Source organism: Ananas comosus, linkage group 9, assembly GCF_001540865.1.
Source record: "Ananas comosus cultivar F153 linkage group 9, ASM154086v1, whole genome shotgun sequence".
In the NCBI taxonomy this organism is placed as follows: Eukaryota; Viridiplantae; Streptophyta; class Magnoliopsida; order Poales; family Bromeliaceae; genus Ananas; species Ananas comosus.
Genome location: NC_033629.1, coordinates 11,056,968 through 11,199,025, shown reverse-complemented (window position 1 = coordinate 11,199,025; position 142,058 = coordinate 11,056,968). Strand labels below are relative to the sequence as shown.

Sequence of the window (142,058 nt, the reverse complement as noted above, 5' to 3'; positions counted from 1 at the left end):
AGAGGGCCCACATCATCATAACCGCACATTCCTTAATCCAAGGGCTAAAAACTTACAAGCACCAATGACTTGGTACTTTTAAAAGCATAGGAGCTCAATTCTATATATATATATATATATAAACCAAAACTCATTACAAAAGTTGTTTTTCTACTGCACCTCCTTGTCACTTGAAGTTACCAAAATATTATCCTTAATGATACAACAAATGACTTGTTAATTAAGTTTTGGTAAGTAGTAGTAGTTAGGAAAATGCAAAGCAATGAATGATTATATATATAAAATTCATAATTATTAGTGAGATTAATATATGTAATATGATATGTAAGAAGTTGTTAAACTATCAAAATATAATAAAGAAAAGCAATTGCAATGTGTTTGGTCAAATGTTTGGGTGCATTCCGACAAGTTTGAAGATTGTAACACTCTAATGAAACCAATAATGTTCTCCATTATTTTTTTTAAAAAAAAGTACCCATCAACCATTGATAACATTTAAATGATTATATTTGTGTGCTAATATAAGTAAATGGAATAAAATTAATTAAATAAACACTACTAGAAATAAGTTCTTTTTTAATAATAAATGTTGTTGCAATTGATAACTATGAGTTGCAATAATAATTAATTGTTTGCAACAAATAAAAATTATTGCAAATCATTGCTATAAATTTTGTAGCAGTAAATGGCTAAATAATATGATTTGTTTTATCACAACAGCACAAATTATTGCAATAAAATCTATTTTATAATCATTTAATGTTTCATATAATCAAATTAATTAATGTAATTAGAATAAAATTGTTGTAGCTAGTGAAAGTTCATTAAATGTAGGTCTTATATACGATAATGCTTTAGTACAATAGATTCATCTGAGCCCTAGATTTTTTTCATTGAGGGATCCTAAACATGCTACAATAATTCAAATTATTAAGAACAATTAATTGTAAGTGGTATACTAAATTAACATGGATGATGTATCATATATACATGTAATTAAACAATGAAATAATTTGAAATTAACCTTCTATTTAAGGTGAGCCATGATGAGATCAATTAGAGTCAAACTTTGACTAAGAGTTTATAGAATTTGTAAATAAAAAAAGGGCATATAACTCACAAAGTGCAAATAAGAGAAAAGAAAAATGCTTTTCTATTTTGGATATAATAACATGTAGAAGCCTTAATCCATAAGAATGTGAAGTAAAAGAGATTAAGTGATGTGTTTAATTTAATTGACTAGTTATGACATATCATAAGATATGATCTCATAATATTATTTTATCATTTGAAACGCTTGATTTAATTGACTATTAGTTAGGACATATCATAAGGTATGATCTTATAATATTCTTTATAATTTCGAGACCTTCGTGTGACGTCATGCGTGACGTTCGTTAATTGTGCTAAAGGATGTTATGTTTCTCTTAAAATGGAACCTAATGAGTTTAATTAATGTTTGCAAAACATATTAATATGCGAATCAAAAATATATCTAATGCCATTCATGTTGAGATGAACCAATAAAAATATTTTCTCATGCGCATTAATTTCTTGCTTCTTTCTTTATGTATGAATTTATGCATTTGCTTTGTTTGCTTAACTTTTTTTTTTTCTTTGAAAGAAAAACAACATGCTATTCACTTCATTCATTATTTTAAAATGCACTTGTTGAAAATGTGAAGCAACTAGGGCCTAATTTAGTAATGTGAAGCCACAATTGCTAATAGCACTATTTTTATATTATAGAAGGACTCAAAATTTTAAAAAGTGTTTTCAATTTTTTTTTATTTTATATTATAAAATAATATAAATGCTTCTCCGGCTACCATGTGGCTATATGCTTCTCCGGCAGCGATCATAATCGTAATTTTAAAACATTGGAGGACGAAAGATTACAAGCACGTACCTTTAAAATCTTTTTGTGAGATCTCTGGTGTTTGGCAGTTGAGGCTTGTCGACAACTCTGGAGAGTGTCGGGACAAGTCTGAGTCGCGTTGGCGTGAAATAGACGCAAAACGGACTCTGTGCGACGCGAGAGCAGCATTTAGCAAGAAAAATCTGCAAATAGCTATTTTTCTGCTTGCTGTACCGATACTGCAAGTATGGTGTACCGGTACACTGCACAGGTTACGCGCAAACTGCTCTCGGGTTGGCTTCTTGTACCGATACACTAGCCCGTGTACCGATACGCCAGGGTAGGTAGGAGGACTTTTTGGTCTTTTTTCACCTCGTTCGTATCACCCTTTCCCTCTCTCTATTTAGGCTTGTGTAGAGCTGAGAGAGAGAGAGTTTTCACTGTCCTTCTTCTCCTCTCTCTCTAGCTTGGACGGTAGGCGAGGGGGAGCTCGGGTGGAGTTCATTTGTCGCCGACGTCGCGCCGCGGTGCCATTTGAGTGTGTTTTCTGCGTCGTGGTGCTGCGAGGAGGCTGGGTGAGCGTGGTTTTCTGCCATCCTTGATGTTACGCCGATTTCTGAGAGGTTTTCGAGGTGAGTGATCCATCGAAATCACTTCAATTACTTCAAGCTCCATCAATTTCGAGCTAAGATGCTGTTTTGCAGAATTACCGCGTCGACCGTCGGCGTTTCGGCTCACACGCGACGTAGGAGAGTCGGATTTCGACGAAACTTGGTTCGTTGGATTTAGGACTTCGAGAGGAATCCACGAAACCTAAGATTACAGGATTTGGTGAAGGTTAGCTTTGTCGAATCTTTGTTTTACTCTGCTGTTGCTACACGTGGACAGAATTGATGGATTTTGATTGTAGAGCTTGGAGTTAGCTCGATTTCTGGATTTGGAGGACTTCGATCGATCCAGCAGGTTGTTCCGCAGCTGAGGGGGTTCTTTGCTGCCAGGGATTAGCTCTCGAGGTGGGTTACATCGGTTTATTCCTAAGCACAGTATTAGTCGACATGTATAATTTTCAATTTTTGTAAATCATGTTATAGCTTAATTTCGTTGATTGTATTATGGATGAAATCAGCATTGAGGACATGATTAGTAAACCATAAATATACATGTTGCACTTGGAATTTGACTTAGGAGAAAATCAGCAATTTAGACCTGTCACCTGTTTACACACCTGATTTAGCTCTAGGAGCCGTTGTATTTTGTATCGTCGAAGTATCGAGGCGGCGGATACTCCAAGTAGTTTAGTTTTCAGTTACACTCGTACTGGGATGCCGAACTTGGGTAATATTTAACTGTAGGTTCTACACTGTCTTTTCTGCTCGCTCCTTAAACTTTTGTGCTTCGTATCCCCACTGTTAGTGCGCAATTGATACTCAGATAGCTTCTGAAGCTGTTGTGCTTCGTATCTCCGCTGTTAGTGTGCATTTGATACTCAGATAACTTCGAGAGTTGTCGCAGATAGTATCCACACTGTTGTGTGCTTTTGATACGCTGAAAGCTTAGGAGCTGTAGTAGAACTGTATCACCGTAGTTTGTTGGTGGTGAATACCCGGAATAGTGTAGAATACAGTTACGCTCGGGCGGAGACGCAGAGCTTATTTTTTTTACAGCAGTGTCTAGGCTGTTTCAGACTGTCGGGTGCCGTCGGGGTTGACGGTGGACCAGATTGCGGGTTTTGCATCAGCTTGTGCCGAGAGCACGTGAGTCTTGATTGTTAGACCAGTTGGACCCTGTTTACTTGATTATAGCCTGTGAGAGCCTGATTGAGCTCAGTAGAGATACGCTTGCATACTCGGTTGGGTAGCGCCCACGAGTGCCACTCCGGAGTTGGGCTTTGTGCGTTTGCGTTGTATAGTATCCTGGTTGGACTTGCTCTCCACGGACTTGTTAGTGTGGAGGTAGCATTTAGGATTCGATAGGCGGGACGGGTGCGTTAACAGTCCCTGGGACGGGTGTTTTCACAGTCCCTACGGATTTAGGTCTGAGGCTGCATTACTCGACAGATAGTAGTATTGGATCATGTTAAAATAGTGGCATATAGCTGTAGATTTATTCCAGCTTCATTTTCTATCACTGAGCTTAAATCTGTAGACTTAGTGGGTGGACCGATGATGTTGAGGGCGGCACCCACTGAGGACTACTTGTTTTACAGTAGTTCTCACGCCCTGTTGTTATCCCGTTTTTGCAAAGCCTTCGTCTTCGGCTGCTGTTGTTGCTAATCTGGATCGAGGTAAGGGCGTCGCGAGTTAGAGCCCTACTCGACGAGCCGAGCTAGAGGTGCCCCTACAGCAGGTAGTTTTTTTTTTTTTTTTTTTTGTTGGAGTTCATGTACATACATATTTAACTCGCCAGTGTGAGTAGTTTTGTATCTTGAATTTTGGCGTATGTATATGGAAATCGGTTTGTTTTATTTCTGATTCTTCTAGCAGCTCTATACTACTGTTTGTAGTATTGTATGATTTACAGGTACAGCTATCGCTTCGTATACAGGAAAAATTTCTTTGTATACGGCGGATTTGTCGGCGTGCCTGGAGAACGTATAATCCGGGACGTGACACTTTTAGTCTTTTATAGTAAAAACGATATGTATTTTTATTCATCATATTTTAAAACTAAGTTTGAATTTCGAACTTGTGATCTCGGATACCAATCATCAAAAACTGCCATATTGTGCTTAGGACGGTCACTTTTAGTTAACTATTGCTATATATGTGGGCGATCGCTTGTTAAAGCGAATTCTAGATCATTTCGTACTAAATAGATCTTTTGGATAATATAATATTAAATATTACAAGTAGCCCTAAGCCTCTCTATTCTAAGAGATTCTACGATCAATATCTATATCGGCAACACAATTCATCTGGTATCCACTATGTGTGTCTGGTATCCACAATGTGTGTGAGCACAAATCAACTTCTAAGTTGTTTTCAACTAATTAAGGGTGTGTTTGTTTCAGCAAAAGTGGAGAGAGGTGAAGTGATTTTCGATCGTAACTACCCACGTCCATTGTTCGATTCACGGTAACATCACCTTCCGTCGAAATTCAAATCTCAAAATACCGTAATTGGCTACAGTTGACGGTTGGCAGAAGCCAATTATGAAAAAAAATAGTGAGGAAAAAATGATAAGATACTAACAATAGAAAATTTAAACTTTTACGTCATTCTCTTCCTTATTAAACAAACAGGAATAATTCCACAACTTTAGAAATAAAAATTTTCACTTTACCTTCTTATATTTAACGTAATTTTTATTTACCATTCTGTTATTTTTTTTTTAAAAAAAAAATTCACTTTACAATCCTATTTCACATAGTATTGTTTGGTAAAATACAAATAAAATCACATGGCAACAAAGTAAAACCTTTTATATCATAGGGGGTTAATTTTAAGTTTTTCCTACTAATTATTGTTTAGAGCATCTTGGTCACTAATATTTTCTTTACAAAATAATTACTAATTAAGTTTTTATCGATTTCGTACATGCATGTGGAAATGTTTATGTTTGTGGCGGTCTACGTCGTGGGGGTCTACATCTAGTCTAGAAGCATAATAATAATGTTAAAAGTGTGTAGTAGTATTTTTTTTTTAAAAAAAAAAAAACTCTTTCAAAAACAAATATAAAAAAATTAGCATAAAATCGCACTTCTTGGATCAAATGTTTGCGCTTTTAGAACCAAAAAATAATATTTTTTTAGTTAATTATCTTTATTTATCATACTACTATTTTTACACCGTACCTACCAACTGATCCAACGGTTAATCAAACCATGTTCTCGGTGTTTACACAAATTTAGTCATTGGTTTGTTTCGAAATACTTCAATATTCGTGCTAACTTAGCTATTAAGGTTATCATATTAAAATTACTGCAATAAATATGTATATGGACATGGCACATTGTTGCTGCGTGAAATGGACCCAATTTGTGTCCCTATCATGCTCTTTGGATAGGGGCAAAAGTGGAATCATACACATGTCACACTTTGATTAATAAATGGTGCCATATCATTCACCACTCATTATGGAATACTCACTTTGATGCCCTATCCACGTATTTAGTTTCCATTTCAATAATCACCTCCACACATTCTCTGTCTTGGAAAAAAAAATAAAAAAATAAAAAAATAATTGTCTATATACTCTTCGTACGTTTGAAAATATCCGATTTATCCCCTTTTTTTTCTTTCTTAAATATCCCTCATATGTTCCACCGTTATTGCAAAATACTCCCGCAGTTATCTCCTGTTAAGTTAACTTGGATTAAACGTGAGTTAAATATCTACCACAGTTAAAAAAAAATTAAAATATCAATTTTATCCTTAACTTAAGGGCAAATAAGAAATGTTGATGACGATAGAGAGGTATATTGGAAAAGATCAAAAGTCAAATTATTTTTTGTGCCCCTGACTTTGAGGGCAAATAAGAAAGTCAATGATGGTGGAAGGGTATATTTGAAAGGACAAAATAGTAATTTTACAGAAATAACAGAATTAATTAATAGATTTTAATTCGAGAGATATATTAGAAATAGGTTGGAACGTAGAAAGCGCATTTTCAATATTAGCCTTTTAAGAAGGGTAAATCGAAAAGTCGGAAACTTTTCAGGGGTATATAAACAATTGCGCCCCNACACAACTAGTTTCTAAGCTGGGATATATGAAAGGAACTAAATTGGGTTATGTATGTTGAGACTATTTTAAAACTTTTTTTAATTGTACCAATCTTTAAATAACATGTATGGTATCAGTAACAGGTACTATATATAGACGTTTTTAGACCTATTAAGGATTTACTATTATTCAGCATTAAATTTGATGTGAACATAAGGTATTAGTTTAGAAAACCACGATCCCGATTAGATCTTGATTGCGAAAAATCGAATTCAATTATTTGGATCACGATTTGAAATTAGTTTGTGCGTATTTGGATCGGATTTTGACGGGTTGATGATGAGTTAAGATCGCTAGAAACATCGTGTATATGTCGGAAAACTAAAAGACACAAGGAAACATGAGGATGATCAATTAGGTATCATGTTCATAGGAAAAGGTTTAAAGGATAAGGTTTAGGTAGTGAAATTAAATTGTTGAAAATATATTGTGGGCTAAAAAGGCAAAAATTATATAAACATGCTTTTCTAGAAAATGAAAGGAGTGGTGCTTTTTGTGATCACATATGTTGGAAATCTCTTTCATTGTGTGTCCTTTTTTGGAAAATTCATGAAGGTTCATGAAATCTTGATAATGCTTTTATATTGGGGGGAAGGAAAAAGAGAAAAAGAAGTTTTAAGTGCTTGAATTGATAAAATATAGGATTTGAGTATTCTTGATGTTTCCACAAGATCTTTAGAGATTAGATTTGTAATGTGATTTGGTCAACTTAATCGATATAAGAAATGATACGAATCTGAGTTACGAGCGTGCTTCCAATCCATACATTCATCCATCCAACGGATTTAAAACAAAAATAACGTCAAATTAGAAAAAAAAAAAAATGATACTCCCTAAACGACAGAAACTGAGTAAATTAATCGCACTTGATGGCGTACTAGGATATTACGAATGCCAAATGGACCATGACGGTCGTATGGGAGTTCGGGAGAAACTCAATCCGTTAAGGAATTTCTCGATCGGTCCAAAATGGTTAGCATGGATCAGTTCCGACTGAGAATCCTTATTTTTTTTTCTGAATTTTGTTTGCATTTAAAAACTTAAAAATTAAAACTACACTTTGAGAATTCGCATATAAAATTAAATATTTGATTTTTATATATATATATATTAAGAAAGAAAAAGAATATTGAAACCCTTGATATATATAATAACCCTATCCGTATGGTATCTATTTTCCACTCTTTACGGAACCAATGGAATGCATGCGACATTCATTTTTCCAGAGGAAACCGCGTCATCAAGTTGTAAACAACAAATACATAAGATATTGATTGATTGTTTGTAAATTGTCCCAACAACAGCATAAAATAAATAAATAAATAAATAATTACTGCTATATTTCTTAAAATGTTATTTATAAAGAAAACGAAACTTTTTATAAACTGTTTTGGAATAAAATTTTTACAAATTATTTTTTTAGTGCATCATTTACCTGAATCTAAAATTTAATGAACGGTGAGTAAAGACAGCATTCTATAATATGTAAAAAAAATATATCATTTTTTGAAAAAAAAAAAAATAGTGATCCAAAAAGTTAGAAAAACTAAACATGTTAAAAATAGAGTGGTTCTAGGATTAAAGATTCTCCTACAAAGGGATCGTCATAGTTGATATCGAAGCAAATCATCTTTCGAAAATGTGAGACGTGTCTCGACTGAAATAGGGTCATATGACGAGTAAGCGTGGCTCTCCGACTGACGATCATTGTAAGTGAAGCTAGCGCAGCTCCTGTTAAAATCAGCTAAGATTAGCAATATGACTCTCACGTCGACCGGTACTTGTAATTAGGCGTGCTTGAGTTTAACTAGAACATTAGGACTTAAAAAGAGAGAAAATGTGGCATTTTTAGAATTTGAAATATTTCTATATATAAGATAAAATAAGACTAGAACCTCTTAATCCAATTATAGCGTTTTCGGCGATAGTTAAACTCAAAAGATTAAAAGATTATACGATTTAGGACTAGAACAATTTGAAAGATGAATAACCTCCTGAAAAGCGGGACGTCATAAGCGGTGGACGCGGTTTTGCTTGGGCCTTTCCTTTTTAAGCAGGGAAGAGGAATAACAAAGACTTAAAAAAACATATCCAATATCTTTGGGGGGGCAAAAAAAGACTACTTGTGCTCTATTTTAATTTCTTTCTATGCTTCCCTTATTTTAGAGAGAGATAAGGGAGAGATAGAGGAAAAGAGAAATTAAGAAGAGTTTACATATACAATACAAACATATATAGCATGGAAACAGAAGAATATGCAGTGCAAGCTCAGAAGCAATCGCAATCGCCGCTGCCGTCGCGCTTCAAGCGTGTCTGCGTCTTCTGCGGCAGCAGCTCCGGCAAGAAGCCGAGCTACCAACTCGCCGCGATCCAACTCGGCCATGAATTGGTATACATATATATATTTATATTTATACACACAATTATACATCTACTATGTATATATATATATATATATATATATATATATATATATATATATATAACTTATTACTTTGTTGTTAATTTTCACTCTCTTTTTTTTGTTGTTGATTTATTGTAGGTGGAGAGGAACATAGATTTGGTGTATGGAGGGGGAAGTGTTGGACTCATGGGGCTTGTTTCTCAAGCTGTTTATAATGGTGGTCGCCATGTATTGGGGTGTGTACTCTCTCTCTCTCTCTCTTTCTCTCTCTCTCTCATTTAATCAACAAGATTGAAGCTATGTATTTTTGGTTTGTTGCAGGGTTATCCCCAAGATTCTAATGCCCAAAGAGGTAGGAGCACTCCATTCCATCTTATCTCCTCTTTTAAATATTCTGCTCTTGCGACACTGATATTGATAGAGCAGAACTTATCATTTAATTACAGTATTAAATGATTTAAACTTCACTTCTCAATGTATAATTAGAAAAGGAGACCATGTTTATCTAGTTATTCCTATAGATTGAGATTAAGTTTAATCAAAAAATTAAAATTTGTGAGCTTTTGAATGCGAGCAGATAACAGGAGTTACAGTCGGAGAGGTGAGAGCGGTCTCCGACATGCACCAAAGGAAGGCCGAGATGGCACGCCAGGCCGACGCCTTCATCGCCTTGCCTGGTATTTTTCGCATCTCGAACGAAGCTCAATCATCGCCTCGATCCCATTTCGCCTTTCTTTCGATAATATCTTAGAATTATTTTAGATTATATAATATGATATATATCAGAATCGGTCCTAAATCCTCAACTATTACAGTATCAGTTCATTGGTTCAATTAAACCCCACAAAACTACAGCTTCTGCTTTTTTTCAGTATCAGAATCTTATTTAATTTCAAGTTCAAAATATAAACTCTTTCTGCAACAGTAGCAGAAGCATCTGATTAGAATCTTTGCTTGTCATACTCAGAATCTGTTTCTACCAAATGCTTTAGTAAAGATTAATTGCTGCTGCTTAAAGCTCAAGCAAAAGTGACTATTTTAAAAAGTACTTAATTTAAATATAAATTAATTAAATTATTAGTTAATTAATCTATGTGGTATATGCTTCTTTTTTTTTGAGTGATTGATTAGGTGGGTATGGGACATTGGAAGAGCTCCTTGAAGTCATAACTTGGGCTCAGCTTGGGATTCACGAAAAACCTGTAAATTACACTCCATTTCTCTTCATATTCACCATACAATTAATTTTATTCATTAGCTTGAGGTTTAATTAAATATTTTGTGCATGCTTCATGTAATTCTTTTAAACTTGGGACAATTACTTATATACTCCTGAAAAGTTTTCGACTTTCTGATTTACCCCTCTTAGAAGGCTAATATTGAAAATACTCTTTTTTACGTTCCAATCTATTTCTAATATACCCCATAGTTAAAGTTTGTTAATGAACTCTATTATCTCTATAAAATTATTATTTTGCCTTTTCAAATATATCATTCTACCATCACTGATTTTTCTTATTTGCCCTTAAATTAGGGGTACAAAAAGTATTTTACTTTTTAGTCTTTTCAAATATACCCTTCTAGCATTACCAACATTTTTTATTTGCTCTTAAGTTAAGGGCAAAAGTGATATTTTAATTTTTTTAACTATGGTAAATATTTAACTCACGTTTAACCCAAGTTAACTTAACTGGTGGTAACTGTAGGGGTATTTTGGAATAACAAGGGTACATATGAGGGATATATTAGAAAGAATAAAAAAAAAGTAGGGATAAATGAGATATTTTCGAAGTTTTAAGGGGTACATAGGCAATTATCCCTTTAAACTAATAGATTTATCTTCTTCATTTTATGTGTGATAATATATAGTCATTTAATGAGAAACAAATTAATTAATCACATGATATTTACCTTAATTATTTATATAGCTATTTAATTATAGTACTAATAGTGCTTTTGATTATTAGTAATTATTTATGAATTAAGAGTGATATTGAGATATATCTAGAAATTAGGAGTTGTTAACTTGGCTTTTTCTTTGTTTTTTAAAATTGATTGTTATTTGTTTACCCTTTTAAACACCAATTTTATATTATTTGATGTTTTTATTAGGGAGAATTATCTATATGCCCCTCAAAACTTCTGAAATATTTTATTTATATCTTTTTTTTTCTCTCAAATATACTACTCGTATATTTTTTCGTTATTCAAGACTAATCCTACTGTCTATACCCGTTAAGTCATCTTGGATTAAATCCCGATAAAATTCTACCATAACCTGAAAAAATTAAAATACCTCTTTTGCCCCTAACTCAATGACAAATAGAAAAGATAGTTAGGATAGAAGAGTATATTTGAAAGGCACAAAATCAAAATGTTTGTTTTAATCTTACTTAAGAGTAACTAAGAAAAGTTGATAATAATAAAAATGTATATTTAAAAGAGTAAAATAATAATTTTACAGAAATAGTGTCCGTTCATAATAGTTCACTAACAAAGTTTAATTCTAAAAATACATTTCAAAAGGCTTAGAATGTTAAAAAGGTATATTAGCCTTCTGAACGGGATAAACAAAAAAAAGTCTAAAATTTTAAGAGTATATATAAGCAACGGCCACTTTTTATTATTATTACGATTGTTTAGCTCGTAATATATCAGACTAAGTGAAAAATTACAATTTTCTTGAAAAAAATTTTGGAAACGAAAAAAAAGTTATTTTCAGGTTTTTTATTTTTTATTACCAAATAAATATTTTGAATAAAAGAATTTTAAGTAATTCACGGTCCACTCCTGCACTTTTTTTTGTACAAATTTTACTTAGAGAAACCAAAAACTAACATGATACCAAACGAGGCCTAAAAATTTTATTTATTTATTTATTTTCGTTGCAGGTGGGTTTGCTGAACGTCGACGGCTACTACAACTCTCTCCTGTCGTTCATCGACAAGGCCGTCGACGAAGGGTTCGTCACACCGTCGGCGCGTCGCATCATCGTCTCCGCTCCGACCGCCCACGAGTTATTATCCAAGCTCGAGGTATCTCACATTACTGATTGCGCGACATATAATGTTTTATATTAAAATTTAAAAAAGTACTAAGTTTACGATTCAGAAAGTGGTTGTAGAGCTAGTAAATTTGATTTCTTATGAAACTTAATCGCTGATGATGGGCTTCTTAACAAAATATTAGATCAGTACTGTTTTTTTTATAAAAAAAAAAAAAAGAGTTGTTTGGGTGGTCTATATAGAAACATAAAATACAACAAAATAATTTCAATCCTCTATAATTTTGGATAATTTGAAACGTTTTTTTTCATCTGAAATAATATTATTTTAAGCAAATCTTATACTGTAGGAAAAATTTTAAAAAATTCAAATTAAGTACCAGAGTTTCAAACCGGAGCTTACACTTATTCCAAAGTCAATTGCTGCATTTGAATTAACAATCGATGAGCATGATCTACGGTATCTGAACTATTTTGAAAACAAATTTAACCAATCTAAAATTTTAATTTTGTTTGAAAACATTAAAGTGGATTTATATTTTTCTCTATGCAGGATTATGTTCCAATGCATAATGGTTTTGGGCTCAAGCTAAGTTGGGAGATGGAGCAAATTTGCCACTCACCCAAATCCGACATTTCCCGTTGACTTTGACCAAGAAAACACCCACCTATGTAAATGTAAAATGTATTTGTTGTAGAGTGCCTAATTAGTGCTTATGATTAAATTAACACCAAGGAAATTAAATTAAACAAGGTTAATTGCACTATTCATGCCCCAAAACTTTTTTTTTTTTACTTTATTCTCTACCTCTTTTCTCGCATGTGCGCCTGTCGTGTCAAACCCAATCTTACCAATCTCAATGTCATTTTCTGTATTTACAACCACCCCGATTCTCATACGCTACGCGTATTATTTTTTAAAAGCATTCGATATGCTTGGCGGAGATCCGAATGTATCAATAAACTCTTCTAAAATTTGAAAAAGTCGGCGCTGAGATTGACCACCAATTGTTGAATTATAATCGTGGTTTATATAAGTTTGCAGGAACTTATTGGAGCAAACGTGACCTATTCTGCCAATTAAAACGAATTTGAATGGTCCCAATTTAACTGCCATAGGAGAGAAATATTAGAAACCGAATAGTTAAAAAAAAAAAAAAGTTAGGGACTGAAAAAAAATTAGTGTAATGGTTAGGGACTAAAGGTGCAATTAACCATAAATGTAGCCCAAATTCTAAAGTCCACGTGTCAACTGTTCGTCCCATCACACTTTTATTTTACTATTATTAAAGTGATAAGAATAAAAATATTTGGCATATTCTCTGAACCCCATATAACTGTATGCTGAAAGATTCTGTAGAAATAAATGAATAAATTAAATTAAATAAAACAAAAAAAAAGGGTCAACTAATTATATAAAAAGAAATAATTGAAGAATAAGCAACTATTACTATAATAAAAATATAAAAATAATACCTCTACAAATTTAGGAATAAACCATAACAATATAATATTTTTAACTATTTATATTTTCAATTTTATTATCACAAATATGTTTCTCTAAAAGTTATAATAATATAATATAAGAGGGATAAAAATGTCAAAACATATCATAGAAAAATTTAGTGATAAATCCCAAACCTACTCAATTTTAAATTTTAAATATTTAATTTTAAATATTTTAGAAGCAGCAAGTTGCCCGTCGCTGGTTGAAATGATTCTATAATTTTTTTTAAAATCCAATCTTTCAAAATTTTATCTTGATTATCTAATTTTTCGATATATTAGATTTCAGTAAGAGATGGCACTTTGACTTTAAAAATCTGAATGCATCTCTTATCTCTACAGATTTATGTAGTATACTTTATGCGATTCTCACAACTAAATTTTATAAAATATAAAATTAACATAAATACAATCAATCTTTTGTTTTTATTTTTTAATGTACAATCTATATCTAAATGTTCACAAGTGTAAAATTAAAATTTATACTTAATACAAACAATCTAAACTATTTAAAAATTATTTATATATTTTAAATTTGTACAGTGAAAAATAAAAAATATTAGATTGGGCCAGTTCCTCCACGTGGGGTGGGGTGGGGTGGAGTGGGGCCCCACCCCATTTTTTTGGTTGGGCATTAGTTGGGCCCCAGCCCTTTTTTTTTAATTTATTTCTTTCTCTCTCTATTGATTGGAACATGAAGGATTAAATTTTTTTTAATTCAATTTAATTCTCTTCTCTCATATAATTTTTTACACATAACTTTTAAATAATTTAGTTATATGTATTACTTATAAATTTTTATAATATTGACCACTTAGTATTGATTGTACAATAAAAAATGAAAGTGAGATTGATGGATTAATTACTTATGTTAATAAATTTTTTTTGTAAAAATTGTATAACATATTGAAATATCGGATAGTAAAAATACAATTTTGAAAAATTAGATAGCTTATTCAAAATGGTTCATAATTTAGAAAAGTTTTATATATTTTTATTTTGATTTTACAATGCAATATTTATAATATCATGAGTGATTAATCTTACATGTAAAATCTTTTGAAATATCTAAAATATAATTGGTTGAGTTTTAATTTTAATAATTAGGGTTTCTAAAATTCATGTAATTTTCGTATATAAAATTACTAATTAAAAAAAAAAATGATCAACGCTCAACTCTGACTTTGTTTGAAATAAAAACAACACATAAAAAAGGAGTAAATTGTGCTTTTGGTCCTCAAACAATAAGATGCATGAAATTTGACTTAAACTTTTTTGTGTTATAATTTCTTACTCAAACTATAAAGTATATGATATTTTGTCATACAACTTTACTGTTACTGTAAATATAATTTATTATTCTTATGATTTTTCTTTTATTCTTTTTTATCTTTCTTATACTTTTATTCTTATATTTTTAACNCTCTCTTTTATTTTTTATTGTACAACTTATTTTTAAGTGATAAATATTATAAAATTAAAATTTATATTATATTATATGAGTTGAGCTAGAATACTATTGATAGCAAAATATCTTTTTTGCTATCAAGTTTTTAGCCATTGGATTAAATATTATAACCCAATAAGCACCACTCAACTCTAAGAGACTAATATCATACTAACCCTACAATTTCTTATCCAAAAGTTAAAAACTTGATAGTAAAAAGGAACTTTTGTTATCAATAGTATTACAGCCTAGCTCTATATGATATAATTTAAATTTTAGAAAAGAATGAGAGAAATGAGTTTGAAAAAAAAATAATAAGAGGAAAAAAAAATCCCACTCAAGCCACCCAACCCAAGCCCGCGCACAACCCGCGCCCCTCGTGGGCGCCCAACCGAAGGGTCGGGCTGTAAGTCTCGCAGAGGAGCAAGCTTGGCAAAATGCTTGGATTGGTATTCCGCTGTTAAGTCTGGGAGACTTGTCCGTGGAGAGGACTCGAGAAGGCCGGCTCGGGTGTGCAACACTTGAGCGCCGCGCGGGAATTTTTAAAGCGAAAAAACTAACCCCGTGACAAGTGGTATCAGAGCTATGTTGAGCTCTTTTGGAATGGAAGTTTGGCCAAAAGGTGCGACCTTGACGGCGACGTTGGAGTGAGCAGAGTCACTCTGACGAAGGTACTTGGAGCCGACTATGCATCAAGGCAATACTTCGCTTGTGAGAGATGCGGAGTTGAGTTATGATGGATATTGGTGCTACCCACTAATTCTTTGCGATGGGTGAAGTCGGGTGGTTCGGACTTACACTACGCATGGATGAGAGTTAGATAACAGCGAGGAGCTCGGGGGCCCAGACTATTGCGGGTCTTGTGAGGGAGGTGTCTGTTGGTGTGTACTCGTGGTGGGGCGAAAACCAAGTTCATGTCGGTATCCTGTAAGGATTTCCAAGTCATTCTCAGGATGGAGAAATGGTTAAGGCCTTAGTCATGTGACAGACGATGGGGCAATGATTATGAAGAATCAGTTTGCAGTCCGTGGTTGGAGTTGCCGCGGAATTGGGTATTGCAAATGCCCGAGGAACCTGAGTTGTGCAGAGGTGCTTACAGCTGAGGGTGGGGGAGTACATAAGGTGTTGATGTATTCCTGAATGTGAATCCTCGACGATGGTGCTTCTCGAAAGGATATGGATTGGGCGGTGAAACACTTGGCGAAAGAGTTTACTTCGGGTATGCTGAGTTTGAAGTCTGACGGGCAGTAGTCTTCGTTGGGAGCACCTTCGACCAAAGTTGCGGGAATACCAAAGGGCTACTCGATGGACCAGTACTTCTCTCTTAGTGAAGGAAGATCGATAGGGAGATGGATGACTCTTTGGAGTGTGCCCATGAAATGGAAAGAGAAGGCATCCTTGTGCGAGAGTATGGATTGAGGTTGGAACCTTAACTCGCGGAGTGAGGTGATAAGGCTAGCTTTGAGCAGAATGGTGACAGCGTTGGTGGCTCGAGATAGCATACATGTATCCATTGGATGGATGACATGGATTCCGCTTGTGGGATTAGTGAAGGTTGTGGTAGAGCCGAAACTAGCAGAGCGGAATGTGGGGCATTAAGAATGCTGATGGGGTCTGAGTGCGCTGGTGGTGGAGCAACTCAGAGTGGGGGAGCACGCTTGGTCATTAAGTGTTCCCATGTGCAATGACTCGGTGAAGGAGCTCGTCTATGACAGGAAGTGGGATACAACACATGTGGTAAAAGAGTTTGCTTCGTGGAGCTCAGTTGGAAGTCTAGGCAAACGAATCCATGGTAGTAACAGCTAGGCTTTGGACTAGATTGTGAAGGGGACCAAGGATTGCGAGAGAGCTTAGCACTTCTCTTGGTGCAAGAAGGCCGATGTGGAGATCGGTTGATCTTTACAATGTGCTCATGAGTTGGACAGATGAGGCATTCTTAGTCGGGTTGAGCAGTGTGTGGATTCACCCGGGATCATGGTGCTGGTTGGAGTATGGACAGTTCGCAACTGCGAGAAGGATCGAGATATCGAAGTTCTGTAAGTGCGGTGCGCGCAGGATAATGACATTACCGTGGTAACCAGACTTGCGGTTCAGACTAAGCAGAGAGTGAACTGAGTTCCATTCAGCGATTATCATGAGGGTGGTTTCCCTAGAGTTGGGATATGGCAAGTTACAAGCGAAAGAGACAAGGCATCCGGTAGGCTCGAACTTGGCCGAAGACTTTGATTGCGAATCGAAGTGGAATTCCGCAAGAGCCTAAGGAAGAGGGGCTTGAGCGACTTGTAGGACAAAGGCTAAAGGTGCCGTGCATCAACAAGTAGCCGAAATGCAAAGCAATCAAGAGGCATGACAAGCGTCCGTGGTAAAGTCAGCAAAGTGGAAGTAATCGAGGCAGAGTTGCTCCGATGAAAGACTTGAAGGCTTAGGGAGACCATGGGGAGAGCTCGACGTTGTGCGATTGTGGAGGCATTGGGGTGGCAAAAGTTGTTTGCGGAGAAGGCGCAAGAATGGCACTAGTACTTACAAGAGTTGTACCTAAAAGATTCAATAAGATAAAAATCTTTAATACAATGGAAGCGGGAGTTCAAGGGGAGGAACTCGCCGAACACTATAAAGCGGGAGTTTGAGTGGAGGGACTCGCCGTATAAGACTGGGAACGTCGGATCGAGGATCTGTCGTCAGTGCCTAGGGGAGGCATGAAGTCTGATGTTATCAAGGTATGTTAAGGGGCAAAGGGGAAGACGAGCAGCGGGCTGATTCGCGTGTAGGGCTCCAAGACGACGGGCGTTTGGAGTCTAACCCCTAAGTTCCAAGGAAGATGGACATATGACCTTGAATCCCAAAGGGGAAGTTTTAGTCTGAGGACTATTTCCATGAGATGGAGCTAAAAGGTTGGCTACTGGACTCGAGGAACTTTGGTTAAGTCAGGGCGAAGTGGGCGTTGAGGCCGAGTAGCTCCGATGGAGAGAACCAAGTATGGAGGAGTGTAAGTAGAACCTTGTAATCCGAGGGATTAGCAGTATTAAATTCTGGTTCCGTGAAGGTGTTAGTGTGGTGCGAGCGAGGCACCAAGGCTGGGGAGCTCTAACTCAAGGAATGACAGAATGTGTGCATGAAGCGTTTGGTCGAGGAGGACCAATGGGCTTTTCAGAAGCTTTGTTGAGCAGACGAACTCGATGGCAGGTCAGTGTGGCATGTGATGCCAAGGCCGTGGGTGGCTCTGTTCTGGAAGAGTAGTATTGCTAGCAACGGAGTTTGAAGAAGTGGTAGAGCATCGACGAGGACGTCGATGGTTCAAGTGGGGGAGCCTGTCACGGGTCGATCACTGGGACTCGACCGTGACACCTTTGGGGGCCATATTTGGTAGGCACTTGGGTTGACGAAGTTATAGAGTTGCGGAGTTGAGGCGTTCCGTCCGGATGGAGTCGCTGTCAAGTCAACGGAGGCAATTCCCTAGCAATGGCCCGTGCCATGACATGGAAATAGATGCCGCATGCGGGGGCTCAAAACGTACCCCTCGGTGAGCACCTTTGTACCCCCGGGGTGCCAAAGGGGTGGATGCCTCGTTGGATATATAGAGAAGGGGTGGACGCTTCGTAAGTGGCCCCGACTCCCCCGTCGGCCCATAGGACATGGGTCGTCCCTTGGCTAGCGGAGTGGCCAAGCCTAGCGTTCCGTGTGACCGGGTATTGGACGGTTGAAGGGACACGGGCCTAGGGTAATGTCGGAGATGCGAGAGGTCGACGACATTACGGAGTGGGGTATACCGGGAGGCTTGCTCCTAAGATCGCTTGCGCTACCTTATGCCGGCTTGGATCTCTGTAGTGGAGCGTACGAGCGGATGAGGGATAGTCTAGCGACGGATGGTCCTCTGTAAAGGACAAGGCTCGCGAAGGCAAGTGTGCTTAGTGGGGATTCGTGGGGTGCGACGCCCACGAAGGCCAAAGAGGCGGAACCCAATGAGGCAAGCGGTATCGGTATCCGTATAGTGAACCTTGATAAACTGGACCGATGGTGTGAATGGCCAGGCATGGCCAAGCCAAGGACGGGGCTAGTTGCTAGCGATGCGGAGTGAGGCCGATTCGTTTGTATGGGGCCTTACGAGGCAAACCTATGAGAACCAAGGGCACGGAGCGCCATGGCAAAGCAAGGGTCGAGGGGACGGTCGAGAAGCACGGTGTGGACTTATTGGCTACCTTGCCAGGAGCGTTGGGACACGAGAGCCGTACGGGTTGGATGCGAAGCACGGAAATACGAAGCAAGGACGTGCGAGGTGTCACGCTAAGTCGCTAGCATTGGGAGACAAGCGAGCTTGTGGCGCACACTTGGGTGGCTTTTTAGAGGTATGCCGTTGGACCGAGCGTGCAGGCCGCGTTTGCGGTATGGCCATGGACGTTGTCAAGCGCCTGAGGCACGATGGTGAGGAATATATGGTTATGAGTGCCCTTCGTGGCATGCGATGTTGCAAAGCCCAGACCTTGACGCTGGAGGCATGCGGATTAAGTCACGGGAGCGAAACGCGGGGGAGGCGAGACGCTTGGCTAGACTCATAATGGAACAAGTTGGGGAGAACTTGTAATGTCCTTGGGCTAGTGATGAAAGCAGCAAGGCATTCGGTTATAAAGCACTCCCGAGGAGAGATCGGTTGGCAAGACAGAATGCACCTAACTTGGTGGCCAACCTCGGTATTGGGGTTGCTCGTTGGGAACTCGAGGAGTCCGACGAGGGGTTCGATTACAGGCGAAGGGTCGGGCTGTAAGTCTCGCGGAGGAGCAAGCTTGGCAAAATGCTTGGATTTGTATTCCGCTGTTAAGTCTGGGAGACTTGTCCGTGGAGACGACTCGAGAAGGCTGGCTCGGGTGTGCGACACTTGAGCGTCGCGCGGGAATTTTCAAGACGAAAAAGCTAACCCCGTGACACCACGACGCCAGCGCCAGAGCCCGCCCACGAGTCAGCGCCCACGCCCGTGCCCGCGCCAGCGCCCACCCCGCGCCACGCCCGCTCCTGCTCGCGACTCGGCCCGCGCCAGCGCACGCGGCCTCCTCGCGACACGTGTGCAGTTATTGAGGAATAATATATAGTTATAGATAGTCATAGATTATTAAGGTAAATTAGATCTTTGGTCCTGAAACTATGAGATATGCGATATTTTAAATTCTTAAATTTTAATTTATTATAATATCTGACTCAAATTTTTTAAATTATTACAATTAAATCACACAGCCTAATTTAGTTAGATAAATAATGATAGATTGCTGATGTATAGTGGCATAAGATATTAATTATTATCACATCATCAATTATAATATTTTTATATATATTAATTATTTATCAATATTTAAGCGAATTAAATTGTGTTATTGAACCTGATTGTAACAATTCAAAAAATTTAAGCCCAAAATTATAATATATTAAAAGTTAAGAGCCAAAATATGATGCATCTTGAGGACCGAAGGTATAATTTACCCTTATATTCTTGTTAGGGTAAATTTCAAATACCGCCCATGTGGTTTTCCAGTTTTCTACTTTAGTACTATGTGCTTTAAAATGTATCAAGTTAGTATCCGATGGTTTTATTTTTATCTTTTCGTCAGCTTTTCCGTTATTATTTTGTTAAATTATATATAAAAAACTTCAAATAACTCACCTAGATTTATCGAATATTTATTTTAGTATCCTTTAATTTTAACTTTGTCACTGATAAATCAAAAAAAATTAGTGAAATCGTTAATAAAAAGATAAAATAAAACTATAGAATATAAATTGATATACTTTAAACTACAGAATACTAAAGTGAAAAAGTGTGAAACCACATCGATTGTATTTAAAAAAAAAATTTCTTATTATTATTATTTTTATTATTATTATTATTTTAGTGATAGTGACGTGGCATTAATCGGGTACCAATATGTTTGACTTTTTTGACCCTTCCACTAATAAACCCAGTGACACAGTGGGGGAGAGAAAAAGTGACACAAAATAAAAAAATCCAATAGTAGATGCTGACGTGTGAAACGATGTAAACACTCTTTTATTTATTTGATTAATTTAGTTGGGTGTGTCCTTTTTTTAAAAATTTTTTCTTTTCTTTTCTTTTTTTTTGGGTGGTGAAAATGAAGTGTGAGATGTTGACTATTGTGGTTTTGATTTTTTTTTTTTTTTTTGGTTGCGGATTAACACTCTCTCAGCTTTTAATTGTTTAACTAAGTTATTTTTTCCAACTAAATTACAAATGTATCAAATTTGTGAGTAATTGTACAAAATTTAGTAAGGAAAATTAGAATAATTAGTAAAAGGATTGCAAAAAAAAAAAAAAAAAAAGAAAGAGAAATTCAAAAATTCTAAATTAAAAAATAAATAAAATTGTAAAGAACTTATTTGAATTAGAAACTACTTTTAGTTGGTTACTTAACCTTTCAAAATTTCGATTTTACTGTCTAATCTTTCAATTTATTTAATTTGAGTCGGTCAATAAAATTTAACTTTAAAATTAAAATACTTACTTATTCTTTAAAAAAATTATAATTGTGAAAATTATTTATAATATACTAACTACATATGTAAAGATAAACGATACATCAAAATTTTAAAACCAAAGTGTCATTGACCGATTTAAATTAAACAAATTAAAAGGTTGGACAGTAAATCAAAATTTTTGAAAGGCTGGGTAGCCGACTCAAAATAATTTATAGTTTAGGTAAATTTTGAACATTAAAAAAAAGAAAAACTTCAAATGCCACCCTGTGGTTTCGCACTTTCTCACTAGTATCATGTGGTTTAAAGTGTATCAATTTAGTACTCCGTGGTTTCAATTTTTTTTTATTATTCCCTCCACTATTTTTTTTCATTAAATCAGTAACAAAGTTAAAACTAAAAATTACTAAAGTAAATATTCGATAAACCTAAGTGGAGTATCTGAAATTTTTTTGTATATAATTTAACGAAATATTATTAACGGAGGAGCCGATGAAAAGAGAAAATTGAAACCACGGGTACTAAATTGATACACTTTAAACCACATAGTACTAAAGTAAGAAAATGCGATACCACAGGGATGGTATTTGAAATTTACCCTTAAAAAAAAAAAAAAAGAAGCTAAGGGTCTGTTTTAAAACCAGCTATTGTTGAGGGGTCTCCATACATATTTTACCTATTCAACCATCGATTGGGTCATTTCCCTATCCATAAGGAACAGCCCAACGAATGAAACATCTCTATCAAGGGATGGTGGTCCCACAGCACGGACACGTGGAGTGATTGGGATGGGCAGTAGGTGGCAAAATTTTGATTGGTTGGGTGGCTGAACTGGTCTTGTTTTGGCACCATAACAATGGTGATAGGTGGTGTCATGTGGTGTCACGAGCGAGGCTTCGTTGAGGAGCTCCCCAATAAAATCCGCAGAGGATAAAATTCAAATCAATCATATTACGCTACATACGATAAGAAAAGTTTGTTGATTCAGCAGAAGCCGTTGGATGGTAGAGGGGCCCGCACAGCGAACTGTGTTGGACGATGCAGTGAAGAATCAAATGGCAACTAAAAGGAGGGACTACTAGTCGGCAAAAAGAATTCAAACAAATTAGTTTCAGATAGAGGTTGTATAACCAAATAAAAGAAAAGAAAAGAAGAGAAGCAAACTCAGATGACGCAGATATCTTCATTGACTACTACAATCCAATCTTTCTTTTTCTCGATATTATATACCAATATAACCACTATAACTTGGTCTTTTAAATAGGGCAAGATCAAAATCGCGTACAACCACACTTTACGAGGCTTCTATTACAATTTTTCAATAAATCTCACAATTCAGCATGACTCATACAATAATAGATAGTTTAATCGGGACAATATGATAAGTTTACATTAAATAATACTCCAAACAATATTTTGTTTGTACTTTTATATAATGTAGAGGTATTTAATTGGATGTTATTATCAGAACTGAGATAACTAGACTGATAGCAAAGTATCACTGTTTATAATGGAAAAGTTATTATACAACCATCGCGAGATCAAGCCACTAAAAAAACCAATCAGCAACATCAGATTGAGGTAAAAAAAACCAATCAGCAACATCAGATTGAGGTAAAACCTGACGGAATCCCGTTTTGACTTAATACCGATGCAAAAAATTTACAACAAGCAAAAGAGTGCAGCAGCGAGCTGCGTTTTTACTAAGATGAGTGCTCAATCTCGACTTCCTAGAGCGTAGCTTCTCTCGCTTCATAATTTCAAGTGTGCTTCTGTAGTAACTTCTCTTTGAGAGTCACGACTTCGAAGTGTTTCGGACGGCGGAATGATTCGGTATATTGCGTGAGCTCATGCTCGCAGTTTTCAGGAGCCTCCGGAATTCGTCCAGACTTATCTTTCCATCCTTGTCGATGTCGGCCTCCTCTAACAAAGGATCGATCGAGCCCTTTAATCCTGAGTGCTGCAGATAAATGAAAGAAAAGTAAACAGGGAATGAGAATTTCTCATGTTCCTTTACTGCATTACGGAATGGTACATTGTAATACAAAAGATATACATGCAATTGTAAACGAAAAATACCATGCGTAGTTCGTCAGGCGTGATATATCCGTCCCGGTCCACATCGAACTGGTCGAAAGCAGCCTGGGAGAGGGATTGCCACTTCTCAGAGTCGAGTTCCACCAATTGATGCACATGTAGAGTCGCAGCTACGAATTCGTCGAAATCTACCAGCCCATCCGTGTTGCTGTCAATCTGCTCAGCGAATGGAAATATCCAAATTTAGGTGTAACAAAAATAAATAATTGAATATGCAGTTCGTCAAATTGCTAATTGCTATCTATGGAAATTAGGATGGTCACAAAATAAAAATTTTATCAACGTAGCTTGGGGATTAAGTGGCTCAACCTCCCAGAATTCTTCACTGTCTAAACTGAAATGGAACAGCAAGGGATTACAAATATATACTTTCTACAATGTTTTTGTTATCTGTGATAGTTTTTGGAACTGATGGATGGCCAACTAACTGAGGTAGCGAGGATATCAAGCCTAATTTTACCTTGATAGCATAATTACTCCAAACTAGAAGTTCAAAGATGGCTTCATCGATTGTAGAAGAGCAATTATATTCCAACTACATAGTTTTGTTGCAGCGCTTATAACAAATCATCTAATGTGAGTGAATTTTTCCCAGGATTAGGTTAGCAAAGAGATAATATTTTACCGCTTCAAGAATCTCTAGAACCCGAGGCTCCCTCATTCTCCATGGAAGATCTTTGGCAAGAGCCTGCGAATTTCAGTGCAATGTAATGAGACTAAATGGAATCTGTAGGAAATTCACGAGACTGGCAAATGGTGAAAGATGAAACGTCTCTTAAGCTACTGCTGTTGAGATGTAAATAAGACTTACAATTTTGAAAAAAAAAAAAAAAAAAAAAAAAAAAAAAAAAAAAAAAAAAAACATAACTACTAAATGCAGCAGACTTAAAAATTTGGAGGAGAAAAAAATAAAAAGAGAGAACTACTAAATGCAACATTTAGGTGGTAATAAGAAGTCGTCGGTGAAGAGTATATGAAGATAAGAGAAATCATGGAAATATGATATGTGATTCAAAGGAGAAATTACTGAGCACAAGTCTGACTGTACATGATAAATATCTGACCGGTTTCTTTAAGTAGATAATTATTGCGCACGTTAAATCACTGGAGAAGTTATCAGTTAATAAGATGATTCATCAAGCTCAACAAAAATTTTTAGAAATTAAGGTGCAAGAAATTAGAATTTCCATGTAATAATGACTACCATGATGGAATAGCTCTAAATTTTAAACTCTCTCAGGGCAAATATGCCAAAGTCCGTGAGTATCTTTATGACAGAGTTAAAAATATCGACTTTTTAGAGTGAGGCAGCAAGCATACAAATATAATCCCAGGAATGGCAACAAACTTACATGTTTCATTTCTTCGAGACTTATCGTACCATTTTTATCAACATCAATCGCATTAAACTGGTCACGCAGATCAGCCAACTCCTCCTCGTTGAGTGTACTTGCTAATGCCTATGAAGAGCACACAAGATTGTCCTAATTGGATATGCTAAGATAAACTATAAATATAAAAGAAAATGTATCAAGTGTAGTAACTTACCCTTAATGCAAACTGCTTAAAACGGCTATACTTGACAAATTGTCGCATGTTGGATAACACTGATATATCTAACGGTATGTCTGATGCATTTCCCCCTTCTCTCACCCATGGATGTGCTGAAAAGCAAGCATTTCATAAGAGAGCGAGAAAAAAAATAATTGAGTTAAAAAACCAATAAATCCCAAGAAAAATTTTGGTTAAAAATACAAGAGATCACTTTAGATGGCTTCAAATAAATATATGCTTTCCAACTAATTCACCTAAATAAGCATTATTTGCCAATTATGAAAGTTCTCTTTGAACCAATTATTATGAAGCTTAAGTTTTATTTCCTTTTTTCTAATAAGTCAACAAATCAAGAAGATCATTGAAGATTGGTAGTTTATCTTAAGAGTTCACGAAAGACCAACATAAAACATACATAAAGCCTGAGCAGCGGTGAGTCTTGCGCGAGGGTCCTTCACTAGTAGTCTTTGTACAAAATCTTTGGCACTGTCACTTATGCTTGGCCATGGATTACGACGAAAGTCTGGCTTATTCTTTAACACCTGCAAACCAGTAGTACAGGAATATGATGTTTTTAGCACCTCAAGTTACATAAAATCGCTAAGGTTAGTTAGGAGGAGATTTGATGCCATGATTTCTTGCATAAATCAAGAGAAGTCTACATAACAACTAACAGAATCCTTGTGGTTTCTCACAAAGTATTCATGTCATTGGCAGAGTATAAATTTCAAATTGCTCCAAGAAAGATTAGGATGTAAAACAATTGTCCTGATGGATCTAAATTCGTGAACTTTATTATTGACAATTTGCGTACGCTACAGTTCTGACAGAAAAACCTTGCGATTAAGAGATTTAGAATTTCAGCTTTCAAGCATGTGAATGGCATCACTTCCAAATAAATTTAGCCTTGATTAACTCTCCTTTCAAACCATCATTTTTTAAATGCCCTTTAGAACATCATAGTCATCCAAACCAAAAAAGATGGTTAACACAGCATGATGTATAAAAGCTGAGAATTGGGTAATTTATAAAAAAACATTTAGATCAGCTATAACACAAGTCAGGATAAACTTACCTCCTTGAATATTCCATCTTCAGTTTTATCCCAAAATGGACGCCTCCCACAAAGCAAAATGTAGGTAATTACACCTATGCTCCAAACATCTGATTCAGGGCCAGATCTCCGCTTAAGTACTTCTGGTGCCACGTAATAGGCACTGCCAACAATGTCGTGGAATCTCTTACCTGTAAAATTTCATTGCACTTTTCACTTTTCATTTCCTGTTTACGGTAAGTTCCATAGATCGTAACTGAGGCTGATAATTTTTAGAAATATTTACATATACACCTAAAATCCGAAATTATAGATATGGAATTCAAAAACTTAATCACTTCAGATTATACGCTTGTACTAACAAAAGTGCGCATCAGAAAACCTTTTCTAATACAAAACCAACTTCCTCCCACGAATTACGTGGCTAAAAGCCCCCAACTAAATTCACATGTATGAAAAACAGGTACTAAATTCTAATCTGGCAAACAATGAAAACTATATGGGTATGTTTTTCTATACGAACCAGGCTTTATAAAATCAGAAAGGCCAAAATCTGTAGCCTTGAGAGGTGAGTCCTCCTTTGTCGATTTTAATAGGAAGTTCTGCAAAAGCCACAAAAATGTCGTTCATACGAATTGCTTTGTAATCAGAATTCAGCCACTCATAAAGAATCATGAACTTTACCTCAGGTTTCATGTCACGATGAACCAAACCATGCAAATGGCACTCAGCTGCAACTTTAAGCATCTGACGAACTACTACTGCAGCATCTTTCTCACTGTAGCGGCTGTTTTTTCTGTGAAAAAGAAAGTTTGCCTGAAGATTAGACCTGGTGAAGCTATGAAGCATAGAGCCATAGAGAGTGATAAGCAATGAGTAACTATCCAATGGTCCAAAGTACTAGAAACTGTATTCTCTTGAAACAGTTGTAATTCAATACATTTTTCTCGGTTGAGGTAGTAAACTAAGAATGGTCCTTTTTTCCTCCAATTCTTTCCATGATCCCTTATGCATTTATCGTTATACGAATATCACCCAAAAAAAAAAAAAAGCAAATCACATGCAGGATATTTGTAATAACAGAAAAGGAGGATTAATCTGGAGTCTTTTTTCTTTCATTTGTTTGAAAGCCGTGCAGTGGAAAGTTTTTAAGTCATGTGGCATCAGAAAATTCAGAAAGAGCATTCTTACTTGGCTAAAATACGATCAAGTAGTTCGCCACCCTCGCACAATCTGAAAACAAATATAAAATCATAAAAATCATAATTATTATGTTGCTATATAGTGAGAAGTGAGAGGAAAGTAATCCAGAAGCTATTTAACCAACTGTACCACACAAATTTACAACCACATAAGTATACTAATCAGAATGATAGCATACAAATAACATTGTTCAAGCAGATTAAATTAGACAAGATTTAAAAAGTAAAAACTATAATTAAAATTACATTCAAGAAACTCCACAGCATACCAATTAAATAGTATTTTCCAATAATCGCAGAACACAGAATGTATCTTCAGACTAGGTTCTTTTTAGCAAACTTTAATTCGATCTACCACACATTCTGCATTAACTAAATATACTGCATGCATTTACAAAATTGCTATGCATTCTTAATGAGTTCTTCAGATACCTGATGCATAAGCCACAACCTAAACTTCAGCACCAGCGTTTGTTAGTAAAATAATCTCACAACTAACACTTGGAGAAAGAACGGCAAAGCAATTTCAAAGTAGACTACCACAGAGGGAGAAGAAGAAAATTGGTTTCAATAGCCATTAAATTGAGTAAGACTGCACTTCTTGCAAGATACTGAAGACGAGTGTTCCATATTTTCAATTACTTCACGCGAATAGGAGCATAATCAAGATTAGCACTATATAATGGAATTGATAAACAGCATACTAAAGTGCCAAAACATTGAAAGCTTTGCAGGTGTAGGAAAACCTACTCCATAACTATATACACATAGGAATCGTCCTCAAATGCATTGAAAAAGTGGACGACGTTTTCATGCCCCTTTAGGGCTTTCAATATTTTCACTTCGCGCCTGACATCCTCGACAGCAACAGGAAGAACCATCTGAGAAAAAACATACGCCTTTCATCAGATCACCACCATGCATCATTATATAAGACAAGAGTAGAACATTTCCTAGAAATAGAGAAGATTGATCACCAATTCATTACCATACATAAGAAGAGTAGAACATTTCCTATAAATGCAACAATCAAATCACCAGCTTGATTCCATCTTAACTCTTCAATTACTATCTCCCTTTTTTCTTTTGACAATTTATCAATTACTCTCTTGGATCAGCAGATCCAAAGCCCCCAACTTTATCTATGATAAATTCCACCATTAATTTCAAAAATTAAGGTTGTGACAAGCAATTATATCGTTTGAATTCCAAATTTTAATCACATCACCAAATTAGCACACAAATTCACCAACCAAAATACTTTTTTTTTTTTCAAAACAGCGGATTAGATTAAACTCAATAACAACAAGAAGATCATGCCCAAATCACCTTATTCTTATCGATCCGTTTCACGGCGACCTTATCCCCATTGGCCTTATCCGTGGCGACGAAGGTGTACCCGAACTGTCCGTGCCCTAGAAGCTTCCCGATCGCGTACCTGCTCTCGAAGTCCTTGTCGTACCCGAAATCCGTCCTCTTCCCACACGGCACCACCCCCTTCCGCTCCTTCCCCTTCTCCTTCTCCCTCTCCCTCTCCTCCGGCGGCCGCCGCTCGTGGTTAGCTCCGCCGGCGTTGGCGGCGCCGCCGCCTCCGCCTCGTCCGCCGCGGCCGCTGCTGGAGCCGCGGACCTTGCTGGAGTTCGAGTAACAGTTGCCCATGGCGCCGGCGACGAGATCACCATCAATGCATCGCGAATCGCAGGGGGTTACACATCCAATCCTAGGGTTTTGACGAGGAGAGGACAAGCCCTAATCGATCCGAGAGAGAGGGGTAACAATGGATCAATTACAAGGGTTTGGGGGAGATGGAGACGGAGATGGAGATGGTCAATGCAGGCGACTTCGAAGGGAGCGATTGCGTAATTAAATATGCTAATCAACGATGGATTAATTACTTTAATGATTTGGGATTAATTTAATTAAGGAGATTAATTATGAATTATAATTATTAAATTTATAAATTAGAAAAAATAAAAATAAAAAACAAAGACGAGGAGAAAGGAGGAGGAAATGCAGCGCATCATGTCGGTGTTTTAAGCCCGCGTTATGTTTGCTTAATATTTTATTTTTATTTTTTTAATTTTTTAATTTTTTTTTTAGGATTGGTTGCTTGTTAAGTTAGTTGGATCTTTTTTGGCGCCACCACATTTTTATAGATTTTTGGAAAAACATCAAATACCACGACAGTTTCACACTTTTTCACTTTAGTACTCTTTAATTTAACGTGTATCAATTTAGTACTGTATGATTTAGCACTTTCTCACTTTACTACCATGTGGTTTAAAGTGTATCAATTTAGTACTCTGTGATTTTAATTTTCTCTTTTCGTCGGCTCTTCTGTTAATATTTTATTAAATTATATACAAAAAATTTTAGATATCCTACTTAGGTTTGTTAAATACTTACTTTAGTACCCTTTAGTTTTAACTTTGTTACTGATTTCTTTTTTCCTCCGTTAATATTTCGTTAAATTAGATACAAAAAAACTTCAGATACCCTTAAATTATACTTTGTTAAATATTCACTTTAGTATCCTTTAATTTTAACTTTGTCACTGATTTTATGAAGAAAATTAGTAAAATAGATAATAAAAAAAAAAAAATAAAACCACATGGTACTAACTTGATACACTTTAAATCACAAGATACTAAAGTGAGAAAGTGCGAAACTACAGGGGTTAATTTGATATATTTTAAACCACCGGATGCTAACGAGAGAAAACTGTGAAACCACGTGGGTAGTTTACCCTAGATTTATTTAGATTTTGGGCCCCACAAAAGTAGAGAAATTATTGGGTGCACCGGTTGTATGATTAGATCTTGTACACCGCCTAGGCAAAAAATATGTGTATCAACCTATCTAAACTTTGAACTATTTTGAATCAACTGTTCGACCTTTTAAAATTTTGATTTCACTGTCCAACTTTTTAATTTGTTTGATTTGAGTCAATCAATGGTATTTTAACTTCAAATTTTGAATGAGTCATTTGTTTTATTAGTTTAGTTAGTATGGTTCATGCAATTCTTACAACTATAAATTTATTAGTTTAAACAATTATTTTAAATTTTGAAATTAAAATGCTGTTGACTGACTTAAGTCAAACATATTAAAAGTTGATAGTAAAATCAACATTTCATAAGATTGGATAGTTTATTAAAAATGATTCTTAATTCAAATAAGCACGGTATATTTTTACCTATTTAAAATGTCTATATGTGAAAATATATATAAGTTTGGAATGCTAATTTTCTAAAGAATTAAAACCACTTATAATAGTTTTTTTAAAACAAAATCAAAATATCAAATTTGATCTTTCACTTTTGAAGTTTAGAAACATATTTTTATTTTTTTTTACAGTATTTTTTTTTTATTCAGCTAAAAAAAGTAAAACCAAATAGGCCTTGTAAATGTAGGTTGTTGTATTTTATTACAGGCTTTTAAAAATGGTCTCTTATGAAAGAAATTATTAAAAAAAAAAAAGCCCAGTATTAAATGCATCTGATATTTAATTCTGCTTATTATATGACATATAGGAATAAAAATCAACACGCAATTAGGTGTAGGATTCCATATCTTAGACTCCATTGAGATTAAAGAGAAATGTGTTACATATTTATCTATGATGAAAAATAATTATATAAAAATATTTTATTTATTTTCATATGTATAATCATATTTCGTGTATCCTAATAAGTCAATTTGAATATATTTTCTATCTTTTGCGTATCGGATTCGTATCGGATGTGGATATTTTTTGGACGCGCTTTCATTGCGTACATAGTGCATATAATTAAAAACATACATAACTTTTATTTTACTTTTTTTTACATATATAATATAAAATAATAAATAAATATTTTAGTTTTTTTATAAATGCATATAATTTTTTTGAAAATATAAATAAATTATGTATAATTAAAAAAAAAATGTACTAACTTTCATTCATATGAGAAATATAATGATATTTTATTAAAAACTCATCGTTCACCTAAACCAACATATGAAGTCACAGGTTTAAAAAATAAAAATTTATTGTAATTAATTACCTAATTCTATTTTTTATAGATTACTACTGGAACTAGTATGTAATCTTATTTTACCTAAGTCCTTCGATCATATACAAATAGGAGACGATGAGTTTTTAATAAAATATCATCGAAGTCACAGGTTTAAAAAATAAAAATTTATTGTAATTAATTACCTAATTCTATTTTTTATAGATTACTACTGGAACTAGTATGTAATCTTATTTTACCTAAGTCCTTCGATCATATACAAATAGGAGACGATTGATTGCGTAGCAGTTTCGCAAATATACAGTAGTTGTTATATTTAACAATTATTAACTGCATTTACAAAATATATTTAAGACTATTTAATCATTAAATATAAATAATATTAAAATATTATAAAATTTGGTAGCTGAACAATTTACGAGACGTAGATAATGTTTACAATGTCGATTATCGATTGTCGATACGAAGACGACATTGTCAATAAATAATGTAAAAAATACTCTATTGGATTTAAGCCTAGCGTGTATTTGATTCTACGTAAAATTGGAAAAAACCGAAAAAGGAAAAAAGAAAAAAAGCAGGTGAGCTCTCTCTCTCACGCGTTCCACGAGGTGAGGATGATCTCATAGACCGCGTGCTTAAAAAGCAGGTGAGCCACCATTTTGCACCCATGGGTTTTCGTTTTCCGCGGGCAACACACAGAAAACGAAAACTTGATTCTTTTTTTCAAAATCTGTAAAATAATTTTTTTTTAAAAAAAAATTACGGACAATCATGGAAAAAGAAGAAAATTTCCACGGAAAAATTTTTTTTGGAAGAAATTTTACAGAAATCCAAACACACCCTGAAAGTATTTTCACTTTCCGCCACCTTTCCCAAGCATAGGAGAAAAAAGGTTTCAAAGCATCTTCGGATTCTTTGAATTTCGTGAAATAATAAAGGGGAAAACTTCAAAAATCTCCATGTGGTTTCATATTTTTTCATTTTAGTACCTTATGGTTTAAAGTGTATCAAGTTAGTATCTTGTGGTTTTGCACTTTTTTACTTTAGTATCCTGTGGTTTAAAGTGTATCAAGTTAGTACTTTATGGTTTCGCATTTTCTCACTTTAGTACCCTGTGGTTTAAAAACCACAGGGTACTAACTGGATACAGAAATAAAAATAATATGCTACCTTTCTCTAAAAAAAATTTAAATATAAATATAAATTCAAATTTAAATTTAAAATAAAATTAAAATTAGGTATCATATTTTACTAAAACTTTTAATGATATTCATTGATATTTTAGCCGTATAAATAAAAATCACTAAAATGAGATAAATCTATCAAAATAATTTAAGAAAACCAATAAATAAAAAAAAATTGTAAAAAAATTATTTAATAAAATTAATTATATATATACACATATGCACTATATTTCTAAAATTTTAGTCTTGAAATTTAAATTCTATATTTTTTTATACAGCGATATTTTATGTAATTTAAATTGCATTTATTAGGTTAGATTTTATTACGCGATTTATTACGTGTATTATTAGAATTTAGAGATTTAAAATTTTAAATTTTGAAAAGTTTAAAATTTGAAAATAAATATTATAATTTAAAATATAAAATATTAAATTTAAAATTTAAAACTTTAAAATTTAAAAATATCAAAATTTTAAAATTTGTATTATATAGAGTGATGCTACTATGCTATCGGAAGCACGGAGCCTTCCGTGCTTCCAGCTCGTTTTCGATCTTGCGACTTTCGAATCGTCGATCGGCTCCGTTAAACTTGATCTAGAATATTTGAAGTACCTAGAAAATAAATTTTATGGTTTTACGATATCTTTTGCCTAGTGAACGAAGGGGTTCAAAATCAACGGCTGAAAATAAAAATCTTACAAAATATAATAATATGACATTAAAATTTTAAATCAAAGATATTGATCTTGTTTTATATAGTATAAAGAATTTTCTATCAAAATTTCACGTGATTTGAATATTTCTACACCATTAAACTTGCAAACGGCTCACTACAGCCATTAAAATTTGTTGATTTTGAGCCCATTCGATCACTAGGCAAATGATATCGAAAAATAATAAAATTTATTTTCTAGGTACTCCAAATACTCTAGATCAAGTTTAACGGAGCCGATCGACGATTCGAAAGTCACAAGATCGAAAACGAGCTGGAAGCACGGAAGGCTCCGTGCTTCCGATAGCATAGTAGTCTCACTCTATTATATATATATATATATATATGTGTGTGTGTGTGTGTGTGTGTGTGTGTGTGTGTGTGTGTGTGTGTGTGTGTGTATGTGTGTGTGTGTGTGTGTCTGTGTGTGTCTATGCGCATGTGTGGCTGTATGTGTTAGCTGTATGTACGTTTGTGTGTCTGAATACATCTGGTTATGGATATGTACAAGTTTTGCTCCTTTCTTTAAGCCTTTTACTTAATAACTACAGTGTATTTTAGTTCAGTGAAAGAGTATCTAATAAAATGACTTATGGTTAACTAAAAATTGTTGTGGTCTTATACGTAACAATTTTTTTATTTTAAATTCAATACATATGTTTCTATTTATTCCTTAATTATTTCAGAGAAATATATACTAGATTTTAAATACCTTCTTTCTCTATCTTACTGCTTATGTTTTGGCTTATATAATTATTTGGTGCCTTCATATCGTTGGTCAACTTTATAAATCTCAAACAATCTTTTTACCATAACATATTTACATTACCTAACAATTTTATCTGCTGACCTACATTTGTATATCTATGTATGTGCATAGGTATTTGTATATGTGTGTGTGTGCGTGCGTGTCAGTAGGTCTACTGTGTCTTTTGTGTTTATGTACTCTGTGGGCTCAAATGGTTTGTTGGGCAATTATGATGTGGAATTAAAAAAAGAGCATTGTTTGATAGCCTTATGGCAACAGTTGAACCATTTGATGCACAAAAGAAATATGTAATCTGTGGGCTCAAATGGTTTGTAGGGCAATTATGATGTGGAATTGAAAAAAGGTCAAGCTTGCACCAACTATTGACGTAAAAAAGTCCATTAGATATCTGACAAATTGGCTGCAAATATTCTTGCTATCTGAGCTCATTCAATTTTTTTGGAACTATTTGAATCCACTGATTATCTATTTCTTTTTTGTCAGTACTTTAATAATGCTTTTTCTTTATATTTTTTTTAGTGATATTTTTATTAATTTCATTATTTAATTCTTTGTCTTTATTGATTGCTTCTTATGCATTGNTGTGTGTGTGTGTACAGAAGGAGAGAGAAGAGGAGGGTTGGGGGGACACGTGTCACTCTAAGGTCCCCCCAAACCCTCCTTTAATGTAGTTAAATAAATAGAAGATTTGTTGATGGTGATATTTTTTTTGGCCTATTTGCTTAATTTAAAAAGGATCATTTGCCCACTTTAATATGGATTATTATTATTATTCAAGTGTTTCTTGTGAGCCTTTTCTAGTTTAACTGGTTGCAAAAAATATTATTTAAGTATATGTAGAAGTGTATAGAGACCCCACAACCTAGTGACATAAAAAAAAAAAAAAAATTACATTTTATTTTCGATTGTTGCGTGGATTACACGTTCGGATTAAAATAAAGAAGCATATTTCTGTATGTTTTCTCTCCAACTTTTTTTGATCTAGTGACATTAGGCAACCTTTGACCCTAAACAGGTCCTAAAAAAACTTAAACAGCCTGACATGCATATATCTATATTTAATTCAAAATTAGCATGATTTGGTATGCATGACATACATCTATATTTAACTCGAAATTAACACTATTTGGTACGATATGATACAACATGACGCGATATTATCGACACGTTAGCGATCTTCAAATTGACCCAACCAAAAATTTTATTACAGAAGAAACATTGAGTCCAAAATACAAGAAAGCTTTTAGATGAGGTTATATCTAGCTTCAAAATGCTGGTAGGCATTAGTTCGATTTCTTTAACATGGTATTAAAGTATGGTTCACATAAAAAAATATATATATAAAAAAAAAAAAAAATTCAAGTTTTTCCAATACAATTATACAAGCAAACTAGTGATGTATAAGCCCATTAAATTTTCTAATTTTCTTTCAATGCAGGAGAATTGAAGTTGTATCAAGCTCTACAATTCTTAAAAGATACCTACAAACAAATTATTAAAAAAAAAGGGAAATCACAAAATAGTTGGAAAACATTGTACCAAATTTGGCATATTTCATTGTTACAATGAATACCTCAACAAGAATTAACTACTGTTTACCCACTCCTATGCTTGAAATGATAAACAAATTGTAAAAAAAAAAAAAAAATTGATAAGATAAGTAGATTGATATAGACTATAATTAAGGAAATTATGAGTGTAAAGCTTATACTTTATTTAGTGGAAAAAAATAATAATAATATTGCACACTGAGATTTACCAAGTGGAAGGGGAAAAAGAAAAAGAAAAAAGAAAAATCTCCAGCACACTGATACATGTAAATAACCGCCACATGAAGCCACTTAAAAAAAAAAAAAAAAAAAAAAAAAAAAAAAAAAAAAAAGAAAAAAGAAAAAAGAAAAAAAAAATCTGTACAGAATATATTACAAAACTTTGCAGCATTCACGACTTTGAGATTATTATCTTAAAAATATTATAATTAATAAATAGTTTTTTAAATAATTTAGTTATACAATTAAAATTTTGTGCGGAAAATAATATACGGTTTTTTAAATCCCAAATTTTTAAAATTATTTTTAGTATTTAATGTTATATATTTTTTTGAAGTTTGAATATAGGAAATATATAAATCTAGTAAAAACGGTGAAAGATTTATTGTTTTTAAAAAGTGGTGTAAGATTTAGTCCAAAAACTCCGAATAATTCACCGCTTAAGTACGAGTGTCAACGAGCCGAAATTGAGCGAGTTGGGGCCGGCTCGTGTTCGCTTGTTTATTAAACGAGACAAANATAAAACGAGCCGATCTCGTGCTAGTTCATTAATGTATCGAGTCAAAAAATTCAGCTCGTGTTAACGAGCTGAACACGAGCTGGCTCACGAACAACAAATCAAAAAATTAGAAAGGATACATATAAAAAATAAATTTACGAGGTCTCACCCATTAGACTTTCATCTAATTGTTGAAACTTTACACATAAATGGACCTTTTTATAATGGTATAATTAACTTGGGCTTTATATTTAGGTTGGACTAAAAATCTAATAATAAAATTTAGTATTATATATATAAATATAAAATATATGTATTCGAACCGTGATCAAACCAAACTTGAGTGAGCTGAATCCAACTCAATTTCAGCTCATTTATTAAAAGAGCTGAAAAATTCAACTCATGTTTGGCTCGTTTACTAAATAAGTAATTCGAACTCGAGTTCATTTCGAGTCGAAAACAAGCTGACTCATGAACAGCGAGCTGGATTGCCACCCTTACGCTTAAGTCTAATTTTCTAAATAAAAATTAAAAATAACTATATTTATAATTAAAAATTTCTATAATGTTGGTGGCCCAAAAATTTCAAAAGGGCTAATTTCATACAGATCCCTACAAATATAGTGAATAACAAATATATCCTACAAAGTTCAACTTTCATATATATGTTGTTTCTGCAAAAGTTATAATTTTTTCAAATATATCCCAGCCTTAGGATCCGTTAGGAAAAATTAATTAACCATAGGTAAAATACTTAACCCTAGTTAGTTAACGAGGTGAATTAACTTTTGCTCCCCTCTTCAATTAAAGTTGAGATTTTTTTAGAGACATATTTGTGATGCTATAAAAGTCATATCACTTATAAAATAAGTAGTACTTTAAACGATGACAAACGAGAGGGACATATTCAAAAATATTAGAATTTTTATAAAAATAATATATAAAAGTTAAATTTTATAGAAATAAATTTGTAATTTATTATGTTTGCAGGGACCCGTATGGAATTAATCCATCCCAAAAATATACCTCGTTGTCTTTTTATCCTCTTCCTAATCTCTATCCTTGCGACCTTCAACTCCGTACTCAAATGGCGGCCTCTCTCCTCGCCTCATCTCTCTCCCTCTCCCGCTCTCCACCCTTTCCCCTTCTCCTCCTCCTCAAAAAACCCTACCTCTCTCTCTCACTCTTCCCAATCTCATCTCCCTCCTCCTCCTCAAACCCTTCTCTTCTTCGCCTCCACACGCACCGCCACTCTCTCCCTCTCGCTCTCCGTCCCCGCTTCAAACCCTACTCTTCTTTCACCTCCGCTCACGACTCGCCCGAGAGGGCCTCCCTGGGCGGAGAGGATGTGCTTGTTCTCGGCATTGAGACGAGCTGCGACGACACCGCCGCCGCCGTGGTATGCTCTTCTCCTCTCCTCCTCTTTTGGGTTCCCCCGAATCGAATTTAAAGTTCGTCTTGTTTTTTTCCCCCCGTTTTTAGGGTAAAAGTTACACGTTTGGTCCTCAAGCTGTAAAGCAACGTGACTCTTTAGCCCTCGAAATAGTTCCCTGCAATTTCTGGCTTGAACTATTGAGGTATGTAATATGTTAGTTCTCGAATTTAAATTAGTTGTAATTTCTGGCTCAAATTATGAGATACGTTATATTTTAGTTCTCGAACGTTTTGAATTGTAGCAATATTTTACTTAATGATGCAATAGTAATTAAATGCTACATTACTTTGATATTAGTAATTCGTTAATACTTGCTCAAAAAACAAATTTTAATTGTGGGACTCGATTGCAATAATTCAAAAAGTTTGAGGACTAAAGTGTAACACGCCTTATAGCAAGGATTAAGTGCCGTGGTGCGAGTTTGTGCCAAAAAATTTCCGCCACGATATGACACGGTATGTCGGGCCGTGTCGATGGGTGCTGATACAAAATGGCATGAAATATTTATTTTTTTAGCAACAAAATATTCTCTTTGCTTATTTGTATTTTTATCAAATTTCTTGAACTTTATTGGGAAAATTACTTACTAATTTAAAAGAGAACAGAGTTTTGAGTTATGTTATCGGCATAGGGGTTGTATCGTGCCGATATCTTATTAGCATGATATGGCACAATAGATGTGGTCTGTACCGATGGGCACTTAAATTTTTGCCTTAATAGTTTGAGCTAGAAACTGCAACTAATTAAAGTTCGAGGACTGAAATATTATGTGACTTATAGTTCGAGCTAGAAATTGCAACGAGTTAAAGTTCAAGAACTAAAGTATCACGCGCTTTATAGTTTGAGGATCAAAAGTGTAATTTACCCTTTTTTAAAGTTTAATCATTTTTAAAGTTTGGGTGGTCACATGCAATTGCCTTAATGTTCAAGGGAAAAGGTTTTTCTTTTTAATGGGCTTAGTTTTATTTTGTTTTAGGTGTATTCTTAGGGCTTATCTTCTTTGCAGGTTAGAGGCAATGGGGAGATTCTTAGCCAAGTTGTATCTTCCCAAGTAAGTGTGACATGCTGTTTTTGTTGTAATTCTTGACATACACTTATGTAACTGGTGCCAGCAGTTGGGAGTTTGTTGGTCTCTGTGTGTTGGGACTTAATTTATGATTTGTTGTCTATTTGTGGGTAGATATTTGAGATGACACAATCATGTAAAGCCATTATTTTCTTTTTGTGAATTTTTGTGGCATTATACAGGAAAGTTAGTCATCAATCTTCACGCTCTGATATGTGTCACCCTTTATCAACAATTGATAGCTTGTGCATGAATTTATTTGTTTGTGTTAAAAAAGATATGTTCTGTATATGATGTATTTCTAACCACTATAATTTGCTATCCATTCTTACCATGTATAGGAAATTTAGATGAGTGAGACAGCGAAAAGAGAATTTAAGGGAAAACAAACAATAATAGGACATTGAAAATAGAAAAGAAAAGTAGCCCTGTGCAATTCCAATATAATGTTTGATCGAAATTTTGGTTTGTTGAGTTTTCTTGGTCTTGGCAATTTATTGAGTTTGTTATGAATTAAAAATTTTATGACTCCAACAGTTGAGGAGAAGGGAAATTGAACTGATCCATCATAACGTGATCATTCGATTTTGAGCATCTAAGGATTTTACTTGTTTGCATTGATTAAAGTAAATCTGCTTTACTTGTTTGTGTAATAAAATATGTCACTTTTTAGTCAAATGGATTTATATTTGGCCTTTTATGTTCACCTTATCAAGGCAGATTTGCTTGCACGGTATGGGGGTGTTGCTCCAAAAATGGCTGAAGAAGCACATGCACTAGTTATTGATAAGGTGCCATTCTTTTCTCTTTTGGCTTAAATAGTTGATATCAACTTGTTAAGCATTTATTCCATTAATTACATTCAAGTTATTTACTGAATACTTCAGGTTTGCAGGTTGTTCAACAAGCACTTGATAACGCAAATCTGACAGAGAAGGAGCTTTCTGCTGTTGCTGTAACTATTGGACCAGGCTTAAGTCTCTGCCTCAGGGGTATGGCAACATGAGATCATATGTATTTGGACAAACAGTATTTTCAAAGCTATTTGATCATAGTCTTCATGGTGTTTCATCCTCAATTGTGAAATTAACATCGTCATCTTTTGTGCTAAATTGCAGTTGGTGTTAGCAAGGCCAGAAGAATAGCTGGAATGTTCAGGTTGCCTATAGTTGGTGTCCATCATATGGAAGCTCATGCATTGGTTGCTAGGTAACAAGCATGAAGGTGCTTTTTAGTGGCTATTCTTTGTTAGGGATGATGGATAATAATTCCATTACGCCTTATTCTCTATTGAGGGTTACATAAATAAACTGCTTTTGCTTTCACATCTTGGTAAACAGCAAAATAGACGAGTGAAACCAAATCACATGTTTTTCTTTTCTATAGAAGAATCTGTTTGTGATATCTACTGAGCTTTATGAAATTATGTTCAGGCTAGTCCAGAGAGACCTGCAGTTTCCTTTCTTGGGTCTTCTTATTTCAGGTAATGAATTTTGTTGGCTTTGTTCTATTGTCACCATTTCTCTAGTCTCTATATCTACTTTCGTTTTTCTTTTTTTCTTTTTTGTGTGTGTGTGTGTGTGTGTATTTAGCCTGAGTTGTTTTAACTCCTACTAGACTTGTATCATGCTTGTTGAATAATTTAATTTATCGACACTTACCATATTCTAACCATATTCTATTTACAGGAGGCTACAGCCTCAGTATGTCAATTAGTGCCTTTCATTATATTGACGTGGTTATGCTTTCGGGCATCAAACCACCCTAGATTAAATGTGTTGTTGTCATAGGAAGAGCAACATGGCCATCATCATGTATTACACATTTACACAGTCCCACATTTGTACTACTGTTGAGACGCAATGGTTGGGCATATAAGCTCTAGCATTCTACTGTTAGGAACTTGAGCTGAAGCATTTTCCTCAGCATGCTTAAATGCCTACTTTAGCGAGTTGCTAATGCTTGTGAGCTAGTTGGGTTATCATGGATTTAGATTGTCAGAACAATCTCTTGACAGAAGGGAAGGCTGCTCATAAGTTTAACCTGTCCTCAGGGATGGAAAACCGGTATTGAATTATGTTTTTCTGATGTTTACTTGCTGCTTGATGTCTTGGTCCTTTTGGAAGCTCAACATCACATAGATTCGTGCATGGGACAAACTACATTTAATCCATAATTGCACAGCTCATGAAATGACATTTTGTATATGGTTTCATATTTTCATTTAATTTCTAAAATTTCCTTCTTGTTGGTGCTGCATTTTCCTTGCATTATGTAGTGTTCTTTAACCATTTCTGCCATAATTAGGTGGACACAACCTTCTCATTCTCGCTCAAAGCCTTGGTAACTATGTTCAACTTGGGACAACAATAGATGATGCGATTGGTGAGGCATATGACAAAACTGCAAGATGGCTCGGCCTCGATATGAGAAAAGGTGGCGGCCCTGCTCTCGAAGAACTTGCTCGCGAAGGTGATGCAAACTCGATCAAGTTTTCAGTAAGTCTTGTGCTGATAACACACATTTCTAAAATTGTATTTATATCTAAATGTCAAGAATGCTATCATATGCTTTTTCTGAAGGATTTTCCTTCTTATTTTGTTTTCCTTTTCAGATTCCTATGAGGCAACATAAGGATTGCAATTTCTCATATGCGGGTCTAAAGACTCAAGTTAGAATGGCTATTGAATCAAGAAATTTGTAAGAAATTTGAAATTCAAATACTTTCATCTCATATAATTTTGTTAATTTAATCGAATGTGTTGTCCACATAGGCAATGTGTATTAACAAGAAAAACTGTTAATTATTTAGATATTCCCATTTTTCAGTTTTACTTTTGGATTTTCCACAAAAGAAATCAAAGTTAGAAACTGAAGCATTCAGATATTTTTTAGCAAAAAATTGGTGGATCTCCTTAGATATATCAGAGATTTTTTTTTTTTAATTTTGTTATAATTGTGCCCAGAAACTGCTTTTCTTACTCTTATTTGATCTGACTGAATTCCGTGTCCATGCATCCTTACATGAAATGTATAACAAAACTATAGTTCATTATGTCAGAAAGACGGCAACATGAATAGGGAAATTATTCAGCTCCTAACTTTTAAAGAGTAATTTAATGAGGTCTTTAGCTTTTCATCTATTCTTTTAAGGCCCCGAGTTTTTGACAAAATTACCTACTGAGCATCTTTTAGTAGACATTTAAGAATATTTATTTTACTGTAATCCCTTTAGCATAGATTTGCCTTTTGAATTTGATATGTATGTTAAATTTATTAGGGGAGAGTGCTAGGTGAGGAGGGGTAGTGTTGTAAGAAAGGGATCTGCATATGATGATTACGAGGGTAAATATGCGAAAAAGGGTGTAGACGGTAAAACTATGAATGTGATATTCATAGTTTCCTCTGGGATTTATGTGGAAAGACGAGAAGTTAGGTACTTTTTGAAATTTACTGAATGCTTAAGAATCTGTAGTAACCCTATGAACTAAGCATAAAGGAGTTAATACTAGCATGTTTTTCTCAGTAATATAATTTTTATACAAGTTTGCAATGATACTTGCAGATGCGTAGATGATGTACCTCTTTCTGCTGCAACTTTTGATGACAGAAAATTGAGGGCAGATATTGCTGCCTCTTTTCAGGTTGCACTAGCACCTTGGAAATACACATTTTCTTATTGAGCTTTGCATTTGGTTGTTTAATACCTAATGTTGATACATTTTGAATGTACGTAGCGAGTTGCTGTATTACATTTGGAGGAGAGATGTCAACGAGCAATTGAATGGGCATTGAAGATTGAACCTTCTATTAAATGTTTGGTAACGTAAATGTTTAATCTGGAAGTCTATGAATCGATGTTGTTTTTCATATGAGACATGACATCATAATTGATTTAACTTAATCACTGTTTTTAGGTAGTTTCAGGAGGTGTGGCATCTAATCAATATGTAAGATGTCGTCTGAATCATATTGTGGAAGAGAATGGCCTAAAACTTGTTTGCCCTCCACCAAGCCTTTGCACTGACAATGGTAACAGTTCTTGTAATTTCTCAAACTTTTCTTCATTTGGACTTAGTTATGCATAATAGTTCTGCATGGATTCATTAGGTTGGTAACAATACGGAAAGGTGACAAAGTTGGTTGGTCTTCTTGAAGTCGATAATTTTGATTTGTTTTCTTTCCCACTCAATAGTAGTCTATCTATCTTTCTTTCTTTTCTTTTTCTTTTTTCCCAATCTTATCTAATTACTTTTCTATTTGAGTATCGGGGCTTGAGATACCTGCCTAGTTAGCTTCTATCAGTGTTTGAACTTTCGTCTGTAAGGATGAAATAGGGAGGTCGTAAAGCTCCCAGCCTTTTTAACCTTAACCAGTGTTGAAAATTCAGGGATTTATTCTTGGATTTTGTTTGTGGAAAGGATGCAATTGTATGAAGACTTTAGAAGTAGCATTAAGATTACCATAGTAAAAGCCAAGTAAAAGGACTGAAGAGAATATAATAATGGAAAAAGTAGGAAGCAATACTTGTGGCCTTATTGTTAATTCCTACTGTAATAGGATCACTAAGTATGCGTGAATCATGGACTACTTAAGTATACTTTGCAGCGATGCCTTTTTTGATAAATAAATTTTACATTCCATGCTTTGTGTTACATTGCTGCCGTTTCCGCTAGTGGTTTATTTTTTTTTTAAAAAAAAGTGTAACCGCAGGAGTGATGATCGCTTGGACCGGAATCGAACACTTCCGTTTAGGAAGATATGACCCTCCACCTCCTCCCGATGAGGCTGAAGACGCCCAGGTTTGTTTTCTAATTTTGTGTACTTACGCTACAAGAGATTTTTGTTGTTTCTCGGTGCTTTTAAGTAAGGAATCTGCCTCCACAATCAGTATCACCAGGAAATATTTGAATGCATTCTCAAAGAAATACTGTAACATTTGTTATTCTCCTTTTTCTGACTTGAAATAGTTTCTGGATTCATTATGATAATTTTCTAAAGTTACAAGTGAAATTCTTTTGTATAACTCTTATCCAGTTACGCATTCCATGATCTTTGGGTCTTTAGAATTACATACAATTTGTAAATTAGCTTGAAATTATAAGGGATAATTGCTTTCACATCCTAATGAAAATTGCTTTTTTTTCTTTCTTTTTTTTTCTCAGCTTGACTTGCGCCCGAGGTGGCCTCTGGGCGAGGAATACTCCGAAGGTAGAAGCGTAGCTCGCTCTCTCAAAAAAGCGCGCATTCATCCGTCGCTCACGTCTATCATCCGAGGCTCTGCCATGCAGCAAAAGTAGTTCGACGACAGTGACAAAATTTGACTATACTGTAGGATAGCACTCGACACTAATCTTAAAGTATCATCAAGTTCTATCCAACGGTGGCGAGTGGAGCATCTCTGCATCACCATATAATTTTTGTAATCTGTTGCAGTAAACAGCAAGTTAAAAAGCATCCTTTTCCCCCTTTTTTGTCTGATAATTATATTCTCGTGTATAAACTTTGTAGATGCGTAGTTACATGCAGTTTCGCTCACCTTATTTCTATAAATTGTCATGTTTAAACACAGGTGATTGGATCATCGTGTTCTTTTTGTATTTTTTATTGTCTCTGAGTTAAAAAGAAAAACTAAAGTGTGAATATAAACAGCGTGATTCAATTACTGTGTTCAACTTAAAATTATTAATGTGGCAAAGAGAGAGTTATATATATACGAATATAACTTTGTAGGGCAGTTTATAAAAAAAAGGGATTATTGAGGGGGCTAAATGTGAAAAAAAAAAAGCTCACTTTTGATGGAACAAATGAATTTTTGATAGAATCAACATGTCTAATGTGTATTTTATGCTGTGCCCGAACCCTTATTAATAAAACAGTTCTTTTTTATTTGGGTGAATAGAGAAAAAGAAAAGAAAAAGATCTCATAGCTTCAATTTCAAGTCTTGCAATTTATCATAGTTTCAGAAAAGTCTGAAAATTTTAGATGATTGCGAAAAACAAAATTTTACTGAGATAAAATATATAGTAGTTGAAGGGTATCAATCCATTATATTAAAAAACAAGTCAAAAGTAGGGGATCTACATACAAAATTTTGCTGAGATAAAAAATATATAGTAGTGGAAGGGTCTCAATCCATTATATTAAAAAACAAAGTTAAAAGTAGGGGATCTACATACATAACATAGTAGCAAAAAATAAGTAATGCTATTGGTACATTTTTAAACGAGTTGCATATTCTATATTTTCATTTATTTACTGAGTTGGGTTTTTCATTAGTCATCTCAAAAAAAGGATTCCTATACACCCCATTCTTCAATAAATATTCACTTTTTATTTTTTTCTCTTCGATTTTAAAAAATTTATATTTTGTTTAAAAAAATTTAAAAAATATTTTCAGAATAGTACGGTGTTAAGAAAGAGAGGCAAAATCACCAAATTACTATAACTTCTTTTATTAAAAAATAATTTTTTAATATATTTTTATTATTTTAAATAGTATTTTTAGTATAAATTATAAGAAATAGACGAAATACTAATAAATACTGAATAGTAGGGACTAGGGAGGCTAAATATAATAATTTAAAATATTAAAAAAATAAAATATAAATTTTTAAAAAATAAAAAAATAAAAAATAAATATTTATAAGAGAAATTTGTATATTTTAATCTCTTTTACTTCTCATATGATATGAGTGTGATAGTATAGGAACAAAGGAAGCGCTCGAAAGTACAAACTCAAAAAAAGAAGAGAGAGAGAGAGAGAGGGAGAGGGAGAGGGAGAGGGAGAGAGAGAGAGAGAGAGAAAAGAAAAAGAAAAAAATGGAGATCGCGAATCTCCCCATCTCCGCGTCGCAGCGTTCGAAGCTCCTCTCGGCGGGATACGCCACCCTCTCCTCTCTCTCCTCCCTCTCCCCTTCTCACCTCGCCCGAGGTAGGGTTTCTCTCTCTCGCTTTCGCTTAGATTGGTTACGATTTTGTGATAATGGCTTTTACGAAGCCTTTTTAGGGTTAATTTTTGAGCTTTTAGTCGAGTTTCATATTGATGCTCGAATTTTTAAGATGGGAGGATTAGAATATGGTATGGGATCAAGAAGCGGAACACCTGGAAATTTAGAATGTAAAAAAAATGTCGAACTAAAAATTCCGAGTTTCAAACTGAAACTCGAGGGGCTAATGGTTCTGAACCTCTTTGAAAGGAAAATTAGCTCAAATGAGCATCAATTTGATTCCCTATAACAGCAGGATTTTGTGTTTATTATTATTGTTATTAGGCTAAAATATAGAAAATCTTCCTGTAAATATCTATTTTTTTTTACTTTCGCATCATAACTTTCAAAAATCTATATTTTACCTTCTTGAAATTTCAGAAATATTTTCCGAGAGCCACAGCATTAAAGGAGAGGGCGAAATGACCAATTACCATTACTTGTTCTTAAAAACATTAAAATTTTAATATATTTCTTTTTTTTAAGGAAATTTTTGGTATAAATTATAAGAAATTGACGAAATAGTGACAGAACCCTGACGGAGAGGGGCTACATGCATCAACTTGAAATTTTGAGGGGATAAAATGTAAGATTTTAAAAATCAAGGAAGAAAAGTGAAAAGAAGATATTTACATGAAGATTTTCTATATTTTAGCCTTATTATTATTATTGTTATATTGTTATTATTGCTGAAAATTATCACTTTAATGCATATTTCTTTTGTAGTTCATGTTGTTATCTCTCAAATTTTATTTTATTTTTTTAATTTTATTTTTTAAGCTACATTGGTAATTGCTTGAGGTTTTATTGAACAGATCTGAATATAGAGCTTCAGGAAGCACTGGAGATTCTGAAGGTTGTGTCAGACGCCGCCGACAGAAGTAAAAGCACAGATGGCCATCATCAAGCTCTTAAGGGTAATGGCTGTTCTTCAAATTCCGGTGTCTACATATGCTTAATTTAGATCGGAAATAAAATAGCAGAAATAATTATTCGTCGAATTACTATTCGTCTATTGTATTTTCACCAGATGTGTAGGCATGTTAGGAATTTGTATTCGAAAATGTATTTATTCCACAGAGGTCAGATCCTAATGCGTCGATGAGATTGTCGAGACAATTTCGTTTTGGAGCAATTTCAGATGAGGTTTATTTTAAGTACTCGGATATTTAAACAGTCCGCACGAGTAATTGTATGCCTACATATGCGCAAATATGCGCGCATGTTGTGTAAGGGCCGGTATAACAACATGGCCGCCGTGTTGAAATATTTGCAGCTTCTGTGAAGGGCGGCATTGCGTTTTGAATGAGTAAATACTGTATTATGTTGATTTCATCCTTTCTTCGGAGATATCTGACTAGAGCTATACTTCTGGTATAGGAGTTCAGACTGCTTGGGACATGCTATCAGAGGAGCAAATGCAGCAACACATCACTACTGGTTGTGAAGATCTTGACCACATACTCCGCGGAGGAATACATTGCGGAGAAGTTACTGAAGTTGGTAATTTTGCAATATATCTAACTTTGCATGTTTGGACACATATTCGGGAAAAAAAAGGCGATAATTGTAAAAATGGATTGGTTTACTCAGAAGTACCATCCTTCTTTGTATTCTGCGTTTAGTCCTTAGTTTTCTTTGTTAAGCTGATCCTTCCTAAAAGATGGCATTGACTTGTTGTGTTTCAGGTGGTGTTCCGGGAATTGGTAAAACACAATTAGGGTATGCGTAGCTCTTTGTTCGAGTTTGAAAATTGAATGGACTTTGGATAAGCAACTCAAGCTGGGATTAAATATTTGCAGGATCCAGCTTGCAGTCAATGTTCAGATTCCAGTTGAATATGGTGGTCATGGTGGGCAAGCAGTTTATATAGGTATTTGGCCAAACGATATTCTCAAGTGGTCTAGCTGCTTGTCTGGCCTGGCTTCTGCAGTAGCTTCTCCGCTCCAAAAAACTAGTAATCAGACATTTGGCCCCAAAAAAGAAAGAAATCCCAAGCTTTTCGTGTGGTAGGGAGCTATTGAGCTGAAATGAGTTTTTGGGCCCGAAAGCAAAAGTTCTATTTTAAAACTTTTGCTGCAACAGAGCTCTTGGGTAGCGAAAAACTGTTGCTGCTTTTTCACACAGCAGTACTCAAAAAGTATTTATGGAGAAACCTCAGCTAGGGCAAACGGGACCTATGGTTTATACGACTTATGTAATTTAGAAAAATAACTTTTGTTCATTCAAACAGATACCGAAGGCAGCTTTATGGTAGAACGTGCTCACCAAATCGCGGAAGGATGCATCAATGGGATACTAGATAATTTCACAGATCATGATAGAAAGATTTTGGCTTGCCAGGAATGGATGCAACCGAACAGTTTCCTATCTAACATCTTTTACTTCCGCATATGCAGTTACACTGAGCAAATTGCTGTGACAAACTACTTAGAGAAGTTTCTCAAAGAGCATAAAGATGTAAGTTATAGCTCTTTTGATCCCAAGAAGCCTTTGCATGAACTCTAGATTTTCTTACCTTAAGTTATCCTGATATGGATTTTGTCCCTTTTGTGGGGGATTTTGCCCCTGGTATGGAGCATATGATTAGCATATGATTTTGTTTCGTGAATTTAAGTTCTATTGTGGGCACCAATTCTAGTATAGTTAAAAAACAAATAAACTTTTCGTGATTGAGTCACGGCAATATACATCAATAAACATATTAGTCTGATCACAGATTCAAATATCCTAATCTTTTAACCAATTACCTAATAAGTGTATATTCTTATATTCCTTTTATTTTAGCATCCTCCTCTGAATTGAATGTATGTTATGAATGTTGTTACTACCTTTGATGTTGCTACTTTTACCAAGTATTTCCTGCAAAGGTTGTAACTTGCAAACTCTTTTCACTACTTTTTTTTTTTTTTTTGGCAGTGAGTTTAATATCGAGTCACTTATTCTATAAGCACTACTTTTTTGCAGGTAAAGATAGTTGTAATAGATAGTGTGACTTTTCACTTTCGCCAGGATTTTGATGATTTAGCCTGTAGGACGAGGATACTCAGTGGGATGTCTCTGAAATTGATGAAGCTTGCGAAAACAAATAACTTGGCGGTGAGTAGAAACAATTACAACTTCATTGCACATTTTCAGAATAGCAAAGCCATAACATTCCAGATTGTTTGTTCTAGAAAAAACCAGAATACATGCAATGATTAATTACTACTGCATCGAAATTTGCATTGGAGATATGCTACTAATTTATGCTGATTAGTCTGTCTGTCTCCTTTGCGCAGGTTGTTTTGTTGAACCAAGTAACAACAAAGTATACAGAAGGCTCATTCCACCTAACTCTTGCTCTTGGTAAGTCATTTTCTTTCTATCTGATTTTCAGTAACCACCATTCTAAGCATTTCATCGGTGCTCTAGATCTTCTATTTGTTTGCAATTTGGCGTCGCTTATATTTCTCGAAATCCTTCACTGCATGTCTTAAGATTGCACTTTTGCTGCAAATCAACACAGCGATTTAATTTTTTATGTTCACGAAATGCAGAAGTCGCTAAATAACTCGCGAATTTTACTTGCGTCAGGTGATAGTTGGTCGCACTCATGCACAAACCGCATCATTCTGTATTGGAACGCAAACGAGCGTTACGCATACATCGACAAGTCTCCGTCTCTCCCCTCGGCCTCGGCTCCTTACTCTGTGACGAGCAAAGGGATTCGGAACTCTACTTCGCATTGCAAGCGTGTTAGAATGATGTAAGTCCCCTTCCAAACATCAGAGAGTTTTGAGTGGGACATGGGAAGTAGAGAAATCACAAAAATCATTTGTGCTCTTATGTTGTTCCCTGGGTGTAGATATGACCATTTTGTAGTTTGCTAAATTGGTTGTCTATGTTACACATGCTTCTGATGCATGTTAAGGATGCATGTTCCAATTTTGTACCTTTTTGAGGATAGATTTAAATGTATGGATTCAGGATCTAAACTTGAAATGAATTGTGATTTTTGTCTTATAATTTTTTTCGCGACCTTACTAAATCAAGAACCAGTTTTTTCACTTGCTATAATGCTATTCGCCTTCCGGAGCTACAACTGTTTGGAAGCCCTAGTCTAAAGAACTCCTTAGTTAGGGTTAAATATACGACTGTACATACGTGGGAAAGATAATTATGAGAACTTTGGCTCAACCCTAGCAGCGGAAGTTCTCAGAAGTGACCTCTTTTTTACTAGTTTAGAACTCCACTTCAACATTTTCACTTACATTTCTCTCAAACCAAACAGATAAAGCTTCTCACATCAAATCGAATTGCAGAAGTAAAGATTATATCCAAATAGTTTGTTACTGATGAATGATGGTCCGTTGCATATAGCAACTGGTGAGTAACAAAAGTACGAGTACAGAAATCAACGGAGTACAAGGAAATGAAACACCTCAAAAATTAAGAGAAAACAAAAGGAGAAAAAGCAAAATTACAAAATGGAAGTGAATAACCCTTTCGGATACACTGTACAATACATTCCACATGGAGTAAGTAATAGAGAGATACCTCGACAATTCGACTTGTCATCAAGTGAGATTGCAGTGCTCATCCAGCTTCTCATCGTCAGCGAGTCAAAGTATACCAGAATCCTGCATACAAAGTGCTACAGAGTCATGTTATGAAATCAATAACAATTTCTAACTTGAGAACATATAGGCAGAGTTAAGAATACTAAACAAGTTGTTTCAACAAAATGAATATAATCTGTGAAAAAAAAAGAGATTGAAACACCAATGCATTCGAATAGTACATTTTAGTTGCTGCAAGTAGTTGCTAGTTTTGGCTTTAGTCCTCAAAATATTGTGTCAGCACATCCAGTGATACTTTTTGAGTTCCTTTTTTTCATTTTTCTTCCTTTCCCTCCTTTCCACTCCTAATTTTCTCATAATTCTCACAGTAAGGGTGCGTTTGGTTCGCGCTATCTTTTAAAGATTCCTAGTAATCCAATAGGAATAAAAAAAATATGCCGGTGTTTGGCTAAACGCACTAAGTAATCCAGTTGGTAATATTGGATTCACTTGGGAATAAGATTCACCCCAAAGTATTAATCTCATTCTCTCGAGGGAGGGTGGGTATCCTCATATTAATGGATTGGAGTAATCATAATATGTCTAATCTCTTTCTTTCTTCCTACCCGCCTGCTAATTGATATTATTTTTCTTTACACTCTAACCTTATATCTCTCTCTAAACTTATTTTTCTCTCTAAAATTCAATTTTTTTTTCTCTCTCTAAACTAAGCTTTCTCTCTCTCTCTTTCGAAAATTTCAACCCTCTCACTTCCTCTAATTTCGACTATATTCTTCTTTCTATTTTTTTAATTATGCTCTCTCTCTCTAACTTATACTTTCTCTTCCTTTTTTCTAAAAAGATGTTGAAACTTTTGGTAACATTATCTAAAATTAAATAAATAAATAAATAAATTAATTGTATATTTTTTGTAATATTAAATAACATGGCTAATTAATATTACCGTACGAACCAAACACAGGAATTCCACATTCTTAATAATAGGATGAATAGGAATAAAATTCTCGGATATCTTTTATTCTTAGTAATCTTTCATAATGCAAACCAAACGCACCCTAAGAAGAATCCTAGAAGGCTACAACAACAAAAGGAAGAGTTGTCTTCTCTTATTATTCCTTCCCGGGGTTTGACGCCCTCAACAGGAGGATCTAAGGATCTTGATAAGAGGTTCTCATCACTAATCCACTTTAACTACGAGAGATCTACTAAATCTAGGAGAGATTGACATCCTCCTCCATGGATTTCCATGAAGGATTAAAGCTCTTTTCCGTAAAAACTCACAAATGACAAGGAATCAAACCTCTCAAATAAGTCAATATGAATACAAAGAACTAGAATAAAGGCCAGTAGAGAGCCCTGAGAAGGGTGTAAAGAAACACTATGAATCGACTCAAGTTCCGTTTTTATTTCAACAAGTACAACGAGGACTACTTACCTCGGTATAAAAATAACAAAAGGGTTCACCTGAAAATAGCAATAGACTTGCAGCAGATACCAATAGCCCGAGTCCGCATGCGATAGAGTAGTTCTAATTTTACTTTTTTAGAATAGACACATAAGCTTCAAATACGTTAAACATGCGAATTAAGCGACGAAATTTAGCTACTAGTTGCATTTACAGAATCACAGAATGACAGGGTAAACAGAACTTCTTCACAATTCTTGCTATATGAAATGAACCAAAGTAGATGGGGTTACGATGTTTGTCGCAATTGCGTCACGACAAGTGCGGCGAGCTCTCGGTCAAATCAAATTCACATAAACTCTCATCATCTGTTATGCGCGGTGCAGTAAAACAACAAAATAGCAAAACTTATCTATATCTAAAGACATTAATTTGACAACAGCATATGAACAGAGTAAGGATTTGAAGGGCGCAGACCTCCGCTGCCGATCAGCTAGCTGCTGCTGCTGCTGCTGCTGCCGCTGCCGCTGCCGCCTTTATTGCCTCCCTTGTTACTCGGTGAGGCGTAGTAGTCGAGGTACCAGCGGACGAAGCGCTTGAGGCCCGCGTGGAGGTCGGTGGTGGGCCGATATCCGAGGTCCCTCTGCGCGAGGGTGATGTTGGCGTGCGTGAAGGGCACGTCGCCGTTGCGCGGCATCTTGACCACCTTCCGCAGGGCCTTGACCTTGAGCAGCTTCTCGAGCGCGGTGACGAGGTCGGCGACGGGGACGGGGCGGGTGTTGCCGAGATTGTAGACCCGGACGGGGGGGCCGGGGCCGCGCCTCTTCTTGGAGGAGGGGGCGGCGGTGTCGAGCGCGGCGAGGCAGCCGGCGACGACGTCGTCGACGTAGGTGAAGTCGCGGGCAACGGGGGCGTGGTTGGGGCCTTCGAAGAAGTTAATGGGGCGGCCACGGAGGATGTCGCGGGTGAAGGAGAAGTAGGCCATGTCGGGGCGGCCACAGGGGCCGTTGACGGTGAAGAAGCAGAGGGCGGTGACGGAGAGGCCGTAGATGTGGTTGTAGGCGTGGGCGATCTCCTCGCCGGCCTTCTTGGTGGCGGCGTAGAGGGAGGCGGGGCGATCGGTGCGATCGGATTCGGAGAAGGGGGTGCGGGAGTTGAGGCCGTAGACGGAGGAGGAGGAGGCCCAGACGAGGGCGGGGGGAGGGTCGGCGTCCTTTAGGGTTTCGAGGAGGGAGACGAGGCCGGCGACGTTGGAGGCGACGTAGGAGCCGGGGTCGGAGAGGGCGCGGCGGACCCCGGCCTGGGCGGCGAGGTGGAGGACGTGGGAGAAGGGGGCGACGTCGAGGAGCTTGCGGAGGAGCGGGCCGTCGTTGAGGTCGCCGTCGACGACGAACACGCCGGAGCGGGAGAGGAGCAGCGCCGCGCGCGCGCGCTTCAGCGACGGCTCGTAGTAGTCGTTGAACGAGTCCAGCCCCAGCACGCCGTCCCCGCGGCGCCGGAGCGCCGCCGCCGCGTGCGACCCCACGAACCCCGCCGCCCCCGTCACCAGCACCGCCATCCCCCCCGGCCTCCGCCGCCCCCGCGCCGACGCCCGCACCCTCTTCTCCCACGCCGCCCCTCCCCACGCCGCCGACGACACCGGAGCGGTACTAGGGTTAGGGTTAGGGTTAGGGTTAGGGTTAGGGGTGGGGGAGAGGAGGAAGAGGGCGAGGAAGAGGGCGAGGGCGAAGAAGCTCCAAAAGGCGAGCCTGGAGAGGAAGGGGGAATGGGAATGGTGGTAGCGGTGGTGGTGGTGGTGGTGGTAGTGGTGGTAATGGAGGGGCTTATCGGCCTTGTACTTCGCGCCGGCGCCGCCTCCGAGGAGAGGCGACGACGACGCCGCCGCCGCCTCCGCCGCAGCGCCGGCGGCACCGCCGGCGGCGTCGAGGTGCGACATTTTTCTTGATGTCGAGCGATCGGCAGACAGTCGGAATCGATTTTGCCCGCCCCCTTCCGCCGGCCGACAGCTCTCGCTTCACCTTCCTCCTCCTCCTCTCCGACTTCCTCAACTTCAGTTTTTCATCTTTCTTTTCTTTTACTAAATTACAAAAATTTTCTTATAAATATTCCCTTTTTTCTTTTAATTTTATTTTATTCCCTCAATGATTCCACCTTTATTATATTTAACTTTCCTCTAGAATTGCATCACTATTTCGTAAATATATAATTTATATTAAAAATATCTTTCAAAATTAATTTTTATAAAAGATGGAAGAGTAACTTAGTTATTTTATTTTTTTCATTAACAACGTAACCTCTTAAAATAATTTTTAAAATATAACTCCGGTTGGAGAAGTTAGTGGGTGGACCTTGTTCTCCATAAGATATTACTCAAAAACTGTAGAATTGATTTTTTTAAAAAAATATAAATATTTGGTGGGACAAACTTTTGGAATTGGTTGTAGTTTAGTTTGTTTTGAGAGAGAGAGAGAGAGAGAGAGAGAGAGAGAGGAGCTAACATAAAAAAACTTGAGCTTTGACCATCTTATTAAATATAGCTATAAATATAATATAATTAAAGATGCATATAACAGTTACAGATACTACAACAATAAATAAATAATTTATTTGATCATATGTATTTAAAAATATATAATATAACTATAAATATTATTGCTTCTAATTAAGTTTAATTAATTTGATGCAGTTCTAACCGTTACAATCAAGCCTTTTTATCTAGTTTCAATCATATTTAGTTTGTATCATTTAGATTCTGAAAAATAATTTTTGTTTTAAACGAAAACCAAGTGATAAGTGGACTAGGTCCATAAAAGAACTTGTCACAATCAATATGAAGAGTAATGTATACTTCATTAATAACCCTTTCAATTAACATTTTCCAAACGGTTGAAATCTCATTTGTCCTCATCCTAATTCAAGGGTTCCAGAATGAGTCAAATTTTTTTTGGGTCATATTTTGTTTGCTTCATTTTCAATCCAGAGATTAAATTAATTAATGGATTTTGTTTTTTTTTTGTTCTTCTTTGGGAGGGGCAATTAATGAGCTTAATTTGTTTAGAGTGAGACGTGGGGAGGAATGGATCAATTTGGCTTAATAATATTTTTGTCACATGATTGGTGGAAAACTTTTTCTTTTTCCTCTCTCTCTCTCTCCAATTCATAAATTTGACTTGACTTTAAGATGAGAGAGAGAGAGTCAATGGAATAATCAAATTTAAATTATATTTCATTTTAATCAATTTTTTTTAAGTAGAGATGTGCTCACATGAATTACGTTATATACTCTAATTACGTCTGTTAAAATAAATGATACATATAAATCCTAAAGTTTAAGAGCTATCAAATTATTCAAAAATAAGCTAAAAAAGTGAAAGATTGAAAAGTAAAATAAAATAAGAAAGGGAAAACTTCAAAAACCCCCCTGTGGTTTCGTAGTTTCTCACTTTGCCCCCCTGTGGTTTAAAATATATCAAATTGCCCCCCTGTGGTTTCGTTTTTATCTTTTCGGTAGCTTTTTTTGTTAATATTTCATTAAATTATATACAAAAAACTTCAGATACCTATATAGATTTATCAAATATTCACTTTAGTATCCTTTAATTTTAACTTTATTACTGATTTAAGAAAAAAAAAATAATAAAATTGATGAAAAAAAAAGAACAAAGAAACCACAGGGGAACAAATTGATACATTTTAAACCACACGGGGGCAAAGTGAGAAACTATGAAACCACAGGGGGGTTTTTGAAGTTTTTCCAATAAGAAATTAGATCAAAATGAATATACGGCAGATAACTTCTATATATTTTTAGATAATCAAAATCATCGGGAAGAGAGAGTTTTATTATATGGACTAATTATCAGATTGAGAACCTTTTGTTATTTTATTTTATTTTTTTTGAGAGATAGATAGCACGCTACTCGCTTCGTTTATTTTATTTAGAAATAAATTTAGCTGAAAATGTAAATTAACTAGAATTCGAATTTAGGTCTCGGGTATCAACCACCAAACTCTTTGTCACTTGCTCTAGAACGGTCAATATTTTCTTTTTATTTTTATAATTTTTTAAAATAGAGTTTGTCTTTGGCATGTTGGTGGACTACTGCTCACTACTGCTCCACATCAAAAAGTCATGCATTTAGATTTCATTTTCATTTCCATACTAACAAAATGATGGCATACTCTTCACCTTTTGAACATTCAACAAGGTATTATTTGCACATAAATTTTCTAATGTTAAAAAATTACCCTCTTTAAAACCATTATTTGCACTGAGATGTTCTAAAAAAATAAGTGAAAAACATTTTCCCCTTGAAACCATTGAAACCTTATGGGCAAATTTATGCTGTAACTCAAGTTTTATGCCAGAGTTTTTGTATTGGGGTCCAAATGTTTAAGCAATATATGCTTCACTTTTTTTTTTTTCGTTTTTTCCCTCTTATTTTTATTTATAAAGTACTTGATAGTGAAAGCATTTATTAAGTACAGTTTCTGTAATGACTTTTCCACCAAAAAAGAGAGATATTGGAGGTTTCATGAATAGGATCTCTCAAATTCTCTTTTTTCATTCAGTTTCAATAACTATTTTCTGTAAGGAAAAAAAGATATCCATGAACATGATTTTTCCAAATTCTCTTCTTCAAAATTGTAGTTTTTTATTTGCCAAGTGTTTACTTTCCCAAAGAAAAAAGAAGAAATTTTTTTTGAATGCTTTTAGGAAAAAAATTTTCATAAATAATTCTGCTCCACTAAAAAAAAAATTTATATATTTGATGTTAGATATTAATTTCTTTGATGTGATCAAACTACAACTAGGTATTTTATTTTAATTTTATACAAATAAAAGTATTTATGTATTATATAATAAATGAATAAAATGGGCTCCACAAAGCCCGATGGGTATTGGGCTTGGGCTTGGGCTTGGGCCAGGCCTTAATTTTCAAAAAAAATTGGATAAAAGCCCGACCCGAAGTCCAACATTTTTATTTGAGCTGGGCTTGGGTATAGTATTACCCGACCCAAACCCGGCCCAGTTTTACCTCTACATTAGACACTTGTAATAATAACTGGGTTTAAGTATTTTGGGCGAATGATTTTGGCCCAACGAGTTATTATTGTTAGCAGATCAAATCGTTACAGATGGACCCACCACCGTAGCTCAAATTGCTTGCGCCACGTGGATTGAAATTATAAGGATTCATAGTATTCCCGGCCCCGCCCCCCACTCGCTGTCCTCTCCTCTAATGTCAATGTTGCATTAACTCTTTAAAAATATTTTATTAGCAAGTTGGTAACGGTTAATTATGTAAACATACTCTAACCTAATAAGGTAATGAGCTTGTACAAGATGGAGAAGGGAAAGTTAAGGCTTAAGTAAGAGAGAGAGAGAGAGGGAACAGGTGGAACTTAAAGGCTTGAGAGAGAGAGAGAGAGATAAGAGGGCCAGACTAAGCGAGGGAAAAAAAAAAAAAAACTCCTAATACAATGTTGTTGTGCTACAGCAAAATGATTGAAAAATCATATATTGTTAATAAATAATTTTATAAGACTTTAAAATATAAAAAATATTTTTTTTATCTTCCCAATTTAAATAATTAAGCATAAAAATAAAAAAAAATAAAAAAATAATCTATTTTTAATATTTTTTATTTTTTGTACCTTAGAATATGGAATATATATGGAGTACTAAAAAAAATTTCAATTGAGATGTAAAAGTACTACTACTAGGACAACCCCCTCATTCAAGGGCCAATAATGAACCCTTATCAAAAAAATTAAATAAAAAAAAAAAACTAGAATGAGGGGGTGAATACCATACACCCCTTCTTTACCCTATACCCAAGAGAGAAACCAGAATTATTAAAAGACCATGCGCTAAACATTATTAGCATTATACTAAGCCTTCGAACTACGAGTTAAACAAAAAAGGAAACTTCAATTTAGCCTCATAAAAATGAAGCCCTCGATCTGTGCAGGTTTATAGTGAGATTTATTTAAAAAAAAAAAAGAATTTAAAGGAAAGAGCTCTTGGCCCTTTAGATTGCAGTTGCGGAGTGGATCCACTGTAGAGCAAAATGAGGAATCTGAGACATGGGTAAACAAGGTAAAATGCATATAATGCATTTTCAACAATGAATAAATAAAATACAAAAATTTCTACTCTACCATCTGGCCCTACATTTCTTTCCATATCAGAAAATCTCTCCAGAAAATTTTGTAAAACTTCCTTATTTGCCCTGATTTTGATCAGGAGAGTGAGCAGAATATTCCACCAAATGTTTATAAGATCGCAAAATATTCCGTAAAAAGAGCCAAATACATAGCTAAATTTTGATTGCAACAATACTCAATCAAAGATTAACTAGTAAATTCAAATACTTTGAAGTTCAGGCACTTATTTTAAGATGCAGCATACTTCAGGTAAGTTTATGTAGGCATTTAACCTGCTGAGCGCATGTAATCTCAAAACAGTGATTGTAATCTCAGCTAATCTAACCTTTTCTAATAATTCAAAACCAAGCTTACTACAGAGAGAACGTTTTGGCAGCAAGAGAGGAGGGAAAAAAAAAAAGGAACATCACTTAAATTGCGATAAATCTCTTTCTCAAGCTAATCATAAATAAAATGAAACGCAAACAGGTTTGGGCAACAGGGCTAGTCCCTTATAATGTACCAGAACATAAAGAGAAGTTCAATGTCCGATCAAAAAGTTTTCTCAGAGATAATTTCAATACACCTTCAAAATCAGTAGCCTCTTCATTGCACGACACAAATAGATCGTGGATCTCTACGCGACGAGAGTGCTGGCTGTGGTAGACTCACTGCAAAATAAATAAATAAATAAATAATGCATCAAAGAGTAAGAGGGTGAAAAAGTTCTGCAGCTCTGCGTTGAAAAACTATTAAGCGAGTCAGGAAAACAAAAGAGATGGAGGCTCCAAATAGTTACTAGTGCCTCTTTTCCATCATAAAATAGATTATGGTCGTCACTAAGATGGATCTAAGTACGGCACCACAAGGAACCATTATTCCTCGCATGGCAATGACATAAGCTCTCAAATGAAAAAGAGATTTGATTTAACTTTAAGTTGATATCAGAGTGAACTGACATTGATTCCTAAACTTGACCATTATGACATACAAAGAAAGAGATCAGAAGGGTCCGTTTGTTTCAATACAAGTGGAGTCTGGCCGGAAGATTTGAAAACCTATCTTGTTTCATCAACTTGGACGGTGCTGAATAAAAATAGATTTAGACTTGATTAATTAGGGTAAAAAGCCCATGAATTCTAAGCTACCAGGCAGTCAATGCATTAAGTCAAAAGCACCAGGCAATTATGATTGAGTGATATACCTAAAAGGAAGATTCAGGTGAACAACTGAACTTCATCCTTTTTAAAGATAAGGTCTTTATCGTAAGTTTGACCTATCATACTTGAGCAGATAATAGATGCACCGATGTTTGACCAGAGTCTCATTACTCTACATGTACCGTTCCTCTGGATGGCACTATGATGTATCAAGATGTAAGAGGCAATTATCTGAACAATAAGCCAAACTGACAAATTTCCCTTCTGCGCCTCAATTTTTCTTTTGCTCCTCAATAAAAAGGAAATTATTCTCAATTAAAAAAATTGATTATTTCAATTGTGAATAATTCTTAGTTCAAAAAAATTGATTACATCAATCATTATACTGGATGATATGTTAGAAAGGCCTTTTTACTCAATAAGAGAAACTAATGGATAAACACTTAAACCTCAGTTGGGTATGCAAGCAAAAACAGTAACCATGCAACTATTTGGGAAGGAACCCCATTACAGATTAAGCCCAACTACTAACGTAATATATTATAGTAACATAGAACCCGGAAAACAGTCAACAAATAGTGACCATCTCCGAAAAGTTGAAGCAGGCAAACAGCCCTAACACAGCATAAATTCGTTTATACCAATTCCTTTAGTACGCATAAGAATACGATTTCCCCGAGAACTTACTCATGCTGGAAGGTACTCACCAGTTCTTTTTACATTGCCTAGGAGAACTCTACATCTATTTCAAGCTCAGCAACAACAGTAATACAACAACAACAATAAATCTCAGATAGAAATAAGGGATACTCACTACTTCCAAACCGGAGGGAGCTTCTTGGTCCTCTTGTAGTAGCGGGCGAGACGGTGGATCCTGCTCTCCACGAGGATCAGCCGGAATTTGGAATCCTTATCCTTCCTGTTCCTCTCCAGGTGCTTCCTGATGGCCACTGCCTTCTTGATCAGGTGGTACAGATCCTCCGGGATCTCCGGCGCAAGCCCTAAATCACATCAAGCAAAACCACATTAAAAATCACAAAAAAAGCGCACAAAATTTTTAAAAAATAGATCATTATACCATTATCCTCAAAATATTGTGCAAGTTGCACCTTGAACTTTAATTTGTTGCACTTTAGACCTCAAACTATTAGGCAAATTGCAATAGGTCTGCTGCTTCGGCCTGATGAAAGATGCAGTAAATTGAGTATGGGAAAAGTGCCGCCAAACCATCTTCATGCCATTGAGCCATCGCAGGACTTCATTGCAATTTGAGGACTAAAACCTTGTTTGGATGCTAGAATAATTTATCCAATGATAACTTTATTCAGTATAAAGATTTTCTTGCGTATTTAGAAAGTAGGAGTTTGGTTTCTACTCCTTGAAAGGCTTCGGCATCTATGATTTGGTAGGATAGCTTGTTTCACCTACATGGTAACTTATCTTATTCCAAAAAAAATGATTGAATAGCTGAATATAGAGTATCATTCTAGACATTTGACTACATATCTAGCTTCCAATCACAACAAAATATTCTCATACCAAATAGGATATCACCAGATAACTCATTTTGACATCCAAACAAGGCCTAAAGTGCAACCGATTAAAGTTTGAAGACTAAGGCCCAGTTCGGAGCATGAACATCTTGTTCAACAAATCACTTTGGTTTATTCAGGAAAGCTTATAATAATTGATAGATGAGTAGGTCAAATGTCTAGAACGACATATCATATTTGGGCTTCAAATTATTTTCTCAAAATAAGAAATTTTCTTTTGCAGATGAGAACCTACCAAATAATGGATACCAGGACCTTTCAAGGAACAAAATTAAGCTCCTAGCTTCCGATCACAATAGAAAATTCTCACACTGATCAAGTTATATTCGGACATCTACTGGGTCGAAGGAGCAACTCAACCGATAGTTTAAGGATTATTTGTGTAATTTACCCCAAAAAGACATAAGAAAACGATATACCATGAGCCTTGAGGATCCTGAGAATCTTGTTACCGGTGACGCTCTTCACCTGCGGGATGCCGTGGGAGTCACGGAGGATGACGCCGATCTGCGACGGCGTGAGCCCTTTCTTCGCGAACTTAAAGATGTTTTCCTCCACCTAAGAGAGCCATGAACACATCAAAGAATCATAAATGTACAACAGATAGATCGTAATAGAGTATTAGGGCATAAAAGAATCGATTTTTGAGATCAGGGAGATGGATCGATCACCTCCGGAGCGGAGATCTTGAGCCAACTCGGAGGAGTCCTCTTGTAGGGGAGCGCCGAAGAGGAGATACCCTTCCTATGGAGTTCGACATAGAAGTGTTGAGAGAAAACTCCATTGAAGTGTTCAGAGATTGCCAGAGAGAGGGAAAGAAAGAGAGAAAGAGAGGGACGACGTACCCGCGACTGTGCATACGCCCCATGGTGGCGGTTGCGGTGGTAGCGCACGGCGGAGGCGGCGGAGGAGGAGCGGCGGCGGCCGAGGAGTGAGAAGAAGAGCAAACCCTAAAAGTGATTTGAAGAAGAGAGAGTTAGGGTTTTCGTAAGGTATATATAGGTGGAGGCTTTGGGATTATATCGAAAATGCCACTCAGATGGACGGTGATGGATCAAGATGCTCGAGTCGATCGGACGGCTGATTCTCATTGGTGACACTATGTACCCGTTGCACCGAAGAGCCCTCTATAGTCTATACTATTTTTCCTTGACATTTTTTAAAATATTTCTTTTTAATTTACTTTCCAGTTTCCACGGTACTAAAGTAGCTCTTGCGATTATTACTATTTGGTGCCACTTAAAATTTATGTATTTTAATTAATTTGAGTTGTTTAAATTGATAATTTATGTAGAAAGTAAATCTTAAATTACACATTGGTTGTTAATTACCAAAAATAATACACAAATTTCCAATTAAAAAGTAGTTTGAGTTATAAAACTTTACTAAAGCACCGATAGATTTAACAAAATTTTTAATTCAGTTGTTTAAAAAAATCAATTAAAATCATAATGAAGAAAAATTCAAGGAAAAAAACGAGGTTATATTTCGAAAAAGCCTATAGTTAAGAGCTTTTCAGTATATTTTTATCCTTCGGTTTGTTTGATTCCTTGTAAAACCATCTTGAAAAAAAAAAAAAAAAAGATGTCGATGTTTATTTGCTCGTAAAATAATTTTGTTGAAATTTTTTTTTTTACGAATTATAAGAAAAATTAAGATTTGAGAATTTCGTTTTTCGCTTGAAACAAACAGAAAACAAAAACAAGCGGCGTACGCTGCGCCACATTGGGAAACAAAAGAACGGCACGGTGCAAATAAACCTCTCTCTTCTTCTTCCACATATTAACTATATATATATAGAGGTGCAAATAGACCTAAGAATTATTTTAATTTATTCTAAATTAATATATATTTGTATATTATATTTATTAAAAAATTTACAAAAAAAATTATATTTTATAAATTTATATATTATATTTTATTAGAAAATATTTATAATATTAAGTATATATATATATATATATATAATATATATATATATATATTATAGCTAGGCTGCTATGCTTTCGAAAGTACGGTGGCCTCCGTGCTTGTAAGTTATTTTCAATGATGGAACTTCAATTCGCGATCGGCTTCGTAAATCATGATCTACGCTATTGGAACTATTTAGAAACCAAATTTCATAATTTTTTGACTTTATTTGCCTAGTAAACGAGTAGCCTCAAAATGAACGGCTGAAAATAAAAATATCATAAAAAACAGTGATAAAAGACTCAAATTTTAAATCGGAAGTATTGTTCTTACTCTTAATGTTAAATAGAATTTTTTATAAAAATTTTATATAATTTGGAAACTTCTACACCGTTGAATTTAAAAACGTGCCACATCGGCCGTTAAAATAGTCAATTTTGAGATCCTGTAATCGCTTGGTAAATGATGTCGAAAAAATATAAAATTTGGTTTCTAAACAGTTCCAATAACGTAGATTATGCCTAACGGAGCCGATCGTCGAATCAGATGTCCTATAATCGAAAACAACTTACAAGCAAGGAGGCCTCCGTACTTTCGAAAGCACGGGAGACGTACTCTCTCTCTCTCTCTCTATATATATATATATATATATAGAACTAGGCTGGAATACTATCAATAGCACCAAACAGTTGGTGCTATTAAGTTTTCGACCCTTGGATTGAGAAATGTGCGGTTAAGATAATGTGGATCCTTTAGGGTTGAGTGGGTGGTTAGTTGAATAGTATAATCTAACAGGTAAAAATAATTAAAAGGGTTAATCTAACGACAGAAAACTTGATAGCACCAAGTGCTTGGTGTTATCGATAACATAGCAGCCGGACTATATATATATAATTTTATTTATAAATATTATTTTTTTTATAGTGTTACATATAGATATTGTTATATAGAGTTGAGCTATAATACTCTCCAAAGCACCGAGCGATTGGTGTTTTTGAGTTTTTAACTCTTTGATGGAAAAATATAAGGTTGAAATGATGATGATAGGTGGTGGTAGGTGGAATAGTGTTTGATCTAAAGATTATTAGTAATCAAGGAGTAGATCCAAAGGCTAAAAACCTAGAAGTACCAGTGGGTGATACTTCTACAAGTATTCTAGCTCAATTCTTGTTATATATTATATTTATATTATTATATACTTATTGTATAACAAATAATTATTATATATCAATAATATACAATATATAAAATAAAAAATACATATAATAGTTTTTAAATTTATTTATTTTTTCTTTCAACCAAACAATTATAATGAAAAACTAATTTTTTTTCTTACAGATCAAACTCTAAAGAGGGTAAAACTTATTTTTTTCCGAATTTTTTTTTCCATCGAATTTCTTTCACAATTTTATGTGAAACCAGACACATTCCGTATGACTTCCGCCAGTAGTCCCAAACCTTTTTATCAAGCTTATTTTGATCCTCATACTTTCAATTGCTATATTAGTGATCTTCGACAACATATTTATTATTCAAAAATGATTTATTACATACATATAGTATATTTCTATACTTATTTATCATGTATTTATTGACTCAATTCTTTATCTTTATTTCAGTCTTATTAAGTATTGCCCCTTAAGAATTTCTCTTTTTCATAGTATGAATTTTATATTCACAATTCACTCTTGATGTGTTAAAAATAAAATTATATTGTTCATATAGGGTTGTGGATTTTAATTAGATTTTTTAAAACTTTTTAAAAAAAACCAAAAATGCCTTTTGCAATTTTCAGTTATCCTGTACTTAATGCACAATTAATATGTTTCTTAATAGTATTAATTAAGTTATTTAATAAAATCTAAGATTCATCAGTTTCATACCTTTTCTTAATTTTTTATTAGCATTAGTCATTAACATTAACCTATTCTCCCAAAATAAGGAGGGTATGCCATGTTAGCTCATGTTATTGAGCTTTCATATAGTTTTATTTTATAGATTTTTATTTTACATAAAATTAAATAAAAAATATAAGATAGATAAAATATAACAATAACTTATGATGTACATACATACAGATTAAATTAAATATAAATTTTATATTCTGAAAAAGAGCCAAAATGAACTATTCTTAAAAATTTAGGGACTATAAATAAATTTAAAACTATTAATTCTCTACTTGTGACATTAATTTTTTATTTTTAATAAATATTATTTAAATCTTTGTGAACTTTAGAATGAATACGTAGGATTTACACTACTTTTGGAACGTGCAACTAAAATTTTTCATTAAATGTCAAAATTTTAAAAGTCCGAGAACTAAAATGATTTTTTGATAAAGTTTAGGGGCTGATGGAGCATTGTACCCTTTTCACCTTCTTCGTCGTGTGAGCTCGACGCGACGCAGAAGCGAAACCCCTTTCTCAATTTCATTATCAGCATCATCATCTTCGTCATCTTCTTCTAGCCGAGCACGCGACAATGGCGACGACCCCCTCCTCCTCCTCCTCCTCCTCGACCCTCCCATCGATCCTCTCCTCCCTCTCCCTGCCCCTCCTCTCCGCCGTCGTCGGCGCCGTCCTCGCCCTCCTCTTCCTCGCCGACTACTTCCGCCGCAAACGCGCCGAGATCGGCACCATCGCCCAACCCACCACCGCCACCGCCGCGGCCGCCGCCGCCCGAAACCCTCCTCCTCCCTCCACCGCCGCCGCGAAGAAGCCCCCTCACCGCCCCCATCACCACCACCACCACCACCCCGCCGATAAGGTTCCTTCGAGCCCTACTCTCTCTCTCTCTCTCTCTCTCTCTCTCTCTATTTTCTTCTCATGATTCGATCGGGAATCGCAGGATGTTAACAAGAAGCACCATCCTCTCGATGTTAACACCTTGAAGGGCCACAGTGATTCGGTGACCGCCCTCGCCTTCTCCTCCGATGGCCGGAACCTGACCACTGGTGAGCTCTCGAACTCGAACGATCTGATTTACTTGCAATTTTGCTGTATATGATCTTTTAGGGGATGATTATGTATTGGTGTGAGAATTTTTGTTTTGTAGCTTGCGCGGATGGAGTGGTGAGGGTTTTCCGGATAGATGATGCCTCAAGTAAAAGCTTCAAGTAGGGATTCTCTCTTTCTTTGTTCTTGTGTGATAATTATCCTTTTTTTTATTTGATATCTGTGATGATTATAATGTTTAATTTACACTATTAGTACTTTCGATCCACATTTCATATTAGACTGCTAAGGCCTGGTTTGCCTCACTTCTGCATCTGCTGTAGTGGGAATCAGAAATTAGATTCTGAGGTCTCAAGGCATAAGCTCTAATTTTGTGCTTCTACTTATGTGGAGAGAATTTGTTAGAGAAATTTTACTATTATATTTCTCTTACAGGTACTTCTCAGATAGTAAATTATCAAAAAAAACACTTCAATCTACAGTGGTGCTAAAGGCCCTAACTGTGTCAAAAGAAAAACTGCCATACTAGAAAACTGTGACTAATCTAGCGATGGTGTCTTCCCATTTGATGATGATGATGATTATATCTTGAGTTGAAGATTTGAATGTGGTGAGATTTGTGCAGGATGCTGAGGCTAAACTTGCCTGCTGGGGCTCATCCAACAGCCATTGCCTTCTCGGAAGGAGCGACGTCTGTGGTGGTGGCTGCTCAGACTTTATCAGGATCCTCATTGTATATGTATGCAGATGTGAGTAACAAGCCAGCAGGGCAAGAGATCAAGATTCTTCCCCCTGACGTTAAGTGGGAGCATCATAAGATCCATGCAGAGAAGTCGGTGTTGAACTTAACTGCAGCTTGTGCAACATATGGTAGTGGTGATGGGAGCACGATTATTGCTTCATGTTCGGAAGGTTTGGAACAGCATTTTCTTTTAGATTGTTGCCATTACTTTAAATATATGCATTTTTCTATGAAATAGCTTTTGAGTTGCTTTACTCTTGGAAAAAAGTATACAGGTATACTGTTGCATTGGCATCCATGAGTCTGCTTGTTTCCAAATTAAAGTTGAAGGTTTTTATCCAAGCATTTGAGCTTATGGAATTATAGTTCATGTGACTCCTTTCTATATCTTCACAAGTTGAATCATGTTTTATTTTGAATGTCTATCCAGGTAGACCTCTTGCAAGTTGTGAACCACATGCTAAGCTAGTTAACATACCATAGGAATCAAGAAAGTATATCTAATATTTCACACTTTATATATCAAATTTATTCTATTGGCATGAAGTAGTTGAGCAATCAGGATCTTTTACGGCTAAATACGGGGTTGATAAAACCTATTATGTGGCTTTAGGTCTGCAGTGGTCAAGGAAGGGATGGATAGAACTTCTAGACTATATGAGTATCCTTGTAGTTGCATAGATGATAGTCATCAGTATCTTCTGATTCAGAATAGAAGCACTTAGGGCATTAATGGCTGAGCTTAACTTGACCACATTTTTTCTTTTATATCTGAAGATTAGTTTTCTTCTTGAACATTGTTTTTCACTTTCTAATTTACAATCTTCCTATAGATGATTGATACATAAAGGTTGTAATCAGGTTAACTTAAGCAAAACCCAAGTCTCAATTGGCAGTCTAGTATAGTCATCAATATCTCTAACTCTAACTTTTACAGGTCAATAAGGAAGGGCCTGTGAATTTTGGCATTACGTAATTCCTTCTTTGACATTTACTCGTGCTTGGGTCGAGTCGCTTTTAGATTAAATTGCTTGCCTCTATCATAGAATATAGTATATTTATGGAAAATGAGATGTAGAAATAGACATAGATATTGAGGTATTTGACAGTCAGTTGATTCCAAAGAGGTTATGTGATGCTTTAATTATCAAGAGAAGCTTAGGGGGCGTTTGGTTCCCCGTAAAAATGGTCAGAAAATTTTTTTTTCAGTGGAAAATCATTTTTCTAGCGTTTGGTTCGACGTAAAAAAATTTTACAGGAAAAATTATTTTACAGATTTCATGTAAAAGCCAGCTTTTCTTTTTCCGCCGAATCTCGGCGGAAAACGAAAACTATTGCGGCTCATGGGGCTTCCTTGCATCGGGGTCCACGAGCTCATGTAAGAGCTCGTGGACAGAAGTGAGTGGTCCACACTGGATCACTTATATATATATAATTTTATTTTATTTATAAATATATAATAATGTATTTTATAATATTAAATATATATTATTATTATTATATATTATATTATATATTTATTATATAATATATTTTAAATATATCTTGTTTATAAATATAAATTATAATAATTAAATATATTATGATAATTATTATATATTAATAATATATAATATATATAAAAAAAATATATTAAATATTTTTTTTCTTTTCCTTTCAACCAAACAACCGTTACGGAAAACTATTTTTCTTTTCCTACAAACCAAACACAAACAACGTAAAACTTTTTTCCCATCGAAAATTTTTTTTCCACCGAAAATTTTTTTTCCACAGTTTTATGTGGAACCAAACACACCCTTAGGTATGCCCAACAGTAACTGAGAGAGCTGAGCAAGGGCGGAAGAAAGTATAGATTGAAAGGGTAAGAAATAAAGGTTTGATCAAATATTGGGAGTGCAGGACATTAAAAATGAAGGACAAATATATTTGGTGCTGAATTTATTTCTCCAACTTTGAGTTGAGTGTTGCACCTTTTTTGTTACTTGCTGTATGCAAAACTAAGGCATGTTATGTGTTCTTCGGTATCTTTAAACATCACTGGTTTCTTTTTATGATTTCCATAAAGGACTTCTTTGTAACTAAATACTAGTCAGTCTCTAACCAACTTCAATAACAGGGACGGACATTAAAATTTGGCATGGAAAAAGTGGGAAGGACTTGGGAAGTGTTGATACTAACCAGCTGAAAAACAATATGGCTACTATATCACCAAATGGACGCTTCCTAGCTGCTGCAGCTTTTACTGCTGATGTGAAGGTTTGGTTTTCTTTTTAGTATCCTAATTGAGTCTGCAGTCTTCACTGCCTGTTCGAGCATAAATCTCATCTTTCAAAATCAGCATTGCTTCGTGTTCTCTATCATTTGGCTGTCAAATACTGATTGGGCTTTTGTACTTGCTGTTTTGTATGCTAAAATTTTCTTTTGGCTTCCTGTAAAATCTTTTCTCTTTGGTGTGACATGTTTGTTTTCATTTACCAACTGAATAATTGCTTCTTATACGTGATTCAGTTGTAGCCTTTTGGGTTATATTTTACTGTGCTTTCTCAAGCTTGCTTTGACAAAGTTATACTGCTTTGTATTCCTTGCTGTGCCCTTTACAGTCTATGCTGAACATGTTTTCTGTTGGTTAGTCTGTGATTAACCTTTTGTTGCTATCGATTTGTCGTTCAGGTATGGGAAATTATCTATTCCAAAGATGGTTCGGTGAAGGAGATTTTGAAAGTTATGCAACTGAAAGGACACAAGGTAGAGTACACTATAGTTTTTTGTCAATTTCTTTGAGACTTTTTGATTGTCGTATTAAATTTGCATCAATTTGATTCAAAGTTTTACTCGAATTTGCAATTCTATTTCTATATTTAAGTTGTAATCATCTGCTTTTGAGCAACAAGAGAAATTCAGAACTAGTATGTTGCTTGTTGACAGGACAAATTTTTCTTTTTTCAGTATATTGAATTATGATTTGGAGTTTCGAATTAAGTCTAATTAAAGGTGCGAACAGATGAATGAAGATTATGCTATTCAGTTTTTTCTGTTTCGCTAGTTTTATGCAGATTTTTGGATGGTGAATCTGAAAATGATAAATTATGATCTTTAACGATACTCTCAGTGGGTATGCAGGATCTATGTTAGGTGATTGTTATCTCCTTTCGTAGGATTTAGTTCTTCAGATGTCTCTGCATCTGAAACACGTAAACCATATATGTTAGTGATTTGATTTTTCACCAATAATGTCCATTCTTCTCTTCAGTCCCATCCCCTAGCTGTTATCCAAGTGACCAAGCTGCCGGACTGCCATAGGAACCATCAGAGGAGCTCTTGATCGCCCAAAGTCATACAAGGTGGTCAAGCTGCTGGAGTGCTGTATAAAACTACATAACCCTCAATTGCATCAGATGCTGTCATCAAAATGTGTTAGGGCTCAAGGAGCATACTGTAGCACACTCCGTTCTGCCATTAATGCCCACCATAGGCTGCTAAGCGAATTGGCTGCCTTGATCCGTCCTGCCATGAATGGGCACCATAGGCTATTTCATGGCAGCGGAAGCTGAATTCTGCCATGGCAGTCGCCATGACCTGTTTTTGTAACAATGGTCATGGGCATGTGTTGTTGATATTACTATATTCTTGGACTCAAATATGATATATAGTATCATACTTCGATCTTACATTTTATTCTAAACTGCAGTGATTGCAGTTTGCACACATTATGAGTGTATAATTGTCTTCTTTCCTTCTGAAATGTATATTTACTTGCATTTTGTGCAGAGTGCTGTCACTTCCTTGTGTTTCACTCCAAATTCTGAACAGATCATCACTGCATCAAAAGATGGTTCAATTCGAGTGTGGAATATCAATGGTATGTTCAAAATGCACTGTAGTTTGAGGCAGTGTATGTACATTTTTACCGATCACTATGTTGATATTCATATTTGTCTTTCACTGATCTAATAATGCTTAGCTCTTCTTTAGTTCGGTATCATCTTGATGAGGACCCAAAGACCTTGAAAGTGTTCCCCATTCCTCTTCATGATTCGAAAGGTTCTGTTTGCTATTATGACCATCTCAGCATCTCACCAAATGGGAAAATTCTGGCGGTAACTAGTGGTCCGACATTACAATGGTTATGTGCAGAAACTGGGAGAGTTTTGAATACAGCCGAAAAAGTACATGAAGGTTTGTGATGTTTCCGCACATTACATGCTTATTATTAGCTTTTTCATATCTATATACGTTGTCTATCACCGCATATATTGGTATTAGAAAGATTTTTTCTGCTTGAGCTTATGCTTGTCAAAAATCAGATTAGTACTTAATTAGGGCCATTTTTTCTTCCCTACTGATTTCTAACTAGTTTTGTTTATCCTTAGTTTTGCTTTGTTGCGACATGCTCTTTTATTTGTTATCTTAAGCCACCTTCCACTTATCAATATTTTTCATAATTGACAGGAGACATCACTGGGATTTCTTGGTCTCCTCAGTCAATTCCAAATGGTAAGCTTAATTGAAAACTTCGACAGATACAAATCTTGTCCTCTCTGTTCTTTCTTGCATTATATTTCTGTGCTTTTTGCTTGTGACAAACGATCATATGAATCTAGAATAGCATCGCAAAAAGGCTAAAGATTTGCCTTCTTGGCATAAGCTTCAAGACCAATTAATTCCTAGGCGTTGAATTTACTTTTTCTTTTTCGAACTATTTTAGGTGGCGCACCTGCGACTGTTCTTGCCACTGCGAGCACTGACAAAAAGGTGAAGTTGTGGCTGGCGCCGGAACCTAATCCTTCTTGAGTGGTTGAACTGTAGTCGGCTTCTACAGAAGGGCTCAAACCACCTTTTTGTTCCGCAGAAGAGAAAATACTCTAATGATTAGATATCCAAGAAATGGATCTGATTATCCTTCAGCGCAAGTTCTCACAAGCTGAGTAAATTGAAAGGAATTGGCATACATTTTTAGAGTTCTCAGTTGCAATGTTGTCGTTGCTACAGTTTCTTTTCCTTTTCATAGTTGTTTTGTATTTGGTTTTTGACTATTTTTCAAATGTTTTTCCTATGACAACTTATGTGTAATAAATTAGTGAATTTTAGCCAAAAGTGCTTTTACAAAATTGTTGAGCTTCTGTTATATTTGCTGCTGCTTTGTGAATGAAACAAGATATCCTACAACAGCCAAGTGCAGTAGCTAAATATATGTATATTTACCATGTATCCAGTACAGGGATTACAACATAAGCCTTATCATAGTGAGTTGCGATTGCCAATCTCGATGCCGCCATCGGATGGCTCTCCGGCGTCGTCGATCAATCCAACGCCGGCCAATTTCTGCGCCTTCTTTGCTTCTTCTTCCCAGTTCATGCACGCCACGAGCACCACCAGCAACACCGTGCTTGCGACCGCCCCCACCATGAATGCGAGCAGCAGCCCGCCGAGCCCGAGCCTTGCTCTGAAGCCGAGCAGAACCGCTGCAGGCAGCGCTAACAAGTAGAACCCCCCGAGGTTCGCGTACATTCCCAGCCACGGCCGCGCCGTCCCCCGCACGATCCCACCGCACGTCGCCAACGGGAAGTTCACCACCTCCACCATCGCCATCACCGCCATCGCCTTCCTCGCCCCTTCGACGACCTCTCTGTCGTGGCTGAACAGCGCCCCCCAGCGGCTTCTGACGCTCGCCATCGCCAATCCACCCAAGATGCCAGACAGAACTCCCAATCCGACAGAGACGAAAGCAGAGTTCCGGGCGCCATTCGCGCGGCCCGCGCCGAGCTCATTGGAGACGCGCGCGGACGCACTGGTGGCGAGGGCGAGCATTGCCCCGAAGAGCAGGTAGTCGAAGTTGAGCACGACTGCGAGCACCGCCACGGCCCGCCGGGGGTCCGGGAGCCGACCGGCCATCAGCACCAGAATCTCATAACACCACCACTCCAAGCAGGTGGTCAGGCAGCACGGCACCGACAGCCGCAGCAGCCGGGCCCACTCCGACGGCCTCCGCAGCTCCGACCACCAATTTCCGCCGTCCTCACCAGCCGTCCTCATCGCCTTTCTCCTCGCCTCGCTAGCCACCAATACATAACCCGCCAACATGACAGCGACCGCAAGATCAGTCAGCCAGATCGCGGTCGACACGCCCGCAATCCCCTTCTTCTTCGCCAAAAAGACATCGAGAGGTATATGCACGGCGAGAGCCGTAGCCGAGCTGAGGAGGGTCGGAAACGTTATCCCTTGCGCGCTCAGATACGCCTTCAGAGGGCTCAGAAACGCGGTCACGGCGAGATCCGGAAGAAGATAAGTTATGTACTTTTTCGGGAAACTGGTGATCTCCCTCTGCTGCCCAAAATGCAGCAGAATCCTCTCTATGTTGAGCCACAGAAAGGTTACAGGAGCAGAAGCTAGGAGCAGCAGGATTGTGGACATGAGAAGTGTTCTGTGGAGGAGTTTGCGGTTTCGGGCCCCGTGGGCCTGGCCGCAGAGGGGCTCCATGGCGCCGCAGAGGCCCGCGAGGACGGAGAAGCCCGTGACGTTGGCGAAGGTGAGGCCGAGGGTCCCGCCCGCGAGCTCGCGCTCGCCGAGCCGGCCGAGGAAGGCGGTGGTGACGGCGGTCTTCGCGAACCACGTCAAATTGGTCGCCGCGAGCGGGAGCGCGATCCCACGCTGCGACCGGAGCTCGGCGAGGGTCAGGGCAACGCATTCGCGAAGAGAAGAGGGTGAGTCTTGTTTCTCCAGTTGAGAGGTGGGGCTCCTCATGGCTCTAGTTTTGTTGACACATGCAGGTTGATCACCTCAATCAATTCTATTCCATTATTATAGTAGGATATATGCATGAATGATACACGTGACATTTCTCTAGTTTAAGAAGCAACAGAAAAAGTAAGCGTTTAATTGTAACGGCTTATGGCGCCGCGTTAGAGCATACTTCGTAAAATACGTGACTACTGAGTCGCTTCTTTGAGAAGCGTTTTTGAGTAATAGAATTGTCACACACACACCACAAAACACACACGCACACACACAGTAGAATATACTGTTGTTTAATATAATATTATTATTCTGATAGTATTATTAGAAAAAGCACTATATCAAAATACATTATAGATTATTTATACAACAAATTACTCATAACAAAATAAACGACAAATACGATAACAAACCACTTTATCTTTTATCTCCTAGGAATACAAACCATCAAATTTTATAAAAAATTATATTCGCATCTATACTTTTATTTTGGAACATGAATATATGACGAACGCTAAATTTTAACATCTATATTTACAATCTATCGAATCAGGTGCCGGATTCGATCGAAATTTATCCTGACCACTTTCACCCCTACTACTTTTAGGAGTGGTGTGGAGAGAGTGAAGTGTGATGGAGTGTGGGGGTACGTCTATTGAGGAAATGCTTTTTCTCGTGCATGTCCACTGAGATTCCAGGGATTGTTCCACCATTTTTTGCCCTTTTTTTTTTCTTTATTTAATTATTGTTAGCATTAAGGATCTGGATTCCACTTGATTCTTTTTTTGTACCTTTTAAACTCTCTCTCTCTCTCTCTCTCTCTCTCTCTAATCCTCTTTCCATCTTATAGAGCATCTTGCTAATCAAGCATTTGAGTAACTCCAAATGCTAATGGTGTTTAGTTTAAGATCCTTCTTTTTAAGTACCACACCAAATTCCATCGATAAAATCACTTTTTCCGAAGAAAACGAGACATTGGAGTCCCACAAGTAAAGAAATGCGAGATGTTCGAGCCCCTGACTCCGTGGAACAAAAAAAAAACAAAAAAAAATAATTAATGCTTACGATGGAGAGTTCATAGGGTGGGTCTATAAATATATTGAGATGATTAGAGATAATCAAGTAAAGTGAAATTACTGTTGTGTGGTTTGTGTTGTGCAATTATATACGGGGCAGACAAATTAATAACTTGTTTGGTGAGACAAGACATTTATAGCATTGATTGGTCTGAACAAAAACATTTCTATAAAGAAACTTGCTTGTGCTTAATTTCTATTCTATCCTAATTAGGGTTGGAAAATCATTAATTTCTTTAACTATTTTGAGAGAAGATATGAAACAATCTTTGTACTTTAAAAACTTAAGCTGTTAAATATGCTAAGAGCCTGACGTGACTCGAACTCAGAACCTTCTGCTCTGATACCGTGTAAAATAACTGTTATACTCTAAAAGCTTAAGCTGTTAAAGAACGGTGTTTAAATTTTTTTTTATTTAACAGAAGAGAGCTATAGATAGATGTTTGGATATATCAGCTTCCTCTACTCAGAAGAGGCATAAGATATATGTTTAACAGGAAAAAAAAAAAAAGAAGCGCTAATAACGATATAAAAATATAGCAAGCAGGAGCTCTAACTTATTATTATTAATTTTTTTCTTTAACATCACTTAAAATCTATTAGAGCGATCCCAGTAAAAAAGCTACTAGAAATTCTCTAAAAGGCATAACCGATAAGAAAACTCGTCGTTCATATTATTAATACTCCTTAAAAAACAAGTAAACTAAAATTTTATATCCATAGTTCTTTTTAAAAAATCATCAACATAATTTTTTTTGGTTCCTATGATTTGTTCCTTTACGTGCTATACTGTTACACGCACTGCCCAATTTGATGATAACCCATAAAAAGTGGTTACATGGAGAGGGGGGGCACTGAGCCACAAAAAAAGGAAACCAAACAAATCCATCAAAATCAAAATCAAGGAGACCCCCACATATTAAAGTTGAAGGTGTCATTTCTATCCTTTTTCTTTTTTTTTCACTTTTTTTTTTCTTTTGGGGTGGAAGAAAAAGGCATTTCTGTTATTGGATTCTTAGCAATGTCATGCAGGATGCTGCAGTACGTAAAAGAAACGGCTAAGAAAGGGATTCCTTTTTAGGGATTTGCTTTTCTTATCTTCTGCTTCTTTATGAGAACATAAAGATGGCCAATTGGTACCTTAAGATGTTGCAATTATTGGTATTGGCAGATTTAGATACCCTAAATTTCACCATTTTCTTTACTTCTGGCCTCAGAAATACTAGTAATCTGATGCAGACTAAAAAATGCTCATAACTGCAGGATCCATCATCTGTATGTGTACATGGCAGTGTAGAAAGCAAGAGCTGAGATGATATTACACAATCTGAAACCACAATTTGCGCAATTGCCGATGAGACGAAATAAAGGTAAGCTTGGCAACACAAGAATTGAATGGAGAAATTTGAGCACTGCTATCAACTCTGCTAAAAAGAAGAAATAAATCACTTTATACTTTTATTTTCCTTCAAGCCATTCTACAACTACCTGCTACCTAGAAACATGAAAGACCAAACAATACAAAAGATTGCATATACACTAGTATTACACGCGCAGACCCACCACCCCTTGGAATTCGATCCGCACCAACATCGCTAATCTCGGCATTTCCTATTTCTTCTGCTGCTAAAAAGTCACTAGCTAGCGTTTGGTACGATTATAAGCAGTGGGTCCACATCGAAAATCCAAATCATAAGCTGCCGCAGCAGCTGAACTACTCGGATTCAGAAGAGCTACTACTAGAAGTAGCAGTGTCAGCTTCGAGGGTTTCCTGGCTCTCGCCATCGCTTGAGTGGTTCTTCTCATTCCCCTCTTCATTGCTCGAACGAGACAACGAAGCAGCAGAAGGGCGGAGGATATCGTTATCGTTGTCGGAGGCCGAGCCTGGCCCGTGAATGCGCCTCTTCTTTCTGCTGCCGATGCCATCCTTAATATTCACGGCCCGGCCTTTTAGTTCGAGTCGCCGGCGCTTGCGGGCCTTGCGCTTGCCCTTGGGGAAGTCTTCACGGTGGGACTCCCCTCCGCTCTTATCTTCCGCATCACCTGTACCCTTGCCTCTGAATTCTCGTCTCTTCTTACCTGAGTTCGTCTGGAACAAAATTTTGTTAAAGAAGAAGCAGCAAAATCTGAGATTTCTTGAAGCAAATGAACCATACGTAAAATAAAGCTTTTTGATGGTTGTTAAAAAAGATATAAATCTATAGAAATGCCTTCCACTATAGACCATTCTGAAATGGAACCCCCCAAATTTTGTTTATTATTTATTTATTTAGCTATCTTCAATCCACATCTCCTCAGTTTTTGCTTATTTTGATTTGACATTATATCGATCAGTAGAAATGGGGATTCCATGAAAATCAAAGACTTCAATAGCTGTTGGCTGCAACTGCTAAATAGAACCTGCAGCTCCGCGTACAACTAACAAGCTTTATGGTATCCTCGATTCAATTGAAGAAAATGAATCAAATCAAAATGAGCAAAGGTTGATGAGTGTCAACTGAGAAAAAATAAAGTCCGAGGGTCTTATAGTTGAGGGGGTCCCCACAGAAAACAAGTCAATCTCAGAGATAATACAAGATGGACTTGCCATCAGTATTAAACAGTTTAGATAGCATATCAGAGAAGTTAGATTTACTTCAAAAATATCGAGGAAAATGGATAGGCAAACAAGTTATGATTTCAAAAGGAACAGGAAGCACATGGCCATATGAGAACAAACAAGTGGCTTTTGTTTCCGATATTGTGAGTTGTGAACAATGTTGTCCTTTTGGTGAATGGCGTCATGTATGCTTACCTTTGGGGCTTGATCAATTAAATGCGCCCACTCGCTCCTGTTCCTCAGACAATCATGGACAGCATGTAGATGACTTGGATAAGCATAACGGTCCCCATTAGGCTTCCTCAAATCATTCCAATGCTGCAATTAGTCAGAATAACAAGTAACAGATCATATGATACTCAACATCAAAATACCTAGAAGATGAATATTTCCGTAAAATATTTTCTTAAAAATGGAATCTATACCGGCTGAACAGCATCGCATAGTTCCTCGTATGTTATATTTCTGTTCTTACACATGATTTCATCTATTAAACCTGCAAATCCAAATATAAGACCGACGGCACTGGACAAACAACTCAACATCTATAATGTGTTGCACATTCATTCAAAGTGGAGAATATACCTGGCAAAGTACGAGAATTGTAACTACTATAATCAATTGGGATATTTTCTCTAGGCGAACTGCTAACTGATGAAACATTCAATCCAGTAGGGGCCACAAGACAGGGCGAGAGACTACTACTGTTAGTTGCACCCTCAACTGTGGTACCAAGAAGACTCTTCTGCATTGATGTGACAGAACCGTCCGTCGAGAAAGTTGATTCCTTTCCCAACTTCCTTATCTCATCGTCAGACTCTCGAGAATTGCGAGAGCTATCTCTTGATCCATCTTCCTTGCTCTTCTTCTTAAAAACCTACAAAGTAAACTAAAGCTACTGATAACAGGAATGCAATCTACTGGGGGAGAAAATGGACTCTCTAGAATGTCCGCTATTAAGCAGACAAGTTATGACATGTAACAGGCATACCGGAGCATGATCCCTTCCTCCAGATTGCGAAGAGCGTTTTGAGAACACACTTGCACCAGTTGAAGGGGCAAACTGGCCACCAACCGATTGGCGCGCACGTGGCACCCTTGGAACTCTAGGAGAGCTGTTCAATTGCTGATGAAGCAGTAGTGCAAGCTGCCAAACAGTGAGACATAAACTGATTAGGCTCAAGCATGAGATTGTAATAGACTACTCATTTCAAAGAAGGAAAAAGAACCACTCTGGTTGCACCTGCTCATCACTTAATGCAGTGGTAGAATCAGATGCTGTTGGATAAGGAGATATTGAATTATTAATGACATCTGACAATGATGATGGTTGAGGATATGGTTGGTGGACCCTTTCATTTTTCTTGTATGAAACTGAAGATGCTGTTGGCTTTATGTGAGACTGTTGTGAGGTCGCCTCATTTCCGGGAGTTCGATCTGACAATCTTGATTTGGTGGCAGAAGAAGAAGCAGCTCTGCTCATTTGTGATGCTTTTGGCGGGTGTTTTGCGGGTCGCCTCGAATGCTCTTGCAAGCTCTCCTCAGCCGAGACAGATGGCTTCTCTTGCTGTTGTTTGGTTGAGTGAGCAGCCTTTCCAGCTGTCGGAAGCGAGATGGAGCTTACTGATCTTGAGATTGTAACAGCTGACGCGGAAGAAGCCTTCGTGATGCTTAGTGCTTCTGTTTTTACAGGTTCATCAAGACATGCTGAGCTATGCCTTCTTAATTCTATGGGAATTTTATGTGCTCCATCTGCATCAACTACTCCCTGTTTAGGCGCATTATCAGCTTGTTCTGCAGTTCTGGAAGAATCTTGAGATTTGGGCTTGCCAGATGGTAAACCAAAAGCAGCACTTTCATGATCCTGTAGATTCTCAGATAATTGGCCTGATGATGATTGATGATGTTGCACTGAATTATCTGATCGATCCAACTTCTTATCAGCTTCAACTTCATCTGGTTTTAAATTCAGTGAAGTAGCACCATTAGAATCAGGAAGCAAGGGCACATCTGGGAGATCTTGACTCCCTCTAAGACTATTAATCACTGATTTCAAGCTCTCTGAGTTTATCGTGCATGAATCTACAGTTTGATTCACTTCAGAAGGGTTCTCAGTCTTGGGCTGTTTCAGGGCATGAAGGTTATCATAAGTAGATGTTAAGGAAGCAAATAAATGTTGGTCATTTTCAGTGCACATCACAATGCAGGGAGAAAAAATAGAATGAAAATAACAACAACAATAACCCAACAGTTAGAATCACCAGCTAAAGCTCAACGATGCACAACAAACAAATATTTTTGTGGAAGTAACAATTCGTAGTCTAACAACAGCTAGAATTACCAGTTAAGCAGACGCACAACAAAGGATAGGAAGAGAAAGAGAAGAAGAAAAATGAGAAAACAGTTTTCAACACAAGAGAAACAAAACAATATATAGAAAGTCTCACCAGCTTCAATTGTTCAGACCCCCAACATGAAGGGCCTAAAATTGTCAGTAAGATAAAGCATCACATACCTATAGTCAAACATCTGATACGTTTAAGAAGTGTCTTGAGTATATTACAGCATACTAGTGTTACCCAGACTTATGGACCTTAGGCTACATGAAGGCCGATTTAATCGAACTATCATTAAGGTTTATTTCCATGATGCACTTCCATGCCAACAGGTACTGGACATCATACAACACAGCAGTAACAGGCATGCGACACACACCATATTGCCGCTACCACAGCTCATGCTGATACACTTTGGCACAAAGTTTTTTTTTTAATCCCAATATATTCAAATTGTTTTAAAATGTTTCTATTTAATCTTTTGCACTCCTTTGAAATTACTCGGTAATTGCAAAAAAAAAAAATTCCAAAAACCATAGAGATTTCATTGGAATGAGGTTTAAATTTTGGGGAAACCAAATTACCCCTAAATCAATTCATTGATAATACAGGAATGATGCTTACAATTGATAAACAAGATCAGCCCATCCTTCATCGTTAATTTCATCAAACTTTCAGGAAATCATTCTGATTAGTGGACAAATCTCAAGTTCATAAATTCAGGGAAACCTAATTTGGAAAGGAAAGTTGGATATACAAGAACAACAATACTAGCACAACTTGGGATCTTGAAGGGGGAAAGCTTCAGATCAAAATAGCCCATCTATTATAAAGGCTGATTCCTGTTTACCACCCTGAAGTTCAAACTGTAGAACTCCCATTATGCCATTTTGATTCTCAAGACCTACCATTGAGGTAACACTGAAAGGAAGAACTTGACATGGCGTGGCTCACTAAAATGCTTTAAGCATGCAGAAAACCTAGGACTTACCACCTATGGTATAGCCTGATCCCACCAAAAGCACTAAATTCTCTTCTCTGTATAATGCCTTTCTGGCTCCCAATTATAGATCTACGGAGTGACCAAATTAGACAGAAAAATCAGAAAGTATACGTTCCCCAATCAGCATCAATATCCACACATTATCCTACCTCCCTACTAAGTCTAGGCAATGGCTGAGTTATGTCAGATCACACCTAAAGAACCATAGTCCCGAGAAAGATAAATTAGAGAATATTCTTAGACTGAATGGTGAGGTTCTAGATATATCAACAACTAGAAAGCCAGAGAGCCTAGTTTGCCATAGGAAAATTGTAGGAGGTTTACAAACATATAATGGATGCACCAAAGAAACTCGAGGAAAGAATTTGGCTACGGATTGAAAAAGAGCATTCTCCAGCAAAAGTACATTCTCCTTCACTATCATCGATCTTTGCAGGTGCAATTTCATATCTATGATGAAAAGATGACTCCCTGGAGGCGTGCACAAAATAATTCTAGGAATTTAAAAAGGATTGTGCAAATCCATCTAGAAGAAGAAAAGGTCTTTGAGTTTTGATGTTGAAAGGGACTTTCAAATTCACCCTTTCAACTGCATATAGATTAGACCTGAGAATGTTCTGTGCTAGTCAGCATGGTCTGGAACAGTAGGCATAGGGCTACCCATGCCGATAGTGCCATCATATAAAAGAGGGTCCGTCCTGAGCCATGCCACATGCCACACCGTGCCATTGGCACACCAGCATGCCCCGTATCAATGCACAGAAATCCATACTTAAATTTTTAAAGGTGCAGTAGAGACTCCCACTCTCTAAGACATAAAGCTTCTAAAGGATGACAATAGATGGGTGCAACTTCTGTGGAAAGATGGATAAACAGGACAGACAAACTCAACTCAATATTTATATTGCAAAAAAAAAAAGGAAGAAAAAAGACAATAAAAAGCATGTTCAGAAAAACCAAAGGTTGAAGAAGCATATAATGTTTACAGGAAAGAAAAAAAAGAGCCACTTGTTCTATGTAATAATTAGCTTCTAAATGTTTGATAATCAACAATAAGTTTGAAATCCCGAGAACGTTAGTTATTTAAATGGAGGAAAGATGCAATACCTTGTAATATGTTTACCAAAATATTTTTACCTTGTAATATGTACCATATCTAACCTAACTAAATTGAGCTGCATCATCTGCCCAAGGAAAACCACTAAACCACAAGAAATTCACTATCAACACTGTTATTTTCCAATAGCAAATCACTGAACCAGAAACAGCCACAAGAAGCTTATAATAATAATGCTATACATAATCGACGACTACAATAAATTATCAGAGGACTAGCATATGCAGCCCCACACCTTCGGGACAAGGTGTATTTCCATAAGAATAGATTCGTTAGGACCACCTCCAAATGGAGACCACTACAGAGCAGGGTTAGTCGATAGATTATTAAACTTAGTTCTCGAGGTTAGTCATAGTCCAAGAGCAGGTTGAGCAACCTTTACATAACAGTAGCCTATAACTCCAAATCATATCGAAATAACGTAAACTTTAATCATCTTATTTTATTGTAATTTTTCCTGCACTGTCAAAATTTTAGATAGTTTTTACGCAGAAAGACACAAACAATGTAAACAGAAGACAGAGGAATTCAAAAAGATCCAATCATTGGTATTCACTACGAATGCTAGAAATAACACCATACCTCTACTTTGATAGACTCCATGACTGCATCCTGTCCTTCCCCACGGAACACATTAGCTGCCGCAGAGACCTCAGCCTTTACAGACTCAACAACATCGACTGTCTCAACCTTCAAAGAAACTTCTGCCGATACTTTTTGATCTACCCTCAGGCTAGCCATGTCCTCTGCAGAAGGGGTATTGGTCTGAGAATCTCCATGCATGTCAACAACAACAACAACATTTGTTCCTTCCTGCTGAGCAGGGGATCGGGGCTTAACATCCGTTTCACCCTTTTTGTCCTCGGCCTTCCTTTCGGTAACAACCGAATTATCAACCTGCAGATTCCGACCCTCGCTGGCGTCAGACTTGTTCATATCAATAATAGGGACAGAACCTGCTATATCAAAACAAGCACAGAGGGAGCACTAATTAAGCATAATGAAGCATAGACAATAAGTACTGGCACAAATCATACAGATGAATAATCATACCCTCACCTCTTCTGTTGGTATCCCCTGAAGCTCTATCTGTGTTACTCCTAACCTTCTTCCTCCCGAGCAATTCCTTCCCTTCTTCCGCCGCCGACTCCTTCTTCCTCTTGTTCGCGCTCCTCTCCTTCTTTCCGCAGTTTGTGGCCAACCGATTGCGCTCCGATGCAGAAGAAGGCGGGGCTGCGGCATCCTTCGAGAGGGAGAAGAGCGTATCGGCCACACTATGGCTCGCGTTACGGTCCCCGTCCTCCTGGGACTCCTCGTCCCAGCACGGGAACTCGCGGTAGCGGAACCCGAACTTCTTGGGGACGTAGCCGGCGCACCGCCACAGGTTGGCGGTGAAGACGGAGGATAGGCCGCGGCCGAAGAGAGCATGGTCTCCTCCGCCGCCAAGGGCAGGGGCGGGGGCGGGGGCGGGGGCGGGGGCGAGGGCGGGGCCCTGGACGTGGACGCGGTCCTCGCGGGGGACCTGGCCCCAGCGCCGGAACGCGGTCTTGGTGGGGAGCTCGGCGAGGAGCTGCGCCACCTCGGTCTCCTCCTCGTTGTCGTCGCCGCCACCATCCGCGGCGGCGGCTCCGGCGGCGGCGGCGGTGGCGGAGGGGGAGGTGGGCTTGCAGTTGTGGCAGGCGAAGGAGGGGTCGCCGCGGACGAAGCGGGCGCAGCGGGTGTGCACCCACACGCCGCACTCGTCGCAGCTCACCATCTCCTCCCCGTCGTCGAAGGTGACGCCGCACGAGCAATCCACCGTCCACGACCCATCGCCCCAGTCGTCGGAGGGCTCCGCCGCCGCCGCCGCCGTGGGAGGAGGATGGGGCCGCTGCGACCGCCCCTTCATAGCCCTAACCTCGTCCCCTCCTTCGATCGCTCTTCTCGGAAGGAGAAGAAGGGGTTGGGCATAGAGAGCTGAGACGATGAGAGCGTTCTCCGAGAGAAACCCTAGAAAGAGAGGAAAAACCGAGAGAGTAGGTGCGGTGGGGGGGCCGCGATTCGGCGCCGCGGTCGCTCGCGCTGCTGCGTTTCCCGCAATTGGATTGCGAAGGTCGTCGGAGGAGGAGGAGGAGAGAGGACTCGCGGATCCGAACGCGTTATTGAGCTGTAATTGAGGATGCGGTTTGACGACCGGGTTCACGGTTCACTCCCCTCCCCTGGGACCTGGAAATGAACCGGGTCGAATCAACGAACCAAACCGGCAAATGCCGCGAACAAATACTAAACCGGGAAAAAAAAAAAAATTGCAGGTAGGAATTGGGAAACCGAAAAGGTCAAAAATGTACGGAGACCCCTCAACTATAGCATATTCTGAAATCGCCTCGTACATTTAACTCCTAATTATATGGATCTGAGAGATCATCTATAATTTTTAACAAATTTAATAAATTTAATTATTTTTTTATCAAATAAAATAAAAATAACAGATAATTTATTCATAAATATAAATAATAAAGCCATTAAATTTTTAGAGGTTGTTTTGAAAATGGCCTCTAGTTGAGGGTTCTCCATACAATTTGACCCGCAAAATAAGGCTCCAAAACCGGGTAGTGATTTATTACCCACCCACTCAAAACATTCAGTAACATTTCTGAGTCCCACTGAAGCATCAGTAAGATTCCAACAGCTTGAACAAACAAAAGCAACATCAGTTACATCACTCCACTGTGAACTCAAACAGCATGGTGTGCTTGTGCTCCTCACCAGGCTGAACAACAACAGAGGGGAAGTTAGGCTGATTGACGGCATTCGGAAACACCCTGAGTCTCGAAGCACACCCCTGCATGCTCGGTGTAAACCGTGACGCCATTCACGTAGTTCCCAGTGTCGAACTGCAGGCCAGGCGCGTTCGTCCATTAGTTCAGAACCCGCGAGCTTGAAGGGTCCCTCAGCTTCCCCGCATGTCTCAACCTGGACATCCCCTCCTTGCCGCAGTTCGAGCACGTAGTTGTGGTCGTACCCACTGCCAGGGCCTGGACTTCATGAATTCTGCTTCCTATCTTTCTGTCGCTGGTGCAGTCGAACGGGGTGCCTTCGACGGGGATGATTTCACCGGTAGGGACGGTGTATTCGTCGACGGGGGTTATGTGCCGGCCCCATATCTGGATGGAGTGCTCGAGAATGTTCCCGGAGTTGTGGCCGGCTAAGTTCCAGTAAGTGTGCAGTGGCCTTATTCTCGGGAACGGCTTCCATGTCGAGTTTCAGGGATGTGGCAGAAGGCAGAGAGTAAGTAGCACTAACACTAACATCACCAGGATAACCTACAGCATAAAAACTAAATAAATAAAAGCCCAGTCAAAAACATTTGTTTCATGCTTAGAAATAGCGCCAGTAATTCAGTTCGCTATTCGTGAGCCAGCTCGTATTCAGTTCGAAATGGGCTCGAGCTCGAATCGTTCATTTGATAAACGAGCCGAACACAACCTGGATTTTCCAGCTAGATATATTAATGAGCCAAACATAAGCTTGGGTTAGCTCGCAGTTGTTCGGCTCGCTGTAGCTCAAATACATATACTTTATACTTATGTAGGTTAGTTTGTCCACAAGTTGATTTGTTTATAGGTTGGATTTTGATTTCTGCTAATATCTGCAAATTGTAATCTAACGTTAGACTAAATTTTTCATGCAAAAAAATTATAATTTTTTAAATTAATCAAATCTGAGATTTAAATTCGAGTTGTGAACAATTCGAGCTATATACGAACTAGCTCAACCTAGTGTCGAGCTAGCGAGCCGAACATAAGCTAGCTCGTTAAATTGCAATCTGATCACGAGCTAGGCCTTTCTAGCTCGTCACAAACTCGAGCCGAACACGAGCTGGCTTCTAATAATTTCGAGCCGATCTCGAGCTGGCCCCCTACTTGCTTATGTTCAGCTCATTGACAACACAATCAGTGCTTCAGTGAATAAGCGTATTGCGAAAGGATAGAAGAAGACATAAGCACCAAATAAGGTGGCCATTGCAGATTATAATTAATGAAAGAACAGATGCCGAAAGAAATCTGAGTTCAAGGGAAAGAAAAAAGTGAAAATCATGCATGCTCTAAATTATACTCTAAAACAAAGGAAACACAATTACTTCACACGGATAACATTAGAACTTCTCAGCCAGTGTTAAAACCACTATTTTTTCGCTGTTCAGTCCTTTTGGTTCAGACTCACCAGAAACCAGCCCAAAAATCAGTGCAAAAGACTGACTGCACACCTAGTGCAGAACAAGATCTATCAAAATCTTTAGTGACTAAAAGCTTCACTTAGGTAAGTTTCGATTTACATTACAACCAATTTCGATAAAAGCTATTCACAGATCGTTCCTAATGTAGGTAGATTAAGAAGATCTCTAGGAATAAACAAAAATTTACGCTTTGACTTGACAAATATAAAGCAAGAAGCTACATAGCCTGTCACAAGCTGTTTTGATGCATGTGATATTTGATCAACAACCCAATGGACGCGTGATATCTCTTCATACCAATTTCTCATTCTTAAAACAGCTAATTACGCCTCTTATATAAGATGATTACTGCAAGATTCTCGATCCCTAATCTCCTGCTCAAATCGTAAGATGACACCTAGGAGTAATACTCAAATATTCTAAAAGCAATTAATTCCTTTTCGAGTATAACCTGAGAGAAGCAGCACATATTCCAATAGAGAAGCTATCCACGACATAAACAAGTTCATCCGAAGATTTTTTTTTCACGATTTTAATGTATCAAAACTGCACAACTGCCATTGAGAAATAATGAGCAAGATCAGTATAACAGTATAACATACCAAGCAATCATTAGCAAGAAAAGCAAATGCATGATAGAGATGAAGCTTTTAAATAGTTGTTTCTCCTCGACTCCAACGTTGGACCCGAACTTGCACATCACATCACATTAATTTCATTCTTGTTCTGAAAGAAAATAGAGGATCTTACCATGAAGACTGTTAGGTGGCTTGTTGATGGGCAATGAGTATTCTTTCCATTCCTAATTCTATTGGCAACTCGCCCGACAACACAGCCAAAGTAAGTTGCAGCGCCTTTCTGAAGAGAGGCAGAAAACAAAAAAAAGAAAAGAAAAAAAGATTATTTATCATCAGGTTGCAATATGGTCGCTAAGTCTTGCACCGACATCCCTCAGTTTGTTAGGCATCGATCCAAAATCTCTCTGTGTTGATTACTACTGTATATGCAAAATTCCTCGCATATGTTGACGATTTTCGATGGAAAAAGCACCAAGATATGATACTACAAAATATTAGGCAAGTTTAACGTCTAATATAATTAGGCGAAAGAGCTCGGGACAAATTACAATTTCTCAGAAAGTTCGGGTACTAATGAATATTTTACCCAAAAAGTTAAAAGAGTACCCATATTTACACCATGACATATATACTCGCATAGTGAATTTTAGCTTTCCTCGTTGCGTAGTTTATTACAAAAGGACGGAAAAAAAAAGCATGGATGTATTGGGTGTTTAGGTTCTTCTTGATCTGGGTATTTCAGATTCATCCATGAAATAACATAGCTAAAAATGTAGAACTATAGTGCATATTATTTCAGAAAATTCCTCGAAAAGTTTTATCAAATTCTGATAGGATTAAAAGGTTTGCATTAGAGAAATCAGAAAATATTTCATCAAATAACAAACAATTTCTGTCAAAAAGGGAAAAAAAAAATATTGATAAAAATATACTTAAGCATATTGGACGGTAAAGTAAAGAATATTCAAAATTAAGTAACTCGTCTCAAAATGCCCTAGAATTCAGCGAAGTTCCATGCCTTCGTTACCAGTAAGATATGAACAGAAATGTATCAGATTCGTATATCAATTTTTAACAGCAACATATTGCCAACAGCTTCTAAACCCCATTTGAGGAACAGTAACAAGTGGGATCAAAGTGATGAACCATCGACGGCGAACTAATCTACGCAAATGTAATCATCAGGGGTGCGGAAATATTAAGAAAGAACATACAATGTACGGCTCCATGGAATCGAATCCAAGAACCACATCTGTGAGATTTCCAGCAAATTATTAGGGAAAGAAAGAAAAAAAAAACCAAATTTTATTACTGTAGAAAGGAAACGAAAGGAAATGGAATCGAGTGGCGGCAATGCCACCGACAACAAACAAATTATTTCCTGCAGCCTCTCTGTATCCAAACATCTCATGCACCACACTATCGATATATTACAACAAAACGAAGAATTGCTGGATTCAACAATACATGTTCAAAGTTTATAATTTTCGGTAGATAACCATTTAGAATGTCGTAAAGCACACATCTAATAGATTAGTTTTTGTTTTAAGGGATCTATAATCCAATTTTAAGAAATGTGATGCATTGTATACAGGGTGGAGGTAATAACTTGTTGGCAAAGAGCCCGATGGTTGGTATCCGAGGTTCAAAGGTCAAAATCTAGTTGCTTAACATTTCTAAATATGTTAATTTCTAAAAATAAAAAATAAAAAAACATATAGCATGCTACCTTTCTCATTTTTTTTAAGAAAAAAGGAAAAAAAAAAAATGTAAAACTTATCCGAAATATTACCTATTTTTGTAACGACCCAACCGCCAGCGATAATAACTAGTTGGGCTCAAACCACCGGCCGAAAATATTTAAGCCCAGTTATTATTAACAGTGTATTCATTGCTTATAAACCGATCAGACTCTCTCACATTATCCGACGTAGGAGTATTGAGATGTCACATTTCGACCGAATTTTTTTTTATAAATAATCCTATTGATTTTTATAATTGTAAAAATAGTTTTTTAAAAAAAATAATTATAAAGTAGACCTCTAAATGTGGTGAATGATTCACCGCATTCATAACTCCTATTTAGGAGTAGAAAAAAAATAAAAACGGTGAACCATTCGCCGCTTTTACCATCGTAGAAATGTAGAAAAAAGTGGGAAAAAGAAAGAAAGCGGTAAATGGTTCACCGCTTTTAAAAGTGGTGAACCATTCACCGCTTTTATAGGACCATATTTATAAATAAAAATTAAACAGATTTGTTTTTAGAATAAAATTTTAGAAGAAGACTATTGCACTAAAAACCTCTATTTTGACCACTTCATGCTTTAAAATTTGAATGTGTCATTTGATTCATAGGAGTATAAATTCATTAAGAATAAGCCGTGAGTCTAAAATTTTGTACCAGGAGAATCATTAAATGGCCGGAATCGAGCAAATTCAAAACTTGGGCACCAAAATCAAAAGCTTCAACACTCCGTTTGGATTCAGAGAAAAGGAGAAACAAATGGGTAGAAAAAATTGCAATAAGATTTTAGTAGTAACAGTAGTAGTAGTAGTAGGAGTAGTAGGAGTAGAAGGTGTTGGTGTGTGGGGTTAGAGTCGACCTTGGGCGTCGGGGACGAGGAGGGAGGTGACGGTGGGGCCGCGGTTGCTTATTCTCACCGTCACCGATATGCTCGAGCACCTCCGCCGATCCCGTCCCGCTCCGCCATCAGATGGCCCGATCTTTTCCCGACTCGCTTTTCTTTTTATTTTTTTTTTATTTATTTTTTTATTTATTTTTGGTGGTGGTGGTGGTGGTTTTGCCCCGCGCTAATTAGTGTACAGTCTGCACCTTGGTTCGGAGGAGGGAAGAGTGGGGGCCCGCCAAGGAGCGACGGCTGACATTCAAACGACACTTGACGGCGACACAATGCAATTCTGCGACGGCCTGTCTGCCGTTGCGTTTTTATAAGAGCAATGTTTTCTCTTCTTCTTCTTTTTTTCTTTTTTTTTTTCTTTTTTTTTTTTTTCCGAGAGCGAGATAGGTAGCATCCTACCTGTTTTGTTTACTTCATTTAGAAAAAAACTTAGCTAAAAATGTGAATCCAGAAATAAATTTAGCTGGAGATGTGAATTAACTAGAATTCGAACTTGGGACCTCAGATATCAACCACCAAACTCTTTGCCATTTACTCTAGAAACGGTCGGTAAGAACAATGTTTTCAAAAACGAATCTTTTCATATACTATTAAGTATTAAGAATTGACCTTGTACATTTTTAAAAGTACAAAAAGTATCAAATTATTAGTGCTTTTAAATTTTCAGCCCAATTCCCTGAAGTTCAGCAGATAATTAGTCGAGTAATACGATCTAACAAATAAAAAATGATCAAATAAGTAAATCTATGAGCAAAAAAAACTTACAAGTATCAAGTATGTACTTTAGAATCTACTATTAAATTAATTTAATAATATATCATGTATTATTACCTATAAACTAATTTATTTTATTTTATAAAAAAATAATTTTAGAAGTCAACTAAAATATATACTATTTTAAATATTCGATAACAATACTCGTTTGCCAAATGTTACAAAATTTTTAAGTGAACTAAAAAAACTATATTTAAAAAGATATTCATGCATCCAAAAGAGAACAAGAGCGAAATGCTTCCGAAATAGCAAAAGTTTGTAAGGAAACCAATTAAATGTGGTTCAACAAAACAATATGTCCGACAGAGAAAGCAAAAAAGAACAACAACAACAACAACAATTACAAAAATGGGAGATCACATAAATATATGATACTCTGAAAGGAAGGAAAAGATGAATAGTGAATCGGAATAAGCGCTGACCGAAGAGCACTAGGAAAGATTTATTCTCCGCGACAAATTAGAAGGTAAAAGGATTCAGAATGCCGTGAAATCAGTTAGTAGCAGGTGGCTCCGGAGCCTTGGCTTCTTCCTGCGCTTCTACAGCCGGGGCGGCGGCGGCAGTAGCTTCTGGGGCGGCGGCAGCAGCTTCTCCCTTAGGGGAAGTGGCTTTTCCATTAGCTGCAGCTTCTTTGGCAGCAGGAGAAGCTGGTTTTTTACCATCTTTGGCGTCCTTGGCTGGGGCAGGAGCAGGAGCCGGGGGTGGAGGGGGTTTCATGTGGGGGGGCGGAGTGTGCTTGAGCTTCACCAAAACCTGGCGCATTCTTGATAGGTCGGTCAGCTTCCCGGGCTTCGGCCCCTGGATTACGACAACAGATGGCTTCTTCTCCTGCTCCTTTTTCCCCCTCCTCTTCTCGATGCTTGGCACTTCATGAGGGACGAGCTCGGCGATGGCTTTCCAGTATTGCTTATCGGCGTTTGCATGGAACTTCTCTTGGTTGGCCAGGAACAGCTGGGGAAGTAATAAGGACGAAAACAATTGCTTAGGTGAGAGGGTTGTAAAAGCAAAGTTGCTCGAACTACAGCCAACATTTTATTGAGATGAATAAAATGTATGGACACTACCTGAACTACTACTGTGCTTAGGTGAAGGATAGGTAACTAGCAATAGAACTTTTAAAGTTAGGGTATCTATTTCAAAATGCAGTATAGTTCAGGTGGTGTTGATAAGTTTTTGCCGAACTAGTTTTCTAACAGAAGCAGAAGAATCACATTAGAGTCGGGCTTTTTGAGCCTAAAAGCTTATTCAAATTCTTTATTAGATCGAAAGCTCTCGATTTCACGTTTGGCAAATGCCTGCCCCTCAGCTTCCTGGGTAAAGTTTGTTCAAAAAGTTGGGCAAAAGGGGAACGAAAAGTTGATAGAAAACTACCAAACGAAAGAGAATAGTTTGGGAGGCCAAAAATATTCAACGAGTTCTTACCTTCTCTCTTTCTCTGTTGTTGGTCTTATTAGTCTCACAGTTCAGCTTCCGCTTCTCATAGAAGGCTCTCTTGTATTCATCAGCTTCGGCGATGATTTCATTGCGACGCTCTCTCTCTTTTCTCTCCTTCTCTTCCAGTTGGATAGCATTTTGGCTGCAAAATGAGGAGAGAGAAGTTATTTTATTATGGGAAGAGAAAACTAAATTTAAACAACAACGAGGTTTGATGAATACAAATGTTCATAGGTAGTTTTTCGTGTTTATAATTAAAGTGATTCGCTATGCACAAGTTTACTATAGTCACAGAAAGCCCAGGCAACTATAGATAAGCCAAAATCGCCGAAGTTGAAAATGTCTTGTATTGAAAATGCAAAGAGACTTGCAAGATGGAGCTTAACTGGGAAAAATCAACTCAATATGGCTTGCTATATTGTGTGACTTAATTCTTAGTTTGGTTTGAATCCAAGAATTGGAACTCCCATTATATGGAGTATGTGCAAAACATCCAAGATTGTTTAATACCTTGTTGAACTTGACTATATAGCCAATTGATATCCTCATTTGCTCATGGTATTTAGCATCAACTAAATACCCATTGACACCACGTGTTAAAGGTTGAAAAAAAGCACAAGAGAAGGAAAAAAACAAAATAGAGGCTTCTGCTTAATTACTGTCTTCTTCTGTCAAATCCTTAGAAAATCAAATAGAAGGGAAAAGTACATGAACTGGTTCCATTGTTTAAAATGTACTAATGCTAGACTGAAAATGATGAACATAGGTATACAAACAAATAAACTAACTATTCATATAGATACTGTATAAACTAACTACTCTTCAAATAAATTTACCAGTCCATTCTTTAAAATGATCCACCGACAATCAAGAAGAAGAACATGTGATTAGTTAAAGGAAAGAATTAAATGCAGCAAGTACTTGCTTTTACAAAACCTTTTCTTTTTCATTATGGCATATATATAAATGCTCGTGCTTTCGAAAGCACGAAAGTTTCCGTACTTTCAAGTTGTTTTCAATGATGAGACATACAATTCGACGATCGGCTCCGTTAGGCATAATCTACGCTATTAGAACTCTAAATTTCATAACTCTTCGACATCAATTTGCCAAGTGATCAAAGGGTTTCAAATGTGACTATTTTTAATGGCTGATGTGGTATGTTTGTAAGTTCAACAGTGTAGAACAATTCAAATTAGATAAAATTTTACTACAAAATTTTGCTTACCATCAAGAGCCAGATCAATATGTTTGATTTGAAATTTATCTTTTCTCACTGTTTTTTTTTTATTTTTGTTTTCAACCGTTCATTTTGAAGCTACTCGTTCACTAGGCAAATGAAGCCAAAATATTATGAAATTTAGTTTCTATATAGTTCCAACATTGTAAATCATATCTAATGGAGCCGATCGCCGAATCGGATGTCCCATCATCGAAAATAACTTGGAAGTACGAATGCCTCCGTACTTTAAAAAATAACATAGTTCCAACACTCTCCCTCTTTCTATATATATAAAAATATATATATACACACATATATATATATTTCTTTTTCATCCTTAATTCCCATAAACAAAGTTAGGTATTCCACTAACTTCAACAGCAGAAGATAAAGAAACAAAGGTAAAGAAGTATAGAGATTACTTTTAAGTATAGCACGTTCTCGAAGGGCCCGGAAATAGTTTCAATCGTAGCTTATCACTTATCATGATTTCAAATAACCTAATAAGTTTTATTAGAATATGATGGTTTCCATCAAAGATCCTATAAAATTATTTCATTAAGAAACAAAATATTCTACAAACTTACAGTATTCCGCCAAAAAAGTTAATAATGATGTTAACTTCTAAGAGATACTTAGAAATACTATAAGTTTGGGTAGTGAATCAAAACTTGAAGTTAGGAAATCGTTTCAAAATATGCTATAGCAAAGTCTGCACATAGATGATGCTGAATCAGAGGAAGTGAAAATACATCCAAACCCATCCAAAATGTCATATCTAGACTTAACATGATAACAGCTGCATTGTAATTGAAATGGAAAAAATATTTGCCACAAACAATGTCGGTAGACAAGTAGATGCATGCGTATACAGGAGTCATTTCACTATTGAACATCTTGTCCCCACCAAGTGTTAATATATAAACATCTTTCTTGGCACATCTATCTTGTTTACTCAAGGGCAATACACTATCGTGTATATATATATATATATATATATATATGCAACCTCGAGTCACTATCACAGAATAAGATAAAGGTAAAAACGTATAAAACTTACTGCAACTATCACCCATTTTGATCTAACTACCTAATCTATAAAAAAATTTGATTTTACTAGCTAATCTTTTCTTTTTTTATTTGAGCTAGTTAGTGACTTTTTAACTTCCAAATTTGAATTTGCCAGTTATTTTTACGAATTTGGTTAGTATACTTTACCCAGTTCATGCAACTATAAATTCATTAAAGCAATTAGCTTAAATTTTGTATCCGAAGTGCCATCAAACAGTCAAATCAAACAAATTGGAAGGTTGGGTACTAAAATCAAAATTTTGAAAGGTTGGATAGTTAAATCAAAATGGTTAATTCATGTAAGTTTTATACATTTCTACCTAAGATAAATTACAATGCAGGTGAAATGCATTATGCTGAGAAACCATGACTGCTACGACACTAAAAACAAACGTGTAAATTTAAAATTGCAATGACAGAAGAAAATCTCAGTAGAAGACAAGTTATCCCCTGTGAACTTATTTGGACATCTTAACATGCTATTTAACACAGCTTACCCTGATCCTACCATTTTGCTACTATGAATAATATATATTGCAAGGAGAAGATCGGTTGAAACGAATGGAATGATCGCTAACCTACGCATCCGCACAAATCTTAACAATAATTCGCGAGAGAAACTAGAGGAGATCTACAAATCAACCACAGATCGAATACATTCGAGTAGAGAAATACAACAGAACTGTATAAGTATCATTAAGATCGATTAGATGATCTGATCTAGAAGGGGTCGGACAAAGGGTTTCTCACCGGCGCCATTCCCTGAGGACGAAACCCTCCTCGCGCTGCATCTGATCCAGATCCGGGAGGATCGGCCCATCCGACGCGAAGATCCGCCCGTTCTCCTCCTCATCCTCCTCCTCCTCCCCGTAGCCTCTCCCGTTCGAATCCGCCATCGTCCCAAACGGGGACGGCGCCGGGGATCCGTATCCATGGATCGGGCCGGATCCGAAGCCATAGCCCTCGGGAGACGTCGGCATGGATCCTCCGCCGCCATGCACGCCGTCGCCGCGGAAGCCTCCGCCTGGCTCCATGGAGGCGGCAGCGTCGTCGTCGTCGTCCTCGGCGGCGGGGGCGAAGGAGGAGAAGGCGTCGTAGCCTCCGTACCCGTCGTGTTGCGCGGAAGTCGTTGCTGCCGCTGCTCCGCCGCCGCCGCCGCCNGGGGGGGAGGAGAAATGAGGCGGTGTTGTAATGAGGACAGGGGGGGAGGGAGGTTTGGTTTGACCGCAAATTTTCTAGGGAAGGGGACGGGGAAACGCGTTTCTTGTATAGTTTGTGGGAATCGGGTGTGTGTCTGGGTGGGTGAAATGTCGACGGGAGCGTCGTTTCCCCTGGGACGGGTGGGAACTGGGAAACGGACGAGTTGTGAAACGGCTAGTGTGAACAAACCAGAGTTAACAGGGGTAAATTGATTCCTCAGCTTGTGTCAAAAGTTACTGGCGCAAGTAACAAGAGACTCAATAATTAATACTCAAAATTATAAGGCTAAATTATATTAAAAAAAATTTATAAATAATTTATTTTTTTATTATTTTTAAAAATTTATATTTTACCCTCTTAAAAATTTTAAAAATATTTTCAGAAGAATACGATATTAATGAAGGTTGAAAAGAACAAAATGATCAAATTATTCTTATTTCATATATAAAAATTATATATATAATTTTTTAATATATTTTTGTTATTTTAAAAAATATTTTCGGAATTAATTATAAAAGGGATGGAGTAGAGATAGAACCGGAGAGGGGCTAAGGGCAAGAACCCAGGTAAAATGTAGATTTTTGAAAGTTAGAGAGAAAAGGTGAAAAAATAGATATTTATAAGAGATTTTCTGTAATTTAGCCAAATTATAAATTTAAAATTGAGTTACTTTATATTTTTAATTAAGTTTGTGTTTTTATAAAAAAAAAAAAGAAAAAGGGATAGCATAATATCTTTCTCAAAAAATAGAAAATTCTTTGTCAAAGTTTCATTTGCTCCTTGAAGTTTAAACTTTTATTAGTCTCTCATATATCTTTCAAATTTTGGCTAAAGAGTCTAAACTCCAAAGTATTAAAACAAGTTACAAGTTAATAGGTATGAGAGGTGCATGATGCATGAACCAAGAAATGCATAGGAATTAGACAAATTTTCCTTTGATAATAGATAAAGATAGAAATTAAGAAGAAACTCATTATTAGAAATATTTTAAAGTTTATAAGATTGAACTTGTAAGTTTAAGAATCAGAATAAAAACTTGGCCAAAAGTTCACAAACTAGTTGTGCAATTGATACCCCAACAGCACAAACACTTTTAACTCTTCACATATGCAGTTCCTCCCTAGCAATCAAAACACCACTACTTACAGTAGTACTCTATTAAAATGATCTTTTTAACCATATATATCAAGTACAAAAAGACAAAAAAGATGAACTGATCATTTTATAGCAAATTTCATAATCACAGATAAAAATGCAACATAGAAAAAATCCTTCAATTCTTCAGCTTAATGTTTAGAACTCTCCACAATTTCAAGTACGTAAATTAACTAGTAACATTGAATGTAAATGTCAAATATTTCCTCGAACTTTTGAAATGTAAATCTCAAACATGAATCAGTCGAGTAATAACATGAATTAACCCAAAATATTAATTTTCTTCACTCGAAAACACAATTCAGAAGAAGTTGAGAAAACCTCACAGACAATTAATTTATACAAAATAATAATTACTCTGAGTCTTATTCAAATTTTTCAACACATCACGATATATAAATAAACTTATCAATCCACAAAAATTACAATGCACCTAAATTTCAATAGAAGCCCTGCAACTTGATTAATCACATTTAACTTAAGAAACCTAAGCAAATTCACACTTCTTACCAAAGAGAAATCTACATATATAACCCCTTTTAAAATCGTCTATTTACTCATGTACCCCTGTAAAATCTGAATGTGCCTAGATTTCTCTCAAAATCTAATTTCTTACAGTCATGCCCTTGTGCTTAAAGAAATGCCCCTCTTTGAAATATTTGTTCTAATATAAAACCAACTTCTCCTATGAATTCGATGACTCCCCAGCTTAAGGTTATTTTTTGGTAAGAATCCACATTTTGAGGGGTATACATGAAATCCAAACTTTTAAAGGGGTAATTTGCAAATAGTTGATCTTGTAGGGGTATATATGTAAAAGCCTCTTACCGAAATTATTCTAAATAGAAGGTGTCCTAAACAATCACCCACTTGGTGCTGCAATGGCCATATCATCTACCTTCCCCTGAACCATAATTTCCGTCGGTTTTAAGCACCCTCTTATCTGCTCGTGCCCTAGCTGGGCTCTCTCGTTGTCCCCGAAGCCGAAAACAAGGCCCCTATTGGTTACAGCAACGGTGTGGTACAGTCCGGTGCTGATCTGGGACACATGGTGAGAGCGTAGGCTGTCGAGCGCCCGCGGTTTCATGACTTTGTCCGAACTTCCACGATCAGAGAACCCTAGACTTCCAAAGCCCATCCACCCAAAAGCATACACCAAGCCCTCATCGGTGAGAACAAAGGTTTTTCTCTTCCTTGCACATACCTGCCCACATTGAGAAAAATCAGAAACATATAACAAAGTGACAGCATATAATTTGTGGATTCTGCTGTCTCTGGAAATTAAAAACTTTCGGGACAAAAAAGAAAGCTACAGGAATCCCCCTAAACATGTTGCGACAAATATGCTACATGTTGCATCATAGGTCACGGGGTAAAATGTAGATTTTATAATTTGGGGAGCGGGGGTGGTAGGATATCTGTGAGGGATTTTTTCTGGGTTTTGGGACGGCAATCCCCTCCCTTGTCTTCGGAGAAAGGAAACTATCATGAGATATGTTATTCAAACAGAAACTCTAAGAAGCAATACGGGTATGTGGTTACATGTGTTTAGTAGAACATATTCGGTACTTTAAAATTTTGCGAAACAAAAGCAGAAGTGTTAGCAAAAGGGAGTTGCAAGGACATGTAAATATTTTCAGTTTAAACAATTCGAAATTTTGAAACCACTTTCCCTAACTGGCAATGAATATGTGGTAGGATGTTTGCTATCCTACTGATGGTAAGGAAGAGCAAATGACAGCCCAAGCAGCACAAGACATTGTCATTTCCTGCACTTCCATGAATCGTTTTAGTAATTTAGGTATACTACTAACATAAACTGCAGTACTTATAAGCATTGGCACCAATTTAGATGCATACAACCAAACCCTCTGTAGAGTCAGCATTTGGCATAAACAATGGCTATTTATTATTCTAGTTCCAGCTTTACAAATTTGATGATTTATATTCAATTCATATGCCATCATAACACATTCAGAACACACATTTCAACCATAGTGAAGCGTCTTAAAACTTATGTCATTAACTGATCAGTTATGCAATTTCTGATTTTCTTATCCAGCTTCATAAATTCATCACAATTCCAAGAGCTGAAAGTAATCACATATATAAATATCTTTACAAACCTGAACACCAACTTGGCCTTTTAGGCTGGCTATCATTTCTGGGCTAGTTTTGTCATTCTCGTCGCCATGACCAAGGGCTCCACAATAGCCTCTACCCCATGTATAAGTCTGGAAAAGAACAAATGATCATACTTTTACAAAATAATAACTTAAGTAGGGAAGTCCTTCAATTCAAGCAGGAATTGGTTTTGCATTTCAAAATTTTTTGACAGGCACATCTGTAAGCACAAGGCTAAATATGAAAGAGATAAAGTAGAAAGGGCATATATGAAAATTCACATTTTATACATGCATGAAAGCCTAAATAAAACTTACATATCCACTGGAATCAAGAGCTACAGCATGCTCATCACCAGCCGACACACGAACCACATGAATGTTCCTCCTCTTAAATGATTGAATAGCACGCGGAAGGAGCTCATCGTGCTGATCTCCGTGTCCAAGGCAAAAGTTGGTGCAAGAGCCGAAAGAATAAACGGTCCCATCGTCTGTTACAGCAAAGGTATAGCTTGCACCAGCTGCCACCTGTGCCACATGGCCCAGGTCTTTGAATAGTTCAACAAGCCTAGGAGTAGGCCGATCCACTGTGTCCCCATGGCCAAGTTGGCCATGAGTGTTACTTCCGCATGTGTATACTTGACCTTCCGTAGTGAGGATTACAGTAAAACTTAAGCCAGTAGCAACCTGCAAATAAAGAAGGAATAAATTTGTTCAGATATGATAGAAAAGTAACAAATTGAGTACTTAATGCAGTAATCAATATAAAGAAGGTAAGACTGGCAGATCTAAACTATAGTGCATTTGAACTATAAAAGTTTAGTTTTACTATTAGACTTACAGTATGTTTAATAGAAGCACTTTTACGTTAAACAGTATTTGTAACTTTTCTGCCATTACTTGAGAGAATATTCTCCAACATTTTTTATAAAATTGTTAACTTCTGACAGTAACTGACAAAAACTTTTGAAATTAAACTGAAGAGTTAGATGGTAAAATCCAAATTTTTATCCATTCACCCATTTTCAAAAAGCATTATAATTTAGTTACGGATCGTACCTTTTTTCGTTTAAAATAAACTTTAGAAGAATAAGTCAGATGTTAAGTTTCGTTTTGACACTTTCAAATAAGGAAAAAAAAAGGAATTCACTGAATAAGAGTCCTAGTTATAACTGTACAACAGTATCAGGTTAGCAACATTCAGAAATGCGACATAAGAACTATTCTGCACTATGATTAGTGTAGTAGTAAACAAAAATAAGTGCATATATAAGCCTTCTTAGTAGTACAAGAATTGTTTGACACTTCGACATTTCAATTTTAGCGATAACGAAGTACAAAGCAAAGTTAAATTGTTTGTTACAGTTGGTTGGCACTAAGTAGAAAGAAAAATTAAGCATATACCAACCTGCTTGCAGGCAATGCCCTTCAGTGCTTCAACACGAGTGGGCCTGAATATGGTGCGCCCAACTTCCCCATGACCACAGCAGAATGAAGAATAATCACCGCAAGTGAACAGCTAAAAAGAAGAAAACTATTTATCATCAAATAATCAAATAATCAAATAATCAAATAGATTAGGATTGTATGGGCTAGTATTGAGATTTAGTCCCTGAACTTCTCAGTTTACACTTTAGTTAAACTTTCTCACATATTACAATAGCATGCCTTAGCATCAAAGTATCCAACCTTGCCTTGCAAATAACCATTTTACCCAACTTCTCTAAAATGACATTCTTATTTTCAGTATAATGCAAAACAGGGTTAGAAGGTCATTTTCTACAAATGACGTGTTCTGTTTGGTTTTTTCCCAGAATGAAATGATAAAAATTTCAGGGACTAAAATGTTTTAAGTGAAAAAGTTCATGGACCAAATAGCAATATCAGTACAAAACGGAATATCCATACATGTAAACCGCAAGTGTCAATTAAATCTCAACAATGTACAAAGATTAATTATACCTCTCCAGACTGCATAATAAATGCTGCGTGATTGTGAGAAGCAGAAATGTGGATCACGCGAGAAAGGGATGGAAAGTTAACACGGCTAAATGCCACGCACTGTGTTGTATCTTGACCATGACCTAGCACTCCACATAAGCTGGATCCGCATGAATAGACTGAAGAGTCATGAATCAAGAGTGTATGATATCTTCCTGTGGCGACTTGCATCTGTACACATAAAATAAAACATTAAGCAACAGGTCGATGTGGAATATTTTTCAAGGGAAGAAAATCACAAAGAAAGAAAATGTTCATTTTTGTTTCCATACGCATAAACAAGGAAAGATATTTTGGATGTTCTCATATAAGTTTCCTTGTTCAGTTCATTGTTTAAATTTGATACAAAAAGCAAGATGTGAAAGCCATTCAATTTAGAAAATCTCGAATGCAATGATATGACCGCAGAGCACCATGTTTGTAACTTTGTTAAACCTTTCACTTTCATTTCTTCAACTCATGCAATTTTATAAACTAATTTCAGAATGAATAGAATGACAGAAGTAATAACCGAAGCCTATGAACTGAAAATCATAACTAATCATTAACTGTAACATAAATTAAGAAAGTGAATTTGAAAGCTTTAGAAATCGTAGATCAGCAAGTACAACTTAATCATATCCTTAAACGAAATTTCAGATCCCAATGAATCAAGAAGGCTTTTTATATTTATCTGAGAAATCTAATAATGTATCTAGGAAAACAGCTGAGTGGGTGGAAGAAAATTCCTTTAGGGATTTATAAGATACCTCAGGAGCTCTTCAATTTTCTTGCAAGAGCTGCAACCCAGTAAAAAAGCTAGAATGAAATATCTAATTAGTATTTAGTAAAGAGACAATAACTTGAGATCTCTACTACTTTCTTCTAAGGGATAAACTTAAGAAGACCACAATGAAGTTTCGATGATTTCATGAACATCTTAATCGTCCTTCAAACAAAGACACATTTTCAGTTCAATACTTTCACATTTGTGCAGCGTAACCAAAGATACCTTAACATATTCAAGTCAGAAAGCATACCCATGGAAAAGATTAGCTGTCTGGAATGTACACATAAACTGGAGATATAAATTTGCAGTGTGAAATTTTACTTAACAAGCGAATAGTTTATTTCAAAAGCAATGTTGTACCATAAAAAATGTCATTCCTGGGTCCAATTTGCATTCAGATGGAGGGTCAGAGAAAGAAATGTGCACTTCTAACGGCAAAATCAATACCAATAATTAAACAGACGTTCTTACAGCATTGTTAGCATATAATATACGTTTCGTGAAGGGAGATGGTTCTGAGTAATAGTAGCAAACCACTAGAGTGTGAGCATGGAGTTTTTAACTTTTCTTATCATACACTATCAAAAGAAAATACTTAAACGGTACTGTTTTCGGTTATCAGAGAAGAGTAGTCTCCCCAAAATACTGCCGTTATGAATTGCTGTCATATATAACGTGGAGGCGTTTTAATTAATTCACGCACGTATTCCGGGAAGCCATATGGCTTCGGCAACAAATTAACAATTGTAGGGGACCATTCGTGGAACATTTTCTTTTTTTATCAAAAAAAAGGCCAGGACACAACTATTAAGGGTTATTAATGTGTTGGCATACTTAACAAGAGCTTTGATAGGTTCATGGAGCAAAGTCCAAGTTACCACATGGTTTGCCAATATATCAACAGACCATAGGACACTCTGTGGGGGAGGGACTGAAACCATTTCTCATCACCAACGGGCAGGGTTTTTGGGTTCATTTGAGCCAACAATAATTAAGATGCCACGATTCAGAATCAACCAAAATGTAATAAAACAGTAATAGACCACATAATTAGCCGTAAAAAAGAGGACTTTTTGACGAATCGAGAAGTATAATACATTGCCTGCTGATGTCTCGACGGTGCCGGACGACTGCTCGACAGATTGCAGGAATCTGAGAACCTTCTTCCAATTCCAGCCGCACCGCTCGAGGAGATCCCTCCGGGGGTTCGGCGGCAGCGGCGCGAACACCGCGTGCCGCTCGCAGAGGTGGGAAGCGGCGAGCTCCGCCATGGTGCGGAACCTGCTGGGGAAGGCGGAGAAGAAGGAGACCCCATGGCCGCCCCCGAAGATCCGGCACGTCACCTCCAAGCGCGCCAGGTCGGCGGCGCCGAGTCTCCCGGAGCTCAGTATCTCCATGATCAGATGAGCAGGGAGCTCGTCGAGCGCGATCGAACAGCAGCAAAATGCTCGTGGAGAAACCCTGAAAAATCAAAATCAAATCACAGCGATCGTAGATCGATGGGTCGAATCGGAGGAGATCGCGGAGCGCGGATCGATCCGATCGAAAGGGAAATGGAATCGAGAGAGAGGGAGAGATGGGAGAAGAAGGGAAAGGGGGAGAGAGAGAGAGAGAGAGAGAGAGAGAGAGAGGGAGAGAGAGAGAGGGGGAGAAGCTTCGCTGCAAAGCTTCACATATCTCGCGGAGAAGGAAATGGTAAGAGCGAAGACACTGGGGCTTTACTACACGAACCCCTTGGCGTACCCAAAAGTGTCCTACCCATGGCAATTTTTTTAAGCCATATGTCACGGCCTTAGCGTTTCTGTTCGCAAAGCCCGTGCTGTGCACGCCTTCCTGCTCGAAGATGGGCAAGCCTTCATCCCTATTGCTAGCCCGAACCTTCGCGTCCTACGACTAAATATGCAAAGGGAATGACAAAGAGAAAGAGGCAGAAGTTCTCTCAAAAAGCTAAGTACTACACTACTTAGAAAATGAAAATTACAACTCACATACACACTCCCTTTTGTGTGTTTTGACCTTAGCCAAACCCCACTACTTAGATGCTCCTAGATACAATGAACCTAGACACACACTAACTCTCTCATTATAAGACACATTAACTCACCCTCATAATGAACCATAAGCCCAAAAGTCACTCTATAATTCATGAGAGTTTCATAATCCTTGAGTTTCCCACAGCGGGTTAGGTTTGGGTCTTCTTGACAACCCGATTCAACCCGTTTTCAACCCGTTTCGCTAGCAGATTTGGGCCACTGTTAAGAAGAAGTTAGTGGAAAATATTTTGTCCGTGACACATATCTGTATTTGAGATTTTTGGGCAACTAACCTAAGAGAGTTTTTTAATTATAAAAATAGTATCTAAAATTTTTATTTATAAAAATGATAAATCATTCATAATTAGAAATGTCAATGGATTAGATTCGGGACGAATTTTTAAAAACCCGACTCCAAATCCACGACCCGAGCCTAAACCCGAACCCGAAACCATTATTTCTTTTTTCGATATTTCAAAATATATTACATTAAATCTAAATTTTTAAAATACAAATTCAAATATAACATTAATTATATATATATATATATATATATATATATATATAGAGTTGAGCTGGAATACTATCGGTAGCAAACGAGCTCCGTTGCCACCCATTTGTTTTCGATGATGGAGCCTCCAAATCGACGATCGGCACCATTGAAAATGATCTATACCACTTGAAGTATCTAGAAATCAAATTTCATACTTTTCCGATATTATTTTCTTGTCCATCAAGTGGGCGTAAAAATGAATGGCTGAAAATGCATATCCTCTAAAAAGTGATGATAGAAATTTTGTAATCATGATCAAGAGTATAGATCTTGTTCTAAATAGTTTAAAGAATTTTCTAACCAAAATTCAATTGATTTGGAGTAAAGACGAGAAACCCCTCTATTAACATGATAAATACTGATTTTGAAAACCTTTGTCACTAGGTAAATGATGTCGAAAAGATTTGAATTAATTTCTAAATTATTAGTGATATAAGATCATGATCACGGTGCGATCGTCGATTTGAAAGCTCCATCACAAAAACAGAATGGGTTGCAACAGAAGCTGTTTGCTATGATAAGTATTCGCAGCTAACTCTATATATATATATATATATATATATATATATATATATATATATATATATATATATATATATATATATATATATAATGCAAAATAAATTCAGGTTCGGATTGGGTTCGGTCAAAATTCATATTCAAATCCATATCCGTTAGGTTTTATTTTTGATATCCATATTCGAATCCATATCCGTTTAGCATTAGATATATCTGTTTCATTCTAATTCGGATTCGGATAAAATTTCGAATATCTGTACCCATTGAGGATGTCAATGGGTATGGATGCCCGAAATATTATTCGAACCCGAACCTGAATGGAACGAGTTTATCCCAACTAAACGGATATGGATTCGGTTATGGGTACAGAAAATAAAAACCTGACAGATATGGATACAGATATAGATTTTGTATTTACCTGATCCGAACCCGACTCGAACCCGAATAAATTATATATATATATATATATATATATATATATATATATNCTCACCAGGGGGCTCCCAACTCACCAGGGGTGATCCAATATCATAAATTAGGTTACCGGTCTTTATTATTTTTCTCAACTAGGTTTCCGATTTTTTGACCATCGTTGTTACTTTAAAACGATGATTATCATCGGGTCAGGTTGAGATATATATATATATATATATATATATATATTAATTTATAAAATAAAATTATTAATTATATAGCCCGAAAACCCAGCCCGAGCCCGAGCCCGGCCCGAACCTGTACGGGTTTATCCGGGTTTTAAAAAAACCCGGATTTAAAACTTCGGGCCGAGCTTGGGCTTTAATTTAAAAATTATGGGTTTCGGGTCTGGTTTGTAGCGGGTAGTTCGGCCCGGAACAAATCCGGGCCCGGGTCAAGGTGGGGATGAAAGTTATGACCGCATTTGAATGTTATTAGCCATATGATGGTAAATTAATTACATGGGTGTTCACATGTGTTTAATCCCACTTTTCTATCAAATTTATTAAAGTAGACTATATCTTGATAACTCTGCACCGGCTGTATTTAGGGGAACAAAAGTGGCTTTGTGAATAAACGAACCGGGTATCTAGAATAGTTGAGGTGTAATAGTTGAGGTGTAGTTTGTGGAAGCGTAACAAAGAAGAGGGAAACGTTCTTAGGTTTTATCCCATGAACAGTTAATCAATTTACATTAAAATGCTTTTAATGTACTATTAGGAACGTTGTCCCTGGTTTATTACTTCACATGTTCTATTGCAAGCATGTTACGTACATACCACGTTAATTTTTACCCGGGATTCTTCCTTTTGCACATGTGCAATCAAATCAACCATGGTCTCTTTCTCGCTTTTCTTTGTGCTACACTATCTACAACATAATTCAAAAATCACTGTTTATTAATAAAATCACCGTAATTTTATTCTCTAAGATTAAAACTTAAAATGATGTTGACTTGTCAACAAACTCAAACCAAGTGCATTTTCAACGTGTTTATTTAATTTATGATGCTTACAAATAACTTTTTTTGTACAGTAAAAGTGATGAAGAGGCGTATAAAAAGCCAAAGAAATGAACTTGGCTTGATCTTAAAAGAGTAAAAAACAAACTTAGCTTAGTTAGTAACAAATCTTATCCAAGAAGGCTTGGCTGAGTGTGATGTTGTCTTAATCCAATATTCTTGTATATAAACCCTGTGAAAATACATTCACAGGTTAAATATGGTTTTGAATTTTTTTTTAAATGATTACCGATTCATATTTCGGGTTAGGTTGATTTTTATTTTATAATGAGATGAGTTGGGTAGGGTGGGTCGGTTAAGCCGGGCTAATGTTTGTCTTTTCTTTTTTTTTTTTTTTAATGATAGAGGGAAAGAAGAGAGAGAGTTAGGTGACTTTAAGATCTGCTTTTAGGAAAGGGAGAACAGGAGGAGGCGGTGGCGTCGGTTGCTCCATCTCAAAGCCGCCAACGATTTACGAATTTATTCACAACCATTTAATCATCGTGAAAAAATCCAATATCGCTGTGAGAAATTGACAATGATATATGGATCGCTGGGGTGTACATCGTTGTGAAAAATTTTCACAGCCATTAAATCGGTCGTTGTGAAAAAAAACTGAACATGGCTGTAAATTTTCATAGCGATATCTGGCAAAAACAATATCACAGTTCAGTAGATGTATAAAAAAAAGAAAAAAAACGAACTTAGTTTGGTCTAAAAAGAAAAACAAACGAATTTGGCTTAGCCTAGTGTGGAAATGTAACCCGGCTTGACAAGGAGAAAGTGAAGGAAGTTGACAATGGAAAGAGGTAGACATTCTATTTAGGGTAGGAATCACAACGAAGAAGGTAGCGATAAAAGAAAAGAAAATAGCGGTAAAAGATAAAAAAAGATTAATAAATAAGCGACATAGCGTGCCTAATGTTGTGATCAAAAATAATGTCCTCATCACTTCCTAACTCTAATTCGAAAGCTTGAATTTATAAGATGTGATACCTGGTCTAGGGTTTACTCGTCGGGTAATGTCCGGGTATTTATTGTAAATTGTTGTGGTTATTACAACCTAAGATGAACTAAAAACACTAAATCTTGAACAATCCGAAGAACCCGTTGGGTTATTAATTATCCGGAACGAATCCTCGGGTTGATTTCAAAAGTGCACACTCTAAATCATAGTATAAGCTTTGATTTTCCCACAACAAACACATATATATAAGGAAATAAGAGTTCGATCAACGAACCCTCTTTTACTCTCAATATGAGAGCAAATTTGTGTGTGCGTGCCGTGCTCGTACTCGGCCAGGCCCGATCCGCCCGCCACCGCACACGCCAGGTATGTGGATAAAATAAAATAAAAATAAAAATAAAAAAGTTAAAATAATATTAGGATTAGGATTAGACATAGGGCATATTAGAATCCGTATAGAGTAAAATATGCTTTAATTGCGCAACTTCATTCTAAGAGCGGAATCAATATATATAACCTCATCTAACGCACTCAAGTTGTTCTTGGGCTCTTATGGATTTTCGATTTGGGATAGAGCAGAAAAGGATAAAAGAGCAGTAACTATAAAACGCGGCTAAAAGTGGGTCGAAAGAAACGACCCAGACTTTGGATAACCCAAGCAGAACCTAGTGGAACTTTCGCACGGCTGCCCCACTTTGCACCACCAACATAGCGACCTTCATTAACGGCCTTTCGGAGCGTGCATCTCTCCGTTAAAATAAAGATCCCGTCACGAGTCACGCGGAGCTAGGTGTCTAAAAAAGATTAGTAAAAAGAAATGTCATAAATAATAAATGAAAGAAGGAGCCTAGAAAAGATTTTGACTTTAATTTGAAAACTTAATAAAATTTCTTATAATATTATTTTCTACTTTTTCTAAAAAAGTTGTGATCAAAAGTAATGTCCTCATCACTTACTAACTCTAATTACCCGGTGTAGGGTTTACTCGTCGGGTAATGACCGGGTATTTATCGTAAATTGTTCGGGTTATTATCTATAAGAGAATGTAGTTTTAAGGTAAAAGGTACTTATTAATAAATAAACATCGTTTACTTTTGTATACTTAATCCCCACGGGTTATATTAATTTGTTTACCGTATACGTACAGTGGGTGTGGGACATTTCATGAGCTTAGAGGATTTATGTTTTAATAAGTATAAGCATAAGTTTAAATAAGTACTAGCTGGTTTTATGAAAATAACTAAAGTTTTTTGTGATAGATCGGATAATTTAAAGTGAAAAGAACTAAGATGAAAATTTAATATAAAAATAAAATAATAAAACTATAGCCCTTGGTTATTTTACTCGAGCCGGATGCAAATATAAATAAATAATCTTCCTAAACCTAGATTAAGTTTTGGAATTCGACACTAGCTCACTCCGTCTCACTAAAAAGTATAATGTAATTCTCTAGTATTAAACATAAACATAAACATAAACATAAACATGAACATGAACATGAACATATACATGAACATAAATTACGTCGCCGATCTTAAAATTTGTACGTAGTGCTTTTTTTTTTTTTTTTTTTTTCTAGTACTTCGGTTGCCACACTAAGCGCACTTCCTTTTGGTTGCCACCACTAAGTGCACTTTAGCCTTGGTGGAGCTAGAATCCCGATTAGTGCACTAGATTTTTCGCTTTTCCGCGGTGGCGTGTGAGAGCGGTGCGTGCAAAGGGAAGAGGTTCAACTTATAACTCTAACCGACTAATATCATCCTGACCCTACAATTTTTCATCAAAGGGTTAAAAACTTGATAGCAAAAAGAGCGTTTTACTATTAATAGTATTACAGCCTAATTCTATATATATATATATATTATTTTTATTTATTGATATAATATATAAAATATTTAATAATTTTTATCAATTAGATCTTCATCCAACTATATGGATTTTTAAAACCCGCAGGATTCGGGTTTGGGTTCAGATTTCGAGTTTTTGGTCGGGGACAGATATGGATATGGATTTTTTAAACACGCCGGGTTCGGGTCTGGATTCGGATTTTAATTTAATTTTCGAATTCGAATTTCTGAAAATCCGACACAAACCCGACCCGTTGACATCCCTACGCAAGCCGCATAAATTTCAAAGCTGGGAGAATGATAGATAGAATGATCTTATCTGGGGGATGTTCCCCAACAAATGGAACTGGGGACACTTTTTGGCACATTACTGAGTTCACCAAGCCTTTTACTTTACTACCATTATTATTATTATTATTATTATTATTATTATTATTATTTGAGTGAGGCTACTATGCTATCGGAAGCATGGAGCCTTCCATGCTTCTAGCTCGTTTTCGATGTTGCGACTTTCAAATCGTCGATCGACTCCGTTAAACTTGATCTAGAGTATTTGGAGTATCTAGAAAATAAATTTTATTATTTTTCGATATTATTTGCCTAGTGATCGAATGGGCTCAAAATCAACAAATTTCAATGGCCGTAGTAAGTCGTTTGCAAGTTTAACGGTGTAGAAATATCCAAATCACGTGAAATTTTGATAGAAAATTCTTTATACTATATAAAATAAGATCAATATCTTTGATTTAAAATTTTAATGTCATATTATTATATTTTGTAAGATTTTTATTTTCAGCCGTTGATTTTGAGCCCCTTTGTTCACTAGGCAAATGATATCGTAAAATCATAAAATTTATTTTTTAGATACTTTAAATACTCTAGATCAAGTTTAACCGAGCCGATCGACGATTCGAAAGTCACAACATCGAAAACAAGCTGAAAGGACGGAAGGCTCCGTGCTTCCGATAGCATAGTAGCCCCACTCTTATTATTTTTTTTAACATTATTACACCGAATAAAAAAGGGTCTGAGCGTGAACTGGGCCCCACTGAAATCACGAATCTGATTGGCTACCGCAGAGGAATTTTGAGCCTTCCGGTCGAAGCAGGCGTTATAAATGTTATAAATGTTTAACGCAACGGGCGAGGAGCGATCAGAGCCGTCGATTTTGCGCGGGCGTTGGAACCGTCCAGATTAGGACGCTCCGTCGTGGGCGGAGTAACGGCTCCGACGTGGATCCCATTAGCGGAGTGTACTATGCAATATCCTATTTTTTAAAGATTACGTGGCACCGTTCTATTGGTGCGAGTGGAATACTCGTCTTTTCTTTTTGGGGTCGTAAAATGTATAGAGGCCCCCGAACTTTAACTTTTTTGTAAATTGGTTCTTGAAATTGTAATTTTAACAATTATTATAGTATTTAAACTTTATCGATCAGTTTAATAGATCTCTCTCCTCAGTGAACATATTAATTAATACAGTCGTTTTGATCAATGTTATGCATATAGTTCTGTAAGATTTTAAAATATAAATTTTTTTCTCAATTTCGAATCTTCGATAATTAAGTATCACGATTAAAACTAGGTTGAATCCAACTTTAATTTTTATCACTTTTTAATATATTAGAAAATAAAAAATAAATTATTTTTGTTTTTGTTCAGACAATTAGGCGCGGACAAGATCGGTGCTGGTATTCCTTTTAAAAGCATCTATTTTGTTGTACATCGTGAGCACCGAAAAAGTATAAAAGAAAACTAATCGCGCCAATTAAAGAAAGTTACGGTAATCGCAAGCAGTTACATGCGGTTCCGATCGGCTAGATGTGGTCCGGAATATGAGGAGATAGTGGCCGATCGTGTAAGAGCAATAACTGACCGAGGGGGTCATCTATAAATAGGATAATAATACCCTGAAAAGAGGTCTTCGCCCTTACATACAAAAGACCACCCTTATTTTCTTGCATCTTTCTATCTCGCATTTACTGCTTTCCCTAGAAGTAGTTCATGTAACTTAGCATCCTGGAGTCTGTCTGCCCTTTGGGTATCACTCCGCTGTAGACTAAAACCCGCTTTCCTATATTTTCTCCGTTCTCTTTCAATAGAAGACAGTATTTGGCTCTTCGGGCCGACCAGTTCCTGTGCTGTATTAGCCATTCAGCTCTTTCCTTGTTTGAAATTCCGATTTCTCTTGTTCATTCGGCTCATTCAGCCGAACCGAATTTGCTGTAGAGGTTTCGAATCCGGCTGACCCGATCTCTCGTCAGCCGAATCGCCTGATCAATCGAAGGGCGCAAACTTCGAGGATCACTATCCGCAGCCGTTCCTCACCCCGACGCACTCCCCGAGGAGGATCTTTGACCGGGTCAAGGATCGGAAAATTTAGCTACCAATAGTTTTAAAGTTTTATAAAATTCTATGCAATGAGATGTGACGGCAATGAGTCGAAACCGCGGGATCTACGGTTTCGAAATTGTTCCATGCACCGAATGCATAAAATACAACTTATACATGGCATATTTAAAACCCTATTATAAAAATTTAAACTTTATAAATTTTTATATATAAACTTTTCATATAGTATAGGTTGCATCTATAATATTAGATATTAATTTTACGGTATTAGTTTTGTATATAGACTTTTATATATATATAAATATTTAATGTTATATTTAAATTTATATTTTAAAAATTTAGATTTAATATAATATATTTTGAAATATAGTAACAAGAAAATATTATTTCGGGTTCGGATTTTTAGATTTGGGTTTTAAATTTTTGGTCAAATTCGAATTTGAATATTGTGAGATCTCAAGTAGTGCTATATATAAGATATAATACAACTTAAAACTCTTAATCCGATTATAACATTTTGGACAATAGTTAGACTCAGAAATTAAGAGAGTTAAATGAGGCGTCATAATTGGTATAAAAAATAATTACCAGTCGAAAAGTGTGAGGTGAGTCTCGGTACTTCAGATAATTCTATATATAAAATAGGAAAAACTTCAAAAACCCTCATGTGGATTCGCACTTTTTCATTTTAGTACCCTATGGTTTAAAGTGTATCAAGTTAGTATCCTGTGGTTTTTCACTTTATCACTTTAGTACCCTGTGGTTTAAATTATATCAAGTTAGTACTTTGTGGTTTTATTTTTGTATCAAGTTAGTACCTTGTGGTTTCTCACTTTATCACTTTAGTATCCTGTGGTTTAAACTGTATCAAGTTAGTACTTTGTGGTTTTATTTTTGTATCAAATTAGTATCCTGTGGTTTTTAAACCACATGGTACTAAAGTAATAAGGTGCGAAACCACAGGGTACTAAAGCGATAAAGTGCGAAACCACAGGGTACTAACTTGATACACTTTAAACCACAGGGTACTAAAGTAAAAAAGTGCAAAACCATAGTGTACTAACTTAATACACTTTAAACCACAGGATACTAAAGTGAGAAAAAGTGAAACTACAGAGGGGGGTATTTGAAGTTTTCCCTATAAAATATAATAGAGTTAAGCTCTTTTTGGGGCCGAGGGGCACCAGTTTGGGTCCGAGTGGTGGTCTCCTCGATTAGGCGAATCCGGTTATAGTATTTTAGGCGGTGGTTATACTCAAAAAGTTAAGAAAGTTAAGCGTGTCAGGATTAAAATAATTTTAGAATAGATGATTCTCTGTAAAATGAGGCGTTATAAATATGAATTTTTAAGATTCGTTGAATTCGAATTTAGATCCGAATACGAGTTTTTGAAAACTCGTTGCGAATCCCATCCGTTCATATCTCTGCACCCTACCCTCCTGTGGAAAAATTCTAGAATGCAACGGGTATATTGGTGACGTGGCGTAACAAACCAATCAAATGTCTCCTTTTAGAGGTATACGTCTCATCATGATTGTAAAAAAATATTTTTATTATACTTTTGTTTAAAAAGAAGGAATATAATCGGCTTGTTATTAATAATGTGGTGCAAGTGTGATAGTGTAGAATTCCTCCTTCCTGTGGCCCAAATGAGCGTGGAGGCTCCACGTGGGATGCACCCTATTAAATGAAATAAAAGATGTAATAGATCTGCCGCAGCACCATGATTAAGATGTTGACACATGCCACATGGGGATCTCATGTGCCGTTCGGCTCAAAAATAAATTATTTTACTTATTTTTAATTCTGATGTAATTTTTGAGAAGCACTATTATTTACTAGACATTATAGGAGCGTTAAATTTTGTACATTATTACCGTTTCAAAGTAGACGATGAGCTATAAATTTTAGAAAAAACTTCAAATACCCCCTTATGGTTTCATCCTTTCTCATTTTAGTACCCTGCGGTTTAAAGTCTATTAAGTTAGTACCCTGTTATTTCGTACTTTCTCACCTTCGTACCTTGTGGTTTAAAGTGTATCAAGTTAGTATTCTCTGGTTTTGCACTTTCTCACTTTAGTACCCTATGGTTTAATATTTCATTCAGAAAAAAAAAATCACATGATACTAATTTGATACAAAAAAAAACCACAAGATATTAACTTGATACAAAAATAAAACCACAGGGTACTAACTTGATACACTTTAAACTACAGGGTATTAAAATGAGAAAGTGCGAAACTACATGGTACTAACTTGATACACTTTAAACCATAGAGTACTAAAATAAAAAAGTGTGAAACCACATGAGGGATTTTTAAAGTTTTTTCTAAATTTTTTATCCCATTTTCTATTTCTAAGATTATATGTATTTTATCGACTGTTTCTGGCACAAATAGTAAAAGACTTTATGGTTTGTATTCGAAATTTTAAGTTCGAATTTTAGTTAATTCACATTTTTAGCTAAATTTTTTAAATGAAATAAACGAAGCAATAGCATGCTACCTATCTCTCCCAAAAAAAAAAAAAAAATTATATGCATTTTCTAACACATGTTATTTTGTGGTAAACAATTAATTACAATGGTTTCTTATTAATGCATGTGCTAACAAGAGCCGTAAACAATTAATTACCGGCTTATCTTTGTACACGTTTCATAATACGTGGTATTTTATTAGTACCGTAATGTCCTAATACCTTCTATATTCGGTGGAAAAACTGTTTTTTGAAAAATAATTATTTGTAAAAATTTATCAATCTTATTTTATTATAAATTATTTTGATTCGACTTATTCAGTCTTTCAAAATTTTGATGAAGTCATTTGTTTTTACAGTTTACTTAGTCTAATTCATGCAAATCTCATAAGTATAATTTTTTTTAAGTTAGTAATTAGCTTAAATTATAAAATCAAAGTGTCATTAGTCAACTTAAGTCGAATTAAGTAAAAAAAATTAAACAGTAAAATTAAAATATAGTACATAATTCAAGCACGTGCTGCAAGATTTCACCTAATTTATTGTTTGCATTTCAAAATGCACATCCTTGCATAAACCACGCCACAAATTAACCAATTATATGCATTTTTAACGTATATGCACGAAACATACATCCGTGCATAACGCACGTGACATTCATAGAATTTAAAATGTCTTATGTGTGAGATATAATAAGAGTACTAAACTTCTTAATTCGATTATATCATTTTGAATGGTGATAAGGTCTAAGCCTCCGTTTGGTTGGGGGTTGAGGGGTGGAATAACCCCTTAGCCCCCATTTTATTTCCAAATACTTCTAAAAATGAATGGGGTTAGCTAACCCACCTCAAATGGGTTATCCCAGGTTAGCTAACCCCACCTAACCACACCAAACCCCAACCAAATACTATTTTCTATTCGTAATAATCCACTATCCTTCTTATCCCACCTACTCCAACCAAACACTTTTTTTCACTATCCTGAACTAATTCCAACCCCCAACCAAACACAAAAATACTTTAACCCCACCTTAACCCTAAACTTAACCCTATCCCCAGAATAATTAGTTTTTCCTTAACCCCGAATCAAACGGTAGCTACGAGATTCAAAGAGTTAAGCGCTCTAGAGTTAAAATAACTCTAAAATGAATAATTCCTGAAAAGCAGAGCGTCATAGACGGTATCAAAATTACCAGACTGAAATATGAGATGAACCTCTCGACAAGACCCAGGAGGCTAAGTGGGATATCACAAGCCATTTGCAAGGCCTCTCAAATAATGGAGTCCGACTGGGATACTATCAATAGCACTTTAGTGCTACCGAGTTTTCCGTCGTTAGATTTAACTTTATGACTATTTTTATCCGTTCGATTATACTATTCAACCAATAACTCACTCAATCCTAAGAAGCCTACATCATCGTAACCGTACATTTTTCATCTAAAGGCCGAAAACCTAACAACATCAATCGTTTGTTGCTATTGATAGTATTCCAGTCTAGTTCTCAAAATAATATTATATAATCGAAATAATTTTTGGCTCTAAGTTTCTAGTACTATAGTGAAGCCCAAATTATAAAATTCTCACTTATATTTTTTTGCATACATTTTTACTTCTATTTGAAGCATGTACATTGCTATTGTCTCAAATAGGTCACCAACTTGGAATGATCATTGCATTCGGATTGCGGAACTTTATCAAAATGATTTGACATGTCATACTAATTTCACAATTGAACACATATCTAAATTACAACTCATGTAATTTTCCTAAACTTAAATAAAAGACTCTATATTAAAGATTGTAAACAACCCCTTTCTCGAATTCTGTCGACTCCTAATGTACTGACAAATTATAACCGGAATATTATTCAATTGAGCTAGCAATTTTGTAAATTTCTTAGTTATGTTTGTGAAACAACCGTTGTACTCTAAAAACTTAAGCTTTTAGAGAACGGTGTTTAAATATTTTTATATTTAACGCTACCCCTCACGTCTGGACTCGAGACTTTTTAATCGGCCTATGACGTGGGCTTAAATTAAATGGGAGGAAATTAATATGCTAGGAGTCTGGTGTGACTCGAACTCAGGACCCCCTGCTCTGATATTATGTGAAACAATCGTTGTACTCTAAAAGCTTAAGCTTTTAGAGAACGGTATTTAAATATTTTTATATTTAACGATGTTATCTGTTCTTCCGTGCTCATGTACTTTGTTGTATGAATCTCGTTAAATTTAAATATAGTAGTTTTGTACATATGCCATTGACCGCATAAAATCATATATGTTATGGTAGTTTGTCATTATGGTATTGATGACTATGTCGAGTTGTACTTTACTTGTGAGGCACAATTTGGATGTGATCGAACATTATGTTTGTATGCCGAATTTGTATTCATAGTATTTTGTTTGGCATTGTGTGAGCCACCCCTGTTAGGTGCATTGATCAAGTAGCATTTATATTACGGCAAACAATTGATTAAAGATGTCCGTGGACCGAGTCGGGTCTGGCTAATTAATATACTGTACCCATACCCTAAAAAGAAATGATTACAAAAAAATATATATACCCTACCCATTTAACTTCGGGTCGGGTCCGGATCTGGGTACTAAAGTTACTAATATACCCATCGGGTCTATTTGAGTGGGTCTGGATAGTGACTATCCGTATACTACCCGTTCAAGACCGGATATGGATCGGGTCTAGATCGGGTACGGATATCCGTATAAATATATTTTTTTTATAAACTTTATTAAATAGTCAATAGACAAACTATAAAGCGCACCATAAAAAAACTCGCATTCTAATAAATTGTACCGTCCAATAAAATTCATTCAAAAGAAATATTATCGCTGATGATGATGATGACACTGATGATGATGATGATGACAATGAAATATTGTTGGCAGAAATGAAATGAAAAAAAAAAGGAGTAGAAAACAAAGAGTAAAAAAATTAGAAAAAAGTAATGTGTAAAAGAGACGGCTAGGATTTCATTAGAATGAAAATACGTAGTGACCCATCATCTATAAGTCATATTAAATTGATCTTTCAACTTCAAAAGTTTATTTTTTTTTTATTTACTATCGGATATTTCATCGGGTCCGGGTCCAGGTCCGGATTTGAAAACTATTCCGGACCCTACCCATTTAAAAGTTAGGTTCGGATCGGGTCCAAATCGGGTATGGGTATAAAATATCCGGACCCATACCCAAAACTTTAATGGGTAATTTTTTTTATCCGTATACTATTCATTTTTTATCGTGTCCGGTTCGGGTCCGGTTCGGGTTCGGATAGGCCCGGGTCGGGTATGGGATATCGGATATTTTGGACATCTTTACAATTGATTGTTGTAGCCCTCAGATGGTTTTTTTTTTTTTTTTTTTTTTTTTTTTTTTTTTTTGAGAGAGAGAGAGAGAGAGAGATAGGTAGCACGTTATCCGCTTCGTTTATTTCATTTAGAAATAAATTTAGTTGAAAATATGAATCAACTAGAATTCGAACCTGAATCTCGAATACCAACCATCAAACTTTTTGTAACTTGCTCTAGGGACAGTCGGTCCCTCAGATGGTTGATATCGTTATACATGTACGTAATGGTCAGATACTAGGCAAAAGGCACATTGATGATATAGATATCAGGTAAGCGACTTGAGGATATACTATGTGTGTACTAAGCAGAGATCCAAGGGTATATGAATTGGGGGAACAATTTCCTGTTTTCTAGCGGCAGAGATGGTTATAGTGTGACCAGCGTGGACTAGAGGATAAGACAACAAAGTTATAAATAGTGTGAATTTACTTATAGCCGTTCATATTGTATTAATTTATAAAGATTGTTTTTTGATTAAACAGGGGTATACCCTATTTTAACAAAGTCAGAACAGAGAATATAGAAGCAGTCTAGTAAGGCGAAAAAATAGAACGGCAAGAACAGCATGGATTGATCGCAATCAAGATCTAGGAGCAGGAACCCAGAAACCAAAACAAAAAAAACCAAAAACCAAAATCAAAGCCCCAAAAAACCCCAAAATTTTATAAAGATTGTTGTGCATGCTTGATTGACCATTTTGTTGCAATGCTCTGATTTACCTCAGAGCGTTAGCAGATAAAAATGCAGATTTTCATTTAAAGCCGTAGATCGCTATAGGGTTCAAATTCAAAAATTTGGTTTTGAATCATATGGAGATATAACGGTCGCGACTTGAACTAGGATAGTTTGGATCGTGACGAGTTTGTTTTCTAGAAAAATGATTAAATTTAATAAGATTACCAACTATCTAAGATTTATACCGTAACGAGTAAGCCTACTAGTAGGGATGCAAACGGATCAGGATTGGTGGAGCTGCCGCTCCGATTCGCCCCGACGGGACAGTAAATGAGAGAAAATAAACAGATTCGGGGCGGAAACAGGGTAAAATTTACGAGACGGATTCGGGGTAGGAAACGGGAAAAATTTTGATTCGCCCCGAATCCGCCCCGCCACAATCCGCCCCGAATCTTCTCCGAATCCGCCCCAAAAATTATTTATATTTTTAAAAAATATTCCTAAAAAATAATGTATTTACAAAAAAGTTCAAAATACAAATAAATTAGTACTCTCATTTCTAATGTATTTGGAACTTTTAAATTTTATTTTGAATTGTGATTGATATTTTTTATTTTTTATAATTAATATTATTAAATTATATATATAATATTATTAAAACTTATTAATTTATATTTTACAAAATATTAATAATATTACAATTTTATAAAAAATATTAGTTGGCGGGGTGAATTCGGGGCGCCGGCGGAAGGCGGTTTACGAGGCAGGACGGATTATGGGATGTATTTTTTAATCCGTCACGGATTCGGGGCGGGAGGCGGGGCGGGACTCCCACCCCCAGATTCGCCATGTTTGCATCCCTACTTACTAGTAACATTTTTCATAGTTGATAAGGTCTCCATTTATTTTTGTCTTGATTAAAAAAAAAGAGGCAATTGCTTGTACACCTTTAAAAAGTTGTAGACTTTTTTATTTACTCTATTTAGAAGGCTGATATAGAAAATACTATTTTAATGTTCTAGGTTCTTTTAAATATACCTTTGTAGTTAGATTTTATTAGTGAACTGTTAGGAACAATCGTTATCTCTATGAAATTATTATTTGGTTTTCAAATATATTCATCTATCGTTACCAATTTTCTTATTTGTTCTTAAGTTAGAGAGAAAAGAGGTACTTTGATTTTTGGCCCTTTCAAGCATGCCCTTCTATGTCATCAATTTTTTTTATTTGTTCTTAAATTAGGAGTAAGAAAGGTATTTCGATTTATTTTTAAGCTTATTAGAAATTTAATCTAAATTTAATTCGAGATAATTCAATCGATACTAACGCTAGATGTAAGGGGTATATTTAAAATAAAAAGGAGCAATTGCTTATATATTTCTGGAAAATTTTCAACTTTCTGATTTATTTTTTTTAGAAGGTTAATATTGAAAATACTATTTTTAAGTTCCAACCTATTTCAAATATACTTCTAGAGTTAAAAGTCTATTAATGAACTATTAGCAATAATTGTTATCTTCATAAAGTTACTATTTTACCCTTTCAAATATACTCTTCTACCATTACCAACTTTTTTTATTTACCCTTAAGTTAATGGCATAAAAAGAATTTTTTTTTTAGACTTTTCAAATATACCTTTTTACTATCATCAATATTTCTTATTTGTCCTTAAATTAAGAGTAAAAGAGGTATTTTGATTTTTTTAACTCTGAAAAATATTTAAAATAAGTTTAATCCAAGTTAACTTAACTGTACGGGTATTTTGGAATAACAGAGAATACAAGTGGCATATTGGAAAGGAAAAAAATAAAATAAATGAGATATTTTTAAAATTTTGAGAAATATATAAATAATTATCTCAAATAGAATATAATAATGTTGCATAAAATATTTTAGAAATTTTTAGGGATATATAGTTAATTATCTTAATAAAAAAAAAAAATCCCATAATCCCCGTCCTTCATTTCGTACCATTTCCCGTACCCTTCCCACTCACCCTTTCTCTGTGACCCTTCGCTGCTTCCTTTTAACGCACACTTCCCAAACAATCGACCCACTCCACTCCTCTCTCTCTCTCTCTCTCTCTCTCTCTCTCTCTATCTCCGCTCGCCATTGCCGAAGCCCAAAGGTAAGCTCCCACTCTCTCTCGCCCCTAAACCTAATCTCTCCCTCATTTCTCATTCTCTTCATCTCCTCGCGCATGTCGATTTCGGTGTAACCTCTTCTTGATCAGTATGTTCTTCGATTTTGGTAATGTCGTGATTTAACGGCGTTTATTACAACAAATAATCGGTTATTCGCATTGTTTCCCATGGATTTTGGTTGTTTAATGCGTGATATTGAGGTCGTTCTCCATGTTTTGTGGGGAATGGGGTGGGGTGCTATGTCGACGAGCAATTCGATCGCAGTGGTTGATTATCTTGTCTATTCTAAGTAGTTGTGAGGATCGGATGGTCTTGTTCTTGGAGATTCAAATGATGTTTAGAACAAGATGCATTAGATTAAATACATCATTGGTCCCTAAACTGTTGATTTGGTTTCACTTGAGTTCCTAATCTTTGGTTTTTACAATTAGTGGCTTCAACTGTTGCATTGTTTCAATCTTGATCACAAAGTCGGCTTGTGATCCCAAGATAGAATGAGGGAAATTATGAGTCAATATGCCAAGTTACTTTTGCCAAATCCATTAATTATGGATGAGTGGGAAACTTATGTTACAGTAAACTAAAAATGCAAATTCAAAGATTTGGAATCGAAGTTCGCCGGCCTGAGATCGGAACTATTAAACAGTGTCAGTCCTCATACAATGAATCAAAGTTTAGTGACCAAAATGAATCTTGAGTAGTAGTTGTGGTGTAATACATCCTGTACACCCCAGGCGTTATATCTTCTTTTATGTTGTGTTTTGTGTGTGTGTGTGTTGTTTGGGGCAGTGCTATTGTGAATGGAAAATGACTTCAGCTTTTCCCTTGGGTATTTTTTCTGCTTAATGACACTTTGATAATTCTTGAATTCATTTCTATTTATGATACCTAAGTGATGTAGGCTGAGTTGAATTGCTCGTAGCAGAAATGGCTTCGTTTTGAGGGATTTTGTTGATTCATTTAATCACTTTGGGTTTGGCAATTGAATGATTTGGTTCAAGATATTTAGATTAGAGTGAATGAGCAATGTTTGTATTTTGTTTACTCTGCTAGTGGCTTTTCATGGTGATTGGACTGGGCATGAAGTGCTTTCTTAACATATATACGGAAGTTCGAAAACAGTAAAATTATTGTCTCATTAGAATTGAAATGAAACAATAAGAATTAGCTCTAACTCAAGGGAGACAGATCTCTCAATTACGTTTCTGTTTACTTTTCTTCGTTCAACGTTCACAATAAGGATTGTCGTAGTTGTTCGCTTACTAGCGTATGTATGCGTTATTCAGTATCATGCTCTTCCACAAATTATTATTATTAATAATTTGCAATTCATTATAATACAAATTTTGGTAACTTGCGGGAGCTTAGTTTCTACCTTTTTTTGGCAGGTGCTCCATTCTTAATCTTGTCAGAAGCTTCATGTGACATATTACATCAATTAAATGGAGCGTGATGATGAGACGCGAGCACTGGAGTCGTTGTTTGATGCTTTTGGTTCATGCTGTTCGCTTGAAGAGATAGCATCTGCTTATTGCACAGCCAAAGGAGATGTTAACAGGGCCGGTGATATTCTTTACAATCTTGAAGAGGCCAAATCTCGTGCTGTAAATCATGAAGAAAATTGTGAGAGTAAAATTTCTCAATCTAAGGAAATTCAAAATGCAACAATTATAAACGAGTATCCGAAGGGATTAAGAGATTCAAAACAAAGAAAATTTAGTGCTTCAACAGGGACTGTTTCCAGTGTCTTAGGCAAAACATATAAATCGACCTCCTCTTCTACGGATGGATCAGCTGGTACAACAAAACCACTTAAGATTATAGTAGAGGGATCAACAACGAGTGGTTTTGACATGAAACATGCCATAAAAGATGATATTGGTGAGACGGAGGAGTTTCTATTGTCAATGCTCGGAGACGGGTTTAAACTTAGCATAGATGAGATTCGAGAAGTTCTTGGTAACTATCATTTTATTTCTTATCTGTTGTTCAAATTTATCATTTTTAAACAAATTGAATATGTAGAGCTTTTTGTTGATGGCAGCAAAGTCTTATTGCTTTAGAAGTTCTTCTCCACTTGGACTGATTCTTCATGTAATTTTGTCATTCTTTCATGCTGCCAAGTTGCATTTTCATTCATTCGCCTGAAATGCTGATAACCCCCTGGCTGTATTGCCATTTGCACTTCTCTTTGCAATCAGGATCTGTAGATAACCCCTAATTTTAGTTAATGCTAGCAGTCTGAAGTGCAGGATTTCCTAATGAATCAAGGGTTTTCTAGGTCTTGATTATTGAGGGAGATAAAGTGCTAATCATGATATATCCAGGGAGTCATCTACTTTTTTGTGGCCTTTCTTTTGTTTTTCCTCAATACTTTACTCGTTAAATGCAAAGATCCAATATGATCACTACCTGTCACCTTATACATTTTAAGAGGCCTCTTGTATATTGTCACATTAATGAGCATCAGTTTAACTGGTTCACAAATATTTTGCAGGTAGCTGTGGATACGACATTAAGAAGGTGCATCTATTGCCTTTCTTTAAGAATATATATGAATAATGCTTTGCAATCAATTTCTCATTTATCTGTTATTGGTAAAAAATTGATCAAGAAGAATCAACAATATCTTTAGTTGTTTCGTATTTATTATTATATTTGTTGAAAATGTTTTTTCTGTTTATTTTTTATGGGCGTAATTTCAAGTACTGAGATGATCTGGATTGCTATTGGAGTAACAATTACCATGGTCTCTTTAAATAGAGCTATTTATAGGGATTAACATTCAAATCCTAAAGATTGGTGTGCCCATGTATGCATTTACTATCTTTACACGGTTCATTTGAGGAGCTAGAAGAGTTGCATTTACTATCTTTACACGGCAAATTCTGTTGTTTTCTAGGAAGATAAGAGGAGTGAGAGGAGTGCTAGAGGGGAGGGAGGGGGAGAGAGTGAGGGAGAGCTTGACCAACCAAAACCAGATGACCTCTCACTTTCCTTTTTCCCTCACTTTGTCTCTACACAACTCTCTAAATTTATAATAAAACAACCTTTTTACCCTTTTCACATATATTTTCATAAACTGTTTTTACACTCAATTTCTTCTCTAACTTTCCTGCTCCATCTCGTAGTTCTAATCCAGGCTTGGATAAGTTAACTCAAAAAAAAAAAAACCTCTAATAAGATCAGCACAATTGGAGTTTTAAATTGTCACCCAGTTACCTATATCTTAAGCAGCCCATCTACTTTTCTGGCAGGAAATAACATAAAGAAATTGGGAATTTTCTTTAATTGAATTAACTTGCAGAAAATTTTTCTTCTGTAAGCATCAATAACATTATCGGAACCCGCATTCTGTCGGTACGGAAGTAATAAAAATGCCCGTGGCATGTCAGCCAATCCACTGTGAATCAGTTGGATGTAAATAGCAGATGTCCAGCAAATGTTTCACTTAGCTAGTCATCATCTCATTATTGTATTTGACTCTCAAGTATCATCTAATTATCACTGCAGTTGGATTTCTAACTTGTATCAATTGCCTCTAGCTTAATCCAGACATATGTATTCAATATGAGTTATTTTGTGGAAATTGCAGACTTTTTACTTCAGAGCTGGAAAAATCGAATTGTCTGTTGAGAAAGGCAATTACACTATCCAATTTCAACAGGCTTAATACTTTTTCTCATTTTATGCAGAAGAACCTCGTAGATTGGATCAAATGCCATATAATATATTCTTCAAAATGTTTATTTATTGAATTTCATTTTAGTCATGAGTATACCTGATCAAGTTTTGATCCTAGGAACAAGCTGATGGCTCTTACTGATAGTATTAAGATGAGTTATATATTGTTACCCTCTTGAAATATATTTGAGCACCCGTAAGTAATAGTCTTCTTTTGTTGTTGTTGATTACATAGAGCATGGAGGAGCTATTGGCTTTATCTACGAAAACAGTGGAGAAGGGAAAGACAGTTGACTATAAAATGGTGCAAGAAGTAAGTCTTGCAACTGATAATTGACATCATGTTAAATTGTCAAGTAAAGCAAGTATTTTTTACGAATTTTCTACATTTTAATAGAGAAGATTTTGTCTAATAGCTATACATTCATCTGAATGAATAACAAACCTATTTTTGTGAAATGTTATCTTATGATAACAAAGTTATGGTATCTAGCTTTGTCCTACTCTGCTTAATCTGAATCATATTATAACACTTGCCACTATACATTTTATTAGCCTGCAGAGAAATGCTTAACAGTAGAATCTTCTCTCTCTGAGGAAAGTCTTCCACAATCTCGTCAGAACTGGAGGTATGGTTGCTGATTAGATTGTAAGGCTTTATGCATTTTCCTTTTCTCCCCTTTTTTCCCCTAATACTGTTCTTTAAGCGTGTTGGCATAATAAATTGCATGTTTGGTTTAGGTAAATTTGTACGAAGATCCTCTTACTGATAGGCCATTTGAGATAGCACCCGAAATTTTATTTGTTTCTATTGACCCCTCAACTATTGCTTGTACTGATTTGAGTTATTTCTATCAATTGATTTCTGAATTCCAGTAGAACTAAGGGTTTTGGCTGCTTTTTAGCTGGCAAAGTGTGGATTCCATTAACACTTAAATGACCTGTGGCTAATGGAGCTGTTCATGAGAGCCCCAATTCACATGACATAAATAACTCAACTCAAAACAGGCAAATCTTGAGAGGCTATCAATCCAAAATAAAGAATGGTGTTTTTTTTCTCAATATAAAGCTAATGTTTACGCATATTTTAGGTTGCTTATGTTAATAGCTTTCTAATGCAGAGATGGTGAACAAGTTCCAGATATGCAAAAAGAAAAATCTAATCTCCCAAGAGAAGTTTTGGAATCATTGTTTACTGTTGCTGAGAGGTCAGAAGAGAAACCAGAACAAAAACGCCACGAAGTAGGTCTGAGCAGACCAAGATTCATGGGACGGAAAGTCGTCAGAGAACCTTTAGAGCTTGTTAATTCATTAGGTTCAATTGAAATATCAAAGGAAAAGGTCAAAGACAATGGTAATGTTTTTTTTCCGTAAATTGCAAAGTTTTTCTCTTTTGTTTTTCAGGAGAGTTGCAACAAGGATTGATGATCAAGAGCCTGGGATTCTTTAAATCATAACTAATCTTCTGATAATATGAAAAACCCTTTGAAAATCACTTTACCTGCCCAAGTTTTTGGAAATCAATGACGCTTGAAATGCTTGCCATTTTGTCCTCTTTTTTCAGATTATGTTGCAGAAAATCATGAAATCAGATAAAAATACAATAATTCCTGAAATTTCGTTTATTTCCCTTTCTCTTCCCCTTCCCATTCCTCCCTTTGCTCATTTGCACGCGGAGTATTAACCAAAGAGGGAGGAGGTGACTAGAGGGGGGAGGCGTTAGCGATGGGTTTACCAGAAGGTCCCATAATTGTATATCCTCAAGGGTTCTGTATATTAGAAATAATGCAACTATGTAAATACAAATTGCATAGTACACAAGACTTTTAACGATCATCTTACCTCTTTATAGATGTAATGGGGATTTATCAAACTCATGCAAAATCTAATTTTCTATTCTGTACATATTTCTTCTTGATTCTAGTTCATGTTGAAGAGGATGATTATCAGACCCTCCGCAAAGCTGCGAAACAGCAGTGGGATACAATGAAGGCATATTATGAATCTGTAAGGGGGCATCTTCCATGACTTATAGACAGCCAGATTTGTACAATTTTACCTAGAATGTCCCTACTTCTGCCAAATATATTTTTGTATAGGGATATTTCATATCATAGAATATCTCATATCATAAACAAGCGATTTTTTTTTCTTCATATTTCTTTTCTTTTTTGATTAGTTAATGAAAAGCTAATTACATGGTGGTTGCATTGTTACAGGCTGCAGATACTTTTACTAAGGGTGATCGCCAACAAGCTAACTATCTTCTAGAACAAGTAAGATTTATAATAACTCTGGGGCGTGGAATTTCTTTTTATCTTACATTTATAATTAATAAAGCAAATAATATTACTTACCTCCTATGAATTGGCTTAGATTTGCACTTCTGCTTTGCTATTTTGTTCTTGTTTAACTTGATTGATGCTACTTTGTGGAATTTTAGTTTTACAGTTTAGAGTTATGGTATTTTTTTCGTCTTATCAAAATGACTGCAGTTATTACCATATAGTTTTGTGTTACCAGCACTTACATCAAATATTACATTTTTAACTGAATGCAATTCACCAACTTGATAATTTTCATGGACCTCTAGGGGAAATACCATTACCAGCTGGCCAGAGAAGCTGACGAAAAGTCTGCTAAGGAAATTGTTAAAGCGAGGCAAGCGCATGTTCTACTCCTCTTTTCCATCTTTTTTAGCTTCTAGATCATTATGATTTGTTCAAGCAAAATTTTGTTTACAAAGTTAATTCCATAGCAGAAATACTGAAATTAGACAAGATCTGCCTCTTAATCTGAGTTCCCATCTACCAAAGGAGGCGGTGCGAACGTTGAAAATGCATCTTACTAAATTGGCTAATATTCCTGGTAAGTCCATTTTCTTGCAAGTTAATGGATGCTTCTGTAATTTCATATTCCCCTACAAAATCTTAATTTGTGTATACCAGCAAGACTGCAGTTTCTTACAAAATAACCTTTAGTTGAGTAAGTCGGCTCAAGGGAGGAAGTTGGAAAATTTTCATTAGAAAGATGTCTTTTAAAAGGGGTGCATCTGCTGCAAGTATGAAGCTATATACTTCAAGAAGTTTTAAGTTTCTACAGGGTATAAATAAAAATCGGGACTTATATGGACATACATATGAAGATTGTTAGTTTTGTAGGAGAATATGTTTCTTTTAAATTTCAATATTTCCTACATGATAAGATGATGATTTGTTGTCTCGCTCTACATTCAGGTTTCCAGTTCTTGAAAGTTACTGTGGATAACGACGGTGCAGATGGGAAGGAAGGAAAAATAAGCAAAAGGGTATGACTTTTAACTTATAGTTGACGAATTTACATATTTTATTAAGATTTTTTATCATAGTGGACAGGATTTTACTTCAGCTGAAGCAAAAGCTATCTTTTCTATGCGATGCTTTCTTATTGAATGCGGTACAAAGTGATATGAATGTCGTTAAAAGAAGTAATTTAAAATTGCCAATTGACTTGCGAAAGTGGATCCAAACAGGTCAAGAGCTTTCTGCAGAAAAAATCGATTAATTGGATCGAAGAGGAAGGGAACCCTGGTATAATTTTCATTCGTCTTGATCAAATAGATCCAAGCAAATTGAATTCTACTAAAGACTTGGATTTCGCGCCTTTTCGTTGTAAACTTCCAGCCCTTAACTCTGCAGATATATAGCAAACAACTTTTCTTAAAAAATGTTCCTTTTATTCTTTGCTTTTTCTTTTTTTTCTTTTTTTTTTTGTGATGAAAGGCATTCTTGCATTTTGAGAAATTGTTGCAAATAGCTGTGGGATGTTCGAATGATGCATAGTGCCTTTTTTGAATTAAATTGTTGTTAGACTTGAGTGTTATGTGAAAGCAAAGAAGAAACTGAGCTTTTGTGTCCATTTTTGTTTGAATTAAATTGTTGTTAGACTTGAGTGTTATGTGAAAGCAAAGAAGAAACTGAGCTTTTGTGTCCATTTTTGCGAGTCTATCCGCAACAAAGATGCTTATACAAATGCTTTGGCATGATCTGAGTCACCACCAGGGGCGATTGTCGCTCCCTTGTCGCGGCAGTTGCGTGGCCTCATTTGGTGGGATGAAATGAAAATCAGGCTAATATTGAATGTGGTGAAGTGAGATCAAATAGGAGTTATTACTTGTTTTAGTTTCAGCTTTTGCGAGTATTATCCTTCGAAGTTGATTGTAAGGTGCTGCAGTTTGTTGCTCATTTCTCTCTATTCTCTCGCTTCAAGTTCTCCAAGGCCTAGTTTAGTTGGGGATAAAGCGGGAATAACGAAACTTATTCCTGCTGTTCTCCAAATGGGATGTTTTTTAGTCGGGATATTTTATTCTAGTCAAAATCTTGTTATTTTCCATTATTTTGGGATAGTTTGGGATAAACTATTCCACCATTTTGGTGGAATAGTGTGATTTCAAAGTTTAATTTCAAGCTTTGTCAAGATTATAAATTTAATTAAAGTAAATTATGTAGGCATGATATATTACCTATTATAATAAATTATTTTATTAAAAAAATTATTATTTGTGCTGTATTAATACATATTATTTGTACTTAAATATTGCAATAAATTATGCTTAAATATTATAATAATTTTTTTTTATTAAAGCATATTTTATAATAAATTATTCTAATAAATCATACTTTATAATAACTTATTTTTGTTAATTGTTTTTATAAATTATTTTTCTAATAAATTAATTTTATTAAATTATATTTTATATTAAATTCAATTATCATTTTTTTTCTTATTTTTTACTATTTCATAAAATTAGCCAAATGTAATTTTAATTATTCTCGAGAATAACACCATACAAACTAAATAATTTTGTTTTTATTTTTGACTATTTCGAAATAATAAGTTATTGTAGGAATAATAAACTTTATCCTGTATTTTCAAACCAAACTGGGCTCTAATGGCTTGTAGTACACCTGAAGTGTTTTTCTTCCGTGAAATGTTTTCTTTGAAATGAAGAACTTCAAATCAGGCTCTGGACATTCGTGTTGTGCGCACACATTTTGTAAGTAGTTATGTAATTATCAATTTTGTCTTTTTTTTTTTAATAATCTTTTACATAAAAAATTAGATATCTCAAATGCTCTGTTTCTCTTTCTCCTCCTGCTTTTGGTAATCCACTCTCACTACCAACCGTTGATTTTGGAAGCCTAACCGCCTTGCCTGGTCATTTAAAGTTACAACAGCAACTGACCAAGACACGTGGCGCTCTTTGATTGGTAGACACTTGACCCAAGTTCAAAATCTTTAGAAAGCCTTTTCTATTACTCTTGTCATACATGAAATGTTACAACATCTAATTAATATTTTTATAAAGTTCAAAATCTTTTTTTTTAAATACCATATAAAAATATAAATAATTTTTAAAATATTATTTAAATGTGTAATTATCATGCTTCTTCTGATTAGAATATATATATATATTTTTAAGATCGAAAGCCTCAAATTCTCAACGACTCGTACTATAAATGATAAGGTACTTAAAATATAATACAATGATATTATATTTTAGTTATCTTCGAATGATAAAATACTTGAGTATTGATATCTGATTCCAAGTTTGAAGCCTATTTCTTATATGCGACCGTTTATAGGAGAGATGATAAAGCACTTGATAGCGACATGGTTTTACCTTTCTTCAAAAGAGAAAATAATAATAAGAAAGAATAGGAATGTATTCATATTACCGTTCTAACTGTAGTAAAGAGTATTTTTTCTGTATTTCCAGTAGTACTCATCCGAGCTCCTTACACAGCTGCCCACTGTCTCCCAACAATGATCTCTCCTCCTCTGCCCCCGCATCCGCGGCGGGGCCGGCGCCGCCACCTCCTCCGCCTCCTCCTCCTCCTCGTCGTCTCCGCCGCCGGCGCCGGGGCCGCCGCGGCGCTCCCGCCGCGGCCGTGCGCTCCGGCGAACGGCGCCAGCGCCTTCCCCTTCTGCAACGCGACCCTCCCCGCGGCGGCGCGCGCGCGCTCCCTCGTCTCCCTCCTGAGCCTGGACGAGAAGATCCAGCAGCTCTCGGACGCCGCCGCCGCCGTGCCGCGCCTCGGCCTCCCGGCCTACGAGTGGTGGTCGGAGTCGCTCCACGGCGTCGCCGCCAACGGGCCCGGCGTCCGCTTCGCCCCCCCCGTCCCCGCCGCCACCTCCTTCCCCAACGTCGTCCTCTCCGCCGCCGCCCTCAACCGCTCCCTCTGGCGCTCCCTCGCCCGCGCCGTCGCCGTCGAGGCCCGCTCCATGTACAACGTCGGCCTCGCCGGCCTCACCTTCTGGGCCCCCAACATCAACATCTTCCGCGACCCCCGCTGGGGCCGCGGCCAGGAGACCCCCGGCGAGGACCCCTTGGTGCGCCGCATCCGTTTAATTTTCCTTTTATTCCGTATATTATCCCTTCCATTGATTTATACCTCTCAAGAACCAAAAATCAAACTTTTTTTGATGTGATGCTTACGCAGCATGGTATAAACTTTTTTTTGATGATCCTAAGCGAGCCTACTTCCTGTTAGTGCGAGTGATATGATTCATATGATGCATTTGAGCGGGGATGTTAATACTATGCCTTGACTATTTTCTATTAGATGTATCTTTTTGGTGATAGGTGACGTCCGCGTATGCTGTGGAGTACGTGAAGGGGTTCCAGGGCGAGTACGATGAGTATAACGATGGCGGCTCGTCGATGATGCTCTCGGCTTGTTGTAAACATTACACTGCCTATGATCTGGAGAAATGGGGCAACTTCACGCGGTACACGTTCAATGCAAAGGTGAGGCCCTCTAGCTGTTTGATGAAATGCTTATGAGGGTAGATTCTAGGGGTTTTTTATTAGATGGTGGAGAATTGGCGGTTGTTGCTTTGGTAGGTGACGGAGCAAGATCTTGAAGACACCTTCCAGCCTCCGTTCCGGAGCTGCATAGAAGAAGGCCATGCTAGCTGCTTGATGTGCGCGTACAATCAGGTAAACGGGGTTCCCATGTGTGCCCGGAAAGATCTTTTGGAGAAGGCTAGACAAGAATGGGGGTTTAAAGGGTAAACTACTCTGACTGAGTATTTCCTCTTCTTTTTGATATGCGATTGCACAGGAATGCAAAGCACTTCATCTGCTGGATCAAATGGTCCTCTACAATTTCGCTGTCATAGTTTTAATTGCAACAATTTCGATGCTGGAGTTTGTTTTGTGTAACAATTTCTATTAATACATCTTTAATTTGGATGCAACATTAGTACCATACTTAGACATTTGCTTTTGGTGAAGTTGAAACTTTAGGTGCAAAATTGTAATTGCCATCAAAGTTAAGAATATAAATTGCTAAGAAATAAAATGGAAGAAATGAAATCGAACTTTAGGGACTATATTGTTTCCATTGAAACTCCAAGGACGGAATTAAAATTTGAGTTAACCTTCGGGGTCTATATTTTTTAAACAACACTTGATTAAATTACCAAGTGAATGGTATTGATGTTCTCCGTATGCCTTTATATGCCTTATGCAGATATATCACCTCTGATTGTGATGCAGTTGCTATAATTTATGAGAACCAGACATATTCGAGTTCTCCTGAAGATTCAATAGCTGATGTTCTCAAAGCAGGTAGAATTGTGCAACCTTAGGTTGATACTTGTTGTAATAACTTTGGATCTGTCTTTTTAATTGTTGATATTTGTGCCTGTTTGGCCCAGTTTTCGAAACAGCTTCTGCCTGCAATAATTAGGATAAACTGTATCACGAGTGTCTAATCTTTCTAAGAGGTTTCGTTTGGGTCCACATAACTTTTGCATTCTGTCACAATCTTACCCTGTTCATCACACCACTGATTAATTTGGATTCAAATATCCACTTAATCATCCATAAGAGAAGTCCTAAGTGGCTTATGCGGTAGTTGATTATTTAGGTATTCCTTTCCAATTCTGAGTATTTTGACTACAATGGTGAGAAGCTGAGAATTACAACAGTGTGCAAAGATTAGGGACACGATGGTAACAATCAATAGGGATCATATCAGGACAATACTCAAAAGACTAAGGATCCCTAGTGCAGTGTACCTTGAGAAGTGCCCAAGCATTTTACAAATAGGAAGCGTAGAGATTCCCGTTTTAACAGAAGCTTAAATAAGCTTCTGCAACAGGAAAAGCTTCGTGAAGTTTCTACTGCTAGCTGGCAACTTTGGGGAGATTTAGACAAAATGTTATTAGTTTTTCTTCCGAAAACTCTACTTTAAACCTTATACAGAAGCTCTAACCTGGCCAAACATACTGATAGTTTCCAAACTAATGTGCTACCTCTTTGACAAGGGATGGATATCAACTGTGGGTCTTATCTACTTCGACACACGAAATCAGCAGTTCAGAAGGGGAAGGTTCAAGAAGAGGACATTGATCGAGCACTCCTGAATCTCTTCTCTGTTCAGCTTCGACTTGCGCTTTTTGATGGAAATGAAGGAAATCAGTGGTTTACACAATTAGGGCCTAACAATGTGTGCACAAAGGAGCATAGAGAACTTGCGCTAGAAGCTGCGAGGCAAGGCATCGTCCTTTTAAAGAATGATAAAGGCTTTCTCCCTCTCAAGAAGAATGAGATAGGTCATCTGGCTCTAATTGGCCCTGCCATTAATGATACAAGCATTTTGGGTGGAGATTATACAGGTTTGACATTTGCAACAAGAGTATCTTATCTCAATTTTGTCCATGTTTGGCCTGACTTCTAGAGCAATTTCTCCTCTGACAAATAGCAGAAAGCACTCTTAGTTGCCAGGCATTTGTGAAACTCGAAACAAAATGTCTGGAGCTCTTTTGCTGTGGCAAGAAGATGAAATGAGCTTGTGGGCCCCTTAAGCAAAAGCCCCAATTAGAAGCTTCTGGTTTTGCTGCAGAGGGAGGCTATTCAGGTTATCTAGAAAAAAATTGAAAAAAAAGGGTTATGAATGCTTCTTGAACAGCACTAATTAAACATAATATCTGTAGAAGCTCTAGCTACGCCAAAAAGGCTGTTAATAATTGGTCTTGAACGCAATGTGCGGCAGTAATTTCTTCATTTTATATAGGTGTTCCTTGCAATCCAATTAGCTTTCTCAACGGCATCCAGGCTTACGTACCAAAACTTTCATTTGCTGTTGGATGCGTTGATGTGCCCTGTAACTCAACGGATAAATTCGAAGAGGCCATTAACATTGCTAGAGAAGCAGATGTTGTAATTGTGGTTGCTGGACTGAACCAAACTGAAGAAACTGAAGACCGTGATCGCGTGAGCCTCTTATTGCCGGGCAAACAGATGGACCTCATTAATGGAATTGTGGATGCGAGTAAGAAACCTTTGGTTCTTGTTCTGACGGGTGGTGGGCCTACAGATGTTTCATTCGCCAAGGAAAATCCGGCTATTGCGAGTATTCTTTGGATTGGTTACCCCGGTGAAGCTGGTGGGCGAGCTCTTGCCGACGTTATCTTCGGAGAATTCAACCCAGGTTAGTGAGGAAAGGTATTTGAAGATTAGGAATTGGGAATTTTCTCTATGAAATTCATTCGTTTATCCAAATTTTTACAATATTTTTTTGTCCTTATGCTTAATAAATCAGTCAAATTTGTGTTATTATCCTTTGTTTGACAATTTCTGTAAGCTTTTAATATTTAAGTATCCACATTACTGAAACTGTTATATATTCATGTAACGATGCTACTGGCTGTTTGTGAATTTTCAATAACATTCTCAACATCAAAAAGACTCGAATGGCAACAATGCTATATCTACGACTGTAGGCGGAGAACTAATAATTCAACTTGCTGCTAATTGTGATTTGTGTTGTAACAGGGGGAAGATTACCTGTCACTTGGTACCCCGAGTCCTTCACGAATATACCGATGAACGACATGAACATGAGGGCCGATCCTTCACGAGGTTACCCAGGCCGAACCTATCGGTTCTACACAGGAGAAGTCGTCTTTAGTTTTGGATATGGTTTGAGCTACTCAAACTACTCGTATAGAAGTTTGTCCGCGCCTGAACGAGTTAGCTTGTCCGAATTGTTCTCTGAGGCTGATATCGGCAGAAAACTGGCCTATGCCGAAAGAGATGGATGTGGCCACATGAAAATCGAAGAGATCTCATCATGTGATGCTTTAAGATTCTCGGTTCACGTTACAGTATCAAACCATGGTAGCATGGATGGGAGCCACACTGTTTTATTGTTCGTGAGATCGAGAAACAACACAAAGGGATCTCCATTGAAACAGTTGGTTGGTTTTGAGAGAGTGCATACATTTGCTGGTGAAGCTACTGAAGTTATGATTACTGTAGATCCCTGCAAGCATATGAGCATAGCAAATAGCCAAGGTGAGAGGATACTTCTTTTGGGGGCTTATGTGTTAATGCTGGGCGATTTGGAGCATGAGATGGTTATTGAAGATTGAGAATTACTTTGCTTGTTTTAGATGAAACTGATGCCCAAGGAGACATCTTCTTGTGTATCAACATGATTTATCACGAAAAATAATCATTGAAATCTGTTTATGTACCTGAGCATTGTTATCTTTTTTAAACCTGTTTTAAAACTGGTTCAGTCCAATGTGGTTGGATCAAGCGAGGGCGGATCAAATGAAAAAAAAAAAAATCTCAGTATATGTAAATCTTACATCATGTACATCCGAAGATCAAAATTTTGATGCAAGTTATATATATATATATTTATATTCTGAGCTCATAAGAGGTGTTTAAATACTTGGATGAGAAGGTGTAAGATTTACGCCCAATTATTTTGGTGCTGAAGCAGCATTTCTCAATTGAGAATGCGGACCTGATGCCGATTTTCTCAAACTCCATGTCTGAAATTTGCTGATGTGTATAGATTGCAGTTCTTGGTGGATGGATGGATAGTTTAATTCTCCTCTTCCAAGGATCCAATTCTCTACTATAAGAAGCAGCTATTAGATATTTGAGAGTTAAAAAACTTCACTTTTTTCTTTTTATTGCAAAAGAAAAATAGACGCTGCAGTTTGAAGCTTATGCTTTTATTCTGCTAGCTAAGCTCTGGATGATAAAAATAATGGTAGTTGCATTAGTGGTGATAGAGATGTATAGTGATAGCTTTTGGGGGGCGGAAACCATTCATCGTATTTAATGCACGAATCTTAAAGCAATAGCTTTTGGGAGCAGGAGCTATTCATCGTATTTAGGGCTTTTTTTGCAAATAGCCTCCTGACAAATTTTATTTGCGAAAATAGCCCCGTTCAAAAATTATTTGCAAAAATGGCCCTGCCCCTGCCCCGCCAGCGCCACGTCAGCGCCACGCGAGCAGGGCGGGGCCAGATGTTTAAGTTGAACACGGTGAACCATTCACCGTGTTCAATACANTTTTATCGATTCTAGCTTTATAAATATAACCTGTGCCACTTAGTAAGTGGCACAGGTTATGTTTATTAACTTGTGCCACTTACCAAGTAGCACAGATTATGTTTATGGAGGTTGAATCGGTAACAACCCCATAAACATAACCTGTGCCACTTGGTAAGTGGCACAGGTTATGGAATCATTCACCGTGTCCAATACAAAAACTTTGTATTGAACACGGTGAATGGTTCACCGTATTCAACTTAACCATCTGGCCCAGCCCCGCCCGCGTGGCGCTGATGTGGCGCTTGCGTGGCGGGGCCAGGGCCATTTTTGCAAATAAATTTTTGACAGGGCCAAATTTTAAAATTTTTTTTGTAAGGGGGCTATTTGCAAAAAAAAGCCCTCGTATTTATTAATGCACGAATTTTAAAGCAACGATGACGGCGAGGCCTGTAAAGCTCAGGTAATAGTGAGCTTCTGAAAGGAAGAGCAATCAGTCAATAGCAACTACACAAAGAATAAAGCCAAAAGAATACAAACGTACATCACAAACAATTCAGTATGCTTTACATTTACTCCTTTTGGGACTCTTCAACCACACAAAGCATCAGTTGAAAGCAGCTCACCAACTACTTGTTTTCAGAAATTCACTGAATCTGAGGAAACTGCTGAGAATTGGTTTAACAGCCACTTGACACCACTATCTTATTAGTGTTTGGTGATTACAAAGAATATATCCAAAAAAGAAAGGAGCAAATTGCACATTTGGTCTTCAAACTATGAGTTGGGTGCCACTTCAATCCTCAAACTTTAATTGAACTATCAAAATTATTATAATCAAGTCCCACAACACAGTTTATTTGACTAAATGTTGACGAATGATGGATGTAAAAGTAATTTAACATCTTAAGTATTGGCGCATCGTCAATCACAACACTGCTACATCATTTCTATGTTAGCGATACATACATATTTAATCAACTAAACTAAATTATATATAGAATTTGATTGCAACAAGAATCTGAAAATTCGAGTCAGAAATTATAACAAATTAATGTTTGAGATCAAAGTGTCACCCACCTCACAGTTTGATGACCAAACGTGCAATTTATCCAGGGAAAAAAAAAATTATAATATCAACTTCTATGTCACCCAATCTACTGAATAATATCAAACAAATCATCCAATCATCCAAGCAGCTTAGTTGTTTTTGCATCCATGAATGTTTACATCACAAACTAAAAGAATTACAAATGTACATCACAAACTTTTTTGAAGTTCTTCTAACTTTTACATCTGTACAAAGGACATCAAACTTTACACGCCAAAACACACTGATTTTTCCACTAAAGAGTAGCTAAAACAATCAACAACAAACCCATAAACAGAAATTGGCCGAGAAACAAGCAGACTAGAGAAGGATTGTACTTTGTTTTCAGTTAACTTTCTAGTCGCAGATATACCCCTTGCAAATATGTAAAATCACGTAAATTCCCCTCTAAAATTGGTATTTGCATGCGTGCGTAAAATTGTACGTATTCATTTGCATTCATGCCCCTGTCAGGGGTATATATGCACAAGAAAAATGCACTCACACAAATACCAACTTTTCAGGGATCTTTATGCAAATTCACACATTTCTTGGGTGTATATATATATATATTCAAATTTTAGGCGCCAAACCACCCAAAAAGCTTCTTTGGAGCAAGACCGGTGGAACGGTATTTTGCGGCCACTTCCTCGGCCTTGAGAATCTCCTCGCCCCGCTTGGCCTCGACCATCGCTCGCTTCTCTTCCGCCGCCTTGTGAATCATTGCCACCTTGTTCTTCATCTCTTCCGCATATTCGGCCTTCTTTTTCTCTAGCTCTTCCTGATTACCACACATTTGATATTTTGTTACCGACACACTCTCTTTTTATAGACAGTACCAATCATTTACGTAATTCAAAGTTTACGAAATGAAGATGCAATTTATTGATGCTTACACTATCTCAATAGCCGGAACAAAATGTTTTGCGCAAATATTATAGATCATGTTTTACGTGATAAAAACATGGTAAATTTTAAGCGTCACGTGAGTGCCACGCGCTAATGATCAATGCAGAAATTAATTGAACTAGAGATGTGGATATTTTAAGTTCGAGGGGCCATAATCGACGAAATAGTGAAATTTGAAAATAAGCCTCCATATTTCAGCAAACTATTACCTCTTTCTTTCTCAGTTCAGCTTCTGCAGCAGTCTTCTTTGCATTCTCCCACGAAGTAACAGATGACAGCTTCCTTGCAGCCCTGCAGAATAAAGTTGTCCAGATAAATCGAATCGCCAACATGATGAATAATCTAAGGCCTTAGTAGGAGTATAATTTTGAACTGTTTAAGATTTAAAAGCATTCATTTGAAAAAGACAACCAAATTACTTATTCTCAGCTTTAATCTTTTCGTTTTCCTCCCATGCCTTAATCAAAGACATTCTCTTCTCTGTCTCCACCCTTGCAAGAACAGCATCTGCAAATAGAGGTTGGTCCAGATTTATTATCTTTTTCTTAGTTGTTCTTTTGGAAAAGACACTAAATAGGGTTTAGTTCTCCAAACAATTACCTCTGTCCTCTTTTTCAGTTGAAGGTTCTGCAACCTCTGATAAAAAGAAAAAAAAAAAAAACAAGAAAAGTTACTATTGAAATGGCTCCACTTCTTAATCTTCAAATTAATATAAAAGCAGTTCAATTTTTCATGCCAATAAGAAGGGATCATAACTCATAAGCATGTAATAATGAGACAAAATAATGTTAAACAAAATATATGTATGATTACTATACAGTTGTAGAGCCCAAACAAGGTAATAATAGGGATCATTTCATATGTAATCCTGCAAAGTTTTAAAATTACACAGCTTTGTACCTGCAAGTTTTTATTTATCATACACATCCCTCTAAAGCTTCAAAATATGCAAATACCATTGGTTGACTATTAAAGTTTGACCGTTTGGAGTTCAATGCCCTTATAAAAGTAGCTTTTTTTTAATTTAAAATTGATAAATAATTTTAAACATAATTAAAAAGATATTTATACAAAAATAGAAAAGTCAATTTTAATGGATCAACTAACTAACTGAGAGGGAGTAGCACTTGATTAGATCACTAAATAAGCCTTAATTAGAAAAACAAAATGCACTGTATAAAAAAAAAGTGGAGTCTAGATCAATTTTTATTGCTTGATTTTTACTCAATGATTGTGCCACCATCAAGTGTTGATGCAAGCCAACATTTACTCTTCATCAATGACAATGAAAGCACTCAAAGATGCATGTACCAACCACAAGGTGGAGCAGAGTCATTAAATGCTGTTGCCCTTTTTCATTGAACCCTGCTTTAAGGCACCTACTTTGTTGGCCATTTTTTAATTGCAGGAATGATCCATTAATGACCAATAAACCTCAATTTAGGACAAGGAATTTGTCTAGAGTTAAGTTTATTTGCCCTAGTGCAAGTGGCAGAGGGCGTAACCGAGGTCTCAAGTTCGAATCCTAGTTGATTCACGTTTTCAGCTAAGTTTGTTTTTTTAAAAAATAAACAAAACGGGTAGCATGTTATCTATTTTTCAAAAAAAAAGAGAATTGTCTAGATCTTCTGATTATAGCGAAAAACTGAAAGAAAATTTAACACCCACAAAGCAGAAGCCCAAAAGATATTTAATCGGAGAAATATGATTCTAATCAAAGTTGATTTCACGGAACAAAAATGTCTAGAGTTTCTGTCAAAAGTGAAAAAAATCTGAAGCAGGTTTTAAGATTCCAAAACACAGGGTAAAGCTATTTATTTAAATAAGAAAAGCAATATTCCACCTTAAAATGAGAGATTTTGAAAGAAAAAGGTTCTAATAATAGCATAACATCTCTACAAGCTTAAAATATGGAATAACAAAAGCTGAGACACAATGATTGTTTGAGCTCCCTGTGAAAGGAAGGTAAAAATTCTATTTCTTAATTTCCCAGTTACTATACAAACAACATATTTTGCATGGTGAAAGCACTTTCTCTTGGAGAGAGAGAGAGAGAGAGAGAGAGAGGTTAAACCACTTTTCAAAATTCATTATAGATTTAATATTACTACAAAAAAAGAAAAAAAAAAGGTAACTTATTTTCCAATTTGTTCAAACTTTCACCCTAAAACCTCTTAAGTCTATAAGAAGCCCAAAAGCTACTTCATAACATAAGAGTAGTAAATATAAAATATTAAAACATCGTGTATTCTAAATATAATTATACTCAAAATAAGTTAGAAAATAATTTACGAGTCGAAAAGATGTTATCACATATTTGGTTTCACGTAGAATATATAGTAATTAATGAAGAGAATTGTGTTAAAATAATATGAAACAACCGTTATTTTCTAAAAATTTAAGCCTGTAAAGAACGGTATTTAAATATTTTTATATTTAACAAATTAAACATATTTAGAAAAACAACCTGTTTTTATTTTTCAATTTTTTTAGTAGAAGAAACAAACTGAAAATTAGATATACCTCTGTCCTCTCACTCTCTTTTACTCACATTATTTTAGTTTATTAAAATCAAACTCATATTCTTTGAAAAAGTATTTTTGTTTTATACCAAGAAGAACACTAATAAACTGATTTTTTTTCTTTCCATAATATATTTAAAAACTATTTTGTATATTTTTGTTAACCTAAAGATGATATCGTATTACCCAAAAGATCAATCGATAGTAGAATATGGTTCATAATTAGGCTTAAAATTTTGTTACATGAGACCAAATATCCCCTCAAAACTTTTAGAAACAAACACCTAAACAATCAATTAAAAGTAAAAATGTATAAAATTTACCTAAATTATAGACTATTTAGATTCGACTATCTAATCTTTCAAAATTTTGCTTACAGTATCCAATCTTTCAGTTTATTTAATTTTAGTCATTTGGCGGTTCTTTCCATACAAAATTTAAACTATCTGGTCACTTTAACGAATTTGTAGTCATGTAAAAATAAATAAACGACGCATTGATATTTTAAAATTAAACAGTAATTAACTTGCTCAAAGTAAATAAATTTAAAAGTTAAATAGTAAAATTAAATTTTTTTAAAAAAATAATATTTAATATATCCTTCAAAACTTCAAATATATATCTATTTCTCCAAATTTTCTTAAAGTATCTCTATTTTTTATAGGGTTTGTTGAAGGATAAATTTGAAAATTCTAAAGCGTAACTAGTGGTAAATAAGTAAAAGTCTCTAAAATTTTAAAAATTAGCTAGTCAGATCAAAACGGGTAATAGTTAATAACAGAGAAAGAGCATAGGGGGAGTTTAAATAAATCTTAGATAATAAAATAAAAATATTTAAAAGTTAGCTAGTCAAATCAAAATGAATGATAGTTAATACGAGTGAGAGAGAGAGAGAGAGAGAGAGAGAGAGAGAGAGTTCTCACTCTCGACGATGTCGAGGGCCTTCGATTTGCCGCCGGGCTTCTCCTCCTCCGGCGACGGTGCCGGCGGTGGAGCCGGCGCCGGAATCACCTCCTTCTCCTCCGGCGACGCCTCCACCTCCACCTTCTTCGTCTCCTCCTCCGCCATCTCCGCCTCTCTCAATCTCTCCTCTCTCTCGCACCCGAATTTATATATATATATATATATATTTATATATATCCACAGCAAAAAAAGAAACGATAGAGAGAGTATTTATATATATCGACAGCAGAAGAAAAAAAAGAAAGCACGAGTACGTATAACAGAGAAAAAGAGAAAGAGGTGGGAGCGGATTTTGAGGCAAACGGATTTTGAGGCAAACAAAGAGGGCGGATTCGGCAGGCTTTTGTAGTACCAGGAAAGAAAATTATGCTGGTAGGTGGAAGTCTGGACTCTGGAGGGAGAAAGTGGGTGGGGCACTCGTCCTGCAGCAACCAAACGACAGCACAGCTTCATTTTTCTTTCCGTGCAGAAAACGACGCTTCATTTTTTTTCTTTTTTCCCCCTTTTTTAAAAGCTGGATCATCAGATCATAAATCCCCACACGGAACTGTGAAAATTTGGAGCATTTCACTTTCTCCCATTTAAACTAGTCATTATTATTATTATTATTATTATTATTGCTACTATTACTGTTTTAGTCTCGGAAGCATTATATCGAGTCATTTTCGATCTTCTGTCATCATCCTCTGCTTGTTTCACGGAAAAGTACTGCAGAATGAAGTGATTTTTTCTGCGTTGTTTGATTCTTTTTTATTTTTCGTCTGCGGTTAAAAACTCAAGCTTCAAATTTTTTGAAATAGTGTAATTGAGTTACAATTCCCTTGAAATTGAGAGTCAATTTTATACAGATTCCTACAAATATAGTAAATTATAAATATATTTTTATAGAGTTCAACTTTTTTATATTATTCCTATAAAAGTTATAATGTTTTTAAATATATTTCTCTGATTTCTTACTGTTTAAAGCACTGCTTATTTTATAAGTGAAATGACATTTTTACCATCACAAATATATCATTCTAAAAGTCCCACGTTAATTGAAGAGCGATAAAAACGGATCCTAACGGTAGGGATATATTTGAAAATACTAGAATTTTTGCAGGGACAACATATGAAAGCTGAATTTTATAGAGATATATATATTTGCAATTCAATATATTTATAGGGATATGTACACGATTAACCCTAAAATCAAAGTCAATTACAAAAAGTAAATAAAAAATAAATAAAATATTATTTTATTTTTTCCATCTCTAAATTTTTATGTTATCCAGTGCTGCGAAACAAATAATAAAACAAAAAAACTTTTAGTTTCGTATCTATACAAATGAATAGTAAAAGATGAGTGATTTTTATGCAAACTTTAGCTCATAATTTTACTTTCGACGAAACAAACAAACTTTCGAGTTACCGCGAACCCACTTATTCGAGCTTGTACGCATAATCCGCATCATTAATAAGCTAAACCTTATATAGGCCTCTATGGGTCCAATAATTTACATCAATCATTAATTCCTGTAGTTATTATTTTATGTGCGGATCCTTAGCACGTACTAGCATAATAATAAATTATCGTGCAACTTTCAATCTTTAAATGTTTCTTGTACATAAAGAGTGATTTTACTAAATTTCACGAGAGTGTGACATATATGTGCATGTATATATGACGCAACAAATTTATATATATCATGCAATAAATTGTAATAGTTAAAATTCAAGTGGCAATATACAACTATGTCATAGTTCAGTGGGTTTTACATTTAGAAGTGAAAGTTTAATGTAATTGGAACTTGGGAACTTTTATCTAATTTCATAGGATCCAATGTTTTTTGTGGTCCACTTAATTAGAGTACATAAACAACATCTTCGAGAATACATATTGCATTTTAGTTGATTTTGTTGTTTGCAGATGAAGTAGGAAGTAATATATTTAGTTGATTTTGTTGTTTGCAGATAAAGTTCAAAATTTTAAAAATTAATTTTTTAAAATTATAAATTTGAGATTTTAAAATTTTAAATTTTAATTTTAATTTTTAAACTTTAAAAGTTTATATTTTAAATTTTAAAATATAAATATAAAATATAAAAATTTAAATTCTAATATAAAGAAAAAAATAATATCATTATTTTTTATTTATAAATACTCACTTTAATTCTTATCCCATCTTAGGTAACCAAACGCTATTTTTCTTATTCTCGGGAATACTCAATTTTCATCCAAACGCAAAATTCATCTAATCCCCGCTTATACCTTAATTTATATCTATCTCTGGAATATCCACTTTTTGCTTATTCCCGAACCAAACGATACCTTAAGGGCTAATTTGAAAATGCGTTAACAAAGGAGCCCATTTTGATATTTCATCAGCCATAAAATATTTGTAAGGGCTTTGAAACTTCCTTCTTATGATGCTTTGCAGTAGTTATGGAAAACATTACTGTTGCTTCTTATTAAGCCAAAGGAAATTGGGATAGAAGTATATAGAGATATATTTTAAGCTATTTTTCGGTGGGAGAATAGAAATTATGTTTGAACTAAATCACTGCAACTTGTGTTGGATATCATTCACAAAAATAAACGGAGTATTTTACCATCATACTTTAATTTTTACTGCATGTAATGCATTAATTCTGCGTATAATCCCAAGAATTGAGCCTAAAACGGATACATTTGTACAATGTATTTCCGAACTAATCCTAAGCACGAATCGACGGTATATATTTCACGGTGTTCTTGTCTAATTGGTCGGTTCGGTTCAGCAGACCTGTGACTATGTATGCCCTAGCTCGTGACTTTAAGAAAATCGTCAATGACAATATTTATTTTGACACTAAAATTGCAATATCATTCGAGCTCCCATGCACCCACAATTATACGAAGAATCG

General features: G+C 36.2%; 14 protein-coding genes and 1 pseudogene across 21 annotated transcripts; 6 read left to right on the top strand and 9 right to left on the bottom strand.

Annotated features, from left to right (window-relative positions):
* On the top strand, positions 8,622-12,785 carry LOC109714971 (cytokinin riboside 5'-monophosphate phosphoribohydrolase LOG1-like). 2 transcript variants are annotated; one of them, XM_020239739.1, is made up of 7 exons: positions 8,622-8,971; positions 9,125-9,222; positions 9,284-9,338; positions 9,564-9,663; positions 10,118-10,188; positions 11,878-12,021; positions 12,544-12,785. In XM_020239739.1, exons 1-7 carry the CDS (start codon positions 8,822-8,824, stop codon positions 12,634-12,636), a joined length of 711 nt encoding a protein of 236 aa, XP_020095328.1. In that variant the 5' UTR covers positions 8,622-8,821; the 3' UTR covers positions 12,637-12,785. The 2 variants fall into 2 exon arrangements, with proteins under 2 accessions (XP_020095328.1, XP_020095329.1); XM_020239740.1 differs by having other exon boundaries at positions 8,624-8,971; positions 9,308-9,338.
* LOC109715490 (calcium-dependent protein kinase 18-like) lies at positions 22,903-29,189 on the bottom strand. The gene is made up of 12 exons (XM_020240524.1): positions 28,654-29,189; positions 28,075-28,205; positions 27,314-27,355; positions 26,807-26,918; positions 26,646-26,724; positions 26,144-26,313; positions 25,484-25,610; positions 25,063-25,178; positions 24,867-24,974; positions 24,140-24,202; positions 23,497-23,670; positions 22,903-23,377 (listed from the first exon to the last, which is right to left on the bottom strand). Exons 1-12 carry the CDS (start codon positions 28,981-28,983, stop codon positions 23,213-23,215), a joined length of 1,617 nt encoding a protein of 538 aa, XP_020096113.1. The 5' UTR covers positions 28,984-29,189; the 3' UTR covers positions 22,903-23,212.
* On the top strand, positions 37,318-45,571 carry LOC109715473 (probable tRNA N6-adenosine threonylcarbamoyltransferase, mitochondrial). 3 transcript variants are annotated; one of them, XR_002217606.1, is made up of 14 exons: positions 37,318-37,676; positions 38,719-38,763; positions 39,495-39,569; positions 39,674-39,770; positions 39,897-39,987; positions 40,212-40,261; positions 41,086-41,276; positions 41,393-41,478; positions 42,344-42,422; positions 42,516-42,599; positions 42,696-42,810; positions 43,492-43,580; positions 43,944-44,224; positions 45,489-45,571. XR_002217606.1 is itself a non-coding variant. In XM_020240494.1 (13 exons), the coding sequence occupies exons 1-13, from the start codon at positions 37,365-37,367 to the stop codon at positions 44,076-44,078; spliced, it is 1,449 nt and encodes a 482-aa protein (XP_020096083.1). In that variant the 5' UTR covers positions 37,318-37,364; the 3' UTR covers positions 44,079-44,440. The 3 variants fall into 3 exon arrangements, 1 of the variants encoding a protein (XP_020096083.1); XR_002217605.1 differs by lacking the exon at positions 45,489-45,571 and adding an exon at positions 44,351-44,460; XM_020240494.1 differs by lacking the exon at positions 45,489-45,571 and having other exon boundaries at positions 43,944-44,440.
* LOC109715474 (DNA repair protein RAD51 homolog 3) lies at positions 44,089-49,776 on the top strand. Of its 4 annotated transcripts, none has more exons than XM_020240498.1 (9): positions 44,089-44,224; positions 46,584-46,685; positions 47,157-47,271; positions 47,457-47,490; positions 47,571-47,641; positions 48,002-48,228; positions 48,736-48,867; positions 49,050-49,116; positions 49,345-49,773. In XM_020240498.1, the coding sequence occupies exons 2-9, from the start codon at positions 46,662-46,664 to the stop codon at positions 49,518-49,520; spliced, it is 846 nt and encodes a 281-aa protein (XP_020096087.1). In that variant the 5' UTR covers positions 44,089-44,224; positions 46,584-46,661; the 3' UTR covers positions 49,521-49,773. The 4 variants fall into 4 exon arrangements, with proteins under 4 accessions (XP_020096087.1, XP_020096085.1, XP_020096084.1 ...); XM_020240496.1 differs by lacking the exon at positions 44,089-44,224 and adding an exon at positions 45,516-45,713 and having other exon boundaries at positions 47,149-47,271; positions 48,781-48,867; positions 49,345-49,776; XM_020240495.1 differs by lacking the exon at positions 44,089-44,224 and adding an exon at positions 45,518-45,713 and having other exon boundaries at positions 47,149-47,271.
* Positions 50,067-53,832, bottom strand: LOC109715283 (UDP-glucuronate 4-epimerase 3-like). Its single transcript, XM_020240219.1, has 2 exons — positions 52,213-53,832; positions 50,067-50,390 (listed from the first exon to the last, which is right to left on the bottom strand). The coding sequence occupies exon 1, from the start codon at positions 53,669-53,671 to the stop codon at positions 52,229-52,231; it is 1,443 nt and encodes a 480-aa protein (XP_020095808.1). The 5' UTR covers positions 53,672-53,832; the 3' UTR covers positions 50,067-50,390; positions 52,213-52,228.
* LOC109715284 (40S ribosomal protein S13) lies at positions 58,213-61,576 on the bottom strand. Its single transcript, XM_020240220.1, has 5 exons — positions 61,444-61,576; positions 61,270-61,342; positions 61,018-61,156; positions 59,860-60,046; positions 58,213-58,556 (listed from the first exon to the last, which is right to left on the bottom strand). Exons 1-5 carry the CDS (start codon positions 61,464-61,466, stop codon positions 58,523-58,525), a joined length of 456 nt encoding a protein of 151 aa, XP_020095809.1. The 5' UTR covers positions 61,467-61,576; the 3' UTR covers positions 58,213-58,522.
* On the top strand, positions 64,874-71,325 carry LOC109715620 (transducin beta-like protein 2). The gene is made up of 10 exons (XM_020240728.1): positions 64,874-65,275; positions 65,357-65,462; positions 65,564-65,624; positions 66,089-66,375; positions 68,322-68,461; positions 68,876-68,950; positions 69,974-70,064; positions 70,178-70,381; positions 70,655-70,699; positions 70,911-71,325. Exons 1-10 carry the CDS (start codon positions 64,991-64,993, stop codon positions 70,994-70,996), a joined length of 1,380 nt encoding a protein of 459 aa, XP_020096317.1. The 5' UTR covers positions 64,874-64,990; the 3' UTR covers positions 70,997-71,325.
* LOC109715619 (protein DETOXIFICATION 56-like) lies at positions 71,304-73,412 on the bottom strand. The gene has a single exon (XM_020240727.1). The coding sequence runs from the start codon at positions 72,944-72,946 to the stop codon at positions 71,444-71,446; it is 1,503 nt and encodes a 500-aa protein (XP_020096316.1). The 5' UTR covers positions 72,947-73,412; the 3' UTR covers positions 71,304-71,443.
* Positions 75,442-83,409, bottom strand: LOC109715006 (flocculation protein FLO11). 2 transcript variants are annotated; one of them, XM_020239783.1, is made up of 8 exons: positions 82,122-83,409; positions 81,651-82,024; positions 77,856-78,734; positions 77,604-77,759; positions 77,198-77,489; positions 77,038-77,108; positions 76,808-76,930; positions 75,442-76,102 (listed from the first exon to the last, which is right to left on the bottom strand). In XM_020239783.1, exons 1-8 carry the CDS (start codon positions 82,954-82,956, stop codon positions 75,728-75,730), a joined length of 3,105 nt encoding a protein of 1,034 aa, XP_020095372.1. In that variant the 5' UTR covers positions 82,957-83,409; the 3' UTR covers positions 75,442-75,727. The 2 variants fall into 2 exon arrangements, with proteins under 2 accessions (XP_020095372.1, XP_020095373.1); XM_020239784.1 differs by having other exon boundaries at positions 82,128-83,409.
* On the bottom strand, positions 83,640-86,251 carry LOC109714791 (annotated as a pseudogene).
* LOC109715852 (clathrin light chain 2-like) lies at positions 89,511-94,156 on the bottom strand. Its single transcript, XM_020241063.1, has 4 exons — positions 94,144-94,156; positions 93,753-94,026; positions 90,698-90,851; positions 89,511-90,226 (listed from the first exon to the last, which is right to left on the bottom strand). Exons 2-4 carry the CDS (start codon positions 93,980-93,982, stop codon positions 89,768-89,770), a joined length of 843 nt encoding a protein of 280 aa, XP_020096652.1. The 5' UTR covers positions 93,983-94,026; positions 94,144-94,156; the 3' UTR covers positions 89,511-89,767.
* Positions 95,690-101,674, bottom strand: LOC109715449 (ultraviolet-B receptor UVR8; the record flags this gene model as incomplete). The annotated part of the gene is given in 6 exon segments (XM_020240447.1): positions 95,690-96,561; positions 97,484-97,591; positions 97,799-98,167; positions 98,889-98,999; positions 99,443-99,652; positions 101,348-101,674. Coding segments are annotated over 6 exon segments (1,467 nt in total), but the record flags the coding sequence as incomplete, so codon positions are not given.
* LOC109715825 (putative nuclear RNA export factor SDE5) lies at positions 118,540-126,241 on the top strand. The gene is made up of 12 exons (XM_020241018.1): positions 118,540-118,644; positions 120,049-120,619; positions 121,158-121,183; positions 122,580-122,657; positions 122,900-122,973; positions 123,466-123,698; positions 124,269-124,351; positions 124,564-124,620; positions 124,938-125,005; positions 125,106-125,212; positions 125,581-125,651; positions 125,856-126,241. The coding sequence occupies exons 2-12, from the start codon at positions 120,103-120,105 to the stop codon at positions 126,027-126,029; spliced, it is 1,488 nt and encodes a 495-aa protein (XP_020096607.1). The 5' UTR covers positions 118,540-118,644; positions 120,049-120,102; the 3' UTR covers positions 126,030-126,241.
* Positions 128,132-132,990, top strand: LOC109715338 (probable beta-D-xylosidase 6). The gene is made up of 7 exons (XM_020240307.1): positions 128,132-128,716; positions 128,970-129,134; positions 129,231-129,397; positions 129,862-129,959; positions 130,661-131,011; positions 131,410-131,826; positions 132,171-132,990. Exons 1-7 carry the CDS (start codon positions 128,150-128,152, stop codon positions 132,767-132,769), a joined length of 2,364 nt encoding a protein of 787 aa, XP_020095896.1. The 5' UTR covers positions 128,132-128,149; the 3' UTR covers positions 132,770-132,990.
* LOC109715757 (remorin-like) lies at positions 134,854-139,442 on the bottom strand. The gene is made up of 5 exons (XM_020240899.1): positions 139,133-139,442; positions 136,288-136,323; positions 136,107-136,194; positions 135,897-135,978; positions 134,854-135,559 (listed from the first exon to the last, which is right to left on the bottom strand). Exons 1-5 carry the CDS (start codon positions 139,275-139,277, stop codon positions 135,359-135,361), a joined length of 552 nt encoding a protein of 183 aa, XP_020096488.1. The 5' UTR covers positions 139,278-139,442; the 3' UTR covers positions 134,854-135,358.

Bases quoted from the DNA above. Each gene is read 5' to 3' on its own strand.
- LOC109715283 (XM_020240219.1), bottom strand. From the start codon at position 53,671: ATGTCGCACCTCGACGCCGCCGGCGGTGCCGCCGGCGCTGCGGCGGAG.
- LOC109714971 (XM_020239739.1), top strand. From the start codon at position 8,822: ATGGAAACAGAAGAATATGCAGTGCAAGCTCAGAAGCAATCGCAATCG. The intron at 9,664-10,117 runs GTATTTTTCGCA...GTGATTGATTAG, and splicing joins CGCCTTCATCGCCTTGCCTG to GTGGGTATGGGACATTGGAA. The intron at 10,189-11,877 runs GTAAATTACACT...TTTTCGTTGCAG, and splicing joins TTGGGATTCACGAAAAACCT to GTGGGTTTGCTGAACGTCGA.
- LOC109715619 (XM_020240727.1), bottom strand. From the start codon at position 72,946: ATGAGGAGCCCCACCTCTCAACTGGAGAAACAAGACTCACCCTCTTCT.
- LOC109715474 (XM_020240495.1), top strand. From the start codon at position 45,602: ATGGAGATCGCGAATCTCCCCATCTCCGCGTCGCAGCGTTCGAAGCTC. The intron at 47,272-47,456 runs GTAATTTTGCAA...GTTGTGTTTCAG, and splicing joins CGGAGAAGTTACTGAAGTTG to GTGGTGTTCCGGGAATTGGT. The intron at 47,491-47,570 runs GTATGCGTAGCT...AAATATTTGCAG, and splicing joins ATTGGTAAAACACAATTAGG to GATCCAGCTTGCAGTCAATG.
- LOC109715284 (XM_020240220.1), bottom strand. From the start codon at position 61,466: ATGGGGCGTATGCACAGTCGCGG. The intron at 61,157-61,269 runs GTGATCGATCCA...TGGCTCTCTTAG, and splicing joins TCAAGATCTCCGCTCCGGAG to GTGGAGGAAAACATCTTTAA. The intron at 60,047-61,017 runs GTATATCGTTTT...GATGTGATTTAG, and splicing joins CAGGATCCTCAAGGCTCATG to GGCTTGCGCCGGAGATCCCG.
- LOC109715490 (XM_020240524.1), bottom strand. From the start codon at position 28,983: ATGGGCAACTGTTACTCGAACTCCAGCAAGGTCCGCGGCTCCAGCAGC. The intron at 27,356-28,074 runs GTAGGTTTTCCT...ATTTGTTTTCAG, and splicing joins TATGTGTATATAGTTATGGA to ATTGTGCGAGGGTGGCGAAC. The intron at 25,179-25,483 runs GTATGTTTTATG...CTTGCTTTTCAG, and splicing joins CACCGCTGCTCAGGCTTTAT to CACATCCATGGGTGAGAGAA.
- LOC109715338 (XM_020240307.1), top strand. From the start codon at position 128,150: ATGATCTCTCCTCCTCTGCCCCCGCATCCGCGGCGGGGCCGGCGCCGC. The intron at 129,135-129,230 runs GTGAGGCCCTCT...TTGCTTTGGTAG, and splicing joins GGTACACGTTCAATGCAAAG to GTGACGGAGCAAGATCTTGA. The intron at 131,012-131,409 runs GTTTGACATTTG...CATTTTATATAG, and splicing joins TTTGGGTGGAGATTATACAG to GTGTTCCTTGCAATCCAATT.
- LOC109715757 (XM_020240899.1), bottom strand. From the start codon at position 139,277: ATGGCGGAGGAGGAGACGAAGAAGGTGGAGGTGGAGGCGTCGCCGGAG. The intron at 136,324-139,132 runs GTGAGAACTCTC...TCTTTTTATCAG, and splicing joins GGCCCTCGACATCGTCGAGA to AGGTTGCAGAACCTTCAACT. The intron at 135,560-135,896 runs GTAATAGTTTGC...TGTGGTAATCAG, and splicing joins CTGAACTGAGAAAGAAAGAG to GAAGAGCTAGAGAAAAAGAA.
- LOC109715825 (XM_020241018.1), top strand. From the start codon at position 120,103: ATGGAGCGTGATGATGAGACGCGAGCACTGGAGTCGTTGTTTGATGCT. The intron at 122,974-123,465 runs GTATGGTTGCTG...TTTCTAATGCAG, and splicing joins CAATCTCGTCAGAACTGGAG to AGATGGTGAACAAGTTCCAG. The intron at 125,006-125,105 runs GCAAGCGCATGT...ATTCCATAGCAG, and splicing joins AAGGAAATTGTTAAAGCGAG to AAATACTGAAATTAGACAAG.
- LOC109715006 (XM_020239783.1), bottom strand. From the start codon at position 82,956: ATGAAGGGGCGGTCGCAGCGGCCCCATCCTCCTCCCACGGCGGCGGCG. The intron at 82,025-82,121 runs GTATGATTATTC...TTGATATAGCAG, and splicing joins TACCAACAGAAGAGGTGAGG to GTTCTGTCCCTATTATTGAT. The intron at 76,931-77,037 runs GTATAGATTCCA...GACTAATTGCAG, and splicing joins TATGCGATGCTGTTCAGCCG to CATTGGAATGATTTGAGGAA.
- LOC109715852 (XM_020241063.1), bottom strand. From the start codon at position 93,982: ATGCCGACGTCTCCCGAGGGCTATGGCTTCGGATCCGGCCCGATCCAT. The intron at 90,852-93,752 runs GTGAGAAACCCT...CTCATTTTGCAG, and splicing joins GTCCTCAGGGAATGGCGCCG to CCAAAATGCTATCCAACTGG. The intron at 90,227-90,697 runs GTAAGAACTCGT...TTACTTCCCCAG, and splicing joins ACAACAGAGAAAGAGAGAAG to CTGTTCCTGGCCAACCAAGA.
- LOC109715620 (XM_020240728.1), top strand. From the start codon at position 64,991: ATGGCGACGACCCCCTCCTCCTCCTCCTCCTCCTCGACCCTCCCATCG. The intron at 68,462-68,875 runs GTTTGGTTTTCT...TTTGTCGTTCAG, and splicing joins CTTTTACTGCTGATGTGAAG to GTATGGGAAATTATCTATTC. The intron at 68,951-69,973 runs GTAGAGTACACT...CATTTTGTGCAG, and splicing joins TGCAACTGAAAGGACACAAG to AGTGCTGTCACTTCCTTGTG.
- LOC109715473 (XM_020240494.1), top strand. From the start codon at position 37,365: ATGGCGGCCTCTCTCCTCGCCTCATCTCTCTCCCTCTCCCGCTCTCCA. The intron at 37,677-38,718 runs GTATGCTCTTCT...TCTTCTTTGCAG, and splicing joins ACGACACCGCCGCCGCCGTG to GTTAGAGGCAATGGGGAGAT. The intron at 39,988-40,211 runs GTAACAAGCATG...AATTATGTTCAG, and splicing joins GCTCATGCATTGGTTGCTAG to GCTAGTCCAGAGAGACCTGC.